At 37.0% G+C, this 129,228-nt stretch overlaps 3 protein-coding genes across 7 annotated transcripts; 1 reads left to right on the forward strand and 2 right to left on the reverse strand.

The window, feature by feature from the left end:
- The first annotated feature begins 1,052 nt into the window (after positions 1-1,052).
- SLC25A12 (solute carrier family 25 member 12) lies at positions 1,053-51,802 on the forward strand. The gene is made up of 18 exons (XM_074873220.1): positions 1,053-1,111; positions 1,671-1,724; positions 7,107-7,249; positions 12,836-12,951; positions 21,850-21,989; positions 24,246-24,392; positions 25,417-25,555; positions 26,907-27,000; positions 27,631-27,715; positions 33,467-33,551; positions 34,011-34,169; positions 37,418-37,470; positions 37,654-37,734; positions 46,079-46,219; positions 47,780-47,918; positions 50,205-50,363; positions 50,552-50,642; positions 51,196-51,802. Exons 1-18 carry the CDS (start codon positions 1,100-1,102, stop codon positions 51,389-51,391), a joined length of 2,034 nt encoding a protein of 677 aa, XP_074729321.1. The 5' UTR covers positions 1,053-1,099; the 3' UTR covers positions 51,392-51,802.
- Positions 51,803-53,991: 2,189 nt separating this feature from the next.
- DYNC1I2 (dynein cytoplasmic 1 intermediate chain 2) lies at positions 53,992-83,753 on the reverse strand. Of its 3 annotated transcripts, none has more exons than XM_074873222.1 (17): positions 83,609-83,753; positions 81,672-81,789; positions 80,073-80,187; positions 76,625-76,715; positions 72,145-72,204; positions 70,800-70,915; positions 61,991-62,080; positions 61,585-61,747; positions 61,393-61,492; positions 60,747-60,872; positions 59,683-59,829; positions 59,241-59,354; positions 58,735-58,868; positions 57,573-57,717; positions 56,586-56,726; positions 55,460-55,585; positions 53,992-54,768 (listed from the first exon to the last, which is right to left on the reverse strand). In XM_074873222.1, exons 2-17 carry the CDS (start codon positions 81,777-81,779, stop codon positions 54,655-54,657), a joined length of 1,890 nt encoding a protein of 629 aa, XP_074729323.1. In that variant the 5' UTR covers positions 81,780-81,789; positions 83,609-83,753; the 3' UTR covers positions 53,992-54,654. The 3 variants fall into 3 exon arrangements, with proteins under 3 accessions (XP_074729323.1, XP_074729322.1, XP_074729324.1); XM_074873221.1 differs by having other exon boundaries at positions 83,372-83,753; XM_074873223.1 differs by lacking the exon at positions 72,145-72,204 and having other exon boundaries at positions 83,372-83,752.
- Positions 83,754-111,550: 27,797 nt separating this feature from the next.
- On the reverse strand, positions 111,551-127,822 carry CYBRD1 (cytochrome b reductase 1). Of its 3 annotated transcripts, XM_074873239.1 has the most exons (6): positions 127,563-127,652; positions 126,246-126,333; positions 126,007-126,115; positions 120,193-120,401; positions 117,378-117,532; positions 111,551-117,182 (listed from the first exon to the last, which is right to left on the reverse strand). In XM_074873239.1, exons 3-6 carry the CDS (start codon positions 126,068-126,070, stop codon positions 116,882-116,884), a joined length of 729 nt encoding a protein of 242 aa, XP_074729340.1. In that variant the 5' UTR covers positions 126,071-126,115; positions 126,246-126,333; positions 127,563-127,652; the 3' UTR covers positions 111,551-116,881. The 3 variants fall into 3 exon arrangements, with proteins under 3 accessions (XP_074729340.1, XP_074729341.1, XP_074729339.1); XM_074873240.1 differs by lacking the exon at positions 126,246-126,333 and having other exon boundaries at positions 127,563-127,638; XM_074873238.1 differs by lacking the exons at positions 126,007-126,115; positions 126,246-126,333 and having other exon boundaries at positions 127,563-127,822.
- Positions 127,823-129,228: the final 1,406 nt, after the last annotated feature.

The raw sequence follows: 129,228 nt of genomic DNA on the forward strand, positions 1-129,228 counted from the left end.
GACACATACTATGTGAACTCCCAAGTTATCTTCAGGAAGTTTTTGTTGACCAGTAGCCAAAAAAAGTTCTGCTTTCTAGAGCAAATTAGTTGTTTTAAACTGAAGAGATTCGAGTCATTGTTTCATGACTACCATTGTAAACTCCCATTACTGTGTTTTAGTTTTATATCTGTTTGTCATCTGAGGTACAGCAGAAGCTGCCCTTTTTTCATGTTTTCCAGTGACATGTACTGAAAGAGATCTTGTTGGCCCCTTGACATAGTACAGCAAGACAAAACATGCATTAAGGCTGGTTTTATAAGCACTTAGTGTGATTGAACTGTCCAAACAAAGTATACATTTTCCTTTCTTGAGGCTGTGGCCTGCATGTTTCTCATTTTGAGGTATAAAGCAAAAGTCAGCGTGCTCTACTGCTAAAGTATTATGAGAGCCTGCCAGAAGCCACTGTATTCCAGACACAATTACTTTGTGCTTGTTTCTTTGTTTGAAATACAGGGCTACTACCACTTCGCAGCCATCGTGCCAGAGTTATCAGTCTATAAACAGTTTCAAGCACTTGCTATCGACAGGTACAGCCTTCCTGTCCCTCAAGGGAACGGCTTCAACTCTTAAACCAGAAATGAGTTTCAGCAGCATTTAAGAAAGTTGTTTTGTGCCCTGGAGGTGCCACCAGCGGCCCCCAGCAAGGACGCCCAGCCGCGCTCCTGGTGCCGTCGGTGGCGCGGGTGACACGCCGTCCAAACCGCTCTAATGCGGGTCACCAGCACCGCCCGCCGTGGGTCCGTGTGGCGGCTGACGCGGGGGCGAGGGGGTAGCGACGCCACCCCTGCGCTGGGCGCCCGCCGAGGGCCCCGGCCGGGAGCGGAGGAAGGGCCACGGCTGGTACCCTGGGCCGCGCGCCGGTCGCCTCGACCTGAGCCCTGCGGCGCGCGCCGCGCTGAGGGGAGCCCGCCGAGGGGAGCGGCCCGCGCCGCGCCGGGCGGGGCAGGGCAGGGCAGGGCGCTCATTACCACAGCGCTGCGCCGAGGCGGCGGCTGTTGCGGCGGCGCGGCGGGTGGGTAGCGGCGGGCGGCTCCTCCTCCTTCTCGCCGGGCGCAGCATGGCGGTCAAGGTGACTCTCCCCCTCCGTCGCTTGTCGCAGGAGGGGACGGGCGGACCCCCCCCCCCCCCCCGCCTGCCCGCGCGAGGAGGCCCGGGGGGGGGTGGGGGGAGACGGGCGGCGGGAGGAGGCAGCCGCCGCTGCGGGAGCCCCGCGGGGGGCCAGGGGAAGCCGCCGGCGGGGGCGGTGATGGCGCGGCGGCCCCGGGGAAGGGGCAGCGCAGCCTGCCCTGCCTCCGCCTCCTGAGGTGAAGCGGCCAGGCTGTGGGGGCGCGGGCCGAGGGCCCTGCGGGCGCGGGGCGCCCCGGGGCGGGCGGGGCCCGGCAGGCGCGGGGTCGGTACCCGGCGGGCGCGGGCGGTAGCGGCCGGCGCGGCGTGGGGCCGCGGCTCCTCCGGGCAGCCCCGAGTCTGACAGCTGTCACCGGCGTCCCGCGGTCAGCCCGCGGGTCATGTTTGAGGTCGCCCTGATAAGGGTCCTGCTACTGCTGCCCTTATCAGCGCGCGCGACGGCTCTTAACCCGCGCTCTGTCAGTAGCCCGGCCAGCGAGGCGTTAACGTGCTTGTGTTCACAGGTGCAATCAACCAAAAGAGCGGATCCCACTGAACTACGAAATATTTTTTTGCAGGTAAAAAAGATCTGTCTAATATTGTTTGATTGACAGACTTTTGTTTTTTGCCCTTTCTGCAGTCTGCCACGGCATCATACGCGTGTTGTGCTTGTGGGACGCTTAAAAGTTCACTTTGCAGGCACATTATGTTGGAAGGGCCATCAGGCATTGGGGGAAAACGGCTTCTGACACAAATCGTGATTAACCATTTCTCAATGATAATCTTAAGTGATTTTCTGAAGTATTTTCTAATTTCCTACAAAGCAAATTATTATAGCCACAACTAAGTACTGTTATTTTTTAAATACACTTTCATAAGATTCTGAAAAACTCTTCTTCAATGGCTGTGTGTTTTGTCCTTGAGGTTTATATGTATCCTCTTACAAATGGATGGATGACTGGCAGTGTTTTTAGAACTTAAAATTAATTTCTCAAGATTGATGTATTTCATAATATTATTGTGTGCAGGGCCTTAGAATTAACACGTATAAATAACAGCATGAAGCTTTCTCATTTCCCTTAGTTACATTGAAGCACGATCTGAAAGGAAAATCCAGTCAATCCTAAAACTTTGATAATAAGCTTTGAATCAGGCAGATGGAATAAGAAAAACAACAACTATGTTTTAGGTCCATAGTTTAGGCCGCTGGTATCTCCAAAATCACTAAAATACCCTTTTTCTTCTCTCTTTATATCAGGTATTACACAGGATATTCAGGAAGCTTTCCTCTGTGAAAAAGGAAAGAATACAAAATCAAGTCTTAGAGCTAATATTGTAAAAAATAGAATCTATTATTTCATCTTTGACATCTATCTTTTGGTCCTGCCATATTATCTAACAGTTTCCACATATGATAAGTAGACAGAGAGCCATTTTTGCCTGAGAGAGAGAAGTTATATTCCAAACATAATTTTTGTGGATTTTTGCTCTTGCATACTGGATTACACTGGTAACATTTCTGGAGTGCTTAGAATGTTGGAACCAAACCGTGAAGGCCCAGCATTTAGTTTCTAGTAAAAGATCTTCCATCACAGGTACATTTACTGCTGACCTGACATTTAGCTTTTGCAGATAAGGAATACAGTAGAGTATGTTAATAAAATAAGCAACGTAGAAATATGATTTTTTAGGTATATATTAATACAATATAAAAATGTGTGGTTCTAGAACATCACACAGGTCTTTTCCAACTTTTTGCGAGATACTTCTGCATGTTTGATTGCAAAGAAGTGAAATACGGTGTCAAAATACTCTACTCAACTTGGAAATGTGGACTTTTTGTGATTCTTGGCTTCCAGTCAGTAGAAGTGCTTGCTTCTGGAAATAAGTAATTGTTTGAAGTCCTTGATTTTGTTCATACAGGGAAAAGTGGAGAACAACAACATTGCACAACTGGATCTTGAAATTGTCTCTCTGATAATACATGTTTTATTGACCTAAAAAGCAGACAGTCTGGTTTTAAAACAGCTTTTTGGTCTTCTCCATGTCTGTCTTGCAATCTTCAAAGAAACATTCATATTAAGTTGTGGATTGTTTCATGCTCTGAGGAATGAAAAATATGAAAGCTGTCCAGTTGAGTAGCTGAGATTTGCAGTAAAAAAAGAGAAACAACACAGACACCTGTTGTCATAGAAAGAGAGTTTATATTTCTGTTGGATTATGTTTGACTAGAATTGAGTTTGAAATTGTGTTTTTTGTTCGATAGGTAGCAAGCAAACCTAGTTGCAAACTTTAAAAAAAATCAAAAGAGAACCCACTCTTTCCAAGACTTAAGTTGTAGAGAGCCTTGTTATGAAATACTGCTAGTGTTGCACACATCAGGGGTCAGATACTCTCTTTGCTGAGAGTGCTGGCCTGTTCTGTGAGCTTCAGCTAAAGGTCGTGCATTCCTTCCTAAATTTGGCTTCCCTTGGAAATGGGCGGAAGGGGAGATGTGAACTCTAGGCCTCTTCGTCATCCACCTTATCCATAGAGAGTGTGCTTAAATTTCCTTCTGTTCACGCATATCCTCTAATGTGGTACATGCCCTTTGTCCATCCAGTTTAAGTTGTATCTTAATGGATGCTTGATACATACCTTTCTCTTAGAATTTCTGAAGCTTGCTATATATTTCTTTTTATTATTTTAAACTGCTACAAATCTTAAATTTGACTTGTATTAAAAAAAGGTGCTATTATTTCTATGCAACCCTGTAACTATGAAATGCAGGCATTGAAGTTTCATGTTTGTGCACAATCAAATAAGTTACCTCTCAGGTGTGATAAAAGAGTTACGTAAAACAACCATTAACAGATTTCTTAGTGAGCCTTCATTCATTTTTCTTAGGCAAGACACAGTCAGCTGTTGGGGAATATAGTTGAATTATTCCCTGCCTGCTGAATGCAAGTGGAACCCATTCCAGCAAGGTGGGGAGAGAAACAAAAACAAATTTCCAATTTTAATACAGGAAACAGCCTGCCTGCCTTATAGCTTAGCTTAATTAAAAAGAAAATGTTAAGAGTACTCAGAGGTCTCTTTTGTTTTGGAACTTATTTCTCCTCTGCCCAGATAAAATCATTGGGATAGAAAACCCCTTTAAATTGAAAACTAACCTATTTTTCATACAATGCATTGTTTCACACAGCGTGGCAGTACCTAGTGCTGTATTGTACAACTAGAGTAGGGGTTTTGTATGTTCATGTTATGAGATGATGTTTAAAACATGTCTCATGCAAATTCATCAAGTGCTTACCTGAGACAGTCTATAAATGTAAGAATTTTGTGTTGTAAAGTAATATGATTCAAGACTGAGGAAAATACAGATTTAATTGATGTGTTATGTTTTATATGCACATTAAGATGTAATTTACAATTGCCTATTTTGTGCTAAAAGATTCTTATTCAAAAGTTGTATGGTGAAAAGATAACTTGAGGACAAATGTAAATGCCGAAAGGGAACAGCCTAGTTACTTTGTCAGCCCTTAATTTATTGGCTTGCTGCCAAACTCTTTCAAAATACCATGACCTTCTCATATGAAGCTCAGTGTACCTGTCAGTTAATTATTTTTGTCTCAAAATTTTTTAACAAAACTTCCCACAGTTCTTATGGCAAAACAATTCAATATATGTAATAAACTCAAATAAATTGGTGTCTGAAGAGAAAAAGATGATTGTGTTTAGGTTTTGACTGCCTTTGATATGCACTCTACTGTCATAGAGTTGAATTCTGTTATTCTTGAAGCTGTGCTCAATACTCTGCATGTCTGATGGTCCTTCATACATAAAACTTTCTTTGGATTGCATGTCTTACAGCAGAATTGTGCATTTTTTGTCACTTGTGTATATGACTGAGAAGAGAACCTTTCTGAGTTGATTCAGTGAAGCCACAGTTTTATTACATTGTTGTGTCAGCAGCAGTGCTGAATTAAAGGATTGCTGTCCACTGCTTTGTGTTCCTATTTTTGTGGAAAATATCTCTTTTAATTCTGCGCTAGTTTAGTAATCTGGTTTACAGTGCAGTCTTGCGAACAGCTGTCATTGCACCTATAGGGTGGAAGAGGGAGAGGTGATGAGGTGGTGTGAGGGGCTCATATTGTGGAAGAGGTACAGGAGATGCTTAAGCAGGCATTGATGCTGATGCAAGCTCCTTTACACTGAAATAGTGTTCTGACTGAGTTGGCTGGGTTGCATACAGCTGAAACAAGCATGAGACATGTGACTGACCCCCTTTATGGTAATGGAGCACTACACCTTAACAGGTATTGTGTGTAGGTCTAATTGTTAATATTGTAATTCTTGTGGGTCCCTGGCAGAGTAAGGGCCCATTTTGTTACTCTTTCACATAAAGCTGTGCCAACTGAACCAAGATACTGCAGTATATAGTGGAAAAGTTACAAATTACAGATAAGGCCATTAATTGAAGTTTGGGTTCCTTAGGATAGATGCTGTGCTGTAGGTCTTCGGGGGTATTGCCATTTCTTTTTCTGCAGAGAATGCTTATGTAGTCATCTTTTAATGACTAGAACCTAGAAAGGCGAATTATATTTTTTAAAAGGAAAATCAAAATTCTAATGAAACAGCTGTGTAGTTTTGTAACTTCCCATTCTCAGAATGAACACAGCGCTATATATATGTTTGAAGGTCTGCATTTAAATCATCGTATGTACAAGTGGACTGTACAGTAGAAAGTGGACAGGAGAGGTGGATTTTAAACTATGAAATGAGCTTGCTTACACGTTTTGTGAGCAAAAATGCTGAGAAACAAACTCAGTCATCAAACTGGATTGGGTCACAGTAGTTTAGGGAACTAGAAATCTTTGGAGAGCTACTTTCCTGTGTTCCAGGATGCAAACGTAGTTTAACTTTGCAATCTGAAAACTTAGGTTTTATTTCTAAGATTACTGTTATGTCATAAATAAACCACAAGATGTTTTCCCTGCAACTATACTGCCATCTTGAAACAAGATCTGAGGGATATGAACTTCCATAATACAGTTCCCTTTTATTCATCACTTGTAATGCTTTCTCGTCCTGTCTCCTCATGTTTTTAGTTGAAGATTGGTATTACCCAGTGTAACTGGACAGCTGGGAGTATGGAATTTACTTTATGCTAAAAAGTTCACTTTTCGTTTAAAGTTGACCTGTAGATAACCAGTGATTAATGATTTGAAACAGAAAAGTGATCAGTAAGAATACTGATACAGACATCTGATGGTTGTCTTGGTGTACAAGTAGTATTTTATTTTTAGTTAGTTTTATTAATATTTAAATTATAATTTAAAATTTGCCTGTGGTTTTTATTTGAAAATTTATTGTTAATAAAATTTAAAATCAAAACCAAATTAAAACATTTCAGTTGACTCAAATCCTTTTTGTCCGTGTGTGATTTTTTACTTAAATGAAAAACGCCAGAACCACTAGTTTCAGGAGAAAAATTAATCAGAAAATTTATTTCTCACTAAAAGAGAAAATAAATAATATGTATTCCAAACTAATTATAATAATGATCAGGAACAATTATTCAGAAGATATTTGCTACTAGAAATTGTAAGAAAATACATGTACTGTGCTTTCGTAGTGTAGCTGCAAATGGAAAGCTACGGCATGGCTGTAATTTTTATAAATTTATGCAATTACGTGACAGTTTCTGAAAATATGTAATTGTCTTTTTATTAGAAGATATTGGTCATTATGTGAATAATCTGTTCTACAGGGATAATCTGATTGTTGGTGGTATGCAACTAGTATAGTAATGCTATTAGTTTAATCAAGCCCTTTAATTTCAGAGCAGTTACGTGCAGACAGTTGTGCACCATTTTGAGTGATATTCAGTAAAGGTACTAGTTTGGTAATCACCGATAATTAGCATCTAAATGGATTCATTTTTGTTTGTTTGCTTTTGTTTTTTATTTTTACTCTAGTATGCCAGTGTTGAGAAAGATGGTGAGCATTACATGACCCCAGAAGATTTTGTACAAAAATATCTAGGACTTTATACAGATCCGCGTTACAATCCTAAAACAGTGCAGCTGTTGGCTGGAGTGGCAGATCAAACTAAGGATGGGTGAGAATTTTGCTTTCCATTAGAAGCTTGTAATGCATTAGTAAATGTGTGAGTGAATGAGTCTGATCATCTTCTGAAATACATGATTGATTTTATTACACTTTAAGCTTATTTAGATGATAAGTTTTTTCTCAAGTAAAATAGACTATAATTTGTGGAAATTAGGAAAAAATACGGTGTTTAACATGTATTTTTAAAATTAAAATTTATTTTAACAGGGTTTTAACAATTAATACAAATGCAGAAATTGAACTGCGAATAAGTTTAATGCAGTATGATTGCCTTGGAAAAGTTCTTGTCTGTATACTCACCTCCATGATTAGATACTATGTAGAATCTTTAGTAGCTGTAATTAAACGTGGAAATATGGAAGGCTTTCTTATTTCTGTAGTGTGCAATTCAAATCAAACCATTGAGGTCTTTTTAAAGTGCTGGATATAAGGAAAGGAAGACACTAATGATTCTATGAAGGAAGGTGGTGTTTGCCTAATCAAGATAAGGTCACCACATAAAGGTTTTCCAGCTCTGCTTACATGTGATATTGCTTGCTTTTAGCCAGTTCTCTGAACTAAAATACAGAATGTCCACTCTGCTGAGGTAGTACCTTCTAACTCAGTTGTCTTCAAAGAAGTCTTCTCTTGCTGTATGTAGGCTGCTAGTTTTGGCCTTGGATTGTAGGAGGAAGCATGGACATTATTAAAGTAAAGTGAGAAGATTAAAATGGGTCAGAGAACAGGTCAAGAATGCAGAAGTGTGTATTTTGTAAAGAGAGAGAAAGTTGCTGTTAAAACAGTATATCATATGTTTGTAAATATATAGATGTAATTTTGATTAAATTGAAAGCCCCTTAACTTCCTTGGATTTGTGAGTCTAAATCTGACCTTTGGCGTCACTTAAATGTTTTTGTTTTCCTGTTTTCTGCTTTAGAATATTTTATTAGTTTGCATAGCCTCCTGAGCAGCTTGCACAGTATCTGTGCTTTACAAATGAGATGGTATATGCTGTGTACATTTGACACTAAGTGACAAATGTCAGATCTCCTGTTTGATGTAACGTTACATGATTTTTTTTAAATAAAGCTGCAGCATTTTGATAATACATTTGATACATACATACATTTGATAAATCCAAATAACCTGTCCCTCTCTTTGCAGTCCCTGGCTGCAGTTTGTTAAATTGTTATGGATTGAAAAGGCTATTTTGTATGTATCTGTTGAAATAATAGTCTAATTGATGACTAGTAAACCAAGACGTTGAGTATCTTGTTTCTCTGGAAGCTGTTGGTTATCTTTTATGGTGCACATTTCTTCAGAAAATGTCTTATAAAAGGATCTTTCTAACAGTAAGAAATCAATAATTTGTTTTATTGCTACAACTGAACTTTACATTGAGATATCACTTTTTTGTTGCTTTCCCTGTGAATATAAGTTTTTGTTATTTTGTTTGTTTTTAATCTGGGTAATATTTGAAGTGAGATAATCAAATATGGGTAAGTGTGCTTTATTTACTTCTGTATGGGAACAGTGGGAATGGGAGTTACTACCATATGGTCTGCAGTGCAAAATGTTTTGTCTGTCTGAATACTTCTTTGAAACTTATCTTCCTAAATGTTTTAATCTGTATTTATCTCTAATCTGTATTTCATGTGAAGAATTTTTTATACCCCATCATCATTTATTTTTACATGCGCTTTCTTCCATTTGTAGTGTGCTGTAATGTATCAAAATCCAGACTGTAATACCTGTATCATCTGCACAGAGAGTTTAATCTGTAGCATGAGTAATTATTGTTATCTTCAACTGAGTTCTGGAATGTATTGCATCTTTCCAAGGACTTAAAGCTACTTTATGAAGTCCAAGGAAGTATCAGTAGTCCTATTGCACACATACATTTGTAAATTAAATGACAGCCCAATGACATCACACAGCAAGTCATTGAGAAGCTTTGGGTTCTGTTAGGAAATTTCATTCCCATATCTGCCATCATATCCTCTTAGCCTTGCTTCCCCTTCAAATAAATATTCAAAATGTTCTTGGTAACTTTTCTTTGTTAATATTTTTAAAATTTCATTTAGGTTTAAGTCTGGCACTTTAGAAAAAAAAAAGCACATTTTGTAACTGGCTATCTGTAGGCATATGTTTAAAAAAAATTGTTTTCTACTTTTTTTCTGATGGTAATTTCATCTTTACTTAACTCTTCTGGAGTACTATTGCCTTCTTCCATTACTACCGTACAAGACTGGTTTGCTTTAGTGGAACTCTGTAAGGTAGCTCTTAAAACAGATGACTGTTCACTTTCAAAGTGTTTATTCCTCATTGTTACAAATGTTCTGAGAAATTATGCGATAAACTCTAAATTAGAATTTGGCCTAAACTGCCTTGTCTGCTATCTGTTTAATACAATGGGGTTTCACAGATGCTGTAAGCATTCCTTTGTCTTCAGACTGCAGGCATTAGTTTTGAAATTAGGATAAATATCCTCTCTGAATAATGTACTTACATAAGCACACCAAAACCAGCTTCCCAGTTATATGAGTCAATTAACATTAGTAGGTATTGCAGTTTTAAAAGCAAAGATTTTCTTCTCTTCAGACCTTCAAAATTTCACGGTTGTCATTCAGTTTCCTTCATTGTAATTGCTTGTTTCTGGGTACTCTTTTTATCAGCATATTGTTCTTAAAATTTGGAAATGTGTTCTTAAGCTAAGTCCTGAAGAAAGAGTTATGTATGGAGAATCATGGCAGAGCTATACATAATGTCTAAAAGCTATGTTGTGTGGGGGAAAAAAGAGAAAGGAGTTGTAGTAGGAAAAAAAGGAAGAGAGAATTGTAAACACATGGCTTACTTTGTGTGCTTTTGAAGGGTAACAGTACAGAAGAAATGAGAGGAAATTTTAAAAAATGTTACAGATAAAATGAAAGGTGAGTGATTTGATATTGTTACGGACTCTGTAATACAGTGGGTTCACTGAATGATACTTGAGTAGCGATTGGGTGGGAAGCTTCATCATTCCATTTAATCCAGCTCCTGTTATCTCCACCCTAATGGATAATGGAGGATCACAGGGGATATCCCTGCTCTTAGTCATTTCCAGTTGAATATATGTAAAGGAAATTGAATGTGTCTATCTCCTTCTGCTGTAGGCACTATTAAAGTGAGAAGACAGCTTCTTTCAGGCTTCCTCAAATGCATTCTACAGAGATCGTCACTTGATTCTGTCAGTGGTTAGGAATTCCTGGTTAGGAATTTATTTGTGTGTCAGGTTTATGCTTGTATGTGAGGTATATTTTGAAATTATAGTATTTACAATTATTTTAAAGGATATTCTGTTTCTCTGATACTAAATCCTTATTTAACAAGATCATCCTTTGAATGAAATTGACTTTGCATCTGAAGAACCATTGTCACTTCTCTGATTTTTGTGGCTAAAGTGTGACAAATTAATATCATAGTTCTGTATTTCCCATATCTTAATTCCTTTCAAAATCACATCTTTTTCTGTATTTTCTGTATAATGCATATATGCAAGAATGTTAACATATGTAACCTTGTTTAAAGTATCTCAGTTCTGCTTTATGTATACTTTGACAGAGAGAGACAAGATAAACTAATGAATAGTGTGGCTTGATTTGTTTTTGTTGTGGGTTTTTTTTCCTGTAGGGAACAGAATTTATACTTGGCTCTTTAGCAGTAAGCAGTATATGTGTGAAGTAATCACAGTGAGCTTATGATCTGTGAAGAGTATTAAATTCAGATCAGTTATGTACATTTTTTACAAAAATGTACCATCTACAGTGATATTCTATGTTTTAACAGCATCTACTGAAATAGTAATTTTTTTGTTTAATTAAAAAATGTAATTAAAATTCTTATTCCCATTGTTAATTTATTTTATGCTAAAATAGATACCCCATCATGTTATTTTATAAACTGAGCTCAGGAACTTGTAACTGGATGGAATATTCTAAGTCATCAAGCTAAGTCCTCTATTTTTACAAGGGTGAAAACACACAGTAGTTTTAATAAACCCAAGTTCGCTGTTAAAGCCTAAGGCTTTTGTTTGCAGTATTCTGGAAAGCTCACAGTAAAGCCTAAGGCTTTTGTTTGCAGTATTCTGGAAAGCTCACAGTAAAGCCTAAGGCTTTTGTTTGCAGTATTCTGGAAAGCCCACAGTATATGCCTGCTCTAAATATCTTTATGCATATGTGATTTTGTTCTTGTGCCAACACTATCCTTTATCTTCTCCTGGCTTAGGGCTTATCTTAGAATCATAGAATCACAGAATCATTCAGGTTGGAAAAGACCCTTTGGATCATTGAGTCCAACCATCAGCCCTACTCTACAAAGTTCTCCCCTACACCATATCCCCCAGCATCTCATCTAAATGACCCTTAAACACATCCAGGGATGGTGACTCCACCACCTCCCTGGGCAGCCTATTCCACTGTCTGACCACTCTTTCTGTGAAAATTTTTTCCTAATGTCCAGTCTAAACCTCCCCTGTTGCAGTTTAAAACCATTCACTCTTGTTCACAGAAAAACTTTCTGCAGCTGTTCATACATACAGCATTAGGATCCTTTCTAAATGTTTTTTTTGTTAGTCAAAATAATCTGAGTTCCTCTAGAAAAGTTATTTATGATTATCCTAATAAGTTAACTGTGCATATGTTCAAGTCTGAGTTTATATGTGTTGAACACAAGGACTTGGATTTCTACACAGCGTTCCAGAGATGTGGGAACCCTATCTGAGGATACTGCTGCTTCCTTATCTCGCACAGAAACGGCTTTTCTAATGCATCCTGAGTTGCATTTTTCTGCATGGTGACTGTCTTGCATATGCAGCTCAGAATCTTGTGATTTGCCGTTCAACTCAAATCCTTCCCTGCCTTGGTCCTGTCTAACTGTCCTTATGTCCAAACATTCTTATAGTTTGTCTCCCTCCCTCCCTCCCTCCCTCCCTCCCTCCCTCCCTCCCTCCCTCCCTCCCTCCCTCCCTCCCTCCCTCCCTCCCTCCCTCCTTCATGTTATATTTGAAGTGTAATATTTTTTCTATAGACATAGTAAAGTATAACTTTTCCCTGAACCTGTTTGTTTTTTTATGAATGTTATATGTTGTTTTAAGAAAATACATATATTGTATAGTATATTCCTATACTTGCATTAAACTATCTTTTCTTTCTCTGTAGAAATATATATATAAATTAGTAATATAATGACAGCCCTGTGAATTTCATGGTGGTAGAACATCTATGGGGTTTTTTGTCTTCATTTTTAAGTGCTGTCTGCTTACATTTATAATTACAAGGTAATAAATTGTAGGTATTCACTGAGAATTGATTATATTTTGTTGTTCATGGATATAAAAAGTTCAGTCCTTTTATAGAGGAAGAAACTGAGTTACATAAATGTTAAGTAACTACTTAAATGTAACAAATACTTTTTCAGTTTCTAGTGTGGAGTCTTTTTTTATACTAGAATTTTATCTTAATAATTGGATCATACAGTTTTCAAGAGCAAACAGAAAATATCATTGGTATTGTGAATCCTGTTTTTGAAATATTTATAACGTCTGTATTTTCCTTTGTAGGTTGATTTCCTATCAAGAATTTTTGGCATTTGAATCTGTTTTGTGTACTCCAGATGCAATATTCATTGTTGCTTTTCAGTTATTTGACAAGAGTGGCAATGGAGAAGTAACATTTGGTAAGAATATCTAAAGAAAAACAGTTTAAGAAAGTGATTATAATAGTATAAATCGTAATAATGGTTCATCACCATGGGTGCATAGAAATGCATATTGTGCAGTACTGTACTGATTTCCTAAGAGTTTGCATGAGTAAAACATTTTTTTTCTTTCAAGTGATACAAGTTTAAGAAATACACAGCAACAAAATATATTTTGCTCTGTCTTCTTGAATCAAGATTTTTCACAATCCTGAAGTAGTTGATACAGTGCTGTTTCTTCAGTACCATCCTAAGTAAAATTCTTTGTCATGGACTTTGAACTCCTTCAATTATGAGGGATTTAAAAAATATGTTTTGGGTCTCTACATTATCTTTGATGAATTGTCATTACATACAGTAAGAGCTCAATATAGAAATGAAGGAGGTCTCATCTTTTGAATTGCTAGTTTAGTGTTCCTTTTGTTGAGGAGTAAATCTTACTTTAATGTTATGAGTGTAACTTCCAACTAGATCATATATTTGAAAAATTAGGAAGAAAATATGGCCTTTCAAGTTTTGTTAATTTTTTTTTTTCCTAATAATATAAATTAGTAATTGGACAAAATCCTTTAGGCTAACTATACTGCTTTATGGTGTTGCTAAATAACTGTTATTAACATTGCAGATTAAGGAGGACTCGGTTTTATTTTTAAAACTTCATATGCTTATGAAGATTAGATAAATCAATGCTAAGAATTTTAATAAAATGGAATGAGAATTAAATGTTATTTCTATCCAAAAGAATAAAGCTCTCAATAAAGAAAATACAAACTATGCTTGGATTTGTAACCACTTGCTGTTTGTACTATTTCATTCTTATGAAAATTGTTGCAACTTGGGGAAAAAAAAAAAAAGCAAGGGTCTTTTTATGGAAGCAAACTGCTTGACTTACCATGTCTGATAAATTACATCATTAACTGAAGGGTCAAATACTAAGCAATTTGGATACACAACATCTTGAAAAGAAAGTATTTTAGAACTTAAGTAAAGGTGAATTCAGTAAATGCAGTCATTTAGGAAGTAGAGAAACTACTACAATCAGTGTGACTGTGTTGACAATGGTATAGTTAATAATCTCACAAAATGGGGATACGCACTTTGTAGCTCTCATGAACACACTTGAAATAGCTGGTTCTGTAAATGAACAAAAAGTAATTTCAGATTGTATACAGATTCCTCAATCAGACTGAGGATTGTTATTTTTATGAGCACATCGTTATATTAAAGGCTAAAAGAACAACACAAGAGAAACTGTAAAACAGAAAATTGCTTGATTTTTTTTTCTGTATCTTTCCCGCTAAATTATTTTTTATATGGCCAAGAAATAGGAAGCTTTTAGGGAATTTAAAATTTACTATTGGTTTCTTGCTTTTACAAAATTAATTATATTGCAATTATTACTGTATTTAATAGTATGTTGTAACGTATCAGCGGTACATATTTTTGTGCTACAGTTCCCATGTTTACTGCTGCTTTTTTGCTTTTTTGTTGTTTGTAACATGGGCTACCTATTTTTCCTTCATAGGCATATCATACAAATTAATTCATGTGGGGAAAAATGTGAATGATGATATATGACATGCTCAGAATTTGGTAACTCTGCAGTCTAGTTCCAAGTCAGTCTTGTGGCCTACAGAGGCTGTTTCATAAAGGAGTCCTGCACTCTTCCATTTTCACACCACATAAACAGAAAGGCACAAAGTTTAGTTTCATGAAAACTAGGAGAATATATGAAATTAGGTCTTAAAGTTAAAAGTTTTAATAAATTATTAGAAATACACTGAACTGGAGTAAGTTTAGCCAATTGGTGTGAGAATTGCTATCAGACAAGTCAGCTTGCTTTTATGAATGAGTGTGTAATGTATCCGGTCTGCAGATAAAACCATGTTGGTTTTGGGAGCAAACATGAGTCAAGATTTTCTAGCTCAGATGCAATGCTATGCGGATGTGATTGCATTATTCCAAAGCTAACTCAAGCCTCTGAGTCTTGCCAGAAGTGACATGGATTTACTGAGGTTTTTCTGTACTGTGCATCTGGAACAAGGGGTGGAGGTGCCAGGGAGTGGAGCACAGAATCAGCTTGGGTTGGTTAGTCGAGTAACTTGAACTCACAACCTTGCTGGACGTGAGGTAATGCCTCAAAATTGTTTGGGTATGACTGTATGGCATTTTCAAAACATATCCTGATCTAATCAAATTGTCAGTTATGTGGAGAAAGTTAAGTCTTACATGCTGATTTCTAGAGCTGGCTCTGTATTTGAAAGCGAGTTGCTCCTGTCAGGTTCACATCTCCTTTTAGGATTTATTCACTGACATGGACTCAGATCATACTTGAGCACTTTAGCTTCTTGCAGTCCTCTTGAGCCTCAATCTGCCACTTGTCTCTTCAAAAATTTAGCTTCCAACTCTCCAATGAGGAAACTATTAATTAAGTTGTATTACAGAAGAACTTCTGTATTATGAGTTGAGAAATGGAAGAGGACGAAGAGTTTATGCTTCTTTAGAAACTATTTGGTAGAAATACTTGTCAGCTATGCTATGCTAATCGATGTCTTTGTGCAATACCATATGTTAATTGTTGAATTGTTGAAACAGGAAGCCTTCTGTCACTTTAATGTCATCTACTTTCTTATTGCTTAAGGACATTTTTCCAGGAGTTTTGAACATCCAGAAATCCTGTATGAATGACTGCCCTAAATGTGCAGATAGTATGCTGCAATATTTGTATAGTGGGTCCACTGCAAGAATATGAAATTGGACGTACTTTGTATGAGCAAACTGTACAGCATGCTCAGTAGTCTACATCTTTCAGCTGCACTGGACTTGCTGTCAGCTTGGTGAATAAAAAACAGTAAAACTACTGTTTTAATAACCCATTGATACAAGTGACAGTGTAGTTTAAATGACTTTTTAATCATGGAGAAATAGGAAAAAAGCATTTTCCTGATCAAATACTTGTACGTCTTCATAAATGATTCAGAGGTGAATATTTTATGGGAAATATGTTGCGGATGAGCCCTTACAATATTGCTTTAACCATAAAATATTTAAAAGGTAATAGCTAAAGCTGATAAAGAAAAGTGATTTTTTTCTTTTTTCATGCATTGTCTTTCTTGTTTTGGGTTGCTCTCTGTAGCCAGAGAAGACTGACAACCACTTTGCTTTTTTTGATCACAGGATGTAACTGACTAAGCTACTTAACATGAGTGAAAAATTTAAAAACACTCCATAAAATCAATGCTGTTGTACTAAGGAAACTTCTTTTTTATTGCTATCCTGTGCAGGTTTTTTGACCTAAATTCAGGTTAAAGAAAACCTGAATATTAGATCTGCTCAAGCTATTTTGTTTGGTTCAGTGTTGAAGCAGATGATCCTTACTGTGGTTAAAAGGTAAAAGTCTGTGACTACCACTGAAACTTCTTTCAAAAATAGGTTGTCTAACTGGAAGTAAAGGATTCTTTGTAATTTATCTCTTTGGCAAACCATACAATGATCTGGACTGTACTATTTTTAATTGGAATGTACAATTTCAAGGCTTTTTCCAGCTGCTTTTCCTTGTAGAGTCACCAGAAATATATCTGATAAAATTTGAGAATTTCAGAGACACTTTTTTGGTTAAATACCCATGCTGGTATGGATAGAAAGAACTAAAATAATGAGATTTTGAAAGTTTTACTGCCTTCATCTTCATGATTTTTCTGTATTCAGAATTTTTACTTTTTTTTTTTTTTGAGATAATTGGAAAATATTTATGGAACTGAACATAAGGTTTTAAAAAACATCCTGCAACTCAAAATCCAATTAAAAACATTTTGCAGAGTATAATGGCCTCTTTAAAGGCACTGGGGAGAGTAAGGGGATTGGATACCTAGTAATGCAATTATGTGAAAATTACCATGATATTGGTGAACTGAAATAATAAACATCAGTGTAATAGTTTCAGAAGCTGGGTATACAGTGATACTGAAATTTTGTCCATTTATTTTCTTAAACAAATTTTAATCTGGGAGAGAAAGTTCAGATTTCCCTTAATCAGGACATAGAGTTTGAGAACATTGGAAGAAGGTGAGTATGAAGACCAAGAGAAAGGCGTTGAATATATGTTGTTACAGTTTTCAGGAGACACAGATCACTCCTTGTACTCACTCCTTCACCATTTTCAAAAGACCAGTTGGATTGAAAATGCTAGAATTTGGATTTAATCTTAAGAGCTCTGCTTTATAAAATATTCTTTGCAACCATAAAGGCTGGAAACCATCTAAAATGTAAACAGAAAAAAATCTCATAATCACGTGGCTACAGATCTGAGGATGTAAGAAAAACACCATGTTTTCATCAAGTGTGCTGTAAACTAGAACTGCTACTTTATTTGGCTTCCCAGTAGCCATACATTAGTTGCCTGTTTTCAAGATGTCTTTTGCTTAACACATGGAGATAATGTAGGAAACATCACTGTATGTTACGACTTTCTTTTGTCCTCGTGGATTGTTTTTGTTTGCTTCTTTCCTGTGGTTTAAAACCACAGTTTTAAACACTTGTGAGCAGTGAAGGATGGGAGCACCTCATTATTTTTAATAATAATAATAATAATAATAATGTAGTATTAAGTTCATAGTTCATCAAGAGCGAATGGAAAAGAAGTCCATGGTGAAATTAGATATATTGACAATTTGTTGTTATGGCTGTCACTAATCTTAACCTTAAACAGTTACTAATCCTTTTAAAATGAGAGTAGAAATACAAGGTAACTGTAACTATTTCTAGTTTAGCTTTCTCACTTGTCCTGCCACTTGTCATTTTGCTCTCATGTAAAAGTAATTATTGTATTATTTACATTTGGATCACTCTTAATATACTTCTGTTGTATCAGGTGCTACAAAAAATGTCTTTTTGCCTGTAACTGCGATTTTTTAAATTTTATGCTTGAAAGTGAAAATATGTAAAATTTGCTGTTAGCAGAAGTAGTGAAAAATAGCAACATAGAATACGTTAAAAAGCATTACGTACATTAAGGCTGAAATATGTACAAATGGGACTGTGGATGACTTGAGTAGATAGATTTAAAAAACCCCCTGTTAAACAACAAACCTTTAGCATACTTATGCTAGCACTTTAAACTACCACATTTATATTTTTGTGTCTAACAAATGTGATTCATGTTCCATCACTGGTGAGAGGCAATGGCAAAGTCCGTTAACATGTTGATGGCACCGGAATTGTGTGAGGTTTCTGCTCTGCTTCTTGGGGAGCTGATAAGTCAAAACAAATAAAAGGTACTACCTCAAGGCTTACTTGGGTACTGAGCTTATCCCCACCATGGGCCATCAACAAGACATCATAGTGTTCTTCCTCCTTCTGTGAAATTCAGTACTGCCTAAAAACTTTGTTTTTCTTGTATCATTTTTCTGAGCCTGATAGGTAACAGTGTTTGATGGAGGTTGAGCTAGTCATGTATATGCTGCCTGCAGATAGCTGCTCCAGGCATCTATAATTTGTTTAAAATGATTGGGTGGGGAAATTCCGAAGCAATCTTGAGAGAATGCATGTCGCCTTGAAGGTAATATACTAGTGCACTAGAGTAGTAGGTTTATTGTTCCTGGGGCTGATGGTAAGTTGAGTATGTCATCAGGCTGCTGACTTGTATGCCTATCTGAGAAGAAAATGCATCGCTATAAACCTGGAAAGAAAGTTATCAGCTCAGTAGGAAAGAATTCCACTGTGGAAAGGTGAGCAAAGAGTAGGAGAAGACATTAGTAAATGAGCAACATATATTGACAGGGACAATGAATGCATTCTGTAAAATGTCATACTAAAATGAAAGGGTTTAAAAATAATTTGCTGTTTGCCCCCTGCAGAATAGCTCTGTTGGAAATTTGAAGTACTTGTAGTTTATCTTAATTTGGAAGTATTACTGGGTTTTGACTGAGGGAGGTAAAAAAAAAAAGGAAAAAAACCCAGCATCTGTACCTTAATGTTACCTGTTTTCTTTGTTGTCAGTGCTTTGCTTCTGCTGTGAAAAAAATAAATTAAAAATAAGACATTTGATTGTTCACCATTCAAAATGGTGAAAGTGTAGGTGATGATCAGGTTATGTATAATTTCTGAAATATGATTGTCTGCTGCTTCTCATCACATGAGTTGTTGGTTGTGGTGATGGCTATTTCCTTTAATATAAGAGAATATCCAACAAAATTGGATTAAAAAGGTATTCTTGAAATATTGTGAGGAAAATATCACTACATTTGGATAGAAGTTGTAAATTTTAGTGCTTAGATAGAGATGTTTGAGAATCCCAAATGGCTTTGGAAAATCGTATTTAGAGTTTCGGTGGTTTTAACTCTCAGTTACTCACAACAGGTACACGGTTTTGCCCCTGTACCCCAAATGTTTCATAAACAAAGCCAACATGGAATTAATTAAGCCTTAGATACAATGGCATATCCTTAAAGCCAGACTACAGTAATACATGCATACATGCAATATACATTACTGATTGTGAGTGATTGCCTGTGGAAGAAAAAATGGGTAAGGCACCTCAGTTCTCAGAAAAGCAACAGGCTAATCTGGATACCATTTTTTAAAGCTAGTTAGCCACTACTGGAATCCTTTAAGTACCAATACACTCAACTATTGAATATAAATTTATTAATTCATTTATCAGTATTATTTTTATGTGCTGAAAAATCTTGACTTGTGTTGACAACTAGTTGTAAATGTTTTTTAAGAAGAAAAAATCAATAGCGTAAGAAACCAATTCTTGATTGTTTAAGTAGTATACAATTAAATGCTTGAATGAGAGTTATGAAAAGACCAGGGGTTAAGACTCATTAAAAATAATTGGAAGATCTGTCTATATGAGCATGTATGAATTTTTTCTTACAACAAAAAAGAGACTTTTTTTAACCTTTCTCTAATGTTAAAAGAAGCAATCATTGCAAACAATTGAAAATACAATTTAAATTTTCTGCCTGCTTCAGCATGTTCTTTCATAAGTTTTTATTAGGAGAACTCAATGTGTATTAGAAGTCAGTTTTACAGATGTGTAAGTAGTCAGAAGTAGCCAAGCCAATAGATCCAACTAAGCAGGCCTGTCTTCTGTTCCGTTCACAGTTCAGTGCCATTTTTCAGGCTCAATAGTGAGCTGAAGTCATCTGTTGTGTTTGTAGTACATGCAGACTCTAGGTAGCTTGGTCAGAAGCTGCACTGACTCAGTGGTAGGTGGGGAATTTATATTTACATCTCCTGGTTCCTTGATCTCTAGCAATGGTGAATAAATCTACTACAGACAAAACTTTCAAAGGAAGATGGGCAAAATAAGATAGTTTAGCACTATGTATTGCGTGCTTTATCTCTTTTTTTTTAACCCTCACCTTGCATATTGATACTGGTAAATAGGTATGAGTGGACAGTTACAAGAAGTCAGGGTAGTTTTTTAAGTTTCTTGTTTACCTGAACAACTCCTTTAGCCTACCTTGACGTGGAAACTATGGTTTAAATTGCAGTTTTTTAACTATATGTTTGACCTTTAAGTAAGGGCTAAATTACATTTAAATCACTTACTAGTCCTTTGAATATGTAATCCTGAATTGTGAAGCAGGTGATCTAGCCAAGGAATCCTACTTGTGTGTGTCCCTATTCTGAGAGATTTGTTCCAAACATTTACCTTCGTTTCCTCACTGAAAAGATAAAACCATATAGTGATTTGCCTAGATTTGATCTAGAACTAGTAGAGTGACTATAGGTTTGAAACGATGACTGAATCGAGTAGTCCTTTAGCACAGAGAAAGCAACACGCTTACTCCAAGTAAATAGCTCTTGATGGAGTTACCAAATGATATGAAAGTTACTCTCATTGTGTTTTGTCTTTTAGCAGAACTATTTAAACATGGTGTGTTCTCACCTAAAATATTTTGTACTTTGTTTTAAATTTAAGCTATATGCCACATTTTATTTTGGTTGTTAGGAGGTTCTAGGTTAGTTGGTAAAACCAAATTCAGATACTTTGAGGTAGATTTTGAAAAGTGTTCATGTGGTATGGATAGATGTCTAGTTTTACTGTTTATGTGGTTGGATAATCTGCACAAAGAGCAGGCTTATTTTGCAGCACGGCAATGCCGTATATGAATAAAGCATGCTTTTTTTTAGATGAAGTTTTTGACTGAATTCAGATAATACATTTGGCATTGAGATTTCAGTTGTACAGTATACATACGGAGAATTCCATATTCTGAAATGACAGTTTTTTCTTTACTTCATTTAAAAGAGGCCATCTCTATCTTCGGTTATCTTAAAACATTTTAATAACTGAGACTGCCAATTACGTTTTATAGGATTTGATTTTTGTGCTAAGGCCTTATCAAAAGCTTTTAATAAGGTGCTTTCTGCTGAGTTAATGATATGTTTTAGATGCCATTTCTTATAGCTATCTTCAATAGACATATTCAGACAGTGTGATTGTAATAATCGAGTTTCAATCAAACCATACTTAGTACGACAAATATTGCATGAGATTGCAATGCAGGTATTCGTGCTCTTGATAAAGGGCTTAATTTGACTCCTAGCAGAGATGGAGAACCACTATTGATTTTTATATCAGAATGCAAAATAGCTCTTATTTGTCATGTATGAGGAAAATTGCTTCTTAATTAAAACTAAATAAAACACTCCTAGGTTTTATGCAGTAATACAAAAAGTATCACGTTGTGTCACAAATGTGTTCTTATACAGGTCTATAAAGGGTCGGTTAGCAATTATTCTTAACAAACTAAACAACTTCTTAAACAGCTGCTTAAAACATCATTTGTTTCTATCCTTTCTGGAATATTTGTAGATTTACTGTACCCCAAAGCTCACTTGTTGTTTTTCCCTCTCCCAAAGCAAATGTCAAAGAAATATTTGAACAAACTATTACTCATCTTCAAATCCCCTTCAACTGGGACTGTGAGTTCATTCGACTGCATTTTGGACATAACAGGAAGAAGCATCTTAACTATTCAGAGTTCACTCAGTTTCTTCAGGTCAGTTATTAACCTCCTTCCAAAGTAGAACTGAAATTAATTTTCACTTCTAATAATACACTAATACCATTATAAATTCTGAGCTTATTCTGGTACTGATAATCATTATCTGATACTAATCCTGACAGTTACGATAAACTGTTATTTCTCCATACCAGTTCTGTAAGGAGTGTGTACTCATTGTGCTTTAATTTGAATACCATCCTATAAAAGAATGGGACTAAATACACTGTTTTTGAAATTAACCATTTTACTGATTGTTGTAAAACTGGTTGAAGGTCTACTTTTTCTGTCATAGGAATTTAATAGCAAAACTAACCTCTACCAGAGAAAGCTTGCATCCTTAATATAACCAGTTGTTGTTAACCATATAACCTCTCATATAAAGATTTTAGCTTCTTTAACATTTCTTTTAGTTTTATAAACATTATCCTAATATTTACCTAATATTTACCTTTTTTTTTTTTTTTTTTTCTCTCACTGTAACACATGCTACCACACATATATTGGGAGTTTGGTCTTAAATGCAGCCAACTTCACAGGAGGCAAATCTGCTTTCCTGAGATGTTGCTGAAGCACCCTCTAGGGATCAGGCTTTAAAGGATCTCACTACTAGAGCTGGACTTTGCTAAGCCAAAAAGTTAAAAACATACTATGAGTTGAACATTGTACTGTTATAAAGGATGAAGGAAGAGGAAAGTAGAAGATACACATTATAATTCATGAGAAAGGAGTTTGCAGAATTGTAGGTAATTGCACTGAATTCCATAAATAAACATGCAGTGATCAGCTCATGATATCAGTAGACCTGAAGAAAAACAGATTATGCACTTCCAGAGCTGGCCTTTAGTACAAAATAGTTTTGGACGTTCTGTCTTAAAAGTAGGGAGTGATAGATGTGCTTTGATATAATTTGTAATTATTGCCCAGGATAAAAATAGATCTAGAACAGATTCTAGAAAAATATGGCTAACAGATAGGATCTGAAGTCTATATTGTAAATTAAGATACTGATGTTTGGCACAGTCTTTCAAGGCTGCAGTATAACTTGATGTTACTTTCAAGGAATAAACTGTGTCCTGTGTTTGATACTGCATATTTTAAGTGATCCCAGGCATGAATTTGGGACACTAGTGCAGAGGAAAAATCAGATTGCTAGTGAGAAGAATTTTTATGTTGAAAACCCAGAGCAAAGTGATAAATACCTGTTCTGTTTTTATTGTTCCAAGATACTGTTGTGTAAGATACAGTAACCTCTTACTGTCATCATATAATAAAACGCCTTAGTAGGGAAGGGTAGTATGGACTGTGGTAATTTCAGTATGTACATAAGTTGGATATTGTTGTCCCTCTTTTTACATCAAGTTGTTTTTCTTATTTGGTTTAACAGCATCTTGTGAGGTTTGGGACTTGGATCAGAGCAGGCTTGTTGCACTGTGATCTAGAAAACCTTGATCTTGAGGTTATAAGACTTGAGAAATTACTGTAAAGGTGATACAAACTACATAGTTTGCCCTCTTCTTATTGTCTGTCAGAACACGGTTATTATTTTAGCTGCTTCTAGAGGTCTAAATGACAGCTGAATGAGCTTTATTGTTTGCTTGAATAGAAGGAAACAACTTTTTCTGGACATAGAATTTACAACCATCATTATTATCTTGAGGTTAGGTTACTGCAGTGTGCTTTATATGAAGATTTTTACAGATTATATAGGAGTTTTAAATTGCCTGAAATGAGTGACCATTTCTGACATTATGGGAGGTAGCTGTTGGGGGCAGTCTAAATCTATATTATATAATTTTCACTGTTGTCCTGTTTATTTTCAAGTACTTTTCAATGAGTTAGTTTATAATAGCCCAGTCATATTTCATCTTGGATGTGTAAGAGATCAGCTCACTTTGAGTCTTCAAGATCCGTATCAGAAGTTTCTCTAGCAGTTAAGTATTTAATAAAGGAATAGATAGCAGACAGGACATGGGTATGTGAAGTTTATTTCTCAAATCATTTGGTGAACATGCATATTTCCTTACAGTTGAATTGAGGCTGTTTTTTGACAGGGGAATGAATCTGTGGATAGAATCAGTATGCAGACTTCTTGTTTTAGTTGAACTGGTCTTTAAGTTTAAACTACAGTTTTGGTGTAGTCTATATGCACAGACATATTAAGGCATGCTATAAGAATATGAGATTAGTGAGAGTTTTGTGAACAGTGAGTTACAGAATTTGTTTCTAATCTGCTATTTCTGAACATTCTAGGAGCTGCAGTCAGAACATGCAAGACAAGCCTTTGCATTGAAGGACAAAAATAAAAGTGGTATGATAACTGGGCTGGACTTTGGTGACATCACGGTTACCCTTCGCTCGCATATGCTAACTCCATTTGTGAAAGAAAATTTAGTTTCAGTAAGTGTAAAGAAAAGTGCCTTGAATTCAGCGTTTAATAGCTGTAATGTTATAAGATGTTACTGCTTCTCTGCCACTTTGTCTTCTCCTACCTGTTTATCACTGCCTTGGTGCTAAAGATTATCACCTTCATAACAGAGTGGGCAGCGTGAGACATGGCAGCAGCAGTGGAACAGTTTGGCAGTCTGGTTTACATGCCTAAAGTGCCATTGGAAACAGTTTAAGTTAGTCTACTGTACTTTCCACTAAAGCAGGGCAAACTGTACTTTGCACAAAAAGAACACTCATTTAGGACAAAATAATCTATTTTTTATATGTGAATGTATGACAGATCTCAAAAGGTGGAGACTTCTTACATTTTATATACTCTTACATTCTTTTCCAGATCAGAATTTAGAAAACTAGTATGTAGATTCTAGAGGTAGAATGGTTACAGCTGTGATAGTCTGGCAAGATCTTTAGGTAAAGTAATGACATAAACATTATAAACTAAAAGTATATAGTATAAAAAAGTATATAAGAATTAAAATTACATGAAATATAAAGTAATAACTTTATCTTGCTATTTTACCTATAAATCTTGCTTTGCCTAACTAATAAGGCATACCGTCTTCCGTAAAATTCATAGTACCTACTAACTTTAGACTTTGAAATAAATGGTCACTGCTGTATGTGATGCAAGAAGTCAGTTAGTGCCTTTATCTAAAGTAGCATTTAGATGCATTTCGCTATTAGAGAGTATTAGAAAAATAGTGACACATTTAATGTATCAGATAAACTGAATAATAATCTACTTATATGATGATTTCCTGATCGTTTCCTAATGTTCAGTTTCTACCAAAAAAGTAGTATCCCGTCTAATAATTCTCCCCTCATGTTTCTATTAAAAGTATCTTAAAATCACAGGAATAGAAAGATATCTTTATTTCTTTCCTTACTTGCCCAAATGGATGTTTCTGTAATTTGTAATAAGATGTCATAGAAGGGCTTAAGGCACTTAACTGCATTCATTTAATTTTTAAAGGTAGCTGGTGGAACTGTTTCACATCAGGTCAGCTTCTCCTATTTCAATGCATTTAATGCCCTTTTGAATAACATGGATCTTGTTAGGAAGATATACAGTAATATAGCAGGTACAAGAAAAGATGTTGAAGTCACAAAAGGTAAAGTATATTTCCTACATTTTATTAATTTTTTAGTTCTGTCCAGTTTGTAATGTGGTGTTGCATATGGGTTAAAGCAAGTCAGAAACTGCAATAGTATGCAAGGTTAGGGCTACTGTGAAAGTGTTTAAAGCATGATTTTCATTCTCACATGTTAGTAATGATTTTCAGCTAGCTCATTAAGGAGAAGAATTGGGATTCTGGCAGGAGCTATGTTGGCCTTATTAGTTTGAATGGATAACTGCAGGTCAATATATTACTGAGGATTTTACCACTCCTCGAAAGGGATGCAGGGTTGCTTAGAGAGAAAGTACCTAGGAAATGTGATAGAATGGATTAAGTTTTAAAATCCATCACCAGTAATCTCCATGTTGATTTAGCTCTAGTTACTTTATCCATGATTAAATCTTTTCTGAAAAATGGTAATAATTTATAACTTCTTAGTGCTTACTTGCACTTGAGTGGTTTTATATGAAGTTTTTGTTGTTAGGACATAGCTGATCCCCGTGCATGTGAAAGGTTGCCTTATTTCAGTCTTGCCGCAGGTGTGAGTGGACTGCTTTTGTAGTCATTTTATGACAGATTTTATCACTGATTTTATTACCTGTGTGGATAGGACCAGCCAAGCCTATGTGTGTTAAAAAGCATGCCAAGTTCTTTTTTTTTTTTTTACCACCTTCTTCTTTGTTTGACTTATGTTCATATGCTCTGCATACCTTTTGTCCCTAAAAGAAAGCACAAAATGCCTGTCCTCATCCTCCAAATTGTGCTAACAAATTGTCTAGCAATGTTTTTTGGTGCAAATGCATAAATACACCTTGCTTGTGTTGTGAAAAAAGCTACTGTGTGTTACCTGCTCAGACTTGATTACTGTAGTTTACCAATTATGTCATGAACATGTCATGTAATTTGGCTGGATGAATACCTAAGCTTGGGGTTATTCAGAGCTAGCAGGGAAAGAAATCTGAACATGATGGCAATAGATGAGTCAGTTGCCCTTAAAGCTGTGAATAATGGACCCATATTCTGTTCTGTTCTGTTTTGCAGAACTTCAGAAACAAGAATCACAAATTGTGGGTGTGGTTTTATTAAGCTTCCTAATAAGAGGATTTTTGTTGACTTTGATGAATTCTTACCTAAATCAGAGTTGTGGAATCAGACTTGCTCTGTGTTGCAAAGGCCTGTTTCAAGATAGATGTTCTCCTAAAGATATATTTTCCCTTTGCATTATGGATTTTTCTACTTGGTGATAGATTTCATTTTTATGATATTGAAGTTATTTGTGAGCATTTAAAGAGGAAATTTGACAAATAACATAATTTCTTTATTTCTGTTTCCCTTTTAAATCCAGAGGAATTTACCCACTCTGCAATCCACTTTGGACAAGTTACACCACTGGAAATAGATATTCTCTACCAACTTGCAGATTTATACAGTGTTACTGGGTAACATAATAATTAATTTTATAATTTGACAATAATTACTTTGCTGTTTTCTGTGTGAAAACTATTAATTTTAATTTAATTTTAAGAAGTGTTGTGTTCCACTGTATTTCATTACAGTAATTTATTCAATATAAACTGACCTTGGTGTATGCATGGGTTTTGTAAGTGAATTGTGTATATCAAGCACAATTATTAATTGTCATAGGTATACATATAAAATAGCAAAACACATTACAGTAGTTCCAAAAGACTACAGTACATTGGTATTACTAACTTTAAGTATTGATTATGTTTTGCGTGGGTCTTTAACACATGTAAAATCTTTGGTAGGAATATCTAGATGTAGTTTAATTTATGTATTATATCTCTTATTGCTAGTAATCAAGAACTGGCTTTTGAATAATCCAGTCTGCCTTTATCTCAGCTTGTGAGCTGCAAGAAGAGAATGCCCTTCTAACTCCAAGCATTCTTTATTGCAGTGTAGCAGGCTTCTTAGATGTACATTCAGATATGACAGGTGTTTTTTTTTAAACTCAGGATGTATTCTGTGGGGTGTGGCCAGGAATACTGTACTGAATACGTTTGATGTTTTATCTAACAGTAATTTGCTTTTCTCTGCCTTGTGTAAAGGCGCTTGACTTTGGCAGATATTGAGAGAATAGCACCACTGGCTGAAGGTGCGTTACCTTACAACTTGGCAGAACTCCAGAGGCAGGTAAGTAGAAGAATAAAATTGTTGAAGTTAAGTGAATGTTTACATGTACTTGCATATGAAAAAAGAAGAAAATACACTTTAAACAGATTCCTCACAAGTGAAACGTGCTGTGTGTATTGCTATAAGGATAGAAATGGAGCAGACTACTGTGTCTAAACAAGATACTAGATGTGGTATAGAAGGATGGCCTGTTTAGATATGAGCATGTATAGATACTTGGATTCCTTACTGTGAATATATTTATTCATTCCTGAAAAGGCCTTTCACTTCACTAAATAATCTAACTCTGTAATTATAAAATTATTTTTAGATAGTGTGGTGAGTTGACCCTGACTGGACACTAGGTGCCCACCAAAGCTGCTCTATCCACTCACCTCCTCAGCTGGACAGGGGAGAGGAAATATGACAAAAGGCTTGTGAGTCAAGATAAGGGCAGGGAGATCACTCAGTAATTACTGTCATGGGCAAAACAGACTTGGGGAAATCAGCTTAATTTATTACTAATCAAAATCAGAGTAGGATATTGAGAAAATGAAAATGGAATCTTAAAACACCCTCCCTTCTTTCTGGGCTTAATTTTACTCTCGAGTTCTCCTCAGCAGTGCAAGGGGACGGGGAATGGGGGTTGCTGTCAGTTCATTGCACGTTGTCTCTGCTGCTCCTTCCTCCTCATAAGGGAGCACTCCTCATACTCTTCCCCTGCTCTAGCGTGGGGGTCCCTCCCATGGGAGATAGTCCTCCATGTACTTCTCCAATGTGAGTGCTTCCCATGGGCTGCAGTTCTTTACAAATGGCTCTAGCGTAGGTCCCTCCCACAGGGTGCAGTCCTTCAGGAACAGACTGCTCCAGCGTGGGTGTCCTGTGGGGTCACAAGTCCTGCTCCGGCACAGGTTCCTCTCTCCATGGGTGCACAGCTCCTGCCAGGAGCCTGCTCCAGCATGGGCTTCCCATGGGGTCACAGCCTCCTTCAGGCATCCACTTGCTCTGGCCTGGGGTCTTCCACAGGCTGCAGGTGGATCTCTGCTCCACTGTGGAGCTCCATGGGTGCAGGGCACAGCTGCCTCACCATGGTCTGCACCACGGGCTGCAGGGGAATCTCAGCTCCAGTGCCTGGAGCACCTTCTCCCCTTCCTTCACTGACCTTGGTGTCTGCAGAGTTGTTCCTCTCACAGATTCTCGTTCCTCTGTCCAGCTGCAGTTGCACAGGGTTTTTTTCCCCTTCTTAAATACATTATCACAGAGGTACTACCACCATCGCTGATGGGCTCGGCCTTGGCCAGCAGTGGGTCCGATTTGGAGCCAGCTGGCATTAGCTCCATCAGACATAGGGGAAGCTTCTAACAGCTTCTGACAGAAGCCACCCCTGTAGCCCCCTCACTACCAAAACCTTGCCATGCAAACCCAATACAGATAGTAAAAAATATGAGTAAAAAAATGTGTTCTTTTTTAAAAAAATGGATTAAATATTGGCTTAACCGTTTATCTAAAAAGATCGTCAAATTTTGCTGTACTTGTTGGTTATCTGATGGTAGAAGGGGCATTCGCGTTTATTGGGACTGATGAAAAGGGTAGAATTAGAAGATGAAAAAGATTGGAGTAGAATATTAATCCTCTATTTCACCAGACATTTACATTCATGTTTGCTAGCTTTGCTTTTATCATAGTTTTCTTATTAAACATAAACATGTATAGTACAGCATAAGAGTCCCAGGCTGTGCAGTAGGATTTTGCTATAAATTCTTTCTTATTTTGATGGCTCTTTTTACAACTGTAAGAACTGAAGATTTAGGACCGAACATTATGCAGGTGTTCAACTTGTGTTTAGACTTTACACTACAGTTACTGGGTACCATACTGCTCACTTTCAGGAGTATAGCTTTCAAGTTTGTCTTAAAAATGAATCTAAATTTTGGGGGGGTTATCTTCCCTATATTTTTGGTTCAGCATATAATCTGAGAAGTTTTGTTTTGCAAGCAGCTATGTCTAACGCTAGTTAAATTGTGAATTAAATTCATGACTTCATCTAAGGTTGAATCTGAATTAGTGCTGATATTGAAGCTTGCAACATAATGGGGCATCTGCTGTGCTGCTAATAGAAATACTCTATTCCATTCTATTCCATTCATATTCTAGGGAAATCCTTTTTCTGAAGCATTTTGTAGGTGATGTCTCTCATGAGAGTAATTCAGGGGGAATTAACTCAACTGTTAATAATGTAAAGATAGTAATGCACTCAAGAAAATCCTTGAAATGGTTACACAGCAGATTCAGAAAGGCAGACATACATACGTGGTGAATTACATGGTTGCATAATCATAAAATACAGAGGCCGGTTGCACATTGGTGTTTATTACGCAAAACAAAAAAAAATAGGATCTGATCTTAAAAGTTTCTCATGCGCAATCTTTTATTTCTTTTTACTGTTAGAACTTAATGAGAAATTGCAATTCCAAACAGAGCTGTACATTCTCGAGTAAGTTTTACAAGGAAATACAGTAGTGTTCATCTGAACCAGTGCCTTTTGCTTCAAGGGTATCTCCACATCCCCTTTTCCTCTGTAATATACAAAGGGAAGTAGGATATCTAATTCTTAATGTCTTGTATGAGCATATCCCATAGTTCTGACTAAATACATCTTTGTGTACTCAGTAGATACACAAATCTTTCATCCTGAAGGTTCCCGTTTTCTTACAGTGTCTAAGCAACTCTAATTCTCTCTCTTTCAGTCTGTATAAGAGTTTATGGGATACCCTTCAAGACATCCAAGGGCTCTGATTCCCAAGTGGGCATAGCCTGGCTTGGGCTGGATTCTGCTCCCAGCTGCCCATACCTCGCTTGGTATGCAGACAGCTGAGCTTCTTAAGGAATCAGCTGCTGAACGGCCACATCTTGCAGCTCAGCGTTTATGGCAGTCTGACGCTGGTGATGAGCTGTGTTAAAATGCCGCTCCTGAATTGCAGTGATTCAGCAACTGATTCCCAACTAGCTCAGCCATCTGGGCTGTTGGGGCAGGAGGACATGCAGCTGGCAGCAATACCTTTGTCAGCCATTCCAAGCTACACTGTCTCTCATAAAGTGAAATTCAGATTCTATACCCTGGTGATGCCAGTGACAGGTAGTATTGCTGTAGGGTGGTCTGAGCTAAAGTGAGAGCAGGGTGACAAAATCACCTATGCCTTTTTGCCACATTAATGTCCTGTATTTGCCAGTGGATGAGGAGTCCCAGGAGTCTATCTGAAAATGAAAGCTTGCGTCTATAAAGCCTTTTATTTCTCAGCTCACTTTTTATGCATATTGCAAAGAGGTTCCTTTAAGCAGTTATATCCACTACAAAATCTAGGATATGTACCAGTGACAGGAAAATCTTGAATTAGTTCAACTGCTATGGTTGAAAAATTGTCCTGTATGGAATATAGCAAGTCTTCCATATATGGCACTTTTTGAGTGTATTTTGGTTACTGTTATTACAGGTGGATATAATAATTCAGCTCTCTTTCAAACAAATTGATCTGAAATGCAGTATCTGGTCTGTTCTTAAGGTTACCACTCTGTTGTCCTTAGACAATTAGACATATCTGAGCCAATGAAAGTGTCCAAAATCTACTTAGTGGTAACAGTCTTCCTATGGGTTCCTGAAGAAAAGAATGATGGAATGGATTGATGCAGAAAAATGAGTATACAGTGTTTATCTAGACTAATAAGAAATATTTTTGATGAAGTTTTGTAATTACATTCCTAACTGCCAACTTTGGTTTTAATCAGTGTCTTTGTGGTACTCACCTTTCTGAGTAGACAAAATACTGACTTTATTTTACACTTCAGAATTACCTTTGTAGCTTGGCACTGTTATAAAATGAGCTCACTGATAAAAGTTTCACTCATCACTAGAACAGAATATATTCTTTTCACACTCTTGGAGTAATACATTATCTTTTCATCCTATTCTACATTCTCTGTTAAGAGAGGACAGCAGAAAGCAAAGTAATTTCATTTTCTTTGATTTACAAGGAACAGTCTTTTACTAGACCTTATCCTAAGTGAACCTTATATTACATTATTTAACTGTATTGACAAAATGAAAGATATCCCTTCGTGGAAGAGAGAATATCATCCCAGTGAGGTCCAGCTGTTCCTGAAAAAGAAAACAAGCCTGTAATCACTTTTATATGATTTTAAAATTCCTTCTTAAAGGAAAATCTAAATTTTTACATAAACTCACTCTGTGTAGATTTGCTGGAAATGGAAATTAGCCTGCTTTCAACTATGTTTACTTTGTTGTCAATTTTTTCATTGTGTAAGAATTTCTTAAAGCCTAGCAGCTGAATATCCTATGGGGATGACAGATAGAGTAATTTTCTGTTTATAAATATTCATGATTTGAAAGCTATAGCATTAATTACATTCATTTACATATCCATCTGAACATACAAGTAAACTGCAAACTTTATGAACACTTATTTAATAATATAAAAGTGACATTTCCTTCAGAAAGAATTTGATTTTTAACATCCAGTGGTGTATTCATTAAGATTAATGTCTGAATGTAATGATTGGATTTTGATGAGAACTGTGTGGAGCTTAGAAGAAAAAGAATAACCTTAAAAAAGCTCAAAGGAAGCAGGTGTGCTAAACTAGGAGAAAATTTTTCTGGAATAAAGAACTAGTCCTGCTTCTAAACCTTATTATTGCATGTGTCTTTTATTTACATGAATCAAAAAAAATATATCTGTATTTTAGAATTTATTTTTGTGGTTATTTTGGTTTTATTGTGATTTTTTTTTTTTTTTTTAGATAGAAAAATTTAGTGTTTTGAGAATAGTGAGAACATTCTTCAGATTTATTGCTTCTGTTTGCTTGTAAAGGCAATACATTTGATTTATGCTTTTTTATGCTGGTCCACACGTGCAGTTTACAATTTTGCTGCTACCTAGAATTTCTCTGTTCTTCTCTGTTAAGCTATATTGTTGGGGGAGAAAAATGTCATGTGGAAGGCAATGGTGGTAGCTGTATCTTTTTCTTCTGTGGAAAAACTGTATAAAATAGAATTCATGTTTTTTTACAAGTAATAATCCCATCTTGATCTTACAGATTTTTGTCCTACATTGTGTACATATATTGTAACATTATGCAATAAAGTCAGGTTTTTGCACATTAGAACGCTAATACATTATAGTAGTGTATGTGATTGAAGGGAGTGAGATCATCATTGTATCTGTAAATTATCAACCGCCTAAAAAAGTATTGTGGAGAATACTTTGGGGGCTAATTGAATTTTTGCTTATCTTGAAGACATGAAATGTCATGTTTATGCAATGTATTAATGTATATGTAATCTTAAAATATATCCCGTGCTGATAGATGTTGTCTGTGAGATACTGAATTCCTTTTGAGATACTGAATTTTATTTGAGCCAAAAGGAAGTTCCATGCCTTACAAATTCAAAGGCAACATTAATGGAAAGTAGCAAAGTTGGTTTGAGTTTCTGTCTACTTTTTCTTGACCATAGCTGTTTCAGTTATACTAGGAATGTGTAAGGAAGAATATTTTCTGAAAGGAGTATTTGAAAAATGTGCTTCATTCATTAGGTGTAATGGAAGTTATATAGTAATTTCTTTTTTTCCTCCTTAAAAGCTACGGATTTTTATCAGATTCTTTCTGTAATGTTATAAAAGCCAATTCACAGGTATCTTTGTTTTCCCATGCAGATTTTCAAGCTTTTTTTTTCTTTTTCCTTTTCTTTTCCTCACACAGCAATCTTTTGGAGGGTTAGGCAGGCCTATCTGGCTCCAGGTAGCTGAGTCAGCTTACAGGTTCACTTTGGGCTCAGTTGCTGGAGGTGAGTAATATTTCTGGTTTCTGTTTTCAAGCTTGCGTTAGTTTAACACTGTCTTGTCAGGCTACTTGGTGTCATCTAATGTGCATTTCTTGGTTAGACACGTGAAGAATTGGTTGTGCCCTTCCCTTCCTTGCTTTATCACTTCTGTTTTAGTATCCCTCCACAGTCCTCTGAAACTACTCCAGTAATGAATTTCCTTACTGGTAATTCAGATTGGTTGTCTTTGTTCTACACACCTTGTTTTATGTAATAGTGTAATCTATTCTGCTGCTTGAGACTTTTTTCTAGACTTTCAGTATTGTCCTTTCTTACTTCCAGCATACCAGAGATCTTACCAGCTTATATATTCCTTGTGTTTAAATAAATGTTGTAGGAAATCATCATTATATAGGAAATCATCATTATATACTACACCAACAATGATGTTGCAGAAATAATATTCTAAATGCTTCCTTACAGCTGTTGGTGCTACTGCAGTATATCCCATAGACCTGGTGAAAACTCGTATGCAGAATCAGCGCTCCTCTGGTTCAGTTGTAGGAGAGTTGATGTATAAAAACAGCTTTGACTGCTTCAAAAAGGTTTTGCGTTTTGAAGGCTTTTTTGGTCTATACAGAGGTAAGTGAATAAAAAAAAAAAAGTCGGGGATTTTCTGTTTTTTTTTTTTTAATACCTCAACAGCTAGTTTCTTATGGGAAAACCAGGAAACTTGATATCATATACAATTTTGCTTCTGTTTCATAGAGCTCAATATTTACCTTCCCTTGAACACTGCTCATCGCAAACAATTGCTGGGAAAAAACTGGGCATTTTTTTGTTGTTACTGATTTGTTCCTTGCTGCTTAGGTTGTTTAAAGTCCTAATTGCTATGGTGCGAGTGTTGTGGACATCATTGTTATCTCACAAATTGAGGATTGTAAGTTTTGGCTGGTGGCAAACATCAGGAGCAGAGTAGCATCTGAGGAATAAAGATCTATTTTAGTGCAAATATTTTTTATTAAGAGACCAAAGACAGTTATTTTGAAATATACCTGTTAAACTGGATGCCAGATCTTACGCCTCATACTTTTGCAGGTAGTGGGACTTGTTTTATGATTTTATCCTGTGAACAAGTAATTGCATCCTGCTGTTGTATTATGTTGCTCTATTTTACTTTAAAATATCAACAGTGGAACTCATAAAAGTTGTAATTTATAAAAAGAAAAAAACCTCCTCTAAAATACAGGTTAAGAATTCAAAGCAACTTTTTATCAGCTTTATCAGTTAGACTGAAAGCTATCCTGTATCTTGTATTAGTTTAGGAGAAGATTGTGAAAGGGTTTTTATCACATCAGCAGAGATTTACATAGAGGGTTCATGCTAGCCAGTCCTCTGAAATTGATATTTAGTTCAATTCTCTATTTTTAATGGTCATTTCACGTAACTTAACGAAGTGCACAATTTTCATAAGGATCAGTAAGGTGTTTATTTATTAATTGGCACACTTTTTTTTTTTAGTGGGAGCAAAGTCACTTAACTCTGTGATGATCACAGCATTTTTTTCTGCTTTGCAATGTGTTCTGTCAATGAAGACATGACGGTGTCCTTTAAGGACAGTATCTGAGAAGTTTTTTCATGTGAGAATCTGTGGATTCTGTCTAAAGAGTTTTTTGTGCAGGATTTTGCTATGCAGATGAGTAGAGGGAGGAGTATGTCAGTGGAAATGTTAATGAAATAGCTGTAACCTCTGTAAATTGTGCCTTACTGGTAAATTGTTTTCCTTTTTGTTGCTGAATCTTTCACAAAAGCAAATAGTCCTTGAATTACATTTCTGAGACTATTTCTATAGTGCTGTTCTAGAGTACTGTTTTCTTTCTCTTCCTGCCCTCTCCCCAGCCACATGGTATTGCATAGCAGCTTCTAAAAATAATCATTTGTTATTTTTATTTTTGTTTACTAACCTTTCTCAAACACTTTGAAATCAAGGATGATTCCATCTATGAGTTAAAAGCAATGAATTACACTTGAGAAAAAATGTTCTTGTTTGAAAGAATGTCAGTTTGTTAAACTTTTTAATAGTCTGTTTAATAATTGTCTTTAAGATTGTTTAGCATAAATTCATGTAGTTGTTTTGAAAATGTTACAGTTAATGGTCAGCATTTTACTAAGATCTTGGACTCACGGAGTTAGACGCTTTGTGGAAGTGTATTAGACTGAACAACAGAAACATTTATGGAGTTGTCTGTGGGTCTATTACTGGGTTCTTATATTCCTGAGCTGGATTATCCTAACTGTATTGTAATATAAAGGTACAATGTAATCATTTACTGCAGTTTAAAAAGTAGAACTGGAAAGTTCATATTTTAAAATAAAAACATATGATTTTTGGTCAAGAAAATTAGCAGACTTTTGAATGCTGGCATCCAACTTCAGAACTAACGAAGTATCTTCTAAGGTCCCTCAATAGACCATGCACGGTCCCAGGTTCTCACCAAATGTGTGTGCCCAGTGAGTTTAGCTGCATAAACGAGAGTGGGGGGATTGTCTTGTGGTGTTTTGTCTGGTAGTTTTGGGTTTTTAAAGTGTAGGCACTGCAGTGCTGGATTTTCTTTTCATGGAAGATCAGAGATTCAGGCTGGGAGGGCAGCATTTCTTTTTGTTATTGTCAGCCTTTCTTTGTATTTAATAACTACCTTTCCTCAGCATAGTAAGTCTGTAAATCGCACAGAAAGTACTGTGTTGGAAGAAGGCACTACACTGCATATATTAACTGCTGCACTTTCTATTTAGGTGCGTTTGCTCTAAGCTTTCTTTTAAGGAAGTAATGTAAAAATTCTGCAGTCTGAGTACTTCTGGTAATTTTGAACATTTTTAATGAATTTTTAGCCATTATTCTTTTACTTAACAGATAGTGGAAAACTGTATCGATACAGTTTTGTTGCTGTTATCTGATATTTGATATCATGGGATTTTTTGTTAGTTAACTGGCAAACACTTTTGATAAACTGATATTCCCTAACCATGGAATAACAATAGGAAATGAAGACTTCTAATAAGAATAAACCTTTTATATCTTGTAATCTATACATACGCCAAAATGACTGTGGAGAAAATGGATTTAAAAATAACAGATAACTGTTACAATCTTGTATGTTAGGAAGTTAAGACTGCCATCTACTGATTTTTTTCTTAAACCTATTAGTTCCTAGAAAACTGTATGTGCTTTTGTCAAATGGCAGTTGATTTTGATCGTAGCTGTTTTCCAGGAGGAAGGTCCTTTCCAAAATCAGTTTCTGTCCACTAATGCTTCCTCTTGGTGAGATAAAAAATCCTCAGTAGTAATGGTGTTTAAAGAAGTTCATGCTACCATGTTGAACTGAACAAGAGAAAATCCTTTATATCCTTAGTTGACTGGAGCCTTTAGAAAACTCACATTAGTGAGTCAGGTAGAAGTGAGTTGATAAATTATCATGGTCATGTGTATAGGTCACAATTACTCTCCTATTTTAAAAAGTAATTGCAAGCTTTATGGGAATATGGTATTAATGGTCTTAAAGTCAAACGAACTCTTATGCAGTAGATATCTCCAAGGTATATGTTCAGTCCTTACCCTTTTTTTCCTTCTGTACAGCAACAGCATCAAGCTTGACTTGGTTGTGGAAGGCAGATCTGGTCATCCTGTTCACTACCATTTTCAACAGAAATCTTAATACAAAATTGTATTGGTATGAATATACAGTGCTCTAGCAGCATCACATACTTAAATGCCATCCACCTCAAAGGATATCTATCCCATGTGCAGAAAGGCATTTCTGTAGAGCTCTTATAAAATACTAGTTTCTGTATTAGGAAGATAATGTTGCCTTATGATGTCTTTGTTTCTATAGGCTTGTTACCACAGCTGATAGGTGTTGCTCCAGAAAAGGCTATTAAGCTAACTGTACGTATCTTTTTTTTGTTTTTCCTGGCATCCTTTTGTTTGTTAACATACGCAGGATTTATTTCCTAAAATGTGTGAAAGATGACCACTTACAAGCACTCTAATATATGTTACAGATGTACTTGATATATGTTAATAAGTAGGAAAAATAAAATTATGTGTAATGTATTGTATCTTTATTAGGTTAATGACTTTGTCAGAGACAAATTTACTAAGAAAGATGGTTCCATTCCACTCCCTGCAGAGATCCTTGCTGGAGGCTGTGTAAGTATCCTTCCTGTATTGCTCAGAAAAATTGATTCTCAGTCATGTGCAGTATAGTTGGAATGACAGTTAATGGGTGTAGTTTGTCAATTTGAACAGAACTATTCTTTTTTCTCCCACTCACAAGTACTAAAAAGAGTACTTTTTGTGTTTGAAAAGCTTTGCATACTTCTGAGTTGAGTTCCGTTGGATTTATGTGCATGAACGACTTCTTTTGCCGAGTTTCTAACTTTCAGTTTCGGCAGTGGTTTTAATTATGAAAGGCTAAAGAGAGGGTGCCTTTTCTCCCTTTCCATCCTTTTTCTTGGGTCGGTGTTCATGGTTGGTTTGGAAAGCTAGAGGTAGACCTTGAGAATGGATTATAGAGATCATGTTTGAGTTTCCTTTGGTGGAGGTGAGGAGCTAGAACAGTTTAGCAAATCTATTTCTTGCTCAAGATTTTAAGAAGGAAAAGAAATACACTCTTCAACTTTGCTATATGTGTAAGTTTTCTGTTTGTGAAAATGTGGGAAAACTGAATGGTGTAGTCTTATAATTCAGGTAATAGATATGAGTGAATTTTCTGTTTAAATGACTTCGTATAAAATGTAGCTGCATTACTCCAGACACTATCTACATCCATCATCTAAATACAGTTCAAAACCAAATTGCGTTTTGTTGAGATTGAGGGCTGTGGATCTCTTAGCAATCTGTAAGTTGTTTGAATTGATATTGATGATAGATTTTTTTTTTGTTGTTATTTTGCACATTGGCTAATTTCATTTGTGGGATTCCCCAATGGTTGTTAACCCTATAAAATGTTTAAGACTTGAGTTAGGTTTCTTTTGTAGTGGAGAACACTAATAACTTCCAGTTGAGTAGGCTGACAGGCTGGTATAAAACCTCCTCAGCTTACAACAAAACCTGGGGCAGAGAGGTTGTTGACCTCTGCAAACTTTTAATTCAAAGAAGCAGCCCTGAAGGGAGGCTGCTTATAGTTCTGCCTGATTGAATTTGGCAGCCTGGTACATGCTTGAGTCTTCACCTGTCAGTGTACAAAGTTTATTTTCTGAGAAATGTGAGAAAGCAGCTGTGATGTATAGCTAGCAAAAGACTAACCTTTTTCTGGAAAGCTCAGTAACACAGAAAGCATATACAGGTCATTTATAACAGAAGTGAATATAATACATTAGTGTTTTTCTCTGTGGTTAAATTCATAATTAAAATCAGACATCTGATAATAAGTTTTATTGTTTTACATTCTTTTGTACTGAAATGTATAATAATAAATTCAATCTACATTAGAGGCTTCTCCATTTCCTGGTAGGTACTCCTTTTTCAAAATAACTTTATTGTCTTACTATAGTGAACATGCAAAAATTGGGGAGAAATCTGAGTTTCAGATAAGTTTTCAGAAATGTTGATGTTTCTGTGAAGATGAGCAGATGATAATCTGTCCAAACACAACCTTTCCTTTTAGCTGACTGTCTTAGCTGATACTCTCATCTCCTTTCTCAAGGTAATACTTATCTCACTCAGTTTGGGAGAATTTTAAATAAAGTTGGCTTTTGTAGGAGAGGAGTTGGCCACACTTTAGCAGCCTCAGGAATGTTAATTTCTTTGTAGCCTCCTCTGGATCATCTGACTTTTCTGTCTGTATTGCTGCTTAGTTCCATTTTAGCAATTTCACTTCTTCCTAATACCAGAATCTTTATTAGCAAGCCTATAAAGTTTATTCTAAAAGTCTGAAAGTATCAGTTGACTAAAGCAGTAGCAAGTTGATACGTTAGTCTTTCTCATCCTCAATCCTTCTCATCTTCATTGTGACAGCTCTTTTCTTTGTTAACTTGCTTAGAAATAGTGTTGATCTTCGCACTTCTGGTGTTCCTTGTATACTTTTTTTTTTTACAAAATGCTATGAGACATAACCAACAGTTAATCCGAGGAAGTACAAGTAAGCTTAGTCGATTTCTGTGTGTAAGGGCATGCAAGACTTTCTGTTTGGGTGATGCTATCTTCTTCGTTTTTCCTTTATTCTATTCCTTTGCTCTCTGTTCATAACAAAACAATGGGTTACTGTGGGACTCTTGGTTTTATATATGCCAAAATTATTTTTGACATCTGGATTTGGGTAACTTGTTTTTTTGTGACTTTTCTTTGTTGTTTGACACTTAAGTATTTTGCTAATAGTACACTATAAATACAGGCTAAATTCAAAACATGCTTTTCACCTTGTAACATCAGAAGAAACAGCATTATGCCTGCGTGTAGTTCTCAGAGATGTACTTATTACTATCCCTGACCATCACTTGCCTGTGTTTAGTGTTGAACCTCCTGATTAAAAGGAATAATGCACTTTTTCATCATTTCTGATATGGAACTGGTAGTGGATGAGCAAGATGAGCAAGCCATATTTTCAGCCATTCTGTAGCATTTCCACCAGAGGCCTTCCTGACCTTTGAAGGCCCACCCTCGTGAGCTGTACAAAAGCACATTGTGCATGCCACAGTCCTCAACCAGGAACAAAAAAAATTCTTGTGAGGAAGTGGAGGCAGCTTGGGAAGGGCTCCAGCAGACCTAGCAAATTCTCCTCTCTGGGTGGCAGTGCCATGTCAAAGCCTACATATGGTGTTACAGTCTTCTAAGACCCACACATGAGGACAGGTGAAACCTTTGACATTAAGACAGAGTGATTCAAGAGAACCTGTGTGGGCTGTTCAGTATCCTCAGCTCTGGACTGTCTGCAGGAAGTGCTATACCATCCAGCAAAAGGGCTACCCACAGGCATGTGCCTCCTCCAGAAACAGTAACTGCAAGAGACTGGATCTCTTTGGCCAAAATCTTACTTCTCAGGCTCCAGTTATTCTCAGCTCCTGTAAGGTTATGGAATAAACTTCCGTTCCCAGGAAGAGGAAATGTCTTAATTCTCATAGCCATTAACAAAGACATCTGCCCATGCAGTGGCCTGTTTATATGGTCAGCTGCCTGTCTGTTGTCTTTCCTTCCTTACTGCAGGGCAGGGACCTCCCGCAGGCAGCCCGTGCCCTGTGCTCCTTGAAACCTACCTGCTAGCCGCTGGGCAATGTAAATGTCATTGGGAAGGGTAGGGTCTGCTCTGTCAGAACCCAAATATTCCCAGCTGCTCCCAAGCTGTAGCTGTATTTGAAATCTGCAGAACAGCTACGTGGGGCAGCTCAGTTACAGCGGTCAGGTCATACCTGTCAGTGAAAGGGCTCTGGTCCCTGATGGATGAAACTGATATCCCATCTGCCTACCTTCCCAAGAGTACGCTGGTTCGTTAATCATCAGCAGCACTATCCGCACTTACGCATGTTCAGAGCAAACAATTTCTTTCCCTACTGTTACTGTAATTAATTGAATTACATTTCATTGTAATTCAGTGATTAGCCTGCATTCCTGCCTTTGGAGTTTTCAGCTACCATTAGCTTTGAGTTGCAGGGGGACTGAGTGAGGCTTCGACAATGCTTTCCTGTATCCCGACAGCAGCTGGGGAAGCAGAGCGCGCATACCTGATACGGACAGTGCTTCTCAAAGGGACTTACACGCATGACGCATGTGAGTACATGGTGAAGGGCAAGGTGCTGTAGGGCAACTGTTCATCCTCAGTTGGGAAGTGATGTTGAAGTAGACATCTAATGCTGTGTAAATGATTCATAACTACTGTTGCAGGAGACAAAGATGCTGTGATTTTAAGCTGTAATTCCTATGAGTTACACAGGGAAAAAATGGATTCTTCCCACCGATGCAGTGTGCTTGGTGCTTAGCATTTTGAGTGAATGAATCCTGTTTCATCAGAAAGGTGTTTCTGATTCGTGCTGCAGGGAGGAAGAGGATGTGGGGTGCCAGACAGAAAGGGTCTAAGAACCCTTCTTGGAGGTGTAGGCAATGCATCTGTTGATGATTACAGGGGGGGTGGGGGAGTGGGTGTTTGCGCATACATACACATAGGAGTCCAAATTTACCACTGATTTAAAAACTCATATATTTAAACAACAAATGTAACATTTAGTCCAAATATTTTGCTGTATTTGTAAAAATAATTTTCACATTTATTTAAACATGCACACAAACATGTCTGTAGGCTTATCAGGCAAATAGGAATATGTCAAATATTTTTTTTTTTTAAAAATAATTTAAAATTTTACTGTTTTTATTTAACAAACACAAAAATATAGAATTATAACTGTCAGTACTTTTCCTTCAAAATCTTGAAGATACTCTACTTCTTTTCATATACTTTAAACAGATAAAGTTAGAAGCAGAATTAAACTTTACTGCTTTATCTTGATCTCAGCTGTAGACATTTAAAGTTAGGGAGAAATTTATTCTTTAGTAAAAGAGTAAACTTACTGTAGGTGCATGAACAATGACAGCTTTGCCTTGAGAAAGAATTTCAAGTTCTTTTGATGTTTTTAAACTAGACTGTTTTAAGAACATCTTATTTTAGCTGCTTGTATGGGACATAGTTGTGGTCCAGGATATGGTGGCTTCAAAAAGGAAGGAAGGAAGGAAGGGCTTGAAATAGGCCTCTCCCCCTTTGTAGCATATGCCTCTCGGGTGGAATTGGAAAGGGCAAGAGGTCTCATGTTGCAGGGTCATTTGTGTATTTCCTTCAGCCTTTGGCATGTCATGGGGCGTTTGCTGTGGGATCTCAAACTACATCTTTTCTCTCATAACCTTTGCTGTCAGATTTAGTTCCTTTATTTGCTCCTTGTAGAGTTATTTTACATGACATTAAGGTTAAGTAGAAGCTTTTATTACTGGTATTTTTGATGTGTATGAATAACCTCCATTCAGAAACAAATTTGTCAACCTTTTTTAAAGTGTCTGTTGTAATTTATGTGTGAAAGGAGGTTTTTGGGGGGAAATCTAGATTTAGCACACCTTCTCCAAAAGAAATTCAAGGACTGCAATATATACTTCTGTGTGTATAGTATCCATGTGCACGTGTATTTAGCATGCATAGCTGACAGCTGAAGTAAGATATTTTGGAAAAGAATGATGATGATTGCCAATGACTTGCACAGAAGCATGGAGATTTGTATTGCAACCCTGCACACTGCCAGTTCTTTTTTTTTTTTTAAGATCCTTTGTGTCATTCTCTTCTACACCCTCTTCTGGGGAGTGCTTTCCCTCTGCTCCCCACTCTTCTCGGCTTCACACATTCTTCCTCAGATAGATAGGCAACCATTTACTTGAAAAAAACCCAAGCAAACAAAAAGCAACTCTTGCATTCATTTTTAAAAAAATATGCAATGAAAATGTGAGTTTACTTGTGTTACAAGTTCTGTATTAAAGTCAATGCTGGTCTTATATGTACTTGTGACATGTCTAAGGACCTAACATACTCATGCAACGCCAGTGAATTCAGTGCTCCTCTTCATGTGAACTAGATCACTGCTGTGCAGAAAAGTTTGCCTAGCTCCAGGTATAACAGTATAAAAAGTCAAGACTTGCACAGAAGTACATATTGCTAATATGGAGTATTTAACTGGGTATCTCGACAGCTACAGCTCTTTTTGAGAAAGCTGCCTGTTGAGAAGTTTGTCAACACTCTAAATACTCAATGTTCAAAGTGTTAATGTAATGAAAGAGCTTTTCAAATGGTTTTCTACTGATAATATAAGCATATGTTAGGGTTTTTCTTATATTTTATTTTGCTTGATAACCCTATCATCAAGTCATATTTTAATATTAATATTGCCATAATATATAATTCTGTATTAACTATAATACAATTGGTAACATTGTATATATAATTAGTATTGCTACTAAGTTATTAAAATGTGTTGTTTAGAGTCTTCTCATTTCTGTATCAGAAGAGGGCTGTTGCTGATTTTAACAGAAAGGTAGGCAGTTGTGCACCTAGGAGAGGAGAATGTTAATTGGAGGAAGATTGAATTCAGGGTAGAAAATAGAAATGTTTACAAATTGGCCTATTTGTGTTTCTATGGTGGGTGTTAGGCAAATAGGAAGAGTTATTTTGGCTGCTCTGCAGGATGTGCTAATTTATAACGTTAAAAATAAAAAGTGGAATTTCACATATATATGTAAACAAAGAATGCATATTTAATAGGCAGGTAGCTGGTAATTGTCTAGAAGGAGTGAATTTCTAGCTTAGAGTCTAAATTTAAAGTTATTTGAATTTTTTGTGTGGTGCATTGTATTATGCAGTAAGAGCATTCCGCTTAATGTTTTATCTACAAAAATTATTTTTAAAAATTATGTGGGGAAATGATAAACATTTGAAATTGGTTTTCTGTTTAATGCAATATGAACAAAAAAATTGGTTATTGTTTAACAGAACTTGCCAGATGCGAATTTTATACATTTTATATAAATTGGAACTTTGCCTAGCAGGACAGCCATGTCATCTTGCATGCTTAGGTGTGTATGAACTGGGAAGGAAAAGGTGAGATGAGAAGAGAGTGTCAAGAATGGTTTGGACATGAGTGGTGTCAGGTAACTGAGTAAACACAATGCAGTAAGTCCAAGGAACACGGAAGATGGGATCAGTTTGGCTGGTCTGGGAGTTCTAGTGATCTTTGTGATGGTTGCAACAAATGGCCACAAAAATGTAGGCTTTGATTTTCTTTCAGAGAGGTGAAGAAGTGAGGGAATAAAACAAAGATTAACAACCTAGACTGATTATTTGAGTGGGAAGTGTTAAAGACAGTAACTACTACAGTGGAGATAATTAATCAAAAGTAGGGGTTGATCTCCCACTGTTTGGGCCAAGATGTTTTAGTAAAGCCAACAGTGATGATTTTAAATGTCAATATTGAGTGAAGTAATAAATGGGGCTTGCAATAAAAGGATGGCAGTGTGCTCAGTGAAGGTTCAGTGAAGTGTTGGTTGCTTGGTCAGTGAAGATTTTGGTGCTTCATGCCCCCCATCCCATAGATACTACCCAAGTGCTTGGTCCCTCTCAGTAAGAGCTGTTGAAGTTTGCAATGCTCTTTCGTCTCAAGTCTAAGACATGCTTTGGGACTAATCTCAAATTTGTTCTGCCTGCTGCTGGAGAGAGGAAGATCATGCTATAGGCAGAAAGGATTAGCATTCCTTAGTGCTGAATCATTTGGCAGAGCACACCATGCATGGTGTCCAGGAGGTGCTGTAGCAGACTATTGATTTCACTTCACACACACACACCCCCCCAGCATCACAAAGAGAGTTTGCTTCCTGGGCAATTTAGAAGTGGAAAAAAGCTTTAATTGCAGATGTTCTGCATCTTTTTCCCTCACTAAAATTTGATGGGTTGGAGGAATAGATCAGGATTAAGAGGAGCTTTTAGATTGTGGAATAAATGCTTTTTAAAGTTGGCTGTATTCAAGTGGTTACATGCCATAAATTTTAAGGAAGTGGTTTTAATTTTTAAATGAAAAAAGGTGGCTTGGGAAAAGGGGGTAAAAGAAAGCTCAGTAAAATTTAGCTGTTTTGTGATGAACCACACACTTCTCTAGAAGTGAATGGTAGTACCTACAGCAAACCAGGGAGAAATCTAAACGTGTCAGTTTAAATAGGTTCACATGCTTCTGAAACTGAACTGTCAGACTGAATCTCTGTCAAATCTGAAACATAGTTCTTTGAAAGTCTTTGGTTAAAGTGCAGAATCTGAAGCAGCTCTGTAACACTGTTGCTAGGAAGTTTGCAGATAGTTCTTCAGCACTGCTAACAGAGTATTTCCTGCATGTAATATCTGTCATGCTCAGCTCACAGAAATATATGACTCCTCTTTCTATCTAATACCATATTTTGAAATGTCACTCTTTGTATTCAAATTTTATATTTTGTTTCCACTTAGGACAATTAAAGGCTGCTACAAAACTACAGAACACCTTTTCTAATAATTTAAATTACACCATTAAATGCAAATTTACCTTTTAAACAACATCACCACTAAATGCAAATAACATGTCTACACATTGGTGATGGATTATTATTGAATAAACACAAGGTCTTCTTTGTATGTGTTTGATGCTCTAGTAGCACAAGTCTAACAATTATTTTAATTTAGTATTTTGTGTAATGTCTGATAGACTTTTAAACACAGCCATGACTTCTAGAAAGTGATGTCAAGGAGAAAAGCAGAGACAAACTGCATTAATCCACTTCTGTGAACTATAAACATATAAATGTAAAAATTTAATTCAGACAAACCCATGATTTCTGATTTGGGGCTTTTAACTTCCAGACAGGTGCTTTATTAAACATCTCTCATATTTTTACGTGAGAATATCAGCCCATGCAGTGAGAAGTGAAGGCACTCAGCACCTTGCAAAAGTCAACCTGTCGCTACATGCTCCAGTAACACAATTTACTTTCTTTTTCTTTGGGTTTGTAGGCAGGAGCTTCCCAGGTCATCTTCACTAATCCTCTGGAGATTGTAAAAATTCGGTTGCAGGTAGCGGGAGAAATTACTACAGGACCCAGAGTCAGTGCCCTCTCTGTTATAAAAGATTTAGGCCTTCTTGGCCTTTATAAGGTAAGTATTTCTGCTTTGAGTGGCTTTGTCGTTTTATGTTTGATGCTAAACTTCTACATTGTTGAAACAAAACCTGTTAAAAACAAAGACATCTTTTGAATTTAAAACCAATATCTTCCTGCAGGGCAGCCCCACAGTGGAAAACTGAAGAAAACCCACTTCTATATTAATGGCAGTGGGATACAAAAAAATACTTTCCCATTCTATCCTTTGGGCTTTTATGCCAAGCTACAGGGAGTCCTGTATTGCAGACCTGCTGGCTTCTAGCACTGATCATTTCATTTGGTAGGGTTTTGTGAAAAGTTTCTTTAGCTTTCCCTGTGTGTTTTTCTTACATTTATTTTGAATCTCTGTTATCTCTATTGTTATCTTTGCAGCAGGATATTCTCTTTGTCTTAATAATTTGATGGCAGTGAAACAGTAGTGGAGTTTAGTAAGATTCAGATTTTTAAGAAGTTAAGTGGTGGGATTTGTCAATAACAAATTCCACTAAAAAAAAGCCCATACTGTACTGTACTTCAGCAGAATGCCAGTCAACAGATGCCTTCCCTGCAGGTATACTTACTACCATCATTACAGATCAGATGTAATGGAGCAGAAGCTATTAGTTTTCTTAAACAAGGAAGAGTATTTCTTCCTGTATCTTCTGCCAGTGCAAGGGGTAATACGTAAATTCAGCAGTTATAGTAGCTGTGCACTTAGAAAACACTGTTTTATGTGATTTGTCCATAGACCTGCAATAATACTATAAAAATGTGGAAATATACTTTTAGAGCTGAAGCTTTTGTTTGAAATCAGTAGATGAGATTCATGACCCTTATATTTTCTAAAAATGACAGGTGTTTGGTACATGGGACAAAATTACTGTTTCTGTTTGCAGTAATTAAACAATTGAGCTTACTAAAAATTCTTCTATTTTTTAGAATTGCGTTATCATTTGTGAATAGCTGTAAGAACTCATTTTACAGCATGAAGTATCTGTGTGAAAATAATTGAAGGAACGAGCTTATCAGGTCTTCTGCTTAAGCCATGTAGAGTTTGTAATGTGTGCTGTTTGTTAATATACCTGCTGGGTGACTGGCCTCAGGTGGGTCCAATGTGTGGAGGCTGCTGGCTTGGAGCATACCAGTTGGGTGTTTAGACAAGGACTGGTGTTTTTCAACAGTCCTCACTGATTCTTTACTAGTGCTTTTGTGTTTTGTGGAAACAGTGGCATGCAAGGACTTACCTTGCTGCTTCTGTGATTGTGGGTTGTTGTCAGCAAGACATAAAGAGGTATTTAGCCTGGGTGCTGATGTCAGGATTGATGTCACGTATTGCTTACTAAAATTAGACATGAACCCTGAATCTTCCTCATTCTAGAAACTTACTTTAGATGTTCTTTATTCTTTTTTCAAGTTCAACCCTACATCTTCTGTTTCATGAGACATTTTCTTTTCTGTGTTATTTGCTGGCAGGTCAAAAGAGTTGGTACTTCCTGGGCTCAGGCCGCTTGCTGGATGTCAATTTTAACCTTATTTACAAAATTTATTTGTATTATGTCTCTTTTCTGTGTGACAGGGTGCCAAAGCATGTTTCCTCAGAGACATTCCCTTTTCTGCAATCTACTTTCCTGTTTATGCTCATAGTAAACTGATGCTTGCTGATGAAAATGGCCATGTGGGAGGGCTTAATCTCCTTATAGCTGGAGCCATTGCAGGTAATTTCACAGAATGTTTTCTAGAAGTAATTCTTTTTTTCTTCTAGTGAGTAATATTTAATATTCATTCAGTAGCCCCATATAAAGGAAGGGTACTGTACCATTGTATCTGATTTAATCTAAATTTGATCACTGTTATCCTTAGTGGGAGGCGATGTAATTTTGATGAGAGCTAATTACATTTGCATAATGTGGATAAACAGCGTAATGCAGCTCAGCAACTTGTAGTCAAATTTGATCTGTCTGTCTCAATGGGGTTTTACTTGTTACTGTGCTCTCAGAGTTGAAGGCTAATTTGAATCTTTGATGAACGTAAAATGAGAGATCATAAGAGCCAAGAAGAAAATAACTTACCTAGTTTTGGATTCCTGAATAACTGAGAAGAAACTTTGTTCAAATGTAATTGCTAAAAATAGGGCATTAGTTAGTAAAGAAGCTGAAGTTAAAGTACCATACCCTGAAATATAAAATATTTTAAGGCTTCTCAAAAATGTTTACTATAACGAGAATATGCAGCTGTGATAAAAAGTTGTTCTGGCTAAACAGTAAGAGGTATAAAAATACTAGATGGAGGAACTGTAGTGGTGGATATTGAAAAATGTGGATACAGATGGCCAGATTTTGCACTGCCAAGGATTAGATCACTAGGATGAAAACCACGAGAAGCCCCTCAATTGTGAACAGTTCGGTGTTGGAATCTGTGCAGTTTAGAAACATCAGTGGGCTGAAGAGACCTTTCATTACTTGTTACGGTCGTAAGGAATCACTATACATCAGTCATGAGCCATCTGTGTGTGAAGAGTAGTTTCCCATATTGGACTTGATACAGGGCTTGGCTGCACCTGCTCTTTGCCAGTTGGTATGTTCCTTGTGCCAGAGGGAAGGGAGAGACCAGCTAGGAAACTAGTAACGGATTTGTAGCCCTGTTTATTCTCAAGTAATGCAGAGCTGCCATAAATGGAAAATTAGTTAGCTTACTGTACTCATAGAAGCACATGTAAATATCATTATTTAACTTGTATCTCATATAAAGACTCACTGTTTTTACTTAGATTGCAAACTTACAGCTTCTCTTCGTTTGATTAGTGTTTCTGGGTCACTCATACTAAATGATGAACCCTATTAAAAATGTGTGTAAATCTTGGAGGCACGTACAAGAATCTGCCTTTCTGAATTACAGATTTCAAATGTGCGATTGCTCTATCCATTCCTGTTACGCATGTGCAGCAGGGAAGAATACAGTCTGAACATATCTGCCTGTAAAGGAAAATCTGCATATGGTTGCTATTAGTGTATGCTTGTAGGCTTAACTACATTGCTTCTGTTTTTCTTTAAAACCTCCTGAATTGATCAGTGACACTTTAGTTTATGATCACCTATGCAAATTAGTGACTTGTTAAATTTTTAATTCAATATTAACCAATTGTAAATGTTTAATGGAAGTCAAAATAAACATCAAAATTCTAAGTCAGAAGATGGTTCCTCTTTTTAAGAGGATGACATTTTTACAGTATTCAGAAGTATTCAGAAATATCTCAGATGACACAGTTATATACTGTGGAGTACATTTCTGAAAACTTTCTCCTTTCCTTTGACTAGAAAGCTGAGAGTGGTGCCTTGGAAGTGGAGATTTGTTCTTCCATCACTGTTGGCTAATATCACGCTGTTGGCACTAAGCAGACTTGTAAAACACCTTCATTGTCCTCAGTCTTTTTATGGCTTGCCTGTTGAAGTAAGCAGCATCTATTCTCCTACACAACAGTCCAAACAGCAGCACAGACCTCTTTCTGTAGAATAGGTGTTTTAAGTAGTAGTTTTCTTACTAACACCTTTAACAAATGGCTGTGTAGGATTCCAGTTCCCAAACCAAATCATCTATGTAACTTGGAAAATATGTTGAAGAGTATTAGCAAATACAGTAAGGCTGCACAACTAATTTTTGTCATGGATATCTCTTATTACATATATAGCATTTGCGTGAATTTAGAGATGCCTCTTTTAACTTTTTGAAACTACTGACAGACTACTAGAAGATGTTGAGAGTATTGCTGTTGATAGTTTATTATTTTCTTTACTATCAGTTATAGCCTTTAAATTTAGAAGAAACTCAAAATGACTATACCAATCACAAGAGTTTGTATTAGCATCAAGTGTAAGAACTTGCATTTTTAGTGATGTCTAATCCTTGCAAAAAATATTAAAGTTTGCAGTTGTATTTTTCAGTTAGAAGTGTTTCATCTTTTACAAGATTCTTTGTGCAAATTAAATGTCGTTTTCTTCTAAAAGGTGTGCCTGCTGCTTCTTTGGTAACCCCTGCTGATGTCATCAAGACAAGACTGCAAGTGGCAGCTCGCGCTGGTCAGACAACATACAGTGGAGTTATTGACTGCTTTGGAAAGATTCTAAGGGAAGAAGGCCCTTCGGCTTTTTGGAAGGGAGCTGCAGGTGAGAAATGCGCTCTGAATAATAAAGCTGACCCCAAATCTGTAAGTTAGTACATGCTTTGTTAAGGGCTCAAATTAGAGCAGTATTTACAAGGTCTGATTCTGAAAAACATATTGTGTTAAAAATGTTTAGCTTCTCTCATGAGAAATTTTTCTTTGTTTGACACTAAGATTTGTAATATTTAACAGCTCGTGTGTTCAGATCTTCACCCCAGTTTGGTGTTACTTTGGTCACTTATGAACTTCTGCAAAGATGGCTTTATGTCGATTTCGGAGGCCTGTAAGTCAAATATTTGCTTTTTAGCTTGCACAAAAAACCTACCAAGTTAAAAAAAATCTTACTTTTTTTCATGCATGGGACCAGTTAAACTTGGTGACTTTGAGCACCTGTACTTAAAATTGCAGTATGCAAAAAAAAAAAAAAAAAAAAAATCACCCCCCATCCTTATATAATTGAAAGTTGCATGCTACTTCTAAACAGATGAGGACATAAAGAGCCATTTCATATTTATTTTAATACACTACATAAAATTTGTATTTCCATTGTAGCAAGAGACTTTGTCCATTTTTCCTGTGTCACTGGAAGTTAAAAAGAATTTACAAAGCTATCAGTAAAAATGTAACTTCACTTTTGGCCTTGATTTCCCATTAAGTAGTGATCTGAACTCAACTTTACTTGACCACAGAAGTGAATTAATTAAGGTCAGCTTTAACAGTATTCCATACTCAGACAAAGCCTTAAGTATTTAATCTGGATTTTGTAAAGTTATTCAGGCTTAAGAAAACACTTCAAATAAAGGAAAGGTTTTTCTTCTTTTTCTTTCTTCAAACAGCAAACCTTCTGGATCAGAACCTACCCCAAAAACTCAAATTTCAGATCTTCCTCCTGTTAACCCTGAGCACATAGGTGGATACAGACTTGCTACAGCTACGTTTGCTGGTATAGAAAATAAATTTGGTTTGTATCTTCCAAAATTTCGATCTCCTGGCGTCATCTCAGCTCAACCAAAAGTAGCAGCTGAATCCTGAAAATGTTTCAGCCTAACAAAGTGATGCAGTGGAAAAAGTTCACGAGAGTAGTACTGTATTTTTCCAAGTCAGCTGCATGTTGTTCTAGCTGAACTGAGCTTGCAAATCTAATTACTCCTTTCTAATATTAATATATACCTGCATTTATTTGTTTATTTGCACACAAGGAACTGATTGAAGCTGTGGTTCTATGCCTTGTTTTAACCAGTGGCATGAATCTGTAGCCTAGACTTTGCCTTGCACAGCTTGCGTTCAATGTTACTGTACATATTGTACATCTCTGTACAGAGACATCACGGCATCAGACATTTATATAACGGGTAGTGCAGCTCAAAATAGTTGGAAATGTACAGAATGTTTTGAAGGCGTTTTGGTAACAATCGTGACAATAAAATATTTAAAAAGATTTAAGTCAGTTCACTTTTTTGTGTTTTTATAAATGTTGTCCAGTGTGATTTTTTTTTTCCTCCACAGATTACAGATCACAGATTAAAATTTTAATATTAGATATACCCATTAATGATTGTACAGTAGGGGAGAGCCTCTGAAGGGATGCATTTCACTGCTAGTTACAGCAAAGGTATTAAAATGCAATGTGCATTAAAATGCAAAATCATTGTTTATACTTCTAATTGAGTGGAATGCTAAGTAAAAGGAGAAGAGGGAGGAAAAGCTTGAACTATTTCTGGCTTAATGTCTGATGAAAGTTTATCTGGTATAATTTTTAAAATGCAAAAATGTCAGAGAAAATAGGGGAGTCCAGATTTCTACAATCCTAGAGGAAAAGTACTTATACTACCCATACAGCCAGAGGAGAGAGGGGTGGTTTCCAGCCTTGCTTACTGAAGTATGACAACCTCCAATGTTTAGTTTTGTGGTTTTTTTTTTCCCCCCCCAGAGTTAAACATCCTGGAGTACAGTGTATCCCAGCACTATAAACTGATTTGAAGTTCTGTTATTTTCTTGCTCAGGTGACAGCAGGCTAGTATGAAAAGTTTTAGCTTATGAAGAAATGGCTGCTTAAAAACTGAACACTACAAACACAGACAAGCCAGCCTTCAGTTCTAACCTCTAGGGAAGATGCAAAATCTTTTGGTGATGAATAATACTTAGTGAGCTAGAGGTTACACCATATTGAGCCTGGGAGTTTGATCACTGTTCTGCAACATATATATCTCTCTCTCTCTCTCTCTATATATATATATATATCTCCCCATTAGAAGGCTTCCTGTCTATTAGGGTTTTTTTTCTCTTTAAAGAATTACCTGTTCTGTGCAGTTTTCCAGAGACAGGCTTCCCAGGAACTTTCTCCCATATCTATGTATTTCATTCTGTGCTTTTCTAAATAGATACAAAAATGGTAGGTACCCACTGGCATTTAATCTTAGCCACAGCTTGTTGACTGACTTGATCAAGGCCTTAGGAGACTTTACAGTGCAAGATAGCATTTGTATTTCTTACAGCTCCAAAACTGGACAGTGTGGCTCCCAGGAGGTTCATTTACAGTATGTAGCATCAGGTTACATGATGTAACATTACTGTTACAGCATTTTTAACCTGTACTCAACTATTCTGTGAGGGAAGAACACAAGCAGGAATGAATACAGAATAGTTTTGTTGAAAATTATTAAAAGGTTGAAATTACATAAAACTAATGCCATATGACCTATAAATTTATGTCACAATCCATTTAAAGAAAGCATTATCTACTGGGTTTCTGAAATATAAGTCGGAAAGAAATGTATTATTCAATGAGGTAACAATCTCAGTTAAAAAAAAAAAAAGAACAATTCAGTAGACAACATAACATTCTGCTCGTTAAGAATTCTTGTGCCTGAAGGGTAAAAATCATCACATGACGCACCTGTTCTTTATAGAGTTCACACATTACTCAACAGATAGCTGCTGTTGTAAGGTTGAAGAAAACATACAAGAAAAATGTCAAACTGAACAGCATGACTTTGCATTGGAAAGAGGGGGGGGACTTCTGACAAGCCAACACCAATGGAAACCTAAATACATTTCACTTTCAAACTCACTGGAAGAGAACCACCTGAAGACAGAACTGCTGTTACTGCTGCCTGTGTCTCTGAGCTGCTCGTAACAGAACTGAGACAAGGAGAAACAGAAAAAACCCCAAACAACACCACACCCACCTACCACCCCCAATCCAGTCTTGATGGGAAACTTGATAATGTCCTAAGAAAGATGTACTCAAAAAATTTAACTTTTAACAGAAATTCCAAGCATTTTGTTTCAAGCCACTGAGAGGTTTTGTTTCAATAACTATGTTAAAAAGCAATGAGAACATCTTTCTTTAACTTAATATAGAAAATTAGCAGCAAGTCTGTAGTTAATAGAATGCAAATCATCATGCTACAGAAATTAAGTCAAAATCTACTTCCTTATGATTTGGAAAAGAAAAATTTGACAACAGTAGCCTTTTTTACTTTTGGCTGATTGCCATGGTAGGAAGTGGAGGTTGGGGATAGAAAACAATTCTGTGATGTGTGTAGTAAAATGAAAGCAGCAGGTCCCAGGAACTTTCTACTCTCAAACTACTGAAAGGACACAGATTAGGGGTCAGGGCAGCTGACAAATGCTCATATAATACTTTATTTATGAATCAGTCTCACCTTTTAATGCACTAATTCAAACAAAAGAACTTGGTATTAAATATGTATTTCATTAATTCAGGTCCAATTATCAAATAAGTTCGTAACTACAGACAGGTTTTTATTCACATATATTACCCACTACCAGAGCCTGAGGCTTATCTATATATAAACAATTGAACTTACTTGGAACATATGCATGCATATCCATGGGTAATTTGAAGAGTTCAAATTAAAAGAATGCTTCAGAGATCTACTACCTAATGAAGGTTTGTCTGTATAATATAGAAAGTTTAGTTTAGAAACAGAACTTTTACTTTTCAGAAATAGATACTGTTACAAAGTGGAGATTTCAGAAGCCCAAGAGCAAATTTACACCAGGTTAGTGTTTCAGCAAAAGAAGTTTCTTGCAAAGTCAAAGTTAACTGTATTAAAAAGTTACACAAATCCAAGAATGTGCTTGTAATTTGTATATAAAAAGTGACAACGCAAGATCTGATTTTCAGTGATCTTAATACATTTTCAAAGTCCATAGTTGAATCCATATATTCCTTCCTTAAGCTATTATTTGAACTGACGCATGCTAACACTTTTAAGATTTGCATCAAATCATTCACGAGTCTACCACTGCTGCCTATTTTTAAAGATCTATGCCGGTATGCGGGTTGCAGCTTCCTCTTCTGCGTCAGCTCTGTTAGCATTTATTTCTGCTAGTGTTCGACCAAATCGAGTCCACTCATCGCTGCGAGGAACGGCAATTTGCTGTTGACAAAGAGAATGTTATTTAAACCTACTGATAAATAAAACCAGCTCATTCTGAACAGCAGAGTGTTTAAATAATGTTCAGGAGAGGTTCCGATAGAAAAGCTTACCTTTATTTAGTGTAACTTTTAAAAGAGTCTAAACAGCAAAAGCTCTAACTAGTAAAAGAAGCAGAATTTGAGAATCCTGTATCTGAGTATGTAATAATACAATTACAAGTTCAAATGATATGTCTCCACCTGACAGACTACCTCCAAAGGGGAATACTAATGCCATATCCTTATCCAATCAATTGGTTACGTACTACTGCAGTACACATACTTGCAATAGCAACAGCTTCCCTGTAGGAACAAAGTCAAGACTGCTTCACTGCAAAACTGTTTGTTCAGTACCTCTCAAGCTATGGTCAGAATTCACATGTGCCACAGTTAAAGATGATAAAATCTCTACAAACAAAACCATTGATTCTTTCATCTTATTTCACCAGCCTTACGTTAATGTTTTTACTTTTTGACTGGCTGCCAGATAGCAAGCTAAAAAGTTATGCTAGAATACCTGAAATAGACACAAAAAGGAAACATGAATTTGAAATAAAAATTCAATCTTATTCCTCTAATCACAAGGGAAAAAAGTTGTCAAAAGAAACTTAAGTGTTTTGTAATGTACTTCACAAAATACATGGTATACATACCTCTCCCACGTCATATATAACTATTTGTCCCTCTGAATCACCTACAGCAATCTCTCTCCCGGAATGTGTCCATCTCACACGGTTCAGAGCAGGATTGCCCTCCACAGTAATGCTTGCAGTTGGCACCTGTATCCATTTAAAACACATTGCTAAAAATTCATGAGGATTCCACAAGCTATATATAGATTACAGAACACACCTAGTCCCTCAGTGTTGAATCAGAAGTGTCCAACATTTCAGCTGATGAAGAGTACGTAGATCTCAAAGACTCTCGGTGGCCTTAAGCTGTCACATGACCAGAACACCACATCATCTGTCCCTCGGGCAAAGTACAAACACCCTCTATCAAAAAGCACATCTGCATTCCTGTCATGAGACAGGAGGCATAGGCATGCATTCAGTCAGACAGCAAGGAGGAGCGCTGGGTTCTCAAGAAAGATTATGACAGAGGGCTGGGATGAAATCAGCTGCTTTGGCAGGTTGAATCCTGTCCAAAGGCTAAAACCAGGTAATTCCAATTTAAAGCCATAGGCTGGGATACGCTCCTACAGAACTGCTTTCTTCTATATGCAGTTATGAGAAGGTGAAATTTAAGTACTGAGTATCTGTCAGGTTTTTCCTGTTACCTACCTCCAACAAGTTCTAGTCTCGGAAAAGATTTATACTATAATTATGTTTATAATTCACACCAGAAAACATTCAATTCTCTAAGTTTAGAAACAAATTACAATTTCACTGCAGTATTACAATGGCAATAGGAACAACAGTGGTGTGTGAGTAACAGGTTTGTTCCCACTGTTAAGCTATAGGCTGCCAAGGCCATACTGGGGGAGGTCTGTAATCACTTTCACAACATGGATCAGTGTTACGCCGACAGATGTTCTGCACTCTTGTTACAGGTAAAAGCAATTCAATTACCGCTGTTATTCATTATGAGGAGTCATTTGAGTTACAACCCTGTAATTAAAGAATGGTATCTATTACACAGAAACTACTGGAACTACAGAATATTTAAGAATAACAGCAAAAACTGAAACCAAAACGCTATGGTAAACTCCTGACATTTTTTTCCAAAGTGTACAAACACTTTTCCAGCTACATTTGACTGTCAACCTGACTGCCTCACCTCAGTATCATTGTTGAGATTCCACAGGTCAAGCCTGCCCATCCCATCCACACAGGCAAACAAAGCAGGGTGAGTTGGAGACCACATCACATCATAAACATAATCTGAGTTGTCTTCAAAGGAGTAGAGAGGTTTGTTATTCTGAAAAAAGCAAACATAACAATGTGATAGCCAAACTCTGCACTTCAAAATTATAAAGCTAACAGGTAAATCAAAATGCAGAACTTCAACAGCATCATCAGCAGTAACTAAAACATGATTCATATTTTGACTTACTTTAAAACAAAGGTCTATGCAAAAAGCAGCAAAAAATTAATGCTGTTATTAAAGGGATGCTTTCCAAAGCATGCAGCCTTTTTACTGGCTGCTACTATAAAACAAATCAGTAGCAAGCCAATATTGTAAGAGATTGTAAATTTAATGTATTAAGAATATTGTAAATCAAGCCATTGATAAATCAGTGACAGCAATTCAGACTGTTACTGGGAGATTCTAACTCTGCTTCCTCTGCTTTGCATTCCTCAGGTTATCAAAGTAACAGAGAAGGGTAATTCTGGCAATGGGAATGATAGGTATTTCAATTGTGATCCTCATGGAGTTTTAACTGACATCAGTTTTGGTGCTGTCCTTTAGTCCTCCACAAAATTGTAGCAAAACATTTGCCTTATGTGTAATATGAAGTAACTGATTTTACAACATGATTTACATTTGATTACATTGTAATTGATGTGGATAACAGAGGGCAAAAGGATGAACAGAATGGATCAGAAGTATACAAAGGATGTATAATCTGAAAGCAAAGCTTTTTGTTGTTAACTACAGTTTTGCTCATCAGCCGTCTCCTCTTTGCAGGACTGCTGCTGGGAACCTAGAGCGCTTCACAGGATTTGACCTCAGTTTACTGAAGTTTCTTAAGTAGCTTACATTATAGCACCACCTTGTGTCAAGGACTACAAAGAAAACCACTGAACTATCTATTTAAGTTACCTTAGTTGTCCAAAGCTTTACTGTCCAGTCAAAAGAAGAGGTGACAAAAAGATGTGAGAAGTCTACAGGTCCAACTGCTGCATGGCAGTTGATACCTGTGATTGGTCCCTGGTGTCCTTCAAACATCTCACTGATTCCAGCTTTGCTGTTTTAGAATATATAACCAAGGTTAATTTATCTGGAAACCATTCATCTGCAGACAGAGATAGCACTGAAATGCAATTTAAATATAGCCAAGAGAAGATTTTGCTGCTTTGTATGGAGGTTACCCCACTGCAAAAGGCTTCATTCACCACAAGATCACAGAAGATCAGGCTCAAATACAGACCTTAACTTCAACATCTATTTTCTGCTAACCTTAAGTGCCAAAATATACCACAGGGAGAAGAGACTCATTCAGCAGGTACAAGTCCACATATTTAACTACATCATTCTCTAGGCAATAGCTAAAACTTCCATTCATTCGAAGAACAAAATCCAGTCCTCGGGAATAAGCATTAAAACTACCACTGACTTAAGAGAAGTTCCATGTACCTTATGGACACAGGGCTCAGACATAAAACAGTAACAATATATCCCTAATAGCCTCCTATCAGAAGCGATGAAAAAGAAGGGGGGGAACAGATGGGAAGGATGTTACACAAAAGTGATACAATTTTGGCTATTTTGGAACTAAAAAGCTGTGCAGCAAGGGTGATGTGTATTTGAGATGAAACCTGGACACTCAATTATATTTAAGAAAGCAATTGATAAGATACAGTCAGACAATTTCAAAATAGATTGAACAGCAGGAGAAAAGCTAGCCAATTTAAGATTTGTGCGTGATGTTACTGTACAATTATCTACAGAACCGATACGAAGTTTGGAATGTTCTGCTACAATTCAAATGAATAAACCAGCAGTGACCTGTGCTGCCCTCATCAACACAAACAACTCCTAGTCACTGAAGGCAACACAGTACCAATTCAATATTCCAACTTCTCTGGTTTTAATGAAGCTGTTACCCAGGAAAAAGTGTGCAGTGGAATTCATATACAGCTATTTTGAACTCCTTCAGGACAAAGGAGTAAATATGCACTATAAATTTTAGGAGTGTAAAGCATGCAGGGACTCATCCTTTCACTATTTTTATTTCCTTTGAATAATTAAAGTTTGTATTCACCTGCCATGACGGCATGCAGTGTACACTGAGCCTTCTTCACTGCCAACAACAAAGTTGTTGACATCTCCAATAGGGAAGGACATGCAGGTAACAGCCACAGCCTTGGACTGTTTGTGAACCAGCTCCATGCTATCCTGTAGTGAAAATGTCAGCAACTTACTTTAAAAAAAATTGAAACATTAACATCTACAAAGTCATTTAGATTTCTCAATAGGAGGTTTTTTAAATTTTATTTTACTTGTACAGAATTGGGCAGGAATAAGAAAGTTATTTATTGTTAAAATTGTGTTTGCCACTAACACAAGTGCAACAAAAATATACAAAAGTATCCACAGACTATATTTGATTCCACAGGTGGGGTAATATTTTATTAAAAATTTTATCAAAGCTACCTTAAGTATAATTCTGTGTGTTGGGAAAATGTTTATTAATGCTTTTTAGATTCACTAAGTTTTTACAAGATATTAATCTGGAATAGATACTATATATATCCAAAGTTATCTTACCTGTGGTTGGGAAAGCATGTCCAGACTCCAAGAGCATATTTTTCCATCAGTTGAGATACTAATCAAATTATGAGCATTCTGGGTCCCAACAACATTTACACAATACACTGGGTGCTAAAAAATGTAAAATACTATCAGGAAAAGGAATTTCCAAGTAACAACCAAATCTGGTATAATTAATACACAGCAAAATATACAACTTAACCATTTAACAAAGCTTGAAAGATTGATCACAGTACAGTACAAAGAATACTCCCCTACAAAACTGATAGTTGTTTTTCTGACACTGATTTTTATGAAAAGTCGGGTTCCTCAGTGATAGCATTGGCAAAATATGGACATAAGCATTTAAGCACTATTAATCAAGTGCACTGGACAGAGCTTCCTAGAGGTTAAATACATCTCATCAGGGAACAGTCCTTGAAGATATTTCACCCCCTACCGTGTGAGCAGCAGCTGAAAGGGGAGTTCTCTGCACTGGGGTTCTCTTATTGCTGCGATTATCCCATAGCACTATTTGGCCTGAGTATGTGCCACCAACCACCAGATTGGGATGAAATTTTGCAAATGTAGCTGACATCACTGCTGACTGAAAGGAAAAAGACAAACAAACAACAAAATACACAAGAAACCATCATTCAACGATGATACGTCTAAAACTAAAGAAAAGAGGACCAAATGTCAGAGTAAGTTCTTTGCCTAGATCATTGTCCAATTACTTAAGGATTCACAAACCCTTTGTGAAACCCCAAGTCTTTTAATTTGTATTAATAAAATTAAAGTTCTCTTTTCTTTCATATGTATACATTTGTACTCCTCCTATCATAGTTTGTTAGCAAAAAAAGGCCCAGTAATGCACAAGATTTTAATAATGTTTTGCCACATTCTCGGATAATTTTCTTAGAGAATATACAAATCTGTTTTGGTACAATAAAGTTACGTTTGTGATCTGGGCTTTGACAGTAATCTGACAATGTGAGATTAAATTTTGACCCAACTACGTAATTTTTCAGAATTATGGCATTTTGAAAATAAAGTGGCTATCCCAGTCTTGGCATAATGGAAGAGATTTGCATGTTTTTATCTTTCAGAAAACTACCAGAAAACCTCCATCTGCCTTTTTCTTGACACATGTTTCTAGTTTTCATCCTTGCTCCGTCTCCTCAGGCCATCTTCATTTTTCAGTAAACTAAGCTCTAGTAGTATATGATCCCACTCAATCCTCTTACATACAAACCTTCTTTGTGGTTCAACCATTACACAAGGTTTTAAATAAATTAAAATAAGAAAATGAGTTTTCAAACAAGACTGAATTCTGAATGCTGTCAGAAATTCCAAAACAGAATGTTTCTAAACTGAAATCTCTAGCTATCCACATCTGTTTGCAAATACATGCGGTTAAAGTGAATGCCAGCCCAATGAAATCATTATGTTGACAAGCATAAGGAAGGTACTTGTCTAAGTTCATCAATGTAAAATCTTTAGGCTCCCGAGACAGAATCATACCTGACAGTGAAAGACATACTCTGGAGTAGTTTTCTTGTACTTCATATTCCATACAAGGGCCACCCCATCAGGCTCATGAGGTGCATCCTCATTGTTGTTGTAAGAGGCTACAAGTAGTTCTGGGTACTGTACAGTAAGTGAAAAAGACTCAAAGTAAGCAAGATGACTAGCTAATGGTCCAGACAATCCTAGAATCTTTGTTTTTTTTCAACAAAATAGGGTTAAAAAAAACCCCACACCAAATACCAAAAGCCACCTTACGTTATATATAAATGAGAAATTGTCAAAACTGTAATTGTTTCAAATTTAGCTCATAAAACAGTATTAACACATTAGAGTCTTGCTCTGTTTTTCATAACTTGCTTTTAAATGTAAAAAACAGTACTTTTAAGTGAAGCTAACAGTTACCTCTACAAAGTAGTCCATAAACCAGGAACAAGTATGCCAAAGACCTTCTTCATAATACAAACCTTTGGCTACTTTTCACAGAAGATTAACAGCTTTGTTTAGTTTTTGCAAACTACGGAGCATGTAAGTAACACATTTAGAAATACAGCTTGCATCAAGTGAACTTACAAAAGGGTCAAATGCATAGAACTAGAAGAATTTACAAAGGTAACTGCTTAACATAAGCATTATTTTTTACCTGAGATGACCAGTCCAAACAACTGACAACACGATGCTTTGACCAACGTTCATCAAAAAACTGCCTGTTTAAGGACAGTTTTGCTCCTGCTTGAATCTCTCTATAAAGGCAATTAGCAGATATTAATCTTAGATCACTTTTTCGATTACAAATATTGCACATTCACAGTGAAGTATTCAACATTCATGTTACCCTTCTTTGTCTTCTAAGTCTCTTCCACTGTAGTCAAAGAAAATGTTGATTTGCTCAGAAAGGGCTCTTTCGACAATCCTTGTGGAATGGTCAAAGAAACTTAAAAATTCTTCAGAATGCAAAATTTGTTGTTTTTCCTCTTCTGTAAGTTCATGAGGGGCAGCTGGAAAAGAAGTATACATACAGTCTCTGGACTGCATACTTTCACCAATTCTTTCCAAGAAAGAAAAACAGTATTTATTGTGATGTTGGAAAATTGGTTTCCTAACATCCATAGGTTTTAAAAACATTTTTGAATTTTATATTTTGCTAGCTGAAATGTAAATCGAATTAATTTCAACTTAAAGAAATTTAAAATTTATTGATGCCTTTCTTTACAGCACATTCAGAATGAGGTGAACTGTACCTTCTTCCTCCTCCGCTTTTTTTAGTGTTTTTTCTTCCTCAGGTTCAACTAACGGTTTTGGTGCAACCACATCATCTTCATCTTCTTCATCTATGGAGAAACATTATGGTGAGACTATCAATGTTTTTAAAGAAGAACAGTAACATTCCATATGAATCTCAAACGAGATGATTTAAAATGGTATCATTTAGTTTAAAATGGTTATATTTGTAAAATGCAGTCCCCAGGATAACATTATCTCAAACCAAAAGATCATTGGAACACTGTCTACACCTGGATTTTAGTTGCACTAAATGATGTGGTTGTATAAACTGAAATAAGACACATAAGAAATTGAGAAGAATGCAAAGTGGAAATCTCTCTTACAAGCATTTATGATTCCACACAAAACCATGTGGTGGATGCATGTTCTGTGTAACATGCTGACACATTAATGCTGCAGAATAAAGAAAAATCAAATGTCTAAAATAGTCTACTGAGCAGCTGCTTACTTGTGATCTGAAACCATCAGAGTCTAATGGGTCTTTGCATGGCATGAAGATGGCTTACATTAGCTTTCAGGTTGCTATTCTGAGAGGCAAATTTTGCTAAAGATAATAGCAGGGAGATTACATTTTTTCTGTCATTCTAAATGCAAGTCTCATTATCTGTATCATGTTTGGCAATGATAACTTTACGGCAAAATGTGTTTTCCCTAATTGCAATGAATAACATAAAATGTTAATGTTCAGGAATACTGACAAGGTTTACAACACTTTCTGCATTTCTACATTTTATTCTTTGAATACTGTAAACCAGAAAATAACTTTAAATTACTTAGTGTTGTGGAATATGCATTTTCTGGTTTTTCTTCATCCACCTTCTAGGATAAGCTTCTGAAAAGACTATTTTTATTGGTTAAACAGCTATGTCATCTGTTTATAAGGGAATGGCAGCAGGAGTCTGCTGCATGCCTCATCACAAGTAATGAGACAGTATTCAACAGGGACTAGGCTTGTTTGTTGCAGCCATCTCCCTGACCCATGTTCCAAGTTACCTAACAAAAAAAAAAGTAAAAAAAAAAGTCCACATGCATGCACACACACACAAAAAAAAAAGTAAGTGTGGTCAAGGGATGGGAACCAGCTGCCAAGCCATGGTCCCAGCAGCTAGGCCAGCTGACTAGATAGCAACAACCAGATGGTACTGCTAGGATTGTCTCTCTGCTATGAGGTGGCAATGGGATGGCACAACATTTTTCTGCCTGACTGCTTCCAATCATGTCTTTCCCCAATGGCAAGCCTGTGCAATTACCAGCACTCCAGGAGGTCTACAGACAAGCCTTTACCCTGCAAACAAAATACAGCTTGTAGGCCATACCAGCTGCCAAACCACACACATAGTGATAGGTTTAAAGAGGTCTGAAAATCTTTCTAACTCCATAGTATAGGCAATAAAAATATAACTGTACCTGCAGGAAAGAAAGCTTTAAATGACACTGTATAATGCACACAATAATACAAACTCCAACTTAATCAAAATGATAATGACGTATGCCAATCCTACATTACTTGAAATTGAGCGATTTTTACGTTCTGACAAGTTTACAGAACTAGGATAAATGGCATGAATGATTTCAATATATGCTCATACTTTTGAACCAAATGGTGAAGGTTAAAATCTTTCCTTTCAAGGGCCTCAATCAGCCACAAAGGAAAACAGTAATCACTGTCTTTTCAGCCAGCCCAACCGCATTTGTCAGCCCTTTCTCCGTCAATGCAGCCAGAGCAATCAACCTGCCAAACATTCAGAATGGAAAAACAATCTGAAAATACAGGGTATAATGCACCTGCCAGTGAAAATGGCCATTTCAAGAAAAGCTAGTGATCTCAGTGACCCTGCTGAGGAGGCGGTGGTGCAAAGGGGAAAGAACGCGTAAAAGAATTCTTGGTGATCTCCACTCTCTTGCACATTGACACTTCCTTACAAAGCATGCCAATTACAGCTTTTGTGCTACTTAAAAAAAATGAAAGCTTTTTTGGGCAAAATAATCACGCAGAGAAACAGAAAGACACTGCTCCTTTTTAGATGGATTCACATGTACAGCGGACCAGTAATCTGAAAACTGTATAACTTGTAGCAATTCTAAGGGATGGAATTCTTAATGTCAAATCACTATAGGTGTGAACACTTATTAATTAAAAAATGCAATACGAGTTAACACACATGATTTTGAGAACAACAAATACAGGACGACATATTCACATTACAGCCACTTGGATAAAAATCCCCTTCTTGTTCATCCTGCCAATCAATCTTGCGGATTTAAATGATGCCTTCAAATTTAAAAATTTGGTTTTGGGTCACCCTGGATACATTATTCTAGCTTTGAAAGTCCCAAATTAGAAATTGCAGCCCAACCCCCCATTAGTCATACTACACTGATTCTAAGTACCATTTTCAGTGACAGGAGTCAAATTCTTGTCAAATGCAGATGGTCAACCCCTTAGTGCTAAGTGACCTTCTAATCTACATATTTTATTCAAAAGATCATATAGTTGATTGCTCTTGCCTTTTAATGTTTGAAACATAAATGGCATATATTATACAGAGATCTAAATTCCTCCATAGTACTTTCACTGCATACAGCCAGCTGATATTAGTGCATTTAAATGCAGGATACAGCACTTATTTTAATATTCTCAAAGTATCAGACTTGAAATTGAACATGTCATCTCACTGTGATTTATCTGTAACTACGTAAATCTAAAACCTCTCTAAAGAAAAGTCATGTGCAAACTTTCTCATTATGGGATCTGGAGGAAAAAAACCCAACGCAAAACAAAAAAAGTCCACATACGCAAGTTCTTGACTTCATTATCCAAAACTAGGATGCTTTCTTATCCAAAACTAGGACACTTTCTTGTAGAAGTTTACAATCAAAAAGGGCAACATGAAGCTGTTAGACAACCAGAGATAAGAATTTTTTTTTTTTTAATTACTTTTCCTGTCTCTCCTTTATCTTGAATTTATTTAATAACAGGCCAGGTGCTGGTATTTTCAAGGAATTGGCATAACAATAAGATACTACCCAGCAAACACTGAAAGACTGGACATACTATTTCTGAAAAAGTTCCACATCTAGTAAGTCAAGAACCATGATAACAGTAGTGTACTGCATTTATTTCAAGCCAGCTACATCAATTTGGAAACCCTAAAGGCACTGCCTAAATTCATCCTCCTTATTCATTATTGACTGTACCTACTGGCATTTTATGCCACTTCAACTGTCAATATACCAAATACAATTTCACATTTTAAAAAAGGCTGCTAAGACTTAGAAAAGTCGTAGGGCCGTTAAGACAGGAAAGTGGACTCTATGTGACATCAACGTTCATGAATATTCATTATAATATGCAAAGGTTTTAACTCCATGTTATTTCTGACAGGCAAACAGGGAATCTAAGGTTACAAACTGAGCAGTAAAGATTGCATAAAAATAGCAACTACTTTAATAGCCACAAATTGTCAATGAATGCTAAAAACAGGTTTAATGAACCACTGAATTTTTACTTTGAGTTAACATCAAAATTGTGATGTATTTTGGCAAGACAGAAAGAAAAGCAGTGCTGTAAATTAGGCTGCACCTAGCAATAACACTGTAGAGTGAAGTTCCAGTTGTCTGAGTAATCTGTTGCTGCAGAGTAGGTTAATCAGAGTTAAATCATCTGTGAAATGGGTGGCTTTTGTTAAGCTGAATGTCTTCATATCAAGTTTTCCCATCTATATTTCACTGTGCATTTAAGGCATGTACAGGATAATACATGAATATATAAGGGTCTATTATTTCTTTCTAAGATATTAAAATGTAAAAATGCTACATTCACAGTAACAGCACCCAGGAAGCCAATCCCATACACCAAATTGTTATTACTCTGAAAATATTAAGCATTTTTGTCTAATTCTGACTTAAGCAGTCTGCGTCTTGGCGACTTTACCACACAATAATTCCTCAAAGAGTGGAGCTAATGCAATAATACTGTCTACAGTTAATTGTGATTGCACATGCACTATGTTGTACAGCAGCAGTAAATAACAAGTATCCCATTAGCCCAGGAAAAGCTTTAACTGTGACAGCTAAGCAGAATCATATTCCCCTATATGCCTATCTTTCTTTGGATTAACTACTTCAAGGACTCATAACACATCTTTATTGGTGTATTGGTGACTAATTTCTTTCCGTGCAAATTTGAACAGTATGTTAGCAAATCACAAAGGAAGAGATCGAACAGTATAACAGAGAGCAGTGTAGCAAGAAGTACAGATAAGAAAAAAATGTAGCACCAATGATTACAGTACTCTGCGTGGTGGCCAACATGGAGCCTGCAGAACATTAAGACATATACCAGAGTTCACATCTGAATTGCATCTCTGTTGTTGAAACTGCTTCTGCTACCTGCTAGAAGGAAATGAGTGTATGAAGAGAACACAGTTTCAAATGTATTTTCAGAGAGTAGATCTGAAAATCTGCTGCCTGAAAAAGCATGCCAAATAGAGGCTAAATAACAGCCCTAATAACCAGTTGACCACACTAGCTAAAAAACATGTCCACCAAAATTGGACAATGGGGGAATCAGGCACCAGTGTTATACACAGCATCATGGGAAGTGAGAAATGGATTTAGATAGTAGAAAAGGGGATGGCAGAACAAGGATGCTGGGGAATGGAGCAGCCTAAACACAGGATGTTCACGTTATGATGGTGACAAAAGTTACTGAAGTCTAGTAATGGCATAGAGACATAGACATTTAGGCTTATTATTTATGAATTAAGGGAGAACAACACTGAGTATGGCACAACACTTATCAAGCCAAAATAAATTTATTTTGTCTCTAAACAAAAAAGACCATTACCTTATCACAGAATGACAAACCCCCAAAACACAGGAACAGGAGGTGCCAAGAGAACAAGGAAAAAAATGGGCACATTTTTTCTGCTCTGTTCCTCAGAACAATGAACCATTTTGTGATTTCATTTCATTTCTTTTACATAATAAATACAACTGCTACAGAAACAGTAGAGTTAAAAGACTAAGGCTATTGAAAATTCTGGAAAAAAAAAAAGTGTGTGTGGGAAGTACTGAAGACAGATATGTGTCAGTATTTTCATCAAAGCAAGAAGTTGGAAAGCAGCAAGACTGCCACCCCCAACACCATTTCTTACTGTGTTTCTCTTTTTTTACATCCTTAGTCACTTGTATATATGGGACCTTGAGGAAAGAGCAGCTGTGGGCTACATCCATCATATGAAAAGCCCATAAAACAAGTATTGCAGATTTACCTTCTAAGTCTACTCTGGATGTGGGCATCTTCCTATACAAACATGCTTATTAATTTCAGTTAATGGGGAAATTTAATATTCCATACTGCTCAGAAAACAGTGAATGAATCATCTTTAGAGCGCTGAGCCAATCTCTTATCAGAGTGAAACTGATTTCTAGAAGATATCATGATTTTACTGTTTTATAAGATTATAAAAAGAATCAAGCCTCCTAAGACAGGCAGTTTCTGAAATACTTTGAGGTCATAAATAAACAACATATTAGTACTGCAATAAAACAAGGGAAGTTGTGAGAACTGTTAGCACACTCAATGTCTCCACATCTTAAGGAAGCCGGCACATTTCAAAATTAAGAGCTGGGCACTGTATAAGAGAAAGACGAGGCTATCCACTATTTTGGATACAACACTTCAAAGGAGTGGGGGTGAAGAAATGTGGAAAAGTCATAATTCCAGCAGTGATACTTTTCTTAGCACAAAGAGGCTATAGTGCCACTACCACTGAGGTCACATTCTAGCTCTAGCATCTAGGGCTGCATGCAAACTGGTCATTCTTTCATTACAAAGGGAGAGGATCACTGGCTTAGAACAGTTGCAGCCAAGAAGCCTCACATCTACAAGATAGTGGGGGGGGGAGTTACTTCATATCTGAATATCATCTAGGAAAGTGCAACAAGTCTGCACTATACAGAAGCATGAACACATAAACTTAATCTACCTCCCTTTTTTAACTATGGAATTTTCCTGTTTTGGATTTCTCAACTACTGAATGCAGTCTTTTCTATCAACTTCTGAGACAAGTGACCTTCACATTTTAAAACCAGAATTGTTCAGGTAAAAGATACTCATTATTTATATTTAACTGTTTCTTACACTGAATACAAAATGGGCATCTCCAAAGGCCAACTTGAAGTTGAGGACACAAATCTTCCCCATGTAACTGTCATTTTGTTTGTGTTGCCATAAATATTTTCATGACAATTAGGAACTGTTTTGGTTTAAAACTAGTTTTTCCCTACTTCCTATCTGACCCACCAGACAGATTAGTTGTAAACTCAATTGTTTCCCAATTCAGGTTACAATATAACTGCATAACAATTGTGGCACACACAAGCAGAACAAAGACGGCTGGGTTTTTTTATGTTTGGGGTTTTTTTTCTTTCTTTCTTTTTTCCTCAAAATCGGTGTTAGCACAATTCAACCTACAGCACAAGTGGACCTAAACCTGCAGAATGACTGCACAGCATATCTAATAAAACTGCTTCTATTTTCCTTTGTTCAAAAGCACAGCTCTAACAGCATTTTAAAATCTGAAGATATGAAAAGTCCAGTCCACTTCATTTCATAAGAGAGTGTGAACACTGGATGTAACCTAGCTGAGATGCAACTTGTTGCTGTACAAGGGAACTACTGAAGATTACTTGTATGTGTAATTCAGCTGCAAGCTCAACTTTCAAGTGTACTTTGTAAGATTATTTTTAATTTACAGTATACTCACTAAATAAACCACAAAAACTCAAGGTAGTGTGAATAAATAAGAAGCACTGAGATAAATTAAAATTAGATGGAATATATCTAACTGCACTCTGAAAATTCAGCATATTGCTTTTGTCAATTGTTTTAAAGACTTCAAAATTTTCTTCCCATAATCAAGATCTGTCACCTAGTGACTCCCTTTTTTTGGAGGCAGTGTGATTTTTTTTTTTTTTAAAAACCCATGTCCTATTTCAGATGTCAGCATAAATTTTGAACAGAAAGCTTATTTATGAATGTATTTAGGCAGTCTTAGGACCTTAAAAAGATCCTTGACACAAAATGATGACAACGCATCTGTAAGTTACTTTTGTGAAGTACACATACATAAAATAATGATGATGACCCTCAAAAAACCAGTATTATTTTTAAGGTGGAATAGATCAGGAGACAACATCTGTTTTGAGAGCGCTTTCTGGTAAACGCAGAAATACTGATGATCCGTCTTTCCAGCTCTGCTACAGTAAACCTCAGCTACAGCATATCTACTGACTGCACAACTAAGATCGTATGATCCCAGGCAATTTCCACTGACAGCAAGCAGAAGTAAACTCTTCAAGCACAGAAACTATGAACTAAGTCTTCAGACACCATGATCCTGACAGAGTGGATGAAAAAAACTTGAGAGATTAGAGAAAGGGAAAGGTAAAAGCATAGGAGAAATGAAAGCAGGAAAACCCAAAACACCTGTCTGTGCAGGGATACAGATAAAATGAAGAATGGAGAAGAAATGCAGTTAGAGAAAAAGCATATCCTCTGTTACTCTGGCTCACTGAATAATGAAGTTTGAAAGATCTGGTTTGTGTTCTGAAGACACACGATCCCTTATACTGGATATCCAGAAATAAGAAGGGAAGAAACTTCTCAACACTAAGTATTGTTGCAATTTCTTCCTTTCTTTGCCCTCCCCTTTCCTTCCCACTTAAACTCATTCACAGTGTCATTTGCATCTAGTTAAACTTGCCAAAGTGACTTCAAGACACACTCTAGACAAGAGCAGCATATTGATTAAACTGGAGCAACAACAACAACTCTGCATCACTTGTATTGCACTTTATATCATCTGTATTACACTTTCAGGTAAATTATACAGTTTCTGGAAACACCAGCATAAGATTTCAGTTGAGTATTCTCTTCAGGTTTTAAAAAGTGCTTTTATCGTCTTGCATAAACACCCAAAAGTTCACATACCGAAGAGCAGGAAAATGCAAAATTATGAATGTAGATTTAGGTGCTAAAATTGCTACTGAAGACACATACTCAAAGTCAGTCATATTAAACAACTAAGATTTTGTTGTGGAACTACACACAAACTAGGTCAAGATCAGTATTTTCATTTGCAGCTAAATTCAAGTGTTTCAACATTGAAAAGCAAATTTATTAGCCAACTATGTTTTCTTCAGAAAGATTTATTTTCTGAAAAGCAAACAAGTCATGACTGAAAGAAAGCATATGCTCAATTGCCAAGAACAGAAACTGTATGGGTTAATAAAGAAATGAGTTCCTTCTTTTAAAACTCAATGTATAAGCTCCAGGTATAAAAATGTAAATTCTTAAAAAGTTGGAGCGTTTAACTGCTAAGTTTGTTGTAAGGATACAAAGCCTTCAAGTAAGTTGTGTGTGGATTCTTAAGTGTCATAAACGCAAGATATAGCCCACTTTTATTTATCAGTTGCCAGCTAATTAAGCAATTTGGTGTCTAATCTGAACATTTACTAGGAGTGAGAAAATACCATGTATCAGTAATAAGAGTAATGTTAAACAAGATGCAGAATGACAGTAACAGTCTTAAGCAAGACCTAAGTGAATTTAAAAATAGAATTTATATCAATTATCTCACAGACAAACCTTCATTCTACCTTATTAAGTTTTAAGATCACAAGTGCTGGTTCTAATTCAGTCAGTCATTATCATAATAAAAGCAAAACAACTTAGGTAGTAACAAGTTAACCATTCACCTTCCTTTGGCTGAGTCATAACAGGTGTTTGCGTCTCCTTTGTATATGTAACAATTTCTCGAGGAGGAAAGTCAACTTGCGTAATTTTGGCCATTCCAAGTTTAACAGGTCCACGTCTAAATAAAATTAATAGAGAAATCAGAAAAAATATTTAACTTTATTAATTACTTCATATTTTGCCTAGAATAATACCCAAGTTATCATGCCATAGCACTGTTTAGTCAAACTTAAATCCAGTGGAACTTAAATCTGAAGGAGTCACATGATTATGACTAATATTTTACTATAATTATTATTTGAAATCATCAGCTATTTATATATCTACGACACAAAGAAAGATGTGCAAACATATATATGGATTATAGGATATGACTTTAAAGTTTTGGTCTTTGTGGTTGACTAAGGCACTGCTACATATATGACTATCCCTATTTTTAGTGGAACAGATCTGCTCACGAGTCAGATTTCTACAGCAATGGTTCTAGGATTTTAAAGTTTAAAAACCAGCTTAGTTATTCTGAAAGAAAAAGCATTTCCTAGTCCTTTTAACTTTGCTGCCCTTTTTTGTCTACCTCTAAGGTACTCTTTAGAATGCAGAACTGAATTCAAATCTGAAACTCACACACTGACAAGTGATTTATCCGTAATACATCAGAATATGATACTGAAAACCTCTGAGCTTTCTGACTTTAGCTTATGGAAGATCCCATCAATGCAGATATAGCTAGTATCAAACTACAATGCATAACGTACTTCCAAAAACCACACAACATTAATTCAGTCATTGTAACTTCCTATAAAAGCTATTTCAGTACGCATTGTAGTAATACTGTAATGATCCAACAACAGTTTACCTATATCAAATTTAGCTTCTTATTATCCACCCCTCTCAAAAGGTAAAAGCAAAATAAAAAGAGTAACTCCTTTTGAAAGGTTTTGGTGGGCTGAATCATAACTCTTATAGCACAATATGGGTTTTATTAAGTGCTTATAATGAGCTACAACTTTTATAAACATATTTATAAGAAAAGATGGGAGCTACTCTGTTTTTAAATAGTTATTCTAAGCTTTTTAAAGAAATGACTTTTTAATGTTTACATTTTGCTAAAGAAAGACTCAAAGAAAAACATGAATAAGTAAGTTTTGTTATTAGAAATAAGCATCTTATGTATATTAACTAACATAAAAATTTCCCATTGCAAGCAAACTGCATTAAGTCTAGGGATAGGGAATTTCTGTTACAGAACAGTCTCTTAACAACTTGAAGTCTTAAAGAAGAAATAAGCTCTCATACTTATTATCCATAAGTACATGAAAGAGGGAATATAAGAAATCTATGCAATACCCCAGATCGGAATCAGAGTGGAGCTGAAGAACTGATGGATCAGTATCCCAATGCAGCGTCCTGATACCCCAGGTTGAACAATCATGCAGCATTAGCAAAAAAGGCCAGAGATTAGTGAAGCAAATACACACTATGAAATGCTAGAGTTACAGTAAGCTTACAGTTATTTCATTGTTTACAAGAAACAAAGCAATGTAACATCAGTTAAGGGAAATTCAGCAAACATTCAGTGCAATAATACATGCAGTAAATACAAAAGTTAAAAAGCAAACATGGAATTCAGAGCTATTAGAAAAGAATTATTTTAAAGATTGAAAGTTAAAGATCTGCAAACAAACGTAGCCTTTATGAGAGGCAAATAAAAATATTTTAAATACTGGCAAGAACCATTAAAAACTTCAAAGTCCTTTTAAAATCTGTTCAGATTTGTTCGTGTCATATGAAGACAGATTTGTTAACGTAATGCAATCTTGCCCAGAGCAGTAAATATGTGGAGGAAACTGTCATATTGGTAAAGGAAATGAGTCAACACATAAGCCTTTTGGTAGAGGGGCAAAAATGCATTTCCACTGGGATAGACAACTGCTAGAGTTTCCAAGATGTGACACTGCAGTAATTATGGGTTAAGCACTGCCTTGGGCTTATAAGTGTCATCTGATTTAGAGCCAACTCCATTTAAGATATTTAAATCTCTTAGAAATAGTGGCTTTATATGAATAACACATTTCAAAGTCATGTGGAATAATGAACAGAATAGATCCATTTCAAGTCACTTTTGTACCAGACAAAATATGAAGGAGGAAATAGATCTTCCCTCTCCCTTCATTTTTAGTCTTCATTCCTTCTCCACAAATTTTCATTTAGTCTACTGCCTGCTATCAGGCTTAGGCAGAATTTTAAAACAAGCTTATAAGAGAGATTAACAGATGAACATGCATGGTTTTCCCGAAGTTCTTAGATGCTATTCTATTTTTAAAAAAATCATATTTTATAAAAAAAATTATAAAGAATATGTAATATTTTGCTATGATAAAGGCAATAAAGGGTAATTTTCCATTTCAATCCCATACATGGTAATGTTCTTATGAGCCAGGTGCAGAATTCCTAGAGGTAAAGTTGATCTCAAAAAATGTACAGGCAATGCCATAAACACTCATAAATATGGGTGTGTCATGCACTACCTTGTTCTTGTAGAAGGTATGATTAGAAAAATAATTGCTTCTAGTCTACTTAAGAATTACAAATCCACTGTCTTCATCTTTAGCAAATCATTCTACATAACTGCTATTGCATCCACAGAACACCTAAATCTCTAAAACCTTTCCATATCTTAGAATACCTAAATCTCTAAAAGCTTTCCATATCTTGTGCATCAGAAAACATACCATTTTACCATAAAGTTAATTACTTTGAGTATACTTATTCTTTTGGTCTCTGCTGTTTTTCTTGACCAGACTTAAGCTTGGAGTTTAATTTGATGCCTAAGATTTCAAGCTGGATATTGTTCATATGTTGTTCATCATGCATTAAGAAAAAAAGGAAAAAAAAAGCAAATAAAGCAAAACCAAACCACCACCATCCCCCGAACCTTCATGTTGCTTCTGCAAAGGATGACTTACCTACAAATCCAAATGCTGCCTTACTACAATACTTGTAAAACATTTTCTCAATTTTTTCAATCCCACTTGAGAGGATCTTGGGGAAATGGCTACAAATTTAAAAGGCTCCAACTTTCACGCCTGCTTAAGACCTGGCCCTTACTGCGGTTACTTTCCTGTTTTCAAAGCATTCTTTTAACTTTCAACAGTTGTTTCAGTGGTACCAGGGATAGTCTGCCTTTTAAAATAGCTCAAGTCAACAAGCAGGATAGGACATACAGTTATATCTTTCTCAGAGATATTCTTTTAAAATAAAGGTAACATTCCGAGACAAAATTCACCTACTATATGTGTACCAGAAGGATGTAAAATACTGTTTGTTTTGCTTTCCAGATGTTTATTATGCCTTAAGTTAAATGAATTTACCTACAAGCTTCAGTGAACAAAGTTCCTATTCTTCCACGTGTGCTTGAACTTCTCCATATCCAGGCATATTCCTAATGCTTTCCCTATCTCCAAAAAGTATTTTCTGCATTTAAACTAATTCTATGAAACACCTACCTAACATAAAAGTAAACCAACTGTATCAATTTCCAGTCTTGAATTTATACTCTTAACTGACGAAAAGAAAGAAAGAACAGTATAAAACTGGGAACCAGAACTTTTTACTGATGAAAATAAAGCAAGACAGATGGAAGTAACAGCAGGAACACAGTCTGAATGCTGCTCTACTAATTACTAAATAAGTAAAGTTACTGGCAAGATTCAGCATCATAGAGCAGAAAATACTAAACTGAAAGTAGATCATCTTTGTAAAGTATAGCTGCAGCATGACCAGAGAACAAACGGCCACAGACCAAAATAAAAAAAAAAAAAAGAACTGAAATAATACACTAATACAAAAGGATTTTTTTAAGATTATCAAACATAGTGGAACAACTCGGGCTTTCTAACACATCTCATATTGATATGAAAGTCACCTGTGACATGATAGATATAACGCTAAGGGATATCACACAGTCCAACTTCTCCTGTTAACTTTCAGGTTCAAGTGTATGTGTACATTAGGAATGCTGTACAAACTTGTACTAATAGGATATAGACAACTGTTCACTGGGGGAAGGGAAGAATGTTACCCAATGGTTGGAGAACAAGCAAGGGAACTCAATTTAGCTAGACTTTCATACTTCCACACCTTCAAGACCACAATCTTTCTATGTTTCCACATTGGGGAAATTGTCAAGAGACAGATTTAGGTTTAAAGTTTGCAAATGCATGAAGCTATAGAGACTTAGGATACTAATTTTCTCAAGGCTTCGTAAGAAAATGTATGCATCCAACATTATGTTACTATGTCTGAGGAACATACAATCAGAGAACACAGTACACCTATGAGGTGGAGATAAATTCAGTACACAACATTGTATTCAACTAGATATGTGGCCTATACATATTGCTTCATACTGCATTTAAATTATGTATGCATGGAAAGAAAATATTTTCAAAAAAGTCATGATCATATGATTCTTGTTTTTTCTTCTAGACAGTGAATTTAAATATAAAATGACAGTTTAGTAAGTAATAATCACAGATTTCAAATAATTTAAAATTTGCTTGTTAGTTAAGGAACAATTATATTGATTCTTTATTAACATGACAGGTGAATTTCAATTGCATAGGGAATAAGCAACGTGCAAGATCGGTTAAAAAAAAAGTTTGCGTTCATAGGGTTCATATCTGCTGCTTGATGTATTCCCTGTTTTAACTTAATGGTTGCTACTTAGAAATAGGCACCTTGTAACCTTTGTTCAGGTCATTAAAATCTTGAATATTTTCAGACTAAGATTGCATATAGTCATGCATGCATAATCCACACACATAGAAGACATTTACTGCAGTCTTTTTAAAAGATGATTCAAAGTGCTGTAAGTATTCACCCTTTCTCCAAAACAGCTACTCATATAAGCACAAAAGTAACTGATAACTGCTTTAGTAACTGTGCTTTAACTAAACTTCATTCACAATGCATACTCAGTAAATTTTAAGTACATGAATTTAATTTGCTGAAAAAATATAAGTTACCAAAATTAATTAGGCAAATACTGCTCTTATTTGCAGATTGTGCAAAAACAGTAGAAATACCCTTTGGAAGTAGCATTTCCCACCTCAGCACCCATATATTGCCACTCTGAATTCCTAGTTTAACAGAAGTATTTATATGACTCTCTTTAGAGCAGCATTTCTCAAACTGCCATGCACAAAAAAATGGTCAAATAGATGTAGCAAGTACTGGAACTGAAAAAAACCTATGGCTGTACTAATGTGGTGCTATGTTTTGGTCAAATGAGAGTGTGAGTGATATAGGTATGTTACAGCAATGGCTGCAAAGTGAAATAACAAGAAATACTGTTCTGAGTTCCAAAAAAAAAATTAAATCAGAAGCAAGGCAAAGTTTGTAGACAGTATCTTTTATTGGACCAACTAGAATAGAGGGAAAAAGGAAACAGCCTATCATCCATACACACCTTGCTTTAGAAAAAGCTGGGAAGAGCCCTGAAGTTGGACTTTGCCAGTTTTCTCTTGTCCTGAGACATTAATGCTTACAAGAACATTACCACAAGACATTCAGACTCATTTTACTTTAAACTTGCAAGTTTAAACAACTCCACATTAATGCTGGCAATTTTAAATTAGAAAGTGTAGTTCCATTTCAAATTTTAAAATAAAGTACTTCTGTAAAACAGTCACTGTTCACAGATTCAGTAACACCATAACCTCATATTACACTACAATCAAGCAATTAACCTTGATTTCTTCTAAAGCTTAATTGTTCAGAACACAGGTATTAAGCGAAGGAATATATGACAAGGAAAGCATCATACCTAGATCCAACAGCGCCATCACCAGAGTCCTGGCTTCCAGCCTCACTTGGCGTACTCACAGATTTGGAAGACGGGGAGGTAGGAGGAGGGACTAAATAGTGAAACAGACAGGTATCCGCTGTTACTACTCGCAGAGGTTGCACAGCTTAGGATGTTTTCAAATTAATTTAACATGAAGTATTAAAAAAAAAGTGATGGCAAACAAAAAATACATGGATGAAAATGAACAGTAAAAAGAGAGGGGAAAAGACAATGTTAACAATTCATGCTGGACTTTCATGCAGTTGTTTGGCATTTATGCATCTGGAGCATACAAAAAAAGACATGGAGGGAAAGACATTTAAGAGAAAATGAATTGAAAATATATTTTTAAACTGAACTTCTGACAAATGATGGCATTAATTCTGAAAGGGTGATTTCCACTAAATCATGTTGCTTAAACAAAAGGAAGATAGTTGTTAATATAGCTTTGACATCAGTTTTTCTTAAAAATTAGACACTGAATGTATTTAACTGGTACTTTCGTTTCAAAATATATAATCACTGAAGTGTGGACCAAAAGAAGTGGCTTTGTCATACAGCATACTGTTATTTTTGTTCTAGTTTGAATCAAATCAACACAAATCCTGTGTATTACAATGAAGTTGCTAGTGTTGGGTTTTGGGGGATTTTTGTTTTCTTTTTACTGGACAAACAGTCTAGTACTGTTATAATGAGACTTCTTCTTAAAAGTCAGTTCATTTTCAGCATGAAGATGAAGATTGCAATTGCCGTTTAAAAAGCAACATGTTTTTTGGAACTGATACATAATAGTGAATGATATCATGCAATCTGACACAAACACAAAGCTATCGCAGTATTTCTTTCAACTTTTTAGAAATAGTGAAACTCATTATTTAATGAAACTTCAGTTTATGCTTAAGAATCAAGGTGTGTGTTGAAGGTCCTTATATGTTTCATTTTCTGCGATATGCAAAACATTCATAGAACACGTTCACTCAACAACCCTTAAAAAGAACCTTTAACCAGCTGAACACAAGTTATGTAAATAAATTCGTATCCACTCTGTTAGTGGTCAGGCAAGGGAGAATTCTGAATTTAGATCTGCAACATTTCTAGAGAATTTCCTGAAATCACAAGTATATTGTGAATTCTGAAGAATGCTTCCATTCCATCCCAAAACAGAGACGTGACACTGGTTGACAAAAATTCTACCCTAAATTTACAAAAATCACAGTGAATACTTTGATTTATTAAAAATTCATTCCTCCTATGGAAGAGACTTTTACAGAGTTATACTTCATAAATTCATACATGCACACACTTACACTTTATACATATATCTATAGAAATATGGGTGTATATGTGCACATATAAAAGGGTGTATATGTGCACATATAAAAGGGTGTATATATTCAACTCATCATCACCATCTACTGAATAACTTATCCTAAAGTAAATGCCCATAAAGCTTTATATTCCTACATTATTTTTGTGCATTATCAGAAACAATGACATTTTAACGTCAGCCTTTCTTAATGGAAGGGGTGATATTAAAAACATATCTTGTTCCCATTTACAAAAGCCAGTCAGGTAGGCACGGCCAGAAGCAGCCAGTGACTTAGCTTTGATGCTGCAGTGCCCTCGTGTGGGACAAACCGCTTTTAAGAAAGTCTTCCCATTCGTGAGGTGAAACATATTTAAAGACCAGCAGTCTTGTGAAAAGACCAAGCAAAATTCCTCCTACCCCAACAGAGGATGAAACTATAATACCTTCTTGAAAGATATTTTGGTTCACTAACTTATGACTCTTATTAATGAGTATGGTAGAGATCAAAAGCATACTTACATTGTGAGGGTCCCTTCTCCCAAAAGAGAGCTACTTCTCTCTGGCAGTTAACAGGACAGTAATTGCCTTAGGAATTTTTAATACAATTTTCTATGAAGTAGTCTAATCTCAAGCTATCCACCTACACCGACAATGCAAGCTCGAGCTATCTGCACACCAAGCTGGCCAGCTCTAAGTTACCTTCAGTTCAGGCATACGATCATTGTAGTATCGTACTTTGCCATTATACAGTCAGCAGACCGAGCCTGTGACTCAGGCATGGTACTGCGAGGTAGTGAGTGGGACAATTTAGCTTGATCCAGATCAGATCCGGGTATCTTGAAAGGGAACAGAATGAATTCCCTGTGCATCTGTGTATGTTGAAGGTTGTGGTTAAGCAGATGCTCAGTGGAATTAAACACAATGCTCACAGAGGTGTGCCCCAGTCTTACATGCTAGCACCTTAAAGAGCTTTTCACAAACTGCTACTCTAAGTCTACGTAGTGATTTGCTTTGAGGACTGACTATCCAGTCATTTTTAGATTCTCTCACAGATTCAAAAAACCAATCACCACCACCATAAGCATTTCTGCAAGAGTTTCATCAGTCGCCTTAGCAAAACCTCACACAAGAAAGTGTTCAGTATTTGTCTGACAAAATTTATAGTAGGTAAGAACCTATTACATAGAATGCTGTACACTAGTGCTAATGTAGCCCAAATGCAGTCTCTAAACTGTGAGAGCAGTTCAAACTACTAAAAATGACTGTTGTGGCCATTGGAATGGGAGCAGCTATAATGGTGTTTATTCCACGTTCCCTTTATACACTTGAGGACTATGCAAAAACTATTATGACTATATAGTCACAGATATACTATATCCATAACAAATTATTATTAATTTGCAAACACAATTGAAATAGACCCTCACCACTGAGCCAAACTGAACACTAAGTTTTAAACCCCTTAACTTCAGAGCTAGAGACAAAAAGTGGAGTTGAATTATCACCCTTTTTACTTTTGTCTTCCAGAGAGATGTGGCTATGTAAAGGCAAAAAGCAACAACCAATATTCTAACCCATCTAAGAGTGGCACAGATATAAATTATCATCTGTGATAGTTAAATGTTATAGTTAGGCTTGCTAGTCAGTCAGATATTTGAGATTAGGAAAATTAGGGTGTAAAGATGCAGAAAGGAAACTAGCTAACTTTGCACAAAAATATCAAAATTAAAATTTAGCATTATGAAAAAAAGGAAAAAATACAGGATAATAATGTGCAGGAAAAATAGGAAGAAAAAAGCCACAAAAAAATCCCCAAAGACATATATATTTTTAACTAAAAGACTCCAAATAATCCACAAAGTGTAAAATGTATCTTTTACAAAATAGTACTAGCAATGTGTACTGAAGCACATCACTTGACATTTGTAACAGAGATCATGCAGGACAAGATAGTATAAAACCCAGACATGTATAGCCCCAAAAATAGTGGCCAGAGTATTTTCATGCTAGTTATATGAATACCATAAGCCTAACAAAAAGTAACACCCTATCCCTCCCCAAAACCAAAACCAAACCACCTCCGCCACATTTATCTCAAACTAATATTAACATTCCTACCAACAGGAGACTCAGGTGTCAACCCCATGCTCTGAAGTAATGCTTCAGCTTCTCTTCTCTTCTTTTCAAGATCAGATTCTTCTTGTACAGGAAGAACTTCTTTCTTCTGATCAGTCTAAAAATAATTCCATAATTAAGTTACAGCATTTAACAGGTACTGAAAACTGTTTCATTTATTTTTTGAGATCTCATAAGTTCTTTTATGCTACTGAAACCTATCATCATATAGGTTAGATATTTGACTCTAGTAATTCTGATGGTCCTTTCTGTAGATAAAATAAACAGGAGACAGTAATCATAAAATTTTGTAGCTCATATAACATGCAAAAAGTGTCTCCTCATTTGTCAAAATGACTGACACTTCATAAGATCAAGAATACCTTTTTCACACTAATGCTAAGCACTGTAAAATACAAAGACTGAAAAAAATGTATCATGTACCTGTGTATAAAAGTATTTTAAAGACACAGTCATCTCATTCCATTTTTGAAATTACAATAAATTTGTCAAAGAAAACCCTATACAGTTAGAATGACTGGAAGAGACACCCCTCTTGCATCAAGAAAGTATTAGGACACTTGGCTAGATAGAGCACATGATAAAGTGTGTAGCAATTAAGAAAATATGTGTAAGATGAAAAAGTGATGATTGTCTATATGTGCATTTTAAGCTTTTTTTAAAACAAAAAGATCAAGAAGCTGTTCGGTAAGAAAGCTTTCTTTTGGACCTCAGGTTTCACAAAAAAAATAGGAAGTCTTAAAAAAAACTTTGCAGTAACTGCAAGTTTACAGAGCATTTAAGTAGCTTTCTTTAAGTTGTGTTATTATCTGCTAGATTTCACACACACACACACAAAAAGAACAAAAATTACTGGGCAGCTGCCCAGTCTTCAGTCATATGGTAATTTAGAACACCTACAAGATCATAACCAAAACACAGCGAAGTCTTGAAAAAGCACCCCAGAACATTCCAGCAAAAGTTTCATTTATGAGGTATAATCTGCATTCAGAAGAAACGTAGGAATGAATCACTGACTGACACATACTTTAGCAGAGAGAAATCCAGAAGACTGTTAACAAAGTCTAACATACAAGTAGCACATACATCGTGAGCATTGCTCTGATTTTAAAATTCAGGCTAAAGATGAGTCAATGAGCAGAAGAACATAGCACATTATTTGTACAATAATAATACTGACAGTTGGACAATTCATATGGACATCCTTGGAACTGCACTTCAGAAATGAGTTCTCTAAATAACACCATGACAACTCATGAAGCAGAGCTTTTGTGCAATACTTCAGTGATTTGATTAATGATGTCCCATGCACACAAGTAGTTTTAGAAATCCAAGCTTTATGCAAGTGTAGGACTTAAAAAAAATAAAATTAAAATCTAGCTTACCATATGGATAATTCTAAAAAACCAGAAGGTGTTTGCTCTTACCAGGAAACAAAATTGCTACTTTTGCATCAGCAACCAACCATTAAATAGATGCTCCCTGAATAACATGTAGCAAACGTCTAAGTGAACCTACCTTAAATTTTGGGCAAGTTACATATGCAAACAGTCAAATTTCACAGAAAAAATTATTTCTTACTTCTTTTTTCTTTCTTTCTTCCTCCTTTCTTTTCTTCTCCTCTCTGATTTGAGCTAATCGTTGCTTCTTGCGCTCCAACTCTGCCTTCAGTTCACTTTTGTCAGACATGGCTGTAACACTGATCAACAGAAATCATACCACTGTTTGGTTTTGGTTTGGGTTTTCTGGTTTTGTTTTTAAGATAGCAGCTTTCTTCTAAATAAGCTATCATTAAAGGAACTACATTAGCTTACTAAAACCAGAACTGTGAAAAGTCTTAACACAATAATTAAAAAAAAAAAATCATATTCTTATTTCCACATTTCTTTTACTTAACACATACTCCATACTAAAGAGATTGATTTAAAACAAACAGAACTATAACATGGTGACAGCACCCATTCCTAAAGTAGTTCTCATGCTGTTTGAAGGAACTGCTTTGAAAGCAACATTAGGCATTGAAGATGGGGCTATCTGACCTTGCCATAGGATTCTGTACAGCTCCAGAGCCAACCATGAGACAGGAAACAGCAAGGAGGGTACCAACACAAGATCTATCTTTTACATTTGAGTTCAACAGCTCAAACATTTGCATGCTATAACTCAGCAGTATGTAAGCTATCCTTCCACATACAGTTGTAGGATTCAAAATACAGATTTATTAAAAGATTTAGTATGACTGCTATAAATTGCAAGGCAATGTAAATACAAGTGCAATGGTCAAAAAAACCTGTAAAATACATGCTTTATCAATTTTTGCCAAAACTTTTTGTACACTGCTAAGAAATTGGTGGATCTTTTAAAGACAAAAATTCTACAAGTTTTGCTACATAACTAAATACAGACAAGAATGTCAACAATAAACAAAAGGTGAAAACAAAACCCACTTCAGAACTTAACAAAGATTTAGAACACAGGTATGAAAAAACTGTGTGAATGGGCTGAGTGAATAAAGGATCAATTTTACTGTTTTTAAGCAAATCCAAGTCACTAAAAAAAGTGCAGAAGTAGTTCTACAACAGGTGAGGGATCTATAAATGCTTTTACACTGTTTGATAACAAAGATATTAGATTAAACATTATTAATATCAAAATTAACACCTGCAAGTGTTTGCATAGCACATCCAAGCACACAAAAGGATTCACAGTGATGCAAGCCCCATGTATCTACCCCAATATACTCAGTAGTATGTATGTTGGGGTAAATGTATGTATTCCTCCATGATGCCTGCAAGCATTTAAGTGCTAATAAATAAATTTTAAAATATACTGTCGGCATTTTTAAGTGGCATTCCCGTGTCGCTTTAAAATAGTACTAGGAACGCGCTTTGTCACCACACCACGACTTCCCGCCCCCAGTCGTCTTTCTAATGCCGAGCCAGGAGAGCCAAGCGGCACAAACCGAGCCAGCCCCGAGGAGCGGAGCGCCCACCCCGCCCCACCTCGAGATGACAGCGCTACGAACCGCTTGCCGCCAGCAGCAAGCTCCCCACCCAGACCCCACACGGGTCGTACCGGGGAGGGAGCCTGGCAGCGCACTCCCGCCCTGACAGGGCCCTACCACACCCTGAGGCCCAGGAGAAGGCAGCACTACCGAACCCCCCCGGCCCCACCCTACTGCCGCGCCCCTCACGCGACAGGGCGAGGCCGAAAGGCGGCGGATCCCCGCCGGGAGGCGGCGGCGCCGAGTCGGGCGCGGCCGCCGCGGGACCCCCGCACACCTGGCAGCGGGACCTCCTCCTGCTCCGACCGCCCCTCGCCCCAGCGCCCCGCTCCGCTTCCGCCGCTCCACAAAGGCACCGGCAGCTGACAGGCAGCAGACTACGGCGGGCGCCCAGGATCAAACCAGCTCCGAAAGCGTTGCGGGATGCGCCGGAACTTGCAGGCACTGCGGAAGGACACGGAGCCTTGTAGGGCACCGCGATGCGCTCGGCCACCAACGCCCCCCTCGTTCGCACCGTCGGGGGCAGCGATCTGGAAGGAATTCACACAGGGAGGGAGCGTGAGACGACGCGGGGATGGGCTGATTCAGAGGCCGAACCCCTCCCGGGAAGCGGGGACGAAGCGGCTTTAAGAACAACGACGCCCAGCATGCAACGCGCCCCGCTGGGCGGGCCTCGTCCCCGGGGCCCGACGGCGCGAGGGCGGTGAGGCCGCGCGTTGCACGATGGGAGTTGTAGTCTTTTGGGGGGACACACCGGCCGCGCCCGGCGGCCGCCGGGTCCGGGAAGCGAGCGCCACCGCGTGCCAGGGGCGGGCCGGCGGGTGCGCGCGCAGGCGCGATCTGCTTCGGTGACCGGGGGGCGGCGGCGGCTGGGTGGCTCGCGCGAGGGGCGCGGCAGGGCCTTGCGGCGCCCCGAGGCAGCGGGCGGCCCTGAGGAGAGCAGGCCCGGACGGGGCCCCGCCTGTGTCGCGCTTCGCCTTCTCCCGCGGTTTGGCTTCCCGGGGCGGGAGGACCCGCGCTAGGCACTGCCGTGCCAGCAGTAAACGAGTCAACCCGGTGCGCTCACTGTATGATTTCAGTCGTAGGCTAGACTGGGTGGTAGCCATGATCGCTGCAGTGACCTGAGGATAAAATATATGAAAACCTTATTTGCTGTGGGCGTCAGGCTAGGGACAAAATTACCCACACTAAGTCTGCTTTGCATGGATGTCAGCAAGTGGAGTTAGGTTGTCAGGTTGATGAGCCATTATACATTAGCAGACCGCATGGAATAGGCTGCCCAGGGAGGTGGTGGAGTCACCATCCCTGGATGTGTTTAAGGGTCGTTTAGATGAGATGCTGGGGGATATGGTGTAGGGGAGAACTTTGTAGAGTAGGGCTGATGGTTGGACTCGATGATCCAAAGGGTCTTTTCCAACCTGAATGATTCTGTGTGTGGAATGGGGTAAAGCTGTGCTAAACCCAAGCTGCCTCAATGAGCATCATGTGGGAATGAAGTTCATTTTGATACAAGTAGCGACCTGTAGTAAGTGGCTTTGTTGTTCCCCAGTCATCCTAAATTAATATTGCCACTTGTATCCTGTGGAAACTTATATCAAGTTTTTCTGCTTTTTTTTCCCAACTGCAGAGCTAGTGCTACTGACTACTATCTCAATGAAGTGCTTAATTCTGCAGACTGATGATCTTCCAAAACTGGGCTACCAAAGCAGAATTAATACGGACAACTCATATAGTTCAAGTGGAGCATGTGTTCACAACACTATATGAAATGACTTTTTTAGAGGCAATAACTATCAGCTTCAGAGACGGTTAAATTTTCTGCTATTACAAATTGGAATAATATATTTAAAATCATTGGATCTACAAACATTTATGTCTGGTGAGTATATCTTCTGAACTCCTGCTGACAAGCACTGGAAAAAGATTGCATTTGCAGTCAAGCTCTGTCAGGCTGCAATTCTGTTATGTATAATAAACTGAACAGGTTGGTTGGTACTTTGCCGGGATAGCTCCCAGGAGAACTTAAATTGCTGCAGGAATCAGTGTTGATTATTTACTCCTCTGTAGTCTTGCATGTGAGTCAGGGTTCCTACTGTACCTCAAGAAAAATTAGGAAAACTGTCTGTTGTCTAGATGGCTTCTGATCATTGAATAACCCTCATGCATTTCATAAGAGTATGGGTGTTACCATTCAGAAAAGCTGTAAGTGAAACTGTCAAAGAAAATTGTATGATGTGCAAGAGAAGGGGTTGTATTTTTCTTCAGAGATGGAGATATGAAGATGATAGTAATGAACTTCCACAAACAGCTGTCGTATTTGAATTTATTTGCCAGGATTTTTTAATATCACTTACAATAATGTGTACACCTGAGAACAGGAATATGTGTTTTATTTCTGTATTTCACAAAAGCTTCTTGTTTGGCCATAAAATATTAATTTCATATTTGAAGCTTTCCAGTAATATTTTTCAAGTTTACATTTAAAATTATGAATGTAGGAGCCAGATATTTCACATTTGTAATGAATTTAGCCAATTGATTTTTGGTAATTGATCTTCAACCCTGAAGTGTTACTTCTTGGTCCTGAACCTGCATGTATTTGCCTAAGGTCACGTTATTATTTTTTACATTAGTCTTTCATTTTAGAACACAGTAACTACAATAGCTAATTTTTGCAGCACTGACATCCCCCCCCTTTTTCTTTGTAAATGATAGCTATAGTTTTCAAGTAGCTTTATCTGGGTCAGTTTAGCAATGACACAAACACTGACAGAATGCTAACTCTATACAAATACATTTGTGATTTTGTGATTGATCTCACAAGTAATAGTAGTTTAAATGATACATTTTTCATCAGCTGGAAGGCTCATGAGGTATATGGTGGGTGGACAGGTTTGAGAAAGTATACTGGTTGTAGATGTTTACAAGTGTTTTCATCTAGCCTCAGCTTCTTGGTGACAGTATTTTTTGGTATAATGAATCCCATTTTTATAATCGTCACTAGGAATGTGGAGAAGTTACACAGTGAGGTGGACCCTTTCTGTATCTAGGACCAGGAAAACAGCTTGGAGGGAATTTCGTGCACCCATCCTATGCATTGGGTCTAAGATGAACACAGCTTGGTTAAGATGTGAACACCAGCTTTAGCAGTGATTGTGCCCATGAAACAGAATTTGTGTATTACTGAGAAGTAATTTTGAGACATGTAAAAGAATGATAAAGATAAATCAGGTCTCTGCTGCAGATGGGATCCAGACTAAACAAGAAGATGTAATTCAATTCAGAAGAGCCTCTACTTTTGTCTTTTGGAAAACATTAGACTTCCGTGCTGCCTGAATCAGAAGGGTAGATAGCAAAGGCAACTGGCCCTCAGCTTGCTTTGCCATCTCAATGGGCTGCTGGAGAACACTGACTTGCTCTGGAGCATGGGCCAGAGATCTATGCTGGAGAGGGTAGTTCCCTTCTCAAGTAACTGCCTTGCTGCACTGTCCTCTCTAGCAGTCTGAGACTGGGAAAACGCCGCTGGCTTACCTTTCTCCATTGAGGCTCCATTTTAATTTTCTTTTTTTCTCATATTTCAGGAAAGTTAAAAGTCCATCTTACAGACTTGCTGGAATTGAAATAATCATGAAGATCTCATCCCATAATGTAAAGATGTAATTTTTCTAGTATCATTTAATAGTCTGTGCTTTTCACTTAGAAAATTTGCTGCATTGCTAATCTAGGTTTCTCTCTGTCCTTCTTCCCCCTTTCCTATTTCTGCTAGGTGGATGTATTTTTCTTCTGTTGTGTCAAAATAAGGTGATGGTGAATGATGGGTCCTTTCTGAGATGAGAACACTTTTGCAATCTGGTAACCTTTGCCACAAAACACATACACTAGTGAATGGTCCAGCACTTAAGAGTGATTCACTACTAAGCATTATAGAAAATAGGTTTACCAGTTGAAAAATTCCAAGGCAAGTTCTCCTTCCTCTGTGTGGTCTGTGTACGGTACTCTCATTTTTTCCTATTATGTGGTTAAGAAGAGAGGAGATAATGGGAGCTTCTTAAGGGATCCTGTAATGCACCAAAACCTGCACTAGTTCTAATGGTTTTAAGAGAGAGTATGGAAACTGCCAAGAGATCAGCCAAAAAGAACTATTTTCAGATATGCCAGGCTATATTCTACCCTCAGTTTGTGCATCTATCTCCCATTAACCTTTATGGAAGTTTTGTGTATTCATCAAAGGGAGACTGTGTTAGAATATTGGTTAAGATGATAACAGAGTTGCTTTTGTCTGTATTATGTTAGTGTTATTTGCCAAAAGATAATAGGATAAATAAGGTGAGAGAAAGTGTTCACTTTTTTTCATGGGCTTTATTTACCTTTTCATTAAGAATTAAATTATTTTTCTGTATGTAAGTAAAAGGGATGTCTTATATAATCCTGAAGTATATTTTAGATGAGAATTAATAGGAACAAAGGCACACTAAAATACTAAATTTTACTAAAAATGAATGCACTTTGCATCCAGTGACATCAAATTATCTCATTCTAGAAATGTTAAATAATTACCCATATCAAGTACTTCATAATTATTTACAGATTAAATAAGAGAATTAAAAAGTGACAAGACCACAGGGATTAGAATTTAGGATTCCTACAGTCTGGTCGTCTTAACCACAAAGTAATATTTATTCTTCTGTAACTGTTAACTGTGACAGATAATTTTTCATGTTTTCACATTCTTTTGAGAATTATTTGAGTCACTGACTCACAGCATCAGTCAGTTCTATTCAATAAAGACTGGTGCCATGGAGTCATTTTGCTGCTAACAGCAATGTAAGTAAAGATGGAATTTGTTCCTTTTTTGGGTCTTTAATAAGAAACTTGCTAATGTGTTGGAAGAAGGTCTGAAAAATTACATGGAATTAAACTATAGAGCAAACACATAACCAGCAGTTTTTAATATAAGATTTTTTGCAGAATATCTCTTCCTTTTAACTTAAATAAATCTTTATTTTTAACCTAAGTTGCAAGGCAGTAGATAGTTGGAAATGTATTTATTACTAGCAGAACTCAAGCTCCCAGGCCGTATTCGTAAAGCACCTGAGCAGAAAGGAGATGATGTAGTAAATCTGTAACAATTACTGGTTTATAGTATACACCCTGCTGGAACATATCACAAGTGGCAGAGCAAATGCAGTGAGAAGGGACAAGGTAACAGGGATGTGTTCTGTGTTCCACACAAATCTATAGAGACTTGGTCCAAACTGGAAGTAGCTTTTCTCTGGCTGAATATTCACCAGAGTATGATAGAACTTTATCCTCCTTGTTCACAGAGGTAATGTCCCAACAGTGGTGTTTAAGCCTTGTATCATTTGGAATGTTTGTAAGGGGATTTCCTGTGGATCTTGCAAGATTTTTTTTATGCAAAAAAAACTTGTATTTTGAAAATCTGATTGGCTGTCAATGAAGACTGTTGCCGCTAAACTGTATTTGAATTTGGTTCAGATTTTTGTTGCATTTCAGAAATGTTAAAATCAGTCACTGAGAATCTGCAAAATTTGTGTGCATTCCTATGGAAAAAATAATAGAAAAAAGTTTTAAATTCAAACCACATATAACGTTAGTAAATATGATTTGGATAGCTAAAAACATCTACTTGCTTGTTCAGGACTAATGTTAGTTTAATGTTGTATACTCCAAACAAACAGGATTTTCTTTGTTTTATTTCTGGATTGGTTTTCTAGACAAACACATCCTATTGTCTTAAACTGTTTGTTGAGGTTTTTAAAACCAGGATAAATTTGGTCTTTCTACTTTGACCACATTAATATCCTGTTATTTAATCTATTTGACAAGTGTTTTGGATTATGTTTTCTTGTGAAACAGTCTGATCTGTGAAAGTAGTTTGTTTAGAAAAAAAAACATTTTGAACAAAAGTAGTCTGTTAAGGTTTAAATGGTACATCATTCAATTCCCTTAATTACATCAGTGCAGTTGTATTAAGACAGAACAAGGGAAAAAACTGCAAAAGGCCTTCTGTAAGGCTTGTAAATGGAATATATATGTGTGAACTTTTATGCACTTAAGTAAATCTACATCTTTCCCATGACACATGATTTTAAGACTCAAGAAAGCCATAAGACAATGAAATACACACATTATATAATGTTAGAAATTCAAACAGCTGCTGCTCTCAGTTTTTTAAAGGCTGAGAGACGTATACAATTTCCTGCAAATAAGATATATTTTGCTGGTATGCATGTGCATAAGTGGATACTCTACTGCTGGCAAATTTTTATCCAATAAATGATTTTAACCATAGTCGTCATCACCACAGGTCTTGATGTCTGTCAGTGTTCAGTTTTCTGTGGAGTCAAATCTGTCATTTCTGTCAGAAAAAGTTTTATAAGATAGGAGCCTATTTGTCTCAGAGAAAGCAGTTTGGGTTTTTGTTTTGTTAAATTTGCTACTGGAATCTCTTCTGGATATTTTGAACAGGAGATTAGACAGCTGTTATATGTTAAAGTACACTGATTCTGCTAAAGCAGGTTGGACTAGATCTCTGGATGTCCTTTCCAAGTCTGTGTTCCTCTTTCCAAGTCTGTTCCCTGTGCTGTGAGTACAGGAAGAAAAAAACCCCACAACTGAAGTAATTCTTCTCATGCAACACCTTCTTGTGAAACAGTAATCTGGAATCTTATGTAGCTTTAGTAGTTTACAATCAAACTCTGCTTCTCTGCAAAAAATAAACAATTTGAAAAAAATCAATTCTTCAACTACATTATACTTGCAGAAAAATATTTTAATAAAATTTAAATTTCATTTAATTAAAATATTAAATATATTTATAGCTGGGGACTTGCATTTATTTTTACAGGAAATAGAACATATTCAGATATTCTTGAAAAAAGTCTACATGTGTGATTTGGCAGTTTTTGTTCTGCATTACATAGGCAAAGGAGGGTCTAACCCATTAAATCTAATTTTTTTATAGCAATATGACAAAAATTAAACATCATTATTTTTGTTAGTATTTTGTATGCTAGTAACGCTAACAAGCTCCAACAAATATTTACAGATACGTATGTAGGAGCAAAATGTGCTTACAGCTGTTTTTAAAGTCAGTGGATGTATGTGATATTTAAGCAATAATCTCATTAATCGGGGAAATTATTTTTCATTTTGCTGTAGCTATAAAGAATTTTATATTTTCTTGCTATTCATTACCCTAAAGGTGGCTGCAATTCAGGAGTGAGGAAAAAGTCCACTATAGATGCTTGCTTAATTCATTGTATATGTCTACAGACAGTTACTGACCAACTGTTGTGATACATTTACAACAGCCATTTAGAGTTCAAGGTGAAGTAAAAAATACAGATCCATTGGATTTTACAATTTTATGTTTATCATTTTTATGTTTACTGATAAGCATTTTGTAGGATTTCTTTCTCTGAAAGAAGCTTGTGGCTAGTACACAGAACAATTCATCTTAAAAGGAACCATTTTCCCAGCTCTTGTCATTGCTCTGGAATTGTGGGAGCAAGTGACTTAAGTCAAGTCTTTTTAACCTTGATATCAAAGGAGGAAAAGTACATTGCCACCAGTAGTTCTTGCCACTGGTTCCTAGGTTACAGACATACCTTTATTTTCTCCTAGTCTCAGTTTCTCAATGTATTAAATTAACCATATTTATTTCAATATTTCTTACAGCTAAAGCTATGTGAATTGATATTTGAAAGGAAGCTTTTTGAATGGAAGGCACCATATATAATTTTGAGTGTTATTAAAATCGTATCTGCATGGCATAGATCTTAACTTCTTTACTAATAAAGAAATCAACAACTGAATCATACCTGCATGATTTCTGAGCTTTCCCTCCTGCCACATTCATAAGCTGACAGTTACCCTCATGACAGAGGTATAAAGTAAGGGTGACAAATATTATCCATGGTTTTACAGGAGTTAACTCAAGATCAGTCACAGATATTCAAGTGACAGTTAAAAATTGCCCTTCCAACTCCTAGTTCCATAATCAACTCAGAAGAACATACTATTTTTCTTAAATATCAAATAGTATTTAAAAGTAAACATTTTAAATGACTGCAAATTCTAAATTTGTAAAGTTAAAAGATGACCTCTGTAGGGTGGAAATTTCTATGGGCCATTGTTCGAACTCCTGAAATGTACTAAAGCAAATTTCATTTCCATTGAGAAGGCAAATTACTTTTCATAGAAAAGGATCAAAAGCATCAGAGTGGATATGGTATGTTAATAATAGCAGGTGGGACAGTGAGGGTAGAAGAACTGATGGGACACTTACGGTTCAAGGAATTCAGCACTTTTCGTTTATGCTGGAAAAAATGTAAATGATGTCACCCTCACCTCCTAGTGCAAAGTTATCAGACAGATATCACTAAGTGATATGTCTGACATTAAAATGACTGGAATGTTATTTCCTTCTATTTATCTTCCTTTGGAAATCTTACAATATCTTATTGCAAATGAAACAAAAATCCACGTATAATGGTGTAAGAAAGAAAGATCGGTTTGTAGTCTCAGTGCTGGATTATTGCTGTTCTATCTCAAAGCTAATTGAAATCCGAGATGTTTGTATCAAAGCTGTAATGAGACACTGACAAATACCTTTCTGCCCCACTGGAAATGTAATCTTTCTATTGAACATTTTGTCCTGGTAAATTCCATCTGCAATAGGAATAGGCATTTTGCATTTGAATCAAGAAGGTCACTACTTTGGATCAGACAATATGGTGTACACTCCACTTGCCTTTAGATGAAATTGATCCTTTACTGTGTTGAACATAAGACTGAATTTTTTACACCTAATTATCGTATTGTTTCATCTAGATTAATTTGGAATGCTAACACTACCACCACTTTTTGATCTTTGCATGTATCAGTGTGACAGTTCTCTTAAAAGCCAGTTATTCCATAGATAGTAATACATTTTAAATATTCAGTTGCATTTCTTTAAGATCACAGGGTTGCATTTATTGATAATGTATTTGATCGTTTGATAGAACTGAGTATTTGATAACGTTTTTGCAGCAATAAATCAATAGTTCTATATATAATTACTCAAACTTCTTTGAGTGAACTTATTTACTTCTAAGTACATGGGAACTAAACTATGTATTCAACATTTTGGTTATTTTACTCATAAATAATCCCATTGACTTCAGTGAAGAGAGGCACTATAAAACTAAATGGCACTTGCAGTGTGTTCACTCATCTTCAGTGTTAAAACTTTCATTACCTTTTTTTTTTTCAAATGTGGCTTGTTATTTTTTTATAATATAAGGTAAATTACACTTGAGTGTATGTACAAAACAGTATTTTTTTCCTCTTTTGTTTTGACATGAATATATGCTCTTAGCATTTTTCACTTCACATCAAGTGTGTAGATTATGCAAAAAAGAGATGGGAAGAGATCTCTAGCTATGGAAGGGATAATGTGAAAGGCATAAATAGCATCTAGTCTCTGCAGGTATGAACCTGTTCTTATTTAAATAGATGGAAATTTCAGTGCTGACTGCAATGAATGCAACATCAAGTCCTCAACTCTTCCTGAAAATCAATTAGATGCATTCTTAATAGGCTTTCATGACTTTGAAAATCTGTCTCTAAATTACTGTTGGAAACCAATCAATTAGATATTGGAGTTCATTTTATTAAAATAAATTCCACAATATTATGTAAAAAGAAAGGAAGTGCTTTAATATACTGGCTTTTTATTTATCCAAAAAGATTAATCTGTATCTGGGATTTTCAAATCACCTTGTTTTATTTGCTGAAACATGCAGGATTCAGCAGAATGCTGATGTGACTCTGTATTTGAATTGTTTCTGCACTATGAAGAATAGTGCTGGTACTGGGAAGCTGATAGATGAGAAATTGCTATGTCAGGGATTGGGTTGAAATACATTTTAAATAGACTTTTTATATGGTACTGAAGCAATTGAAAATTCTGATTCAGTGTCTGCTAAGCAAATGTTGGAAATGCTTTTAGAAGTTTCTTAACCAATACTAAATTTGTCAGTTCAGTAATAGTGGATAACCCAAAATAAATCATTAAGGAAGACTAAGCAATTTTTAATGTAAAAACAGTGGCTTATTCTGACTTGGATTTATTTTGAATCTTCCATTGTTCACAGGAGCTTCAGTGATGGCTGAAGAATACATGACACAAGCTGGCAGGTGGTACAGCATAAGGTTTGCATAAAGCTAATTTTTCCTTTTCTCCCATCTTCATCTGCTGTCTTTCAGGCTCAATAATCTGTTTCCTTAAACTGCATTATTGTTAAATGTTATATTGACCATGTGATCATATAATGTTGTGTTATATATTATGCTACACTGTGCTGTATTTACCTAGAGAACAGCATATTCTTTTGAAATCTTAGCTAGTTATACAGCTTTTATAGATTTAAAATTACAATGTTAACGTCTATTATGTAATTGATACCTTTTAATTGAGGTATTATAATACAATATATGGTTACATAAATTACAATTATGTAATGTGGGTAATGTATCAATACATGCATATAGTGTGTATATTAACTCATGCCTAATTCTATAATAAAGATACTGAGGTTATTATTAGTTTTATTTAATAAATTCAGATAGTGAGTCAAGTAAAAAGATGCTCTAAATACCTTATAACTTTAATGGACCGAGAGAGGAGACAAACTTCAGGAGGAATTTCAAAACAAGAAAATTTTCAAGTGATGTTTGAGGAGTTATTGTATATTACTTATTTATAATTAGGAGAGGGAAAAAAACCTTTGAATGAAAATAAGGAACTATTGTAGTTGGTAAATATTTAATAAACCCAACTGTATCTGTATATATTTGAAAGCCTGATCCTCATAAAATTACTGAATGAATTCTCTTCAAACTAAAAATAGTAAAAATGTGACTGTTAGTCTGAGAACAAGCATGAGAAGTATTGGCCTAGAGGTAATTGTTTTGAAAAGTTATTTTAAGCTAATGAAAAGAATATCATAGAATAAAAGTGCCATCTCAACCATGTAAGTGTAATAAAATCAGCTAATGCAGGAGTGCATTCTGGCAGGAATAAATAAGCATTGCAAAGCCTGATATGGCCAGTATGGAATACAGAAATGTATCCAAGTGAGTAAACATCAAATGAAGGATTATCCCTACTTGTGAAGAATCCATTCCAGCAAGAAATTGAACCATGGACTACTGCGTCTGAAATATGTAGGACTCCCTAGAGAGCTAAAAGGGAATCTGTAGATTCTGTCGTCAAGTATGCCAAAGATCTCTGTACTGTACTGTAGTGCACAAAAATACACGTTTCCCAGATTTCCCTTTTTAAAGGTGTTCTTTCAGAATATTAATCAGACCTTGATGTTCTGAGGTTTTAAAAGTACAGCTATGTTCTTTTTGCTGTTGCTTTGCATTTGAATGCAAGAAAAAAGTTCTGGTTTTCTAAATGTTCTAAAATAAGAACAAAAACATTGTGATATTCTGAAATGGCTTGAAAGGTAAATAGAAGGTTCTAAAACGCTGCCAAATGTGCAAGCTTGCAATAGTAACAGTAAAAACAGGAAAAGAGAAAGGATAAGCATTTAAGGAGAAATAATTTATTCTGTATTTATCTTGAAGTGGAAAGAGACTGTCCAAAGCAAATAACAGAAATACAACCAGATCTGTGAAACTAGGTGTCAGGAGACTGGGGAAGTGTGGAGGAAGAAATTTCTGAGGCCGCAGAATAAAGGTGTTAGGTATAAATCAGAACTGACTTTCTATTGAAGGACCTGCCAAAATGATGGTGCTAGAATATATTGATGCAGGAACATCCTACATATATTGCATATGTCTCAAATAAGTTCCGGAACACCATGCTAGACCATGCCAGAGCAAAGAAATTATCCATGTATAATTTCTTATATTATAAGAAGAGAGAAAATATTTTTATATACCTTTGTTAATATGGTATAGAAAATAGAAAGAACTGCTGGAAAAGGATAGTGATGAATTGGATACTCTTAACAAGATTATTAACTACGTGAGTCAGAGGTGATGTTAATAACATATGTATAGTGCCTGCCACAAAAAAGCTTTTGTACTTGAAGCCTTGAGTGTAATAATTTAAAACATATATATTTTAACAGTTGTCAAAGAGATAGGAGATAAGTGAGGATAAAATAATGAAATTAGTATTTCTCTCAAAGTGACGCTGATTTTTGGTGACCAAGAGGTATTACTTTGGGGTTTAATTTTGTAGCTAAAATGAACACTAAGAACTATAATGACTTCAAGAGTCAATTATGGATGTTCAACAGTTCTAAAAAAAAGTCCTAATGCATCTCAAGTAGACACGCATATGCAAAGGTAACAGTCCCCTTGAAAACTGTGGTCAAACAGCACAACTGTCTTTTATCCAAAATACCTGTTTTTTTTGGGAGATGGATCACATTATGAGATTCTGTCTCTGGGCTCAAGAGGTAATGTGATCTGTAGAATCAGTGACAAAAGACTTTACAATTTTACTGGATTTTTTAAACTTTGTGTTTTGTATTTCTCCTGCCACACATTCAGATGTCAGGCTCACTATAGTGTGTTATACTTCTCATATGATCAGGAAACCTGTGATATAATTTTTTTTTATTTTAAAAACACAGTGTTGCAGTTCTTTCTTAAACACTGTTCCCTGATTGACTTTGCCAGTGTAAAAAGTGTGATTTTATTCAAGTCATCCTTTCCTTATCTTCTATTCGTAAGCCTTGTTTGCATTAAGAAGTTTTTAACTAAATAGACTTCTAATTAAAACTTAATTCAGTTTTACTTGCACGTGGAGATCCCTTTTACAGAATCCCCAAGTTACTTTAAGATAGGTCATTTTAAATTAGGATATGGTTTACATAAACATTTATTTCATTGACTCTTCTGGGTAAAGTAGGTCTCACTGTGGATACCCATTCTCACCCATATTCCACTCTTAATTGGGCTGATTGCTTGTGTGATCATGTGAAGAACTGGATCAGTATTCTAATACAGTTCACCACATAACCCTGCTGATACTTAGATTACCATGATGGAGGAGGAAGTTATGAGACAGAAACAAAAGTCAGGATGTCATAGACTGACTTGTATTAGAAATAGTGTGACCAGCAGAAGCGGGGAGGTGATAGTCCCCCTGTACTCTGCACTGGTGAGGCCACACCTGGAGTATTGTGTCCCGTTTTGGGCACCTCAATACGAGAGAGATATCGAGGTGCTGGAGCGAGTGCAGAGGAGGGCAATGAAGCTGGTGAAGGACCTGGAGAACAAATCCTATGAGGAGAGACTGAGGGAGCTGGGACTGTTCAGTTTGAGGAGGAGAAGGCTGAGGGGAGACCTCATCACTCTCTACAACTACCTGAAAGGACATTGTAGAGAGGTTGGTGCTGGTCTCGTCTCACAGGTAATTAGCGATAGAACAAGAGGGAATGGCTTTAAACTGCAACAGGGGAGGTTCAGACAGGGCATTTGGAAAAAAATTTTCACAGAAAGAGTGGTCAGACAGTGGAATAGGCTGCCCAGGGAGGTGGTGGAGTCACCATCCCTGGATGTGTTGTTTGGATGAGATGTTGGGGGATATGGTGTAGGGGAGAACTTTGTAGAGTAGGGCTGATGGTTGGACTCGATCCCAAGGGTCTTTTCCAACCTGAATTATTCTGTGATTCTGTGATAGAAGTTCTTCTGTCCCTGTGCTTATTCTTATCCTTACTGTAAAATAGGATATGAGTGTTTCATCAACTTTCACCAACATTTCATTGAGTGAACCCATAGAGAACATGAATGCACACAATTAGGACTATTCTGTTAATTCTGCAAGCCTTCGTAACTTGATTTTTTTTCAGTCCTGTGTCCAGCTGCATAAAGATAGTGGATTAGGCCTTATCACACACAAAACTGTTCTGAAGAATCAAGATGTTTTAGCAGAATATCCTAGCAGCCAGAACTGTGCAGAAGAGTCCAGTTAAGATATGGTTAAATATTTTTGCCAACCTTTAATGAAAAACACTGTTATAAAACTTACAACAGCTAAGAAACATAAACATATTCAAGTCAGTGAAAACTAATTAGATAAGCTCTCTGACATCACATTCAATGTGATTTGATTATATATCCAGAAAGGAAGCTTCATGTTTATGAAAGCTAGATTTCCAGTAACATAGTAATGAATTGCAGCACATCTTTGCCAGTGCTTTTTGACCCAGTGAAACATAAAAGATTGTTTATTTAGTTTATTTGGTAACAAATGGCTGCATGTGTGTGATAACGCTGTAACAAACAACATTGAATTGCGGAATGTTGATGAAAAATCTCATTCAGAAAGTGTGTTTATTTCAAGCAAAGCAGAAATATTCATGATTTCATCTTTGGGGTGATATACAGATACTTTTACTGTAGAAACATAGCCTGATCCCCTTAGACCTGCAGTCGTAGAACTCAGTGTAAGTCAGTACTTTGAACCTTATCTACTGTACTCAGTGAAAAGCTTTCTTCTTACTATTTTGTTTGTATTACTGACATAAATAGGAGCCCTAGTAAGGAACAAGGAATTTGCTGTACAATGGGCTATACAAATAAAAAGAAAAAGGATGATTCTTCACTGATGGGTTCTATAATCCAAGTATAAAATAGGTTGGACAGAGGTAGACAGTTTAGTATTAAAAGATATGAGACAATATTGGCTAGTATGATAGATAATGATTTCAGTGTATCAGGGACTGAAACACTGTCAAGTTTTGGTAAGCGTCATGGAACAAGACAGTTTTGCCAGAGAGCTGGCAAAACTGGATCCCAGCAGCTTAGACAACTGCTTAGGCAACTGATGATGAGTCTATCAGTAGCAACACTTAAATCATGGCAAACGTTTATGTTCCAGCTGGCTTTTTTACTTTTCCTAGAAATAGAATACAAGGATGAGTCCTCTCAAACTGGCAGAAGCTAAGCCATGCTTAAATATACACTAAAACCACCTGAAGGGCAGTTGTGCGGAGTAGCACTTGGGTATTTGGCTTTTACCATATCTCATTATGCAGTAATTTTCCAGTGTAGATACATCTTTGAATAAGCATTAGTGGATTTTATTATACTTTTAAGGCATCAAAACTTCTGCCTTCTAATTAGAAGAACAGTCAGTTCCATCAGTGCAAACAAAATGGTGGCATGCAAAGCTACCCTGCTAGTTAATTCATATGAAAAAAATATGTTTAACTTTCAGTTTCTAAATCAAGTTTGAGGTGAATAGTTGGGAAAAAAATCTTATTACATAAACAATAGATATATTTGGTTTATAAGTCTGAAATGTGGACAGTATTCTTAGAACTCCAATATGCCTTTATTTCAGTGGAAAAATGCAGCTGCGCTTCAGTGTATCAAAAAACCTGTTTCAGAGTAAAATGCACACTGAAATCCAACTTATATCATTTATCTTATAACTTTGGCAGTAATCAAAAAAAATCTTAAATAATTGGACCAATGATCTTAAAATGTCTGTTGTGGTTTGAGCCCAGAGGGCAGGTGAGCACCATGCAGCCGCTCACTCCACCCTTCTCCTTCAGGAATGGGAAAGAGAAAATAAAGCAAAAAGTTCAGGAATTGAGATGAGGACAGGGAGGAATGATTCACTCATTATGGTCATGGGCAAAAGACAGACTTGCTAGGGGAAGAAAAAGAACATGAATTTAGTTCAAACACTAACAACAACAACATTTAACAGAGTAGGACAGTGAGAAGTATTGACACATCTTAAAAACACCTTCCCCCACTTCTCCCTTCTTACTGGGCTCGGTTTTGCTCCCGATTTTCTCTACCTCCTCCCGCCCCCAGCAGCATAGGGGGCAGGGGATGGGGTTACAGTCAGTCCATGCTCCTTCCTCCTCAGGGGGAGGACTCCTCACATTTTTCCCCTGCTCCAGCGTGGTGCCCCTCTCACGGGAGACAGTCCTGCATGAACTTTCTCTGACGTGAGTCCTTTGCACAGGATGCATTCTCCCTGAGATGCTCCGTGTGGATCCTTCCCACGTGTTGCAATCCTCCTAGCACTGAACTACAACAGTAGGGGCTTTTTCCCACAGAGTCCTGGCCTTCTTTGGGCACAGCCACCTGCTCCTGTGTGGGGTCCTCCATGGGCTGCAGGTGGGCACCTGCTCCACCATAGACCTCCATGGGTAGCAGAGAAAGCCTTCCCTCTCAGGGGGGTCTCTGCTCCAGCGCACCTCCCCTCCTCCTCCTCCTTTCTTCAACTGACCTTGGTGTTTGCATAGGTGTCCTCCTTGCAACTCCTCCTCACAACTCTCCCTCTTCCTCCCAGGGTCCCCTTCTTAAATACATTATCACAGGGATGCGGCCACTGTCTCTGATTGGCTTGGCCTTGGCACAGAAGTGGGTCCAACTTGGAGCTGGGGGAGCTTCGAGAAGCTTCTCACAGGGGCCACCACTGTAGCCCCCTCGCCCGCCACCTAAAGCCTCTGGTCTACACACAAACCCAGCACAATGTCCTTCTCAGTACAACTGATAAAAAAAAAGAAAAAAACCCCAAACGTACCTTCAGGGAGAATGTCCTTAATTTTTTGGTTAACTAGCACTTTGTAACAGCTCTAATAGTTATATTCTGTGACTGCAATTCAACTTCGATTGTAAACATTCAAGCTTCTGATAGTCCATTGTTTACACAATGCTGCAATTGTATAAGATCACTTACAATGTCAGCAAGAACTGTGGACAAGAGTAAGAGAGTGAACAGTGGCATCTGCAAGTCAGTTTATTAAGGTTGTATGGTTGTAAAGACAGTAGTGGAGTATGGCATTCTGAACTAGGTCCCTCCTTTAGTATTTTCACCTGAGAGTCTAAGACAGTTGGCTAGAACACTGCTTGAATTCCTGTCTACACAGAAGTTGGTGGAAGAACAACTGTAGCAAAGTGTGGATTCTACAGTATATATACTGCAGTGCATGTATGTATGTGTATATCTGCATACACACACACACACAGAGTAATCAAGGCACTTCCTTTTCAGAAAAACCTTCAGTCTGCAGAATTATGCCATTTCTAAGCTATCTATGTAGTATCCATCGATCAGGAGGAGACACCATTATTAGATGTGTAATTTAATAGTCCAAAATAAAAGATAATTTGACATTTGGCAAAAATAACAGATTTAGCATGTTCTATGTTTATAGATAACTTTTGTAAGATGTTAAAGTTAATCCATAAATTTTGGATCATGACACTCAAAGGCTAGCTTTTAGATATCTTAAATTACCTACAGCCTGGGGCAAAACCTGCCATTTTATGTAGACCTGTAGGGTGTGTAGCATATTGCAAGATTTTTTACTTACACAGCATCAGAAGCTGTTTTGAAAAATTTGGACTTCAGAATGTATATCTATCTCCTACAAAGTAGCTAGTACAAGGTGGCCATATGCAGGTGTGTTTGTATGTACCTGCACTGCTGTGTGTTAATTCTTTCATTCTGAAAGATGTTTAAACCCAAAGTAGATAGGCAGCATTCCTCCCTTTAGCTACTCTTCACAGGAATGAATCAGTTAAAAAACCTCAGGTATGCAAATATTGTATATAATGCAGAGCAAATCCAATTTTCCTTTTCAAATAACTGTATTACTGCAGCATCCCTAGATCAACAAAAAGTGGAAAATTTCTACTACCAAAAAACTTATATGAGCCAAGGGAAATATTTTGCTATAAAGTGCTGTGGAAGCTAGTTACACATTTTTTAAAAAAACCAACAAAAACTAGATACATAGTAAGATGTGTGAAAGGAAAAAAAAGTGTAATATTTCCCTACAGTCAAGGAACTATTGGAATATATGACTTGACTTAATGTTTGTTCTTTTTATTTCTTCATATTTTGTATTGATAGTTTGATTACTTGTGAAGTACAATCATGTTTATGGAGCTTATATCCATAAACTCTGAAGTAACTCAATTTCTTTAAGTTAATATTTGGAGTGTATAACTAAGGTCAGACTTTAATTTCTTGTGTATTAGAGATATGAGACAGCCTCAAATGCAGAGGAAGTAAAGTAGTCCTGCACTTGGGTCACAACAACCCCATGCAACACTCTAGGCCTGGGGAAGAGTGGCCAGAAAGCTGCCTGGCAGAGAAGAACCTGGGAGTGTTGGTCGACAGCCGACTGAATATGAGCCAGCAGTGTGCCCGGGTGGCCAATAAGGCCAACAGCATCCTGGCCTGTATCAGAAATAGTGTGGCCAGCAGGACTAGGGAAGTGATCGACCCCCTGTACTTGTCAGTGGTGAGGCTGCACCTCGAATACTGTGTTCAGTTTTGAGCCCCTCACTACAGGAAAGACATTGAGGTGCTGGAGCGTGTCCAAAGAAGGGCAGTGAAGCTGGTGAAGGAAAAGTGCTGTGAGGAGCAGCTGAGGGAAGTGGGGTTGTTTAGCCTGGAGAGAAGGAGGCTCAGGGGAGACCTTATTGCTCTCTGTAACGGCCTGAAAGGAGGTTACAGCAAGGTGGGTGTCACTGTCTTTTTCTCAAGTAACAAGTCATAGGATGAGAGGAAACAGCCTCAAGTTGTGCCAGGGGTGGTTTAGATTGGATATTAGGAGAAATTTCTTCACTGAAAAGAGTCTCAAACATTGGAACAGGCTGCCCAGGGAAGTGGTTGAGTCACCACCCCTGGAGGTAAAGATGTATAGACGTGGTGCTTAGGGACACCCAGACTTGGCAGTGCTAGGTTTGTGGTTGGATTGGATGATCATAAAGGTCTTTTCCAACCTAAATGACTCTGTGATTCTAGAGTCCATCTGACTTCCAAATAAAAAGCTAAATTTTATTGAATTGTGTCATTATAGTTTTATAGGTACTCCAGAATTTGGTAGGTTATTCAGTCTTAAAAATTATCACCCTAGGGCATGTTCTAGAGAACTTGTTTCTGGTGTTTTTGGTGCCTGAATTTTATATTACAGGATGAGTTTATTGTAGTATGTTGGTAGAGTTTTTGTAATTGGGAGTTTCATTAAAACTCCACTTGAAGAAGAATCTTAATACTTGGAAATCTCAGTATAAAAAGTAGTACCTACCTTGCTCTCTGTATGTTTCCTCTAATGTCCTCTAGTACATTTAACTTAACACTGTAAGACTTTCCTACAACTCTTGATTATCAGTTTGCTTTGGAATTGTAAAGTGATCATGGGACTCCAAAGCAGTAGTTATCTCAGAGAGTTGCAGTCTCTGGAATGGAGAACAACTGTAAAAGTTGCCTACATGTTTACTTTTCTGCACTTCATTGTCCTTCCACGTCATTCTGAATTATACGGAGACCACCTGCATATACAGATAGGGTTGCACATTGCATGGGTACCTCACCTGTGAGTCTTTTTCGTTGCAAAACTTTTTGATAAAAATCTATTAAGTCACAATGAGCAGATAAGTTTGTTTTGTGAGAATATCCATGCTTGTACCTTTGAGTTGAGGAGCATGAAAAAATAATAACATACTCTGACACAGTATTTGTTTGGAGGTGCAGAAATCTGTGTATTCCAAATGCAGAAGAAAGTATACCCAAATCAAGTATGTCATGAAATATTATATGGAACCACAGACCGCAGTGGTTTATCTCTGCTACCCATTTTGTGTGTCTACCAGAAACTGGACTAGCTCCTCAATCCAGGTCTGAATACTCAGTTGAACCTCACGGTGGATGAAGCTGGACCTGGTGGTAGACCACTGCTATAGCCAGGCAGAGAAAGAGGAAAATGAGACAGTCTATCAGTCAAGAGCCATCTGATGAGTTGTCAAATGAAATTATGTCAAAACAAACAGTCTCTTGTCAGAGATAAGATATGTTCATCATACAAAGCAAAACTGAGTGCCCTAAAACTAATGTGGAATGATCTGGTTAACCAGTGACATTTACATAAGTAATTGATATAGCATCATTAGACATCTCTAAATTTCCAATTGTATAGATGATTGATACAGATAGTGGTAGTCGAAGAAGGTGTTATATACTGATATAAACTCATGTTTACCTTCTGTATTTTTTACCTGGTATGAAACAACATGCAGTAGTATTTTGGAAAATATCCTTGCAGTATATGCTTATTTATATTTTAATATTAAGTATAGAAGCAACGTGTTAGTCATTTTGCAAAAATAGCTCAATAGGACTCAGTTAATAAAGCAGCAGCAGTCTGGAAAGCTGGGAAGCTGCCAGCAAGACCTCTGTTTTTTTTCTTGTAATTCAGTTTGCACATATATTTAAGAGTTTTGACATTTTTTTCATATTTTATAGGACAGAACTATGTTTCCAGCTAGTTTCCACTGATGTGGTGTATATATAGTTACATATACTGTTTCCTTTTCATTGGCACTTTTTCCTTTCCTTTCAGAAACGTTCTCCTGGTTATATTGCTAGCTGTAATCATGGCTGATTGGGTGCTTTTAAAAAAATCTCATTGTAGAGTTTTCTGTGTTGGGTGGAAATTGGATATAATGGTTTATCTTTCTAATCTATCTGATGAATTGTCTTTCATCTTCATAATGTCACCTCCCTGACTTGTGCTGCAAGTGTAGAAAAGAATTGAGGCAAAGAAGTGCTCTCAGCTGCTTGTAGTTTTGTCCCAGTCCTGCAGTGAACCATACAAATTAATGAAATGGCCAAAAGAACTACTGAAAAGAAAGTGACCTGTTATCCTGTTACAAAAGTCAGTTTTATTCTAAATCTTTACCAAACTAAAAAATACTTTATTTTTCAGATGAAATTGTGAAAGTTTATGTGAGCACATATATCTCAAAGAAGTCCTAAGGCCACTTTTGTCATGTATAGGCTAGTTTTATATTGTATTTTGGAGGAGTAAATGTGAACTTGCTCTGCCTCTGCACTGAGCCTGCTGGACTCTGTTGGAACATAATGACTATGGTGAAAGTCTGAGCTGGTGGTGACAAATTTGATTCATTACAATTTGGAAAAATGTGTCTAGGGTAAGAAGAATATTCTATCATCTAAATTCTTTAATTACCATTTTTTTCTGTATACTTGAGGCACAATTAGTGAACTGATATGGGAATTATTGATTAAAGGCCTATATCCTGTGATTTGTATGAGCTCAGAATAGTTCACAGAGCTGGACTTCACACTCTCTGAGCTTCCTAGTAAGACCTCTTGCCCTGGATTTCATCCTTAGAAATCTCATTAGCCAACTGTGGAAAATGGGAGAAATACAGCACCTGTTGTTCCCCATAGTGCTCACCTCCCCATGAAAGAGAAATTAAAGTCAAATGTGACATAGCAGGAGGTAGTAAAAAATAAGTAAGAGGTTTTGAAACAGAGAAGCTCTATGTCATCACTCCATTCTAAAAGGGGGCAAAAAATGTAAAACCCCAAACCTAGTCTCAATTTACCATGTTTTGAAAAGAAAATAAATGGTTCTGAAAAGTAGATCAATGCTAATGAGTCTGCCATACCCCTTATGGTAATTTTGTAGCTATATATCAGGTTATTAGGTTTCTCTTCAAAATAATTCTGTGTTCAGGGGGGTCTCAGTAGAATGGAAGGTTCACTAAGACTTTGGGTAGTACCAATTCCTCAGATAAACTTCTACACTCCAGGAAGCTTGTCTATATGCCCCAAATTCAAGGCTTTGCTAAAATTTCTGTTCAAGAAACACTGATACTAAAGGCAATCTTTAGCATAGGCAAAAATACCAAGCAATTATTATCAGTGGCCCTAAGATGACACTTTTTTTCAAGAACTGCCCTTTGGAAATTTTGCAGGTGGTAACTGAGTGTCTCAAATATGCTGTTTTCTGTCAGCAAAATCAGTATTCAACAGGCACAATTTAACTGAAGGATCAGTTACCCTTAATAACTAAATTTCATGAGATAATCATCACTTTGCAGTCAACAAATGCAAAACGATAAAATCGGTCATTCTAGTTAGATGATTTGATTTTAATGTCAGGATAAACTGTTGTCCATGCAACTAACTGAAGGAAAAGGGAATGATGGGAATTCTTACCCATTTTTCTATTATATACATCTAGTTCAGGAACTCCAGAATATTTACTGTGGTAATATGATACTGTCTTCCAATTACTGGGTTTAAACTTTGAGACCAAGTAGATAATATTTATTTGTGGTTTTTTAATTACTAATTATGGAATTAAATTTTATTTCTTCATTGTATATGATTTGATTAGAAAAATTCCTAAAATTTTGTTAAATGATCTGTTAATAATTACATTTCAAAACCTATACCCTCTCAGTGCTAAACTCGTTCAAACTGCCTTCTGCCCTCAGTATTTATTGTCTGCTTACTCTGGAGTCTTGCTTTGCTTGTGGAGTTCCCTGCATTGTGATGCAAACATATTTCAGTATCTCAGAACATTGCATTTTCCATAGGTATTGTAGGTTAACAAAAGACAACAGTCTGACAACTGGCTGTAAATTATTTCACGTTGCACAAATTTGCCTTATAAGCAAAAATCTTAACCCCTGTTAACGTTCAGAGCATGCAATCCAAAATGAAAGAGTACGCAAAAGACTATACAATGAATTACTAAAATAACTGTAATGATGCACAGTTCCACAATCACCCTTTTCTCTCTGATGAAGGACCCAGCTTATAAGGCAAATCTTCACCTGTGAAATTCTAATGACAGTTTTTCTTAATTACATACGTTACAAAATGCACTATGGTCAGCTCTATATACAGCCAGTATATTGCTTCCATTATAGTTGGACATTTGCATTAAAACACAAATAGTTTCTTTGCTTATCTATGTTCCTGGCTTGAGGCCAGTAGCTTCCCTGCTTTTTATTAGTTGCAGCATAATATAAAATAGAGGCTGGATAAAATAATTGACCAAGAATATAGCTTCAGATAATATTGTCTATGTGCCCCACTCTGTCTTTCCCTTTTCTATCTCTCCCTGGGGGAAAAGCAGTTATCTTCCTTATGCTAAATCCAGTTCCTATCCACAGCAATCATGTAAATCTTGGCATCAGTCTCACAGCAGAATAAAAAGTCAAATCAGCAGGAAACTTCCACATAAGAGCAACAGGCAGCCCCAGGAGGAAAAAATGAAAAAAAAATCCTCTCAAACTCTTCCATTTATTTTCTCTCAAAAATAAGAGTTCTTCTTATTAGAAACACTCAGGTTTTCTTGTAATTTTTAAGATAATATGCCTTCAAAGAATAACAACTCATTGTTCAGCAAGCTTGCCAGCTTTTCAAAGCCTTTTATTTCAAAGCTTCTTTCTGAATAAACAAATCTATAAAGAGAACAAATTGAAGTTTCTGCTTTTCCTAGTGTTTTGTATAGAGGCTGCACAAGCTGTCTTCTCTCAAAATGAGTCACACCTCAAATTACAGATTTAAAGTAACCAAAAATTGTTGGATGTAGCTGGTGGGATGAATTTTATATATTTTACATACAGACTGACTCTAAAGCCACAAAAAATATTTTTAATTGAAAATTCAATATGTTAGATCAAAACCCCAAGGTATTCTTTATTATTACAGTCCTGCATATTCAAAAATATTGCTAGTACTTTGATTAGGGGTATTTTTAGTGTTTATAGATAGGCAAAGGAAGACCAAGTATAATACAAATACAAATAACTATCATATAAACATGTCAACAACATAATAAAACTAAAAGTGTTTTGTAATATGATTTGAATTTGTACATATTGGACTGATGTACAAAATGTCTTTGCACCCAGTTATTATCCACAAGAGCTTACTTCAAAGTATATTAGTCCTTTAAGGCATTAGGAGGAATGGTCTTATTCATACTGTACTGACTTGCCCTCCACAAATAAGAGAATTATTACCAGGGTTATAAAACAGAGGAAATGTACTCAGAGATATAAAGATTTTGTTTGCTAGAGCAGAGATTCAGGGAATACAAAGTTAGGAATGAAATGTCCTTGGAAGAACTGGAGAAGGAAGCTTGAAATAAGAAAGAAATGTTATTTAGTGAATGGAGCACATGTAACTCAGTGGCTTGGAAAGCTTAATGTTCGTAAGTGCAAAATAAGTACATTTGTAGGGAAAATGTGAAGAAATGTCTGAACTTTCACAGGATCATAATCACCTCTTAACTTAGGAAGGAGACCTGGGCATTGCTGTGAAGAGCTCAAACCATGTGTAGATTCCCTGCTAGAGGTTCCTATATTCATTTCTTCATTAGTACCTGAGTAACAATTGAAAATTACAAAGAGGCTCAAGCAGAGTATGCAAGACTCCCTGATGACTGAGGCAGGCGTACGAAGGAAGAAATCAAAATAAGCACTATATGTAATTCTGTGCCAGAATATTTGACTTTATAGAAAAAGCAGGTACAAACAGAGTACAGGTGCAGTCAGAGATTGGAATAACTTTGAACTCTACTGTCTCTGAAGTCCACTAAAAACTCTGGAAGCAACTCTGACTTAAAGATACCTTTTTTCAAAGTGGAATAATACTACTGTGAGGGGTTCGAACTCCTATTGGTGTGGGAATGGCTGACGGCCTGTATTGCCTGTGAACTTCCTATCATTTATTTGATGATAGGATAGCAGTGCCTAGGTTCGTATGCAAACTCTTTGAGCCAAATACTGCTTTTGGTGATACACTTACAGTCGCATGGAAAAGCAAATTCTTCCCAAGCTTTTGCAGTGCCATTGTCAGGATCCCAACTGCTTGGTAGCAAAGAGCAGTTCATCCAAATCCATGTACAACGGTGCCTTCTTTGCTCTGCAGTGGTTGTTATTTTCAGTCACCAGCTGTATAACTGTCAGTACAGACAAAAGAGCTAGGAAGTCTTCTACTGCAGCATTTTGAAAGTTGCTGCAGTTTTGTTTTGCAAGGCCCTTCCAGCTTCTGCTTACAGTGTGCAATAAAGCGAGGACAAGATTTATCTTTGATTTTACATTGCTACAAACTTTAAGAAGCATAGTCATACATTTCCAGCTGCCACTCTTATTAGGTATGGAGACCTGTGAAGTGATGGTACCATTTCATATCACTCTGTAAACGCAAAAAATAAAAGTGCTTTATTTTTTATTGAGTAACTGTCCAGCAGCCATCTTTGTTCACTCCACGCACCTCATCCTTTATTTGTGAATTATAGCTAAAATGTGACTTTAAGCCTTTTTAAGCAAAGTATTTCCATAAAACCACATGAAGAGAAGAAATAGTTATAAATGGAAAAACCAGTGCCTGTCTACAGCAAATACTTCATGAAGACTGATCTATCCAGTTCAGAGTACAGGCTGATTGCTGTCAGGGAGCAGTGAGGGCTGGCTGGGAGCAAGGCAGGCATAGAAATGGCAACCAGGTTCAACATCATCATCAAAGTTCATGGTGCTGAGGCAGGTCTACAGTCATGCTGGAAAGTCAATCCAGAGGTCATAACCAAACCCACTGAGGGTCCGAGTCCTTTGGTCACTGGGCAGATCCATGGTGATGGGGTCAGGCAGAAACCAGGCCAGGAAGTCAGGTCCAGTGGGGCACAGGTGAGGATTGAAGCTCCCAGGTTGAGCTTAATTAGAGCCCCTGGGCTCATGGGCAGGAGTGTGTTGGTAAGGGTCCCAGGTGAGGCTGGTCAGGGCCATTAAAACCTATTAGTGTGTTCAGGGCCCTGACAATTGTAACATTAGATAAATTATTATCCATTGGAAGCCCTGCATTTGGGACAGACTAAAATGATTTTAGGGGCTTTGTTTTACTGAACTTTTGTTCAAATTTCTCATTATAGATGCAGTAATAATAGCAATGAATACTCATGTAAATTTTCTTGTATTTGTAATCCTGTTCTCTATATCTGCTCAGAAACGGTAGCCAGACAGCATTAGTGCTCTCATTGCCACAGTGTCTATGAGCTATCCCTTAACTGCAAGAGCAATTGATGTTTTTAACAAAAAGATCAAGCACCCAAGATGAATTGCTGGGGTAATACCTATACTGGAGGTCTTTTAACACAGTATTTCTACCAGATCCAATAGTCACAGCAATAATGAAAGTAATGCCCTGGAGAATCAGAATTACACTAAATTTTGCCACTTTGTTGACCTAAACATGAATACTAAGCTTTGTGAAAAACCACAGTGCCCTGTCTATATCAGTACTCCCACTGTTACTAACACCATGAAATCACTGCCATAGTTAGTTACAGGAGACAAAATATCTTCCAGTATAGCCTGAGAGGACAAGTAAACAAGTCAGATCAAAAAGTAGCACTAGTGTGCCCTGTACAAAATAGCTTTCAGTAGTACCGAAACTAGTATATCCAGTGGAATGTATCAGAAAACATGCTTACAAAGTCAGTATGCACAAATAGAGTAAATTAAGAACAGAAGCTGTTAGCATGTATCAGGTGGAGAACTTTACTTTTTGGTTATTTGAAACTGGGTCTAATGTTCACTTTTCCAGGGTCAAATTTTATGTGAGACTACAAGATCAAATGGCAAAGTACTGGAAGTTCCTGGGTTTTTTTCTAGTTCTTGCTACTTTCATATCTTTTATGTGAGCTTATCCCTAAACTTTCATGCTCTTATGTTCTCTTTGTTGTGTCTTTTAACCAAGCTTGTACTTGCACAGAAGTTACAAACAGGAGTTCAGGAAGTAAACCAATAAAAAAAGCACAATAAAGAATGATTTCCAACATCAGAGATTAAGAAATACTAAGAAATTTTAAGTGAGCCCTTTAAAAGTATATAAAACTAAATATATAGATTCTGACATGACTGTGTGTTTTATGTCTACTAACCCTGTAATTTTGTTTTAAGGCAGATGACTCATCACGTTGTATCATCTAAAGCAATGATAGACTAGCATCTGTCAAACGCTGTTTTGGTAGTGCTTGCCACCTAGTGGATTACTGCTTGTGTACACGAGAAGGATCATCGGCTACAAAAATATTTGAAAATCTGCTTATTAATCACACTATTTAATAATATCCTGCAGACTTTGGGTACCACTAGATGGAAATTTTTTGTTGGGATTAAACGCTAGTGAAAATTGGAATAAAAATTGTAAACATTTTCACAACTTTTATCCATTTTCTGATAGCTCTATTTATAGCTATTGCTTGACTTGGAATTTAAGATGGAATTTAAGAGCCAACGAGCAGTCAGTATACATGGCCATGGACTCAACTGTAAACTCAAGCCCCAAACTAACATATGTTGGTTGGTAGTCTATGATGACTATATTTGGCAAACATGAGTGAGCTCATTGAAATATATACTAGTTGTTTCTACTTCTTCTATTAGAGTTAGCTGTGGTCTTGTCAGTTTTGTTATAACAAAAGTTCTGATATGTGTACAGATTTTCTCCACCTCCTCTCTTTTGAAAGCCACATTCTCTTGGAATGGTTGTCATCCATTTTTTTGACCTCGACTTCAGCTTCTTCCTGTATAGTAATTTACACTTTGTTACTGCCCACTAGTCTTACAGAGATCAAAAGTGTTGCTCATACCATAACACAAGGCAAGAATCTGTACATAAGTTACAAGGGTTCCATCAACTATTTACAAAAAACACTTCTCCACACAAATGCAGTCCTCCTGTCAAAATGTTGAGTCCCCTCTTTCAAGTGTGAATTTTGTAATAATCAACATATTGAAAAAAATATGGACTATTTTACCAGAACTTTCCCCAGAAAATCCAGCCTACAGGAGAGTTAAGAAGTTATCAGCGAGAACTGTCAGATTTGAATACAGCAAGTTTTCTGCTATACTGATGATTGTAACAGTTATTTTTTTACTCTTCCATGATGATGATGATGTCAGAAAGTTTTAGCCAGCTGTATGATATTCAGGAATAATCAATTTATGCTTTACACTTTTAGAAGAGTTTCCAATTAATCTTACTAAGCTCATAACATACCTTAATTCTTACTTGTTACAGATATGTTCATATAGATGGTTTTGCCATTTACAGCATTTTATGGTCAATAACCTACTCATGAGTAACTTGATGTGCAGATGTTAAATTGGGGTCAGAAGATTCCATGGGGTCAAAACCTTTGCTCTGCATTCAGTTTGGTTGTTATTTATCTGAGGGATCTTACAGCACATTATGTGACTGTCATACATCAGAATTTATGATGTTCCCTTATTTGCTATGGCAATCTCATGACTGAGGATCATTTGGGTTTTTTTTCCCCTCTAACAACTCCTATAGGGAAATTCTATTGTGATCAGAAGGTGCAATGCTGTTTCTTTCCTTCACTTTCCATTATATACTGATCATCCTCCTAACACTACAGAGTATATAAATTTCATCAGGAAGATCATCGGGAATACTTGGAATTAAGAGGTATCTAAGAAATTTTGTGCAACTACCTCCTGTTTTCAAAAAAGTAATCAGAAGAATAATTAGGTCTTTTGCCAAATTTAGAAAGTTGTATTTTAGTACTGTAATATAAATCTGTACTCAGTGGTAGCATAAGCTTGAAAAATCATTTTTATTAACATACAAAAAAGAATAAGGAAAATAGACATTGTAATTAAACATTTGCTTTCATCTACAAATAAGTACTGCAAGTAACAAAACAATAAAATAATTCTTTAAGTTCTTGTGAACAGTTAGAAACAGAGGAAGAAATTTTCTGAAACAGAAGCAAAAGAGTCTTCTGAAATAGAAAGTATTTGGCAATATCTTTTAGTCTCTCAACAGAGAGTCTCTCTTTTCCCTGGAAAAGGGGAAACATCTCCCCCATTTTTAAAAAAGGGAAAAAAGGAAGATTTGGGCAACTACAGGCCAGTCAGTCTTACCTCCGTGCCTGGCAAGATCATGGAGCAGATCCTCCTGAAGGCTCTGCTAGGGCACATGGATAATGTGGATGTGATTGGTGGCAACCAACATGGCTTCACCAAGGGAAAATCCTGCCTGACAAATTTGGTGGCCTTTTATGATGGAGCGACAGCATCAATAGATAAGGGAAGAGCAACTGATGTCATTTACATGGACTTGTGCAAGGTCTCTGACACTGTCCCGCATGACATCCTGGTCTCCAAGTTGGAAAGACATGGATTTGATGGATGGACCACTCGGTGGATAAGGAATTGGTTGGAAGGCTGCACTCAAAGGGTTGCGGTCAATGGTTCAATCTCCAAGTAGAGACCGGTGACAAATGGTGTCCCTCCAGGATTGGTACTGGGACTGGTACTGTTTAATATCTTTGCTGGCGATATGGATAGTGGGATGGAGTGCAAGTTTGCCAATGACACCAAGCTGTGTGGTGTGGTTGACACGCTAGAGAGAAGGGAGATGCCATCCAGAGGGACCTGGACAGGCTGGAGAGGTGGGCCTAGGCCAACCTCATGGAGTTTAATAAGGCCAAGTGTAAGGTCCTGCACCTGGGCCGGGGCAATCCCAAGCACAGGTACAGGCTGGGTAATGAGTGGATTGAGAACAGCCCTGGGGAGAAGAACTTGGGCGTGTTGGTGGATAAGATCAACATGAGCCAACAGTGTGTGTTTGCAGCCCAAAAAGCCAACCAGATTCTGGGCTGCATCAAAAGAAGTGTGGTCAGGAGGTTGAGGGAGGTGATTCTGCCCCTCTACTCTGCCCTCGTGAGACCCCACCTGGAATACTGTGTCCAGCTCTGGAGCCCCCAACACAAGAAGGATATAGAACTGTTAGAACAAGTCCAGAGGAGGGCTACCAAGATGATCAGAGGGATGGAACACCTCTCCTATGAGGACAGGCTGAGACAGTTGGGCTTGTTCAGCCTGGAAAAGAGAAGGCTCTGGGAAGACCTTATAGTGGCCTTCCAGTACCTGAAGGGCACCTACGAGAAGGCTGGGGAGGGACTTTTTACAAGGGACTGTAATGATAGGATGAGGGGTAATGGGTGGAAGCTGAGGGAGGGGAGGTTTAAATTAAATATAAGGATGAAGTTTTTTACTGTGAGGGTGGTGAGGCACTGGAACACGTTGCCCAAGGAGGTTGTGGATGCTCCATCCCTGGAAGTGTTCAAGGCCAGGTTGGATGGAGCCTTGAGCAACCTGATCTAGTGGGAAGTGTCCCTGCCATAGCAGGGGGGTTGGAACTAGACGATCTTTGAGGTCCCTTCAAACCCAAACCATTCTATGATTCTATGATTCTAAAATATCCATGTAAACAAGTAATCCATATTTACAATATCATATGCAATCTTGGTTACGTGTAGTAAGAAGCGTATATGCAATTACTGTACATTCAATTTTAAAATCTAATTTGCACTATCATTTCTCAGTTTCATTAATGTTGGATAAAACACTGTTCTGCTTCTGTGCGCAGCACTGCATGACAGCATGTAAATACATTAAAAAATATTTTTTTTCCAGGCATCTTAAAAAAATAGCACTTGTAGTATTAGGTTTTGTAACTTCCTATGTTTTTATAGGAATCCAAACTTGGAATGTAAGCTCTACAATCATGTCCCTGTAAAAACAACAATGTAGAAGATTTCCAAACATGCAGAAAAGTCCTGATAAAAAAATCTAGAGTTCTACCTTCCCTTTATGTCTTTGAAAATACACCTTTTTATTTCCTGTGTTGCTACTATTATATATAAATACAGGTAAGAAAAGTTGCATGAAAGGAAAGTTAATGGAAGGCCACTTTGAGAAGCAGCTTTAGGAATATGTTTTTTTTCCAGAGAAAATTACTCTCCAAAGTCCTATGTATTTTTATTTAGCACTTGAACTAACCTTTATGTTGCAAGGATACTTAAAGACCTTTTTAATCACTTTAGAACAGAAGCCAAAAGTCTATAGTATGTTCAGTCTGTTTTAAACTGCACACACCAAGGTTGAGCAAGGTTTAGGAGCTCATGGCTACTGCATCTCATGGGGACCTTCCACAGACCAAAGCAGCCAGAGGCCCAGAGTTCATACACATGAGATATCACTGATTATGATAATTTCTCAGCATGGAATCTTCCAGCTCCCGCTGAGTTTCTACTATCACGTTTAACCTCAAAGTTGAAAAATAAAAATACAGTCTGGCAGACTACCCTCAAAAGGTTGCTAATCCTTGATTTTCAATTAGTTTGATATCAGAATATAGAAGTAAAGAAATACCACCATTCTTTTTCAGATATCATTACCCTTGAACAGTACATGGAATAAAATGGAAAACAGAAGGCATACTGGTTACTATAGCTTAACTTTAACAGCATACAGAACCATTCACCTAAAAGCTGTTGATTTCAATACATCCAAGTCAGTATTGTAACAAAAGAAATCACAGATTTTCTGGGTTTTTTTCCCAATATACTGTACAGTTAAGAGTTTCTTCCAGAACAATCCTTAGACAAATGATTACCTTCCACATGAACACATGCTTTTATTAGATGACTTAGTACTATGCAAGGATTGAATGAGCTTATTTTCACAGGTGGATGAGACACAGTAACAGGCCAATACACACCAACTTAAAATGCTGTTGCCTGTGTGAGTGCAGTATAGAAAGCTAGCATAGTCAATTACTAGAACAGTTGAGTTCTTTTATTCACTTCATCTGTTATACTTCAAAAGTGTTAATAGAGCATCTCTCACAAAAACTAAATGTGCATCCAGCAGCTGTATGATGCTTACTGATTTCACCAAAAAAATCAGACTTGTTGAGCAGAACATAATGAGATCAGAAGACAGCACAGTTTAGTGTTCTCCAGAAGCTACTGCAAATCCCTCTTCCTACTTGATGCTCAATATATAAATTTGTAATAGGATGCATAACATAATCATGTCATGTCAGTTGAGCACTAATGTAATGTAAAACAAGTGCTCTTGTTTTTCTATCATTACTATTTGAATTTTATGCTGAAGCTGCGCAGAACAATTCTACGGAAGACAGGTAACTGTGTAGAACTTGAAAAACAGGGAAAAAGCTGTCCGATCCACTGCACATAGTACGACTGGAGGAGTGCTCATGCAATAGGGTAGTACTCCTTCTGTCATACCTGAATTCTACACCAAGGCATTTAAAAGCAGGTATTTTCTTAAATGAAATAAACGAATGTTAGGTGGGTCCTAGTCATCCACAAACATATGTAAGTGAAAACAGAACTCCGGGATGTAGTCCTTAAGTACCAAATGGTACAGCAGAAATGTTTTTTTCAGGTGATTTACTATGCTAGCTTTCTATACTGCATTCACCAAATAATTAAATGTTATTACAAATCAAGTGACAGGAACTGAGGTGCTTCTTGTCAGAGAAGATCCAAAATAACTCATGACCAAAATTGTTTGTATTAATGCAGCACTGAATTACAAAAATTGCATATTTACTGAAGTTTAATGTGTTTAAACATTTGTAAAAAGCTGAAGTAGATAACAATTTATGTAAGCTTAAAAAAATAGGAAATTATATGCTGTCTGAAATTGTCTATATTGTAAGATGAACTGTTGTAAATTTGGACTTGTAGTGGGCTCTGCAGGTTTTATAAGAGATTATGACAGAAAGGCTCATCATTTTGAACATGTGCAATCAAAATAATCTACTATAATTATTCTTCTATAGTAGTAAAAAATAAGTATTGTTTATATCTGTGAAAATAATGAATGAGCATAATACATTAATAGTCCCATTACTAGAAAGAGCTATAGAAGTGCCAGTAGAGACTCAAACTGCATTATTTAACACTTTAATTTCAAATTTAAAAGTCACAGAGTTTATATAGTTTGCTTATAGGCTAAAGTATGTCTTCATGCCTGTGACAATAATGATTTTGACACCAGTGTGAAGATACCAAAGTTGGCTTTCAGTTAACGGGTAGTGTTTTAATCAAACCAGGAAAGCTCAGCTGTTTCTTGGAGGAAGCATTTCTCAATTCAAGCTCCTTTCTTCTGTGAGACTGCTAGCAGTCTCCTCTGGTTTCCAACCTCCTAATTTCTAGTCCAGTGCCATAAATCAATAGAACTGTGCAATCAAATAAAGACAGTAAAATGTTGCCTTTTAGGATAAAAGGAAGACTTGGTTTAAGTGATACATATTTTTCTAAGTGTGTATCTATAGCTTTCCAGATAAGACAAATTCTGCATTTGGATGTTTTACAAATTCCTTAGATTTCAGTAATGATTGCACATAATCCCAAATCAAGTGTTGTCTGTATACAATATATTTGGTTAAAAAGCCAATAGCTATGTTCTGATTTAAAAAAAAAACAACATAGAAGTTTCTGAAGGAAACATAACATTTAATGATTTCAGAAAAACTTTCATTTCTTTTTTTGAATTCAGAATTTTAGACTAAGCATTTTTATGGTGCAACTCTGCAAATTGCTGAATGACCTCAAATCCCATAGATTTTAGCAGCTGGTGAGGGGGTTAATCAGCTTAAGAAATCAGGGCTTTAAAAAAGTGAACATTCCCAGAAAAATTATGTGTGATCAAGTAAATTCTGCTGTCTGGTATACTTCATGACTCTGATTCATAACCTGCAAAATCACTCAGAGCAAAATTTAGTCTCAATCTTGTTAACTTTTCACGACTATAAGAGATATAAGCATTAAATTAAGAAGTGATATGGAAAACATTTTCCAATTATGTGATTTTTCCCATTATGTGATGTCATTCATGCTCTCATTCTTTAATTGAGAACTGAGCATGGACCAATGTAATGTATTTGGGACTTAGTGGAATTTAAATTCATATGCAGAAAACTGAGTATCTTTGAGCAAGCCGTATTGAAAATAAAACCCCAACCTATTTGTATATCAATATAACTAAATCGGAAGGAACCAGGGGGCTTGGCAGTATAATAGTATTGTTATTCTGTGTATTTTCTTTACATAGTTGATCGTTGGCCTGCTTCATCAAGCTTGAGGTTTTGTTTTCTGGCTGCTTCACTATTGATCCTCATATCAGATTTATCTGCATTGGTACCGTCTGTCATTGTGGATTCTGCTTCTGTGCCTTCAGGAGTCTCTCCAATGGGCCGCAGAACTTTAGCATTCTCTTCTGGGGGACGCTTCCAGTGGGGCCTGCTTGCCATCCACAAAATAAGTGCACCAAATACGACAAGCAAAAGACCAAGACAGTTGACAAAAGTTGCCTCTGGTGGGGATGCACTATATGCAGGACTTTTCCTTTGGAAGGGAAAAGAAAAAAACGGTCAGTTGTTTTAAAGACAATCCTGGTCTAAAAACAGCAGTCTCCTGCTAGGTAGGAGGCCTTTTTAAAACAAAGCAAAGCAATGTCCCAATACTAGATGGTTATTATTCTGTGCAAATGGAACTACAGTTTGCAATGAATAACCTTAATAAACAAGTGAAAATACTTACAATGAGAAGATAAGCTTTTCTGTGATCCCCATGAGAGCTGTTGCAATCACTGTTGCAAAGATGGTAAGACCAGAATAAACATGTATTGGCAGGAGAGCTGCTCGGAGAGGAACTGGAGCAAAAGGGAGCAGAAAGACAGCGAAACCCAAGAAAAGCTAAACACAAAACAGATTCATAGTTAAAGCTATATGGCAAACAAGCTGCACTTCTCAAGCAGAATAAAAATAATCATAAAAATTCTATTTTGAGATGTCTTCAGGTACAAATTTGAAAAGAATTGACATTTTTGTTTCTGAATGTGTTTCCCTTCAAAACCAAAGCAATAATTCTGGATTAGCACCTGGGAAGCAGACATGATATATTTTATAAATAATCCCACCTAATATCAGTGCCCAAACTTATTGGTAATGCTAAAACTGCAACAAAACTAAGTATTGGAAACACAAGTTTTCAGTGTCACTAATTTAGTAATATATTAAAGGTGTGAGTAGCTACATTTTTACAGTCTCTTCAAGTCCTGTTCTCTTCTTCTGTTACAGATTTACTCATAAATGAAGATCAGAAGGCAGCCTAACCTTCTGACTTGAGTGGACTAAATAATTTTACCTTGTTAAGAGTTTTGGTTAAAGTACATGTCTTTAGAAGGGCAATGGTCTATATCTCAATATATGAATCAGTTGGCATTTAGTCTGAAGATGTGTGTGGGTGGCATGAAGTTTATTTGGGGGACATGAGCCCTCCCATTAGTGCTAATGTTGTGATGGATGAGAACCCATCATGTCACATGGCTTCAGTCACAGGCTTGCCCGGTCATATTGAGGTTGCATCCCTTCTTTAGCTTGTTCTATCATTACTCACCCCTGCTGCTAAATTAGAAATAGTGCATGAATTTGTATTTCATCTTCCTTTAACTTCCAGTCTTAGTCCTTGTTTTGTCTTTCCACACTGGATTAAAGAGCCTGGTATTTTCTCCCTGGGAAGCTTTTTAATACACCATAATCAAGTCATCTCTTAATCTTCTTTAGATCTGCTAAACAGTTGGAGCTTTTTAAGTCTTTCACTGGAAGATAGTTTTTCCAGCTCTCAAATCACTTTTCCAGATTTTTTTTTAATTAAAAAAAAAAAATTCATAGTATTTCATATTAGTTTTGCCAATGCCATATATGAAAGTTAAGATAATCTCTTATTAGAGAATTTACTTTTCCTGTTGTCACAGCATTGTGAGAACTCATTTTGAGCTTCATGCCATCTTTGAGTACTTCTTTCCAGAGACATTGCTTTCCAAGAGACAGTCTCCATTTTACATTTCTGCCCTATTCTTAAATTTATGCCCTTGTGCTATACTGTGTTAACATGCATTTGGCTTAAATACAATGTATTTGCACTACTGTTTCTGTAGACGTAGTATTATACAAGCATCCCCTCTCAATAATTTTTCAATTCTGAGATTGACATACCATTTCTGGTAAATGCCAAGTGTCTGCTCTATTAACAGAGATACTACTTTATGACTATTTTTTAACAATAGTGCTCAGTCACTTAACAAACATCAGTCTCTGACTGGTGACTTAGATCCCAGTTTGGAGGAAGTATCACCACAGTTCTACTGATGAGACAGGCAAGGCATTAAGTGCCATTGATCGTGTTTATATAGCAAAATTAAAAGTAGAATTAAGATCTTATTCACAATTCTTATCTTAACCATCAGAAAAAATGCTGATACTCAGTATAGTGGCAGCAGAGATTTCCCTCAAATAACTGCGTTATTAAGACAAGGAAAATCTTAACATTGTTCCTTCCTATTCATTAGCTGTGGTTCAGCTATAAAGAATATATTCAACAATGCTGCAATATGCTTTCTTTTTTCTAAGTGTTAAAAACACTATTTCAATACTGTTTCCTGTACCTCCTAGCCTGAGCAGTGAAGGACAAAAGTCCAGAACCCAAATCCCTCAGCTGGGGATTTTTTTTTGCTTGATCACCAGATAATTAAATCTTATTTTTTCTTTTTAGTGTTTTGGAAAAAAAAATAAGAATCACAATTTGAAGGAATAAAATAAATTTCCATAGCGTAATAACACAATATAGGAAATTCAGAATTTATATGCAGAATCATCACATCTGTATGTGTACGCTAAATGTCAGGGCATGCCTGCTCTTCTATGACAAATGCAAAACATACTACATTAGTTCATTTTAGATTATGATAACTCTAATTCACTGCCAATAGGAGCAGTTAAAAGCATGCACATGAACATTTATGAAAGTTTTGCTGATTCAGAAAAGCTGGTTAGCCAGTAGTAGCTCATTCGTATGTCAGAGCCTTTAGATCTGCACTGCTCCCTGCTGCTCTTCTGCTGATAAACAAGTCTTGAGGCAAAGAAGTGACTACTTAAAATTATGATAGCTGGAAGAAAAAGGAAACAACTGCTTCAAGACTTCCATAATAAAAGCTCTAACTGTATTTAAATATGCTACCAACAAACCAAATCACTTGCTTTAACTTCAGCAGTTTATAGAGCTTGGAAACACGCGACTGTATAACTAAATAGTAAATAAACTGCCATTATCCCAGCAAATAAGCAAAATATCCTTTAAAATATATTTTTCTTTGAAGTCAAGGATCTGGTATTTGCACATTTACATGCTAATTTCCCAAATCACAGAATGTAAAGTGGGTATCCCATTTTACATTGAGTAATTTACTAATTACTATTACCTTTTACTAATAAGAGTATATTAGTGAGGGCCTATTGTGCCTGAATTAATCAACGCATTCTTCAAATTTACAATCTGTTTATAAATAGATTCTGACCTGGAGAGAATAAAATATAACAGCAGTCAGCCCAATCCAGCTGTGCAGACTGTACATGTTAGGAATGTTCCTGGCATTGTGGTATTCAAACACGGCTACCATAGAAACAATTGCAAGAATCATAGCTATGGTATTTAATCCAGCATGTATGAACTTCATTAGGAGTTTGCTGCACTTCCAGGTCCAGGGCAACCTGTACACAATAATAGCTGAAGAAAGAACAGAAACAAGATTTTATGCCTTACAGGATAACTTCTCTCCAATTTTAATAATCACGCATCATTCGCATAGGTCCATCATAAATCCAGCATTTAATCCTCTAAAAAAGTCTACTAAAAGGCTTTTTCTCCTACACATAGCATAGCATATGCCAGATATACAATTGAGGTTTAAATACAGCTTTTAGGGATATTTCTTCCTAATTTTAAAAAACCCGTGTGTTTCAAAAAAACAACACTAAACAACTTGGTGTCATTTTTTCTTCATTCCTTAAATTGATCTAACAGAGATTCTGTACAGGATTTTGATTTTTCTCCTACTAGTCAGATTGGAAGAATAGGGCCCAATTCTTATATCCAGAAGACCACCTACTGGGAAAGTGTGTAAGATTATTTTTTAATATTTATTTTCTTTGTCAACTTTGGATAATGCTATTCTCTAATTACACAGATATTTATATGACTATCTATTGCATTGATATTAATAGGACTACTTTAAATGGGAAAATACTACTCAGCATAAGGGAATCATAATCTGACTCTTAAGAGACAAAAGGATTTGTCAACTACAACTCTTCCAACACTTTTAGATGAATGTAAGGGGTTTTTGCCTATATTTGCATTAATAACTCTAGCAGACAGTGTTTTGTCCAGTCTGAACAAACCAAAAATTTCTAGTGATCTAACTCCAGCTGGTCCATAAGCAGCCTAGAGCTGCTTCTTGCCAAGCTCTTTCCTCAAAGTCCCCACTGCTCCTTCCCTGCCACAACTGTCCCCTGGCTGTCGTATGACCCAGGTGCTTTTGACCGGGGACACACAGAAACCAGATTAGATCACTGAAGCCCCAGGTGCATCTGATTGCAAACTAGGTAGTAATTCTGGATGTGTGACAGCACATAAGTATATTCAGGTAACAGGGGAAAAATATTTATGAGAACACCTGAACACTTGACCAATAAAGGCTAATGCCCACATCCATGTTTTGCCTGAGCAGAAAGACTGAGCTTCATTCATCTGATTCATCACACCCTCATTTAAGGTTTCTGCTTATGAAATTACATTCAAATCTTTATATGTAATTATCTATACTAAAACAAAAGAATAAGAATATATACAGGTTTTATAAAAAGTTCCTGTTCCAAACATTAAGAAATAGATGTGTGCCAGAAAAAAAAGTATTACCCGATAAATGCAAAGGTTAAGAATTTACTGAAGTGATTCTCATGTACCTTACTCATTACTTCTCCATAGCCTTAGCTTTTTATGCAAAAAGCACAGGTTATGGAAAATAAATAGGATATTCATTCTGTATGTTGTGATGAATAATAATAAATTACAAATTAATTTCAAGGTTCTGTTTACATATTTTTGTTTACTTGGATTCATGCCATGAAACAGTACTGCACTAAGTAATTCACAAAGAAAACACTGTTCACAAGTGAAATTTCCAGACTACGATCAAATGTTACATCAATTTATGCTTTTACATACTGTGTGAAAATATAATACAGGAATGAAAGCGTCCCTTAGAATATTTAAATATATACAGCACTTAGGTAGCTCTCAGCTCACTACTTTTAAAAAGTAACAGTAGTAAATCTTACAAAATGAGGAAGATAGAAGCCTTGTTTTTAAGGCAGTTTGACAGTAATCAATCTACACGACATAGGTATGATTTGGCACACCAAGCTTGTGATCATCTCCAACAGTTCCCCAAAAATTATATGATAGTCTTATATCTTGTTAATATTCAAATAATTGTCTGCATCAGACTATTATTAATTTAGTACTAATGATTATGATTTCTAATTTTGTAAAGCAGATATGCCAAAAGGCCGCAAACAAGCCTCAACATCCTATGAGGATATTTCCAGTAAATCCTCCTTGTTCCATCTTACAGTATGGCCCATAGTTATTGTCAATAATTTATTCCAAGTGCAGCAGAGTACTGGACCCTGTATGTCTTGAAGTAAACTTGATGGGCATAGGTCCTGATCTCAGTTTTCAGTCTTTGTATGCAGGGGGTCAAGTCCAGGCTAAAATTTTTGTGTAACATTTGCTTTGGTGCATAAGATGTCGTTATCTAGTTGATTTAACTTCCAAAATCACTATCAAACTCCCTAGTCAATTGTCCACATGGTCTCAGATCTCTGTCTGGGCCATGAATTTTCTGGGCCATTTCCCATAAACAGTATGATAGAAAAGCAAGGAATACAGACTAATGGCTTGGACACTTGTTAACAACACCATGCATTAGCATGTTACATGCCACAAGCCCAGGACATATGCATGATAGTACAATCTGGTTTAATCCTCTTTCTATGAGGTCTATGTCTGAAGTTACACATGGCAATTTGAGCAGATCTGACTGTTTATCACTGTAAAAAGACACAGTCCCATTTCCCCACCACCACTCTTGTTCCACCTCTGTGTGCTTCCCCCTGCCTTTGTTGTAACTAGCGCTTTTCTGACCAGCAGGAGGAAGCAAGACAATCTGAGGAACAAAGGGGAGAGGAGGAAGATTCTGCTTTCAGTGGTACAAACTCCTAAAAACTGACTCAGACATGATGTGTAACTTCATCTCAGAATTAAAATAGCCTGGGTTAAAAGCACATACACAATTACAGCATTTTTAGTGGTGAGATGCTAAAGCAACTGCTCTATGAAGCACTTTCTCTAGGTATAGCATCTCTACTGCTGTTAAGAGATTTGACAATCTCGGCATCCTTAGAGACAGCTTCCTCACTCAGATCTCACTCCTATTTTGAGCTCTGATTTTAAAGCATGTCACACAGGTCAGAGTGATCTTGCAATATCTTATATGTGGCATGGGACACCTCTTCTTTGCCAAATGTACAAAGGAAATTCTAGAGTTAGCTCTCTAGTATTTCTGACTGACACATGCTGCATGTGGTATTGTGGATGCTCGTGAGATGCCTTCCACCTTAGAAGGCACAATGCATGGTTCTGTGAGTGCACTGGGGGTGCACTGCACAGCACCTCACAGCTGCCAGAAAGCAATATTCCTCTTCATTCCTCCTATTTCCTCTCCTGCTCTTTTTTGACTGATCCTGTTGCTCACCTTCAGCAAGATCTGAATGCCCACTAGATTCTTTGGGAACCACTTTAACACAGAATGGACAGGTGCCCATCTATGATTTCAAATGGACTCTAAACTCATCAGGAGAGCTGCCTCTTCACAAGTTGCCTGTGACGAGACCCTTACAGCTCAGCAGTCACTTGCCCTTCCAATTCTTGAGAATTCTGCAGCCTGTTGGATGTTAGAAACTCCAGGAATTAGCTACTTTTCCTTTGAATAGATGCTTTGTTATTTGAGGCAGAGGTAATCACTTTTTTCAGATAACTCAGAACAAGCATTATCTTTAGATGTGATTTCAAGATGAAAGGCTATGCTTACTTTAAAATGATTTGCACTCCTCCTTGCGCTTGCACATTGTCCTCCATCTCCCTTCTCCCATCTATGACACTTCTGAGACCCTTTGTGCAGACAATTCAAGTCTCTATTCCAGCAAAAACTGTACTTGGGTGGTTGTGGTGGGGTGTGTGTTAGTTTCTGGCTAGTTAATTCAGTTTATGGATCTGACAGAGCTCGCACAAACAAACCAGTAGGAAGATGAAGTCTGAGTCAAGGAGAAAGCTGAAAGGGATAAGTGGAGGAAAAAAGTAGGAATATTTCAGCCACAGTGAGCTGTTAAGATTGTCTCACCCACCTAGGTAATTCATCCATACAGATGAAGTTTAATTAACTCTGTAACACCACATGGTAATGTGGCAGACCAGAATTTTTCCTTTTCTTCTCTCTATAAGAACTCTGAAGTAACATTCCTGTTGTATTCCTTTATTAATATACTGCTGACGTTAGGCTACATCCTCACATTTTAAGCCTGTTTAAAATACAAGTTATATGACATCTGCAAATGATATATGATGAGGAATATTAACCGTGCAACGATCTTCCAAGATTTATAGAGTCAACCCACAACTTTATTGTATAGAGTTTACATGTTACTCATAAGCAGTAGAAGACTGATCTAAGGATGGGAGATAGACTACCCTACTGTCCTTGTTCTGACTCACTCTTTATGCAATCTTCCACAAACCCAAAAACCACCATGCTGCCCCTTAGTCTGCAACAGAGATTGTCATGTCTGTAGAAAAAACCCATTCTTTTATTAGGTGAGTAATGGGAAATCCTCAAAAATAATTTATTCCACATTATATTTTGATGGGTTTCTTAATTAGTCCTTTAGGAGAGAACCAAACATCATCATTTGCAGGCCAAACATGAACTAACATGCAAATACTCCTTTGGAGCATGCCCTGTGTCTACAGTCATTGTTCAACATTTCCACTTGTAAAATAAGACAGAATTCCTTATTTACTTATTTAACCCATTCTATCACACTAATATTCCTTCAAGCCCTTCTTAAAACTCACTTTTTCCTCATTTTTTTCCTATCTTATTAAAATTGTTGCTGTACTAATATGCACACAGACTTTTATTGCCTGTGTTTTTCCCACTTTAGGTCTAGAAAATCATCTGGACAATTACTGTGCACTGACAGTGTTTTGTCAGGTATCATTTACCTGTAGGCACTGATCCTCAAATAGTAAGTATTAACATGCCTACAGCTTTTTCATTTGATTGATAAGATATATACAATGGTTTATCAGGGCACATCTACTTCCCAATATGCACATTATTATAGTCATTCCTTTTACCTCCTATAGACCAACAATACAACTTTTCTATCCTTTGTATAGACTTTAATGAACTCAAGAAACAGCTGATTTGGTTATTTCAAATTCTCTACACAAATTTAACCAAGATTATTTATTAGCTATTCCTTTTCACTTTTTAACTAAAGACTTCTTTTTCTTGTGTGTGTGCAAAGAGGTATCCTATTCCCGTCTCATCCAAATTACTTTGAATTCAATGGCAGACTTTTGTCAACTGTATTTGATTCAGATTCACAGTGGTATCTTATCTGTTGGTATTTAATCTGATTTACTACAATACTGGTTCAGTGTCCAACTTTGCTTTTCTTGTTATACAATAGGATTTCCTCCCCAAATAATGCTTTATTATCAATTCCTTGTATGTGTTCCTTTTGTTCTTTTTGAGCTATGGTAAACTTCTGTTTACTTTACATATATGCTTACCTACACAAGGCTTGAGGCAACATCCTTACTCTGTGACACAGGGACAAACTGAGTTTCAGAGGAAAAAAAAAGAAAATGCCTAGGAAAAAGCTGCAGACAACTTCCCCCTTTTTCTTCAAAAGGTCTATGCTTACATTAAATACAGTAGTTTGATCACAGTAAGTAGTATGGATCTTAGTGAAGTCAACAGGTGTTTCTCGTTGCTTATTTATAGCCTGAAATTATACTTTTCATGACCTATTGAGCAATATGTAAAACAACTTCAAAATACTGTTTATTGCTCAACAGCAATTTGTAACTTGAAGCCACAAAGCTGCGAACACGCCCCACTCCCACTAAAAAAAAGAAATTTGCAGTATATGTTCAAATCACAACATTCCCTTCAACCACCCACTCCCCTGCATCTTCCAACCTCTGACCAGCTGGGCTCCTGCCGAAGAGCGAGCGAGCGAGCACACATGTGATGCAAACAACATGTTCCACTGGAATGAATGTCCGGATGTGCTGGACAAGTTTTCTGGCTGGATGAATGCAACGTATCATGCAGTGGTGAAGCAAATGTAAATAAGGTTATTAAAAATGGAATTCTAAGTTTGTCTAGACAAAATTTCAGTTTGTCTTCTATTACAAAGAAAAAATACTCCTGCTTACATTTATACTGTAAGTCTCCAGAGGATCTTCATTACTTAAGAACAGTAAAATCTTCTGCGTCTTCTTCCCGCAAAAGTCAGTGGTAAAACTGTGGGAGAATTTCCACTGTTCTCTGCAGCATTTATTTGCCGTTCTTGGAGATGTCACTAATGTTTCATTTAGTTCATGTTGAAACTAGCAAACATCTTGTCAATGACTTTATAAAATATCACTGTCGGAAGCTCTTACCTGTCAAATTTCCCCATTCGTTTTAATACCATTAGCATAAATTGACACTCCCAGCTGTCAGGATTTTTAAGGTACAGTCCAGCGCCCTTATTTTTGCAATATTTAGCTCTAGTTTAAATATATTCACAGGCTAGATAAGCCCTTCTGTGTGCTATATCCTTATCTGCTTTTTAAACTTTACTGAGAGCATTCTTTCCTAAATCGATACCATTTATCAACTATAGTGTGTCTAATGTAGTCGTTTTCTTGGAATTAGCCAATTACAGTAACAGAAAACCACAGTTGAAACTCCAGTTTTCCTCTCGGCCTGAAGGAACAACCCCTTACACTTAAGACCTAACGTACTAATCCTGTGGGATGGAAAACAGATACTGTTTGTGTTGCAAGTGTAATGGGAAACATCTAAAAGTCAGTCCAAGGCTGAACCCTATGCAATCAAAAGTTCAAACACCTATAAAAGCCGAAAAACCACCACTGCATCATAATCATTGTATGTTACTTAGGCAACAGAATTAAGAATGAATTTAAAAGATATATTTTACAGAATATTTTACGTTAAGTCTGGGCTGATGAATTGTATTTTAACCATGCTTATGGTGCAACATTTTGTCTGGCACAAACCCGGTTCCTGGATCTAGCTTCAGTGGTACTGAACTTTCCTTTCTCCTATTGGGACGTGGGAGAGAGCCAAAAGAGAGGGAGCCAAAGGAGAGAAACTTTCCTAGGGCAGCACTTCTGGCATTTCGATTCTCAACTTGCATGAATCCAGGCTGACTGGGAAAACACACCTCGCAAGCGTTGCTCGGCGCGCACGGCAATCCCAGGCCAGGGTAAACAAGTGCTTGCAGAAAAAACACATAGAGCAGTTTCGGCTTATGACAAGGGTCTCTTTGTGCCTGCTCGGGGAGCGCTGGTTTCCCTCAACCGCTCCGGCCGCGGGCTGCTGCGCTCCCGCTCTCAGCCGCTGCCGGCCCCGCCCCGGCCCCGCCGCCCCGCTCCCCGCCGCCCCGCGCCCCGGCCCCGGCCCCAGGCAGCCCCGGCTCCCCCGCCGCTCCGCCCCGGCCCCCCCAGGCCCGGGCCCCGACGCACCGATGCCCTGGATGAAGACGAAGCCCGTGATGACGAGGACGGGGTGCCAGTTGAACTCCCGCGCGCTGCCGTCCCAGCTCAGCCCCTCGCGGTAGTGGAAGACCCAGACGAGGGAGAAGATGACCGACACGAAGCCGACCAGCAGCGCCGAGACCAGCAGCGCCAGGAATCGCCCGTAGTCCTCCATCTTCCGAGCCCCGTGCACGGCCGGCAGCGAGCGCCGCGAAGGAGGGGCCGGCCGGGCGGGGCCGGCCCCGGGCCGGCGGTGGCGGAGCGGCGGGCGGTGGCGGAGCGGCGGGCGGTGGCGGTGGCGGAGCGGCGGGCGGTGCCGCCCCGCAGCCGGCTGCCCGCCCCGCAGCGGGCTGCTTGCCGCGCCGCAGGGCCCCCCCGCCCCTGGCCGGCGTCGGGCCAGCGTCCCTCGGCCGTCCCGGCACTGCTTTTTCACGAGGAGGGTGTAGCTTTTCCTTTTTTTAAAGCGCTTTTTACAAGCTTGACGAGAGTTTCTTTCCCTCGAGTTCAGAACTCCGCCTTAGAAAAGCCGTTTCTGGGTCAGCCTGTCCCCTGCCAGCGCGCCGGCCCCACAGCTCTCACCGCTCCCCCCGGCACCGGAGCAAGGGAGTGGGTGTCTGCGGGGCTTGTGCATGTGGTTGTAGCGGAGGCCGGTGAGTGTGGTGAGGGAGGACACCGATGGGCGACAGGAATTTACAGACCTGCCATAAAGATAAGCCAGCACAGCCATAAGCACTAACAGATAAAGCAGGAACGCTGCAGTGAGGAAGAGGCACACAGAGCATCCAGAAAATGCGGAGTAGAAGCGTGCTTAAAGACACTGATGGACTGTACTTGGAGCAGACCTCCCGACATGATCATCCCTTCCCATCGGATTCATTGAGTGCTGTAAATGTAAAACAGATACTAACCAGTTTCATATATGGACTCTGGCCTAAGTATGTGGGAGTATTTGAGCATTGTTCTGTTGGATAGCATCAAATGTATCAAAAGTCCGCTAGCTAAGAAAGGGAGAATACAGACCTTCAGACAATTCCAACAGGTATGGAAAGGCCCATTGCAGGGAAGTTAGAGAAGAAAACAGAAGAAAACAAAACAGAATTGCAAAAGAGACATCAGGCAGCGCTAGCAAAAGACACCACTTGATAGATAGACCAGTTTTGTCAAATCATGTATTCAGTCCCTTTTTCCTTTGCTGTAGAACATTCAGTTGGCTCTGAAGCCTGTCAGATGTAGTAGGAGGATGTGCCCAAACATATATTCAACACTACTTTTCTGGTATTTGATTAGCTTACTTTTGAAATATATATAGTGTCAAAATACATATGAATTAGAAATTCATTATTCATTAACTGGTTGAGAGAAAAAAATACTATTCACTCTGGCTAGTCGTTGAGCTGTCTGATATCTCATGCTCAAACTGAGGCTGAAAAAATGAAACAGTTTTGTGGAACTTAAAATAGTTTCAGTAGAGTATCTGCCAATTCAAACCCAGTACTTACTAAAGTGTTGGAAACATCTACATAGAGACGTGAAGACCAAGCCAGATTGGAGTGGGATGCAAATACATTTCTTCATTATTCTCTCTAATCTCCTAAAAATAGATGTTGGGCTCTGACATTTTAAAGAAAAACGTGACTTGAGCATCACTTGTATA

This window comes from Strix uralensis, chromosome 6, assembly GCF_047716275.1.
Source record: "Strix uralensis isolate ZFMK-TIS-50842 chromosome 6, bStrUra1, whole genome shotgun sequence".
NCBI classification, from domain to species: domain Eukaryota; kingdom Metazoa; phylum Chordata; class Aves; order Strigiformes; family Strigidae; genus Strix; species Strix uralensis.

Bases quoted from the DNA above. Each gene is read 5' to 3' on its own strand.
- DYNC1I2 (XM_074873222.1), bottom strand. From the start codon at position 81,779: ATGTCTGACAAAAGTGAACTGAAGGCAGAGTTGGAGCGCAAGAAGCAA. The intron at 61,493-61,584 runs GTAACATGAATG...TTGCCTTTATAG, and splicing joins GACTTAGAAGACAAAGAAGG to AGAGATTCAAGCAGGAGCAA. The intron at 60,873-61,392 runs GTAAAAAATAAT...CTTACTGTACAG, and splicing joins GTTTGGACTGGTCATCTCAG to TACCCAGAACTACTTGTAGC.
- SLC25A12 (XM_074873220.1), top strand. The intron at 1,725-7,106 runs GTAAAAAAGATC...TTTTTACTCTAG, and splicing joins TACGAAATATTTTTTTGCAG to TATGCCAGTGTTGAGAAAGA. The intron at 50,643-51,195 runs GTAAGTCAAATA...TTCTTCAAACAG, and splicing joins TATGTCGATTTCGGAGGCCT to CAAACCTTCTGGATCAGAAC.
- CYBRD1 (XM_074873238.1), bottom strand. From the start codon at position 127,749: ATGGAGGACTACGGGCGATTCCTGGCGCTGCTGGTCTCGGCGCTGCTG. The intron at 120,402-127,562 runs GTGCGTCGGGGC...TTCTTTCTTCAG, and splicing joins CGTCTTCATCCAGGGCATCG to CTATTATTGTGTACAGGTTG. The intron at 117,183-117,377 runs GTAAGTATTTTC...TCCCTTCCAAAG, and splicing joins GAAAAGCTTATCTTCTCATT to GAAAAGTCCTGCATATAGTG.